This window comes from Ursus americanus, chromosome X (assembly GCF_024610735.1).
Source record: "Ursus americanus isolate L20-20 chromosome X, mUrsAme1.1.p, whole genome shotgun sequence".
Classification (NCBI taxonomy): Eukaryota; Metazoa; Chordata; class Mammalia; order Carnivora; family Ursidae; genus Ursus; species Ursus americanus.
The window spans coordinates 70,075,219-70,219,397 of NC_142164.1; the positions used below are offsets into that span (position 1 = coordinate 70,075,219).

At 41.6% G+C, this 144,179-nt stretch overlaps 1 protein-coding gene across 1 annotated transcript; it reads right to left on the reverse strand.

The window, feature by feature from the left end:
* Positions 1-15,509: 15,509 nt before the first annotated feature.
* On the reverse strand, positions 15,510-80,762 carry MSN (moesin). The gene is made up of 13 exons (XM_087860015.1): positions 80,552-80,762; positions 40,402-40,485; positions 30,145-30,240; positions 28,480-28,754; positions 26,974-27,057; positions 26,154-26,300; positions 25,040-25,136; positions 23,008-23,171; positions 20,246-20,376; positions 19,824-19,984; positions 18,461-18,553; positions 17,917-18,141; positions 15,510-17,372 (listed from the first exon to the last, which is right to left on the reverse strand). The coding sequence occupies exons 1-13, from the start codon at positions 80,561-80,563 to the stop codon at positions 17,208-17,210; spliced, it is 1,734 nt and encodes a 577-aa protein (XP_087716141.1). The 5' UTR covers positions 80,564-80,762; the 3' UTR covers positions 15,510-17,207.
* Between the last annotated feature and the right edge of the window lie 63,417 nt (positions 80,763-144,179).

Genomic DNA, 144,179 nt, shown 5'->3' on the forward strand with positions numbered 1-144,179 from the left:
TAAATATTGGGGTGCATATGCCCTTTCTTTTCATTACATCTGTATCTTTGGGGTAAATACCTAGTAGTGCAATTGCTGGGTCTTAGGGTAGCTCTATTTTTAATGACTTGAGGAATCTCTATACTGTTTTCCAGAGTGGTTGTACCACCTTGCATTCCCAAAAACAGTGTAAGAGGGTTCCCCTTTCTCCACATCCTTGCCAACATTAGTTGTTTCCTGTCTTGTTAATTTTTGCCATTCTAACTGGGGTAAGGTGGTATCTCATTGTGGTTTTGATTTGTATTTCCCTGATGCCTAGTGATGTGGAGCATTTTTTCATGTTGTCTGTTAGCCATTTGTAAGTTTTCTTTGGAGAAATGTCTGTTCATGTCTTCTGCCCATTTCTTGACTGGATTATTTGTTTTTCTGAGTGTTGAGTTTGATAAGTTCTTTATAGATCTTGGATACCAGCCCTTTATCTGATATGTCATTTGCAAATATCTTCTCCCATTCCGTTGGCTGTCTCTTAGTTTTCTTGACCATTTCCTTTGCTGTGAATAGGATTTTATTTTGAAGAAATCCCAAAAGTTCATTTTTGTTTTTGTTTCCCTTGCCTTTAGAGACGTGTCTTGCAAGAAGTTGCTGTGGCTGATGTTGAAGAGGTTACTGCCCATGTTCTCCCCTAGGATTTTGATGACTTCCTGTCTCACATTTAGGTCTTCCATCCATTTTGAGTTTATCTTCATGTATGGTGTAAGAGAATGGTCCAGTTTCATTCTTCTTATTTTGTTTTCCAGGTCACTAATTCGTTCTTCTGCTTCTTACGGCCTGCTGCTCATTGCATCAAGCCTGTTTCCAATCTCATTTATTGTGTTCTTCATTTCTGACTGATTCTTTTCTAACTCTTTTATCTTTGTGTTAAGGGTCTCCTTGATGTATTCTATTCTTTTCTCCACCTCAGTGAGTAATTCTATGATTGTTGCTTTAAATTCTCCATTTAGCATGTTACTTATATCTGTTTCACTAAGATCTCTCACCCTAGTCTTATCTTGTTCTTTTTTTTTATTATGATATGTTAGTCACCATACAGTACATCATTAGCTTTTCATGTACTCTTCCATGATTCCTTGTTTGCTCTTGTTCTTTAATTTGGGATAAATTCCTCTTTCTTGGCATTTTGTCTATGTCTCTGCATTCTCTGTTTTACAAAATCCAGTGGAGCAGTGTCCTGCTTGTGAACATAATGGCCTTATGAAAAGAGGTCATGTAGTGTCCAGGGCCTGGTGCTTCAGAGAATGTCTCTGGTGTGTGGTGTGTGCATTCTCCTGTTATGTTGTGGGTGCTCTATCCTTCAGACCAGTTTTCCACAGAGGCTCTCCTTGCCTGCTGTGGGAAGTGTTTGGCTCCTGGTCTTAATGTGGAGTGTTTTAACTAGGTGTGCTTTGGTCTTCTTGTGAAATGAGACCTAACACCAACTGCAGTAGAACTGAGCTCTGCAGAACTCTCTGCTCTGGAGTTGTGGTGTGGGGAAACGTTTGTGCTGGTCTTCTGGGGCAGGGGCCCATTGTGCTGGGACTATGGCAAGTTTGACTGAGAAGGGCAGTGCCACCAAAGCACAATAATTCATTGTTTTATATAAGCAAGTTAGTGAGCCAGTGTCAGCACTGAGCTGAGTCTCTCAGGCGGCTCTGTGTTTATCCTAAGGGGCATGGGAGGTAAATGGTTCCAGCCAGCTCTTTTGTTACCAGTGAGGTGTCTCTGTGAATACTGTCTCTCAGGGATTTGCTCCAAGAAGAGCGAATAATCTCCCCACTCTGTGCCCCAAGCATTTTTTGGGTCGCTGTTTCCATGCTGTCTACAGCACAACCCCCACCCCCACCCCACTTGTTGCCTGCCTTCTCTCCAGGAGTAGTGCAATGCCTTCCATGCTGTATCACATCCAAGCCCACTGACACTAAAAGTCCAGGCTTTAAGCCCTGCTGGTTGCAAGAACTCAGGAAATTCAGCCCCTTTCATTTTCCAAGCCAATGGCTTTGGGGAAACAGTTCTCCTTGGGCATTCCTCTATGTGCTCCTTTCTCTCTCTCTTCCCTTTTCTGCACTATTGCTCCTTCCCCTCCACAGCACCTGTGATCTATTTCTCCCCTAAACCACATCTCTACACTTCCTACCTTCTTCAATATGGCCTCTTCTCTCCCTTTAGTTGTGGAGGGTTTTTTTTTTTTTCTGTGTCTTCAGGTCAATTTCTGGGGTATTTGGGATTATTTGATAGTTATCTAGTTGTGTTCATGGGACAAGATGAGCCTAGGGTCCTCCTATTCCACCACCATCTTTCCTAGTCCTCCCTGGTCATAGGCCTTTCTGTGCAGCAGGAATCCTGGCAGGACAGCTAAAGTTGAAGTGGGTCTTGGCTGCGGTGTCCCAGTTCTGTGCACAGAGGACACCATGGCAAGACAGCTGAAGTTGTAATGGGTGGAAGCCTGCATGTCCTAGGGTGCTCTGTGCAGGGGTTACCTTGGCAGGATTGCTGAAAGCTGAGGCAGTGTGTAAGACTAGAGGTCACTGGAATCATTGTGCAGAAGGTGCTCTGGCAGGATGGCTGAAAGTAAAGTGGGTGCAAGCTGGGGTTTTCTAAGACTCTCCATACAGAAGGAGGTGTGGTGGGAGGGGTGGCTAGAGCTGAGATGGGGTACAGTTTAGGGGGTTCTGGGGCATTCCATGCAGGGGTGATTAGTTAATATAGGAATGGACTGGCGTGGTCCCTGGGTTGTCCATGTAAAATGTGTTCTAGCAGGACAGTGGATGTTGAAGTGGTTACAAGCTGGCTTGTCCTGGGACTCTCCACATTGAGGGTGACCTGGCAGTAAAGCTGAAACTGAATTGGATGCAAATACAGGTGTCTCAGGATCCTCATCAGGGGGTTCCTTGGCCAGGTAACGAGCCAGGGCTGGTATAGGCAGGGATGTCTGGGGTGCTCCATGCAAGGGGTGCCTTGGTGGGGTGGTTGGGTATGAAGCAGGCATTAGCTGGGAGATTCTGGAGCACTATATACTGGGGGTGCCCCAGCAAACTATCTGAGGCAAAAACAGTATGGGCTCAAAAGTGTTCCAGGGTGTTTCATGACAGTGTTACCTTGGTGCAAAGGCTAGAGCTGTAGTGAGCACTAACCTGGGGTGTCTCATTGTGCACCACCTTGTGGCCATTTTGGTAGGATGGCTGGGGCTAGTATGAGCTATGGGCCAGGGCTCACTGAGACTAGTTAGGCACCCAAAATGTGCACTGGTCTGTGATTTCTAGGTGATGGGGGAGTGCAGACTGTGTCTTTCAGCTCCTCCCATCAGGAGAGCGGTCTAGCAGCTTCCTCATAATTTGGTGGAGTTGTAGGACTGGCTCTTTTATATGCTAGTTGCTCTTTTAATCCATGCCTTTTTTTTTATGCTCCAGGGCACCATGATTGTTGTGGGTAAGGGACCAGGTGTTTGCTGAGGTGGCAGGCCAGCTTGACATCTACCCTGCTCTGGTTTGCACTTTCAAGGGAGAGGGGAGGTATAAATGGTGTCACTCTCTAGTCCCTCCAACCAAAAGAGAGTTCCAGCAGCCCTTCCACTGTTTGGCAGAATTCTAGGGCTGGATCTTTTATATGTTAGTTGTTCTTTTAAATTGACATCTTTTTCGGTGTCCAAAGACAGAGAAATCTGCTCCTGATCCTTCAGTACTATCCTTCCCCACTGCATTTTGAAGCATCAGGGATGGGAGTTTCCTTCGTTGTTGTGTCTCAGTCTCACTTGCTGTTCTCTTTCACCATTCTCTTCTACCTTTTCTTGTGCAGAAGCTGTTCAGTTGGCCCTTAGCTCTTGCTCAGGAGGAATTGCTCTATAAATAGATGTACTTTGGTGCACTCCATGAAGGAGGCGAGTTCCTCAGGGTCTTCCTACATCACCACTTTGTTATCATTGTTGGTAGTGGTGTTTATCCATTCATTCATCATTTCTCTTTTGATTGGAGTGTTTAGTTAATTTACATTTAAAGCAATTATTGATAGAAATGTACTAATTGCCATTTTGTTAAATTTTTTCTGGTTGTTTTTGCAAGTTTTTATTTTATTTCCAGTTAACATACAGTGTAATACTAGTTTCAGATGTATAATGTACTGATTCAACAATTCCATACATCACTCAGTGCTCATCATGGCAAGTGCACTCCTTAATTCCCATCACCTGTTTAACCCATTTCTCCATCCACCTACCTTCTGGTAAGCATCAGTTTGTTCTCTATAGTTAAGAATATGTTTCTCGGTTTGCCTCACTCTTTTTTTTTCCATTTGCTTGTTTGTTTTGTTTCTTAAATTCCCATATGAATGCAATCATATGCTATTTGTCTTTCTCTCATTGGCTTCTTTCACTTAGCATTATACTCTCTAGCTCCATCAGCATCATTGCAAATGGCAATATTTCATTTTTATGGCTGAATAATATTCCTCTGTGTCACACACACTGTGTGTGTGTGTGTGTGTGTGTGTGTGAGTAGTAGTAGTAGTAGTAGTTCACTTGACTGCTTCCATAATTTGGCTATTGTAAATACTGCTACTATAAACATAGGGTGCATGTATCCCTTTGAATTAGTGTTTTTGTATTTTTTGGGTAAATACCCAGTAGCGCAATTACAGGATCCTAGGTTAGTTCTATTTTAAATATTTTTTAGGAACTTCCATACCTTTTCCCACTGTGGCTGTAACAATTTACATTTCCACCAACAGTGGATGAGTGTTCCTTTTTCTCCACATCCTCGCCAACATGTACTGTTGCTTGTGGTTTTGATTTTTGTCATTCTGACAGGTGTGAGGTGATATCTCACTGTAGTTTTGATGGTAAATGATGATGAACATTTTTTCATGTGTCTGTGGGCCATCTGGATGTCTTCTTTGGAGAAGTGCTTGTTCGTGCCCTTTGCCCATTTTTTAAAATCAGATCGTCTTTTGGGTGTTGATTTGTATAAGTTCTTTATATATTTTGGGTGGTAATCCTTTATCAGATATGTCATTTACAAATATCTTCTCCCAGTCAGTAGGTTGCCTTTTAGTTTGTTGATTGTTTTCTTCACTGTGCAGAAGCTCTTTATTTTGATGTAGCCTCAATAGTTTATTTTTGCTTTTGTTTCCCTTGCCTCAAGAGAGATATCTAGAAAAAAGTTTTTAAGGCCAATGTCGAAGAAGTTACTGCCTTTGTTCTCTTCTAAGATTTTTATGGTTTTATTTCTCACATTAAGTCTTGAATCCACTTTGAATTTATTTTTCGGTATGGTGTAAGAAAGTGGTCCAGTTTCATTCTCTTGCACGTGGCTGTCCAGCTTTCCCAACATTATTTGTTGAAGAGACTGTCTTCTTCCCATTGGATATTCTTTCCTGCTTCCTTGATTAATTGACCATATAGTTGTGGGTTCATTTCTGCGTTTTCTATTCTGTTCCACTGATCTATGGGTCTATTTTTGTGTCAGCACCATAGTGTTTTGATCACTACAGCATTATAATACAACTTGATGGCAGAATTGGAATGTGTCCAGCTTTGTTTTTCTTTTTCAGGATTGCTTAGCCTATTCAGGGTCTTTTGTGGTTTCATACAAATTTTAGGATTGTCTGTTCTCCCTCTGTGAAAAGTACTGTTGGCGTTTTGATAAGGATGGCATTAAATGTCTAGATTGTTTTGGGTAGTATAGACATTTTCACAATACTTGTTTTTCCAATCCATGAGCATGAAATGTCTTTCCATTTATTTTTGTCATCGTGAACATCTTTCATCAGTGTTTTATAGTTTTCAGAGTACAGGTCTTTCACTTTTTAGTTAAGTTGTTTTCCTAGGTATCTTACTATTTTTGGTGCAATTTAAATAGGATTGACTCCTTGATTTCTCTTTCTGTTGCTTCACTGTTGGTGATAGAAATGCAACAGATTACTGTACATTCATTTTGTATCCTGAAACATTACTGAATTTCTTAGTTTTAGCAATTTTTTGGTGGAGTCTTTTGAGTTTTATATAGAGAGAATCATGACATCTGTAAATGACGATCTTTTTCTTTCTTTACAAATTTATAGGCTTTTTATTTCTTTTTGTTGTCTGACTGTTTTGGCTAGGACTTCCATTACTATGTTCCCTGAAGGTGGTAAGAGTAGATATCCTTGTCTTTTTCCTGAGCTTAGGGAAAAAGCTCTCAGTTCTTCTCCATTAAGGATGATGTTAACTGTGGGTTTTTCACTTATTTTGTTGAGATATGTTCCCTCTAAACCTACTCAGTAGACGCTTTTCATCATGAACGGATGTTGTAATTTGTCAAATGCTTTTACTGTGCCTATTGAAATGGTCATATGGTTTTTATCTTTTCTCTTATTGATGTGCTGTATTACATGATTATTTTGCAAATATTGGACAATGCTTGCAACCTATGAATAAATCCCACTTGCTCATGATGAATGATTTTTTAAATGTCTTGTTGGAATCAGTTTGCTAGTCTCTTGTTGAGGATTTTTGCATCAGTGTTCATTGGGGATATTGGCCTGTAGTTATAGTTTAAGTTGTGCCTTTATCTGATTTTGGTATAGGGTAATGCTGGCCTCATAGAATGAATGTTTTCATTCTAGTTTAATTCAAACTAGAAGGAAGTTTTTATTCCTTTTCTAGTTTTGGAATAACTTGAGAAGAATAGGTTTTAACTCTTCTTTAAATGTTTGATAGATTTCACCTGTGAAGCCATCTGGTCCTGGACTTTTGTTCATTGGGAGTTTTTTGATTACTGAATCAATTTCTTTGCTGGCTATTTGTCTTTTCAAATGAATTTCTAGGAATTTTTCCATTTCTACCTGGTTGTCCAATTTGTTGGCATATAGTTTTTCATAATATTCTCTAATAATTTGTTGTATTTCTTTAGTGTTGGTTTTTATTTCTCCTCCTCATTTATGATTTTTTTTTTGAGTCTTCTCTTTTTCACTTGATAAGTCTGGCTAGATGTTCATCAATTTTATTGATTTTTCAAAGAATCAGCTACTGGTTTCATTGATCTATTCTATTGTTTTTTGTTTTTGTTTTGTTTTGTTTTAGTTTCTATATCATTTATTTCTGTTCTAACATTTATTATTTCCTTCATTCTGATGGTTTTACATTTTGATTGTTGTCTTTCTGAAGCTCCTTTAGGTGTAAGGATAGGTTAGAAATCTGAGATTTTTCTTGCTTCTTGAGGTCGGCGTGTATTGCTATAAAGTTTCCTCTTGGACCACATTTGTTGCATCTCAATGGTTTGGGGCTGCTATGTTTTCATTTTCATTTATCTCCATGTAGTTTTTTTTTTTATTTCTTCCTTGATTTCCTATTGACCCACTCATTGTTTAGTAACATGTTATTTAACTTCCATGTATTTATGGGCTTTACAGATGTTTTCTTGTGGTTGACTTCTAGTTTCATAGTGTTTTAGTCAGAAAAGATGTATGGTATGACACTGATTTTCTTGAATTTGTTGAGGCTTGTTTTGTGACCAAATACATGATTTATTCTGGAGAATATCAGTTGTGCACTTGAAAAAAATGTGGATTATGCTGTTTTATGATGGAATGTCCTGGATACAGCTGTTAAGTCCATCTGGTCCAGTGTGTCATTCAAAGCTATTGTTTTCTTCTTTATATTCTGTTTAGAGGATCTGTCCATTGATGTAAGTGGGGTGTTAAAGTTCCCTACTATTATTGTGTTATTATCAATTAGTGCCTTTACATTTGTTATTAACTGTTTTGTGTATTTATGTGCTCCCTTGTTGGGTGCATGGTGTTATTTTTTAAGTTTTTTAATTTAAATTCAATTAATTAACATATTATTTGTTTCAGAGGTAGAGGTCAGTGATTCATCAGTCTTATATAATACCCAGTGCTCATTACATCACATGCCCTCCTTAATGTCTATCACCCAGTTATCCCATCCCCCCACCACCCTCACCTCCAGCAAACCTTTGTTTGTTTCCTATGATTAAGAGTCTCTTATGGTTTGTCTCCCTCTCTGATTTCGCTTTGTTTTATTTTTGCTTAAGTGTTTACATTTGTTATATCTTCTTACTGAATTGTTCCCTTAATTACGATATAGTGTCCTTCTTTATCTCTTGTTACAATCTTTGTTTTAAAGTCCAGTTTGTCCAGTATAAGTATTGCTACTCCAGCTTTCTTTTGACATCCATTTGAGTGATAATTATTTCTCCATTACTTCACTTTCAATCTTCAGGTGTCTTTAAATGTAAAATGAGTGTTTTGTAGGTAGCGTATAGATGGGTCTTGGGTTGTTTGTTTTTTTCTAATCCCTTCTGTGACCTTATGTCTTTTGATTGGAGCATTTAGTCCATTTACTTTCAACATAATTATTGATGTATGTGTATTTATTATCATTTTGTTATTTGTTCTGTGGTTGCTTCTGAAGATTTTCTCTGATTCTTTCTTGTATTTCTCTTTCATGGTTTGCTGATTTTCTTTCATGCTATATTTGGCTTTCTTTCTCTTTATTCTTTCCATATTTATTAATGATTTTTGATATATGGTTACCATTAGGTTTGTATATAACCTCTTCTGCATATAGCCATCTGTAATAAGTTGATGATTGTTTAAGTTTGAACCCATTTTTTACTCTTCTCCTCCCCACATTTTTGGTATATTTTTGTCATATTTTACATCCTTTTATTTTGTAAGATCATTGATTTTTTTTTACAGAGATATTCATTTTTACTGCTTTTGTGTTTCCTACCTTCTTACCGTTACTTTTGGTTTCTCCTTTCACTCAAAAAGTCCCCTTTAATATTTCTTGCAGGACTGCTTTGGTGGTCATGAACTCCTTTCATTCTTTTTTAAAGATTTTATTTATTTTTGTGTGAGAGAGATAGCATGAGCAGGGGAAAGGGCAGAGGGAGAGGAAGAAGCAGACTCCCCACTGAGCTGGGATCCCCAAGGGGGGCTCTATCCCAGGACCCTGGGATCATGACCTGACTGAAAGACACACACTTAACTGAGCCACCCAGGTGCCCCCACCGTTAGTTTTTATTTCCCTGGAAAATACTTTATTTCTCCTTCTATTTTGAATGATAGCCTTGCTGGATAGAATTTTCTTGGCTGCAGACTTTTGCCATCAGCGCTGTGAATATATTATGCCACACACCATCTGGCTTGGAAAGTTTCTGCTGAAAAATCCCCTGCTACCCTTATGGTGTCCCCTTTGTAAGTTATTTCCTTGTTTTGTCTTGCTTTAATTTTTTTTCTTTATCAGTATATTTTGCCAGTTTAATTACAGTATGTTTTGGTGTCGATCTGCTTTGGTTGATTTTATTGAGGGTTCTCTGTGCCTCCTGGATGTGTTTCCTTCCCTGGACCAGGGAAGTTTTCAGCAATTATTTCTTCAAATAAATTTTCTTCCCCCTTTTCTCTCTCTTTTTCTTCTGGGACTTCTATAATATGAATGCTATTATGTTTGATGGAGTCACAGAGTTTCCTAAGTCTATTCTCATTTTGTGTAATTCTTTTTTTTCTCTTTTGTTCAGCTTTGATTACTTTCCACTATCCTTTCTTCTGTCATTAATTCGTTCCTCTCTTTCTCCCAGCCTGATGTTAATTCCATCAAACATGTTTCTCCTATCATTTATTGAGTACTTTATCTCTGCTATGTTATTCCTGATTTCTGCGTTAAGGTCTCACTCATGTCTTCCACTCTTTTCTCAAGTCCAGTGAGTATCCTTCTGATCATTGCTGTAAATACTTCATCAGGCATATTATTTATATCTGTTTTGCTTAGATCCTTGGCTATGGCTTTGTCCTGTTCTTTCATTTGGGATAAAGTCTTCTCATTTTGTCTCAGTCTCTGTGCCTGTATCTGTGTGTTCAGAAAGTCAGCTATGTCTCCTGTTCTTGAGCGTAATGGCCTTATGAAGAACAAGTCCTGTAGTGCCCTGCCATGTAGTGTTCCCTGTTTTCCAGGGCCTGGGAGTGTCTCCAGTGTGTGCTTCATGTGTTCTGCTGTTTTGTCCTGGCTGTTTTTTCCTTCAAGCCTTTCATTTGCAGAGGCTCTTTTTGCCAGTTGTGGGCAGTGTTTATTCCCTGACCTTAATGTGGCATGTTTTAAATAGGTGTGTTTTGTTCTCTTGTGAAACGAGACCTGTTTCCACTGTCACCAAGGCTCTGTAAATCTCCCAAGTCATGAAATGCAGTGTGAACAGTGGTTTGGGCTGTTCTTCTGGGGGAGAGGGCCCACAAAGCTGGGACAGAGACAGGCAAGAATGGGAAGGACAGTTCCACCAGAACACAGGGAAGTGGGGCTTAGTGCAAGCAAGTTAGGTCTCAGGTGTTGGCACTTTGCTGGTTTCCACAGGTGGCCCTGTGCTTATGCTGAGGGGCCAGGGAGGGAAATGGTGCCAGCCAGTTCTTTTTTCCCCAGAGGGGTGTCTCTGGGCTGTGCTTTGAGATGACTAAATAACTTACCCACTATGTGCGCCAAGCACTCTTCAAATAGCTATTTCCACATTTTATGTCCACGGGTTGTTTGCCTGCCTTTTCTCCACAAGTAGCACGATGCCCTCTGGGCTCCATCCCAGCCAAGCCTTCTGACCTTTCGAACTCCAGATGTTAAGCCACACTGATTGCCAGAAGTCACGAAATTCAGCCCCTCCCATTTTCCAAGCCAAATGGTATATAGATGCATTTTCCCTGTGCATGCCCCTGTGTGTTAGTCTGTCCATTACCCTTGTCTGCAACTACAGTTCCCACCCCACTGCAATGGCCAGGAAACATTTATCTGCCAATCTTCCTTTCTGCACTCCCTTCCTTCTTCCATGTGACCTCTTCTCTACTTTTGGTTGGTTTGTTCTGCTGGTCTTAAGGTCAATTCCTTGGTCATTTAGAATGATTTTATTATTATCTAGTTGTATTCATAGGGTAAGGCATGCCTAGGGTCCTTTGACTCTACCATTTTCCAACCTCATGTTGCTCTGCTACAGCTACATCTACCTCTCACATGGTTCCCTACCCTCCTTGTTAAGTGCTGCTTTCCATTTCTATAGCATTGTTATTTCAAGAATGGCAAATTTTGAGAAATAGAGAACAATATTATACTGGCTTAAAACTACACAAATTTATTTCCTTACTCCTCTGGAAGTCAGATAGAAGTCCAAAATGGGTTTCATTGGGCTTAAACCAAGGTGTCAGCAATGAATGATTGCATTCATTGTAGTTCTATGGGAGAATGCATTCCCTTGTCTTTCCCAGTTTGTAGAAGCCACTTGCATTCCTCAGCTTGTGGCTCCTTTCTCCATCTTTAAAACCAGAAGCATAGCATCTTCAATTCTTTCTGACTACACTGTGACCATCTGGATGACACAGCATCATCTTCCTATCTTAAAATCCTTAACTTAATCATATCCCCAAGTCTCTTTTGCCACATAAGGTGATATATCCACAGATTCCATGGATTCATATGTGGATATCTTTGAGGGTGGGATGGGCATTATTCTGCCTACTGCATTTATCTTCCTGGAAACAGAAGTCTACCTGTCTTCTCCTTTAAAAAAATTTTGCACATATACACTCCCACATATAAAGCATACAAAAGCAGACATCCTCTGATTGTTGTTGGAAGGGACCTAGAATTCAGTTCCTTTACTCCCCAGAGCAACAACATTTGGGACTACAATAAGCAGAAATTCCTAAGGCTTCCTCTTACACTGATGTTCTAGGGCCCTGGAATTCTATTTGCTACCTTAGAATTGAAGCTCTACATGTATCTCCTCTTCTCAGTGAACGTCTGTCCTTTCCTAGGAATGGTAGAGAGAAGGCATAATGCAATGGTTAAGAACACAGGCTGATGAACCAAATTGCCTATGCCCATGTCCTGGCTATAAGACTACTAATCTCTGTGACCTTGAACAAAATAATCCATCTTGATGGGCCTCACTTTATCCATCTGTAAATGGGGATGAAATTGTATGTCCTCAACTCATAAAATTACAAATGAAAGAGTAGAAATAACAACCAACACCACAGAAATATAAATAATTACAAGAGAATATTGAGAAAAATTACATGCCAAGAAATTGGACAAACTAGAAGAAATAGATAGATTCCTAGAAACATATAAGCTATCAAAACTGAAGCTAGGAGAAATAGAAATTTTAAATAGACTGATTACCAGCAGGAGATTGAATCAGGAATCAAAAAACTCCTAATGAACAAAAGTCCAGGATCAGATGGCTTCACAGGTGAAATCTATCAAACATTTAAAGAAGAAGACTAGAAGTCTTAGCCATAGAAATTAGACAACAAAAATAAGTAAAAGGAATCCAAATTGCTAAGGACAAAGTAAAACTGTCTCTATTTGCAGATGACATGACACTATAAGAAAACTCAAAAGATTCCACCAAAAAGCTGCTAGAACTGATAAACGAATTCAGTAAAGTCACAGGACAAAAAATTAATGTGCAGAAATCTGTTGCATTTCTATATTATAATAATGAAGCAGCAGAAAGAGAATTTTTATAATAATTTTTATCATGTTATGTTAGTCACCATACATTATATCCTTAGTTTTTGATGTAATGTTCCATGATTCATTATTTGTGAATAACACCCAGTGCAAGAAAGAGAAATTAAGAGAACAATCCCATTTACAATTCCACCAAAAATAGTAAGATACCTAAGAATAAACCTAACCAAAGAGGTGAAAGACCTGTACTCTGGAAACTATAAAACAGTGATGAAAGAAATTTAAGATGACACAAGGAAATGAAAGACATTCCATGCTCATGGATTAGAACAAATACTGCTAAAATGTCCATACTACCTAAAGCAATCTACACATTTAATGCAATCCCTATCAAAACACCAACAGTATTTTTCATAGAACCAGAACAAACAATCTTAAAATTTGTATGAAACCACAAAAGATCTGATTGCAAAAGCAACTTTTAAGAAGAAAAGCAAAGCTGGAGGTATCACAATTCCAGACTTTATATTACAAAGCTGTAGTAATCAAAACAGTATGGTACTGGCACAAAAATAGACACATAGATCAATGGAACAGGATAGAAAACTCAGAAAGGAACCCACAACTATATGGTCAATTAATCTTTGAGAAAGCAGGAAATAATATCTAGTGGGCAAAAGACAGTGTCTTCAATAAATGGTGCTAGGAAACTGGTCAGCTACACGCAAAAGAATGAAACTGGACCACTTTCTCACACCGTACACAAAAAATAAATTCAAAGTGGATTAAAAACCTAAATATGAGAACCGAAACCATAAAAATTCCAGAAGAGAGCATAGGCAGTAATGTCTCCGACATTGGCCCTAGCAACATTTTTCTTGACATGTCTTCTGAGATTAGAGAAATAAAAGCAAAAATTAACTACTGGGACTACATCAAAATAAAAATCTTCTGCACAGTGAAGGAAACAATCCACAAAAGTAAAAGGAAACCTACTGAATGAGAGAAGATATTTGCAAATGATATATCTGATAAAGGGTTAGTATCTAAAATATATAAAGACCTTATACAAATCAACACCCAAAAAACAAATAATCCAATTAAAAATTGAGCACAAGAAATGAACAGACATTTCTCCAAAGAAGATAACCAGATCACCAACAGACGTACAAAACGATACTTAACATCACTCATCATCAGGGAAATGCAAATCAAAACTACAATGAAATACCACCTCACATTTGTCTGAATAATTAAAATAAAAAATACAACAAACAAGTGTTGGCAAAGATGTGGAGAAAATGAAACCTTCTTGCACTGTTGGTAAGAATGCAAACTGGTGAAGCCACTGTGGAAAACATCATGGAGTTTCCTCAAAAAGTTAAAAATAGAAACACCCTATGATCCAGCAATAGCACTACTAGGTATTTAGTAGTATGCAAGGACACTAATACAAAGGGACACTTACAACTCTATGTTTCTAGCAGCACTATTTGCAATAGCCAAATTATGGAAGTAGCCCAAGTGTCCATTGATAGATGAATGGAAAAAGAAGTGGTATATATATACAATGGAATATTATTCGGCCAAAAAAAAGGAATGAAATATTGTCGTTTGCAATGAGATGGATAGAGCTAGAGAGTGTAATGCCTAGAGAAAAATAAATACCATATGATTTCACGCATATGTGGAATTTAAGAAACAAAGGGGAAAAAAGCAAGAAAGTAAAAAGAGATAGAGAAAGAGACAAACCAAGAAATAGACTCTTAACTATAGAGAACAAACTGATGGTTACCAGAGAGGAGGTAGTGGGGGGATGGGTGAAATGGGGGATGGGATAAGGAGTGCACTTGCTGTGATGAGCACTGGGAGATGTATGGAATTGCTGAGTCACTGTACTGTACACCTGAAACTAATATAACACTATATGTTAACCATACTGAAATTAAAATAAAATTTAAAAATTTTAAAAAGTGTTAAAAAATACTATGTCTTCAGAACGGTGGTTCCCAAGTCTATCTACACATTGAAATCATCAAATATACTGATGTCTGTATCCTACTACTACAGATTGTAACTTGATCTGAGGATGTGGTCTGGGCTTTTCAACCTTTAAAATTCCAATGTGCAGACAAGTTCAGATGCCCTGGTTCAAAGGTTTGTTGTGAAGGATATACAGCTCACGGAATACATAGTTTACTTTTCCCTGCAAGTGTTGGTTCACCAAGAAGGGGACTGTTAAGTGAGATAATGTGTCAGGTTCAAGACAGCCTAGAAGTCCTATCTGGGTCTCAGTTTCCTTATCTGTAAAACTGGCATTACCATTTAGGCTACAAAACTGACATGTTTTGTAAGCCATAAAGTACTTCCCAACAGCTTTTGTGTGTGTGTGTGTGTGTGTGTGTGTGTGTGTATACATATATATATTCTCTCTCTCTCTCTCTCTCTCTCTCTCTCTCTCTCTCTATATATATATATATATATATACATATATATATATATATATATATATATATATATATATATATATACACACACACTCTATTTCACTTCACACTACACTCCCCACTGCCTTTTACCACAGGGCTCAAGGTAATTTTTGGGACCTTCACTGGTACCACAAAAAGTGAGGGTAGTAGGAAATTGGCAAGCCTGGAAGATTTCCTGACGAGAAGGCAAGACAGGGCCTAACTATCCCAGGAGGAGTCTAGGGATACAAACCATTCCTCACAAGGAGCTCCAAAGTCCCAAGTGCAAGTGAGCCCCAGAGCCTCACATGGTCAATGCAGGGCCCACCTACACTGGAAAAACTGGCCTGGAGCTGTGGAAAGGGCATAGGTGATTAAGACAGTCCTGTGCCCTTGGGCAGTTATTCTTCTTTTTCAATTCCATTGGCCCCTCTCTAAAATGACGATGCTCATATCCACTCTCCATAGGACTAAAACGAGGATGAAATGAGAACAAGGATTGGAAGGTGGTCTACAGAATGGAAATTACAGTGTAGTACCTTATAGCCACCTACTCACACCACAACAAAAAATCAAGTCACAGAGAAGTCTTCCTAAATTTTATTGGCACTGAAATAGAACATGGGTTGAGCATAAACCCCTCCAAAAACAATTTTTAAAAACCCCAAAAATACACACAAAAAACCGAATACAAAATATAACTTTTCTCCCTAGCCTCCCTGTGGGTGTGTTATTGCCCTTAAGGCAGCTAGATTGCCCCAGAATTCCAGGTTTGAATTTAGCCAGTATAGGGCATATCACCAAGAGAGTGTCAATATAATTCACAGCAATGCACATAAGACTCTCTAAAGTCAGGCGGGATGGAGTCAGGGAGGGATCAAAGCCAAGGGCTCTGGGCCAGGGGCACTGCATGAAAGGACAGTATGATCCTTTGGGGACTGAACTCTGTGGAGAAGGGAAAATAAAAAGAACAATAAAACCAAATACCAAGTACTTCAAGAATGGACTGTGACAGGTGACGTCGTTAATACTGAAAGCTTCTTACAATAATGTTTCTGGCAAAATATTCTTTTATAATATAGTATATGCTTCCCAGGTAAGGAAATGAGGCCAAAATGATCCTGCTTCAAAACTAATATCTTCTAAGGGTGCATTAGCAAGAAACACAGAAATTATATTGAATCGGATGCCACTAGAATATATAATACTGGTAGAAAAAAAAAGCACACATGAAACAAAGAAGAGGAGGAGGCTGCTCCTGTGTTGAGAGAAAGGGGTTAGAATATAGAAGGGACAAGGCCAGAGCCCCCAACAGCTCTCTGAAGCCCGTGTGAACAATTCCCCCCACTGGCAAGAGTCCTGGATAGGGCTGGCTAGGTTTTGGGGTAACCATCCCTACTATTCTAGCTGGAGGGAATTTGGGGATTGGAATGGGGAGGGGCAGATCCCAAGAAGGGAGGAGCCCAGAATAACAGTAAGGGATACCTCTGCCCATAGAGCTTCCTTAAAACAAGCCTAGGCTCCCATAAGGCATTGAGGGAGGATCTTCTAAACAGCCTTGCTTGAATAGAATGGCCAAAAGCCTTCTAAGATGTTGGTGAAGTCTCTTGAAGGTACTGTCTCCTCCCATCTCATTGTGGGGAGAAACTGACTTCCTGAACTCAGGGACAAGACTTATAAGAATTTTGTAACAGGTCCAATCTGGGAGGCATAAAGAATGACTGAACATCTTTTTAGCTTCCAATCATTATAAAGCCTAAATAACTCTAGAAGAAATGGACATTGGAAGGTCTAACCCTAGGTCAGTTGACATCCTAGAGGATATATCCAGGGTCCTGCCTCCTTCTGTAAACCCTGTGATGCTCCAGTTCTGCAAATCACAGGACCCTGAAAAGGAATGCAGTTCACGCAGGGATGGGGCTAGTTTTCAACCTACACCACGCTTAAGTCCTACAGAACAGTAAAAGTGGGGGTATTTCCCCAATCAATGGGAAATGGGAAGTGCCTCTGAGCTACGGAAGTGGTCTCTTCTAGAAAGCTAGATTAAAATGGGACAGAGAGAGAAAAGAGTGTCCAATTGGCACCATAGTGGGCCATTTATTTGCCCAAGGAAGTGAGTGAGGGCTGAGGGGCTAGGTTTGGTCCCATAGGGGCACTGAAGGCTTGGCATGACTCCAGGGCTGCTCTAGTTAGTGGCTTCAGCACAGTGTGAGTTAGGCAAGAGTATAGGAGTATGGGGGCAAGGAAGAAGGGAGGAGGGGTCCCTAGAGCCTGGGTGACCATTACATGGACTCAAACTCATCAATACGTTGCTTGGTATTGCCCTGCCGGATCTGACGCAGGGTCTTGTATTTGTCTCGGCCAAGTCGCATGTTCTCAGCATGGATCATGTCATTGGCAGTCTTCTTGGACTCATCGCGGGCATTGGCCAGTTCTGAAGTGAGGGCCTGTGAGGGTATAAGGGGATGAGGGGTTAATGGCTTGCTCTTACTTTACCTCCCCTTATTTAACCAGATTCATCAGATTCATTCTTTCTCTCTCTCTCCCTCTCTCTCTCTCTCCCTCTCCACACATACACACTCCTTCACTCCTCTCTTTTTACACTCAAACACATACACATATTTTTGAGGGCCATTTTCAGCCCTGTTGGGACTGCAGTGGGGCAAGAATAAAACAAAAAACCCACAAACTTAGGGGACTAATGGCAGGTATTCTCTGAGAGTAGAGCAACTTATCAAAGATTCAGGTAGAAATTGGGTCATGGTATTTTATGGATACAAGAGATAAATGGAGTGTGGGGCAAAAAAAAAAAAAAAAAAGCAAGAGGTGGCCCAAGGTCTGATTGATAAGTGATGGGTGCCTACCCTTAAAGCTCTCATTAGAGAAAGGCTCAGACTCCCATACTCCATTGAGACAGGCTCCTCTACCTAACTCCATGATGATCTAGGGAATGCACAGGATATCTTTGACCCTTTGGCCCTGCCAGGATACCTTCAGGTGCTTTTGCACACGCTCATTCTTCTCCGCCTCAGTGGTACGTTCCTCCTCACTGCGATCCTTGGCCATGGCATCAGCCTGCAAGTCAGCACTGGCCTCTGCCCCATTCTCATCCTGCTCATCCTGCTCATTCTCAGCCGGCTCAGCTACATGAGGTGTACTCATAGCAGTCTTCAGCTCAGCACGGGTCTTCTCCAAGTCTTCTTGTACCATCTGAGCCTGTCCAGTAACAGAGGGCATGAAGAATCAGCAGTCAGATCAAGCTAACTTGTGGCATCCTACAAGTGCATAGAATGGCCAAGCAGGAGGTAGGCCATGTCACTGTGTCTGCCTTTAGTTTCTGTACCTGTACAATAGTAATAATTTACCAACTTCCTTGGTGTATTGGAGAATTCTGGGAAGTATTTGAGAAAGCCCATGATGCCTGCTGTTAAGGAAGGAAAGAGTACGGAGCCCAAATCTGATGAATCAAAGAACTGAAACCTATGCATGTGGTACCCTTTCTCATAATGTTTTTGTTCTGGGCACTGTGTCTCACCTTCTGCTGCCATTCCACAGCCTCACTTTCCTTCTTCTGTCGGGCCATCTCCAGCTGGGAGATTCGAGCTGTCAACTCTGCCATTTCCAAGGCCTATGGATAAATTGGAAACTTGTGAGAGCTGAGCCTTCTAGTTCTCAGGACCTAGGTATCTTCAACCCCCGTACCCCTGGGGAATCCATAGGGAACCTGCTGTTCCACTTGCTTGCTGTCCTGGAGGCTCTTTTTACCACACCTCCTCCAGGAAGCCTGGAGGACCACTCCTATTCTCAGATCTACTGTTATTAACTCCAAATCATTTCCTTAGAAGTCAGAGATCTACACCTAGACTACAGACCTCCTGAACACAAACGTCATTTCTCTCTTCCTCATCTCTTTTTCTCTTCCTCTCCCTCTCCCCCACTTCCCTCTCTCTCCCCCACTCTCTTTCTCTCTTGCATGCATTATTGCCCACTGCATATTTAGGGCCTTCATAAAGCTTTGGAAATCACTGTGTCACTGCCTGAAGTGCCAGACTTTTTCCTGTTTTCTTAGAATGTTCAGGTCTCCACTAAGACTCCTCCCAGGGCAAGTATAGGAAAAACACTGTAGTATCACAAGGCAACCTGAACAAGGGAAAAAGCTTATGCACACCCTCACACCTTGGACACATCTATATCCTAGAGGAAGATTCCCCCTGGTAATTAGGTCTTAGTTCCTGCATTCACACTCCAAACAGTAGAGGGAAAGAACATATATCAAGGAATTTGGGACATAGGTTCTTAACTTCTGAGTCACAGAAATAAATAAAGATGAAATGAAGATTACTTACCCTCTTCCCCTGAAAAGTGCATAGAAACATAGTTTTACATATGATTTTAGTGAACAAACCCTTCAAAAAGGCAAAAATGGGTTCTTATCCTTACTCAGCCACACTGTGATCTTTGACAAGTCCCTTAAACCTCCCTGAGTCTTAATTTCCTTATCTGGGCATAGTATCCCATGCAGATTAATCCCATAGGATTATTGGGAGAGGAAATAAGAATGGGGAAAGGAAAATTTGCTAGCATAGCTTGTAACACACAGTAGGTAGTCAATTAAGTGTAAATTCCTTTGCTTCTTTCCTTCCTCCCTTTCCTTTGTCAGGTCATCAGCTCAGATCCCAAAGGGCTAAGAAAGTAGAATAAAAGTAAGAGTTAGGGAAGACTTTCTGGGCCACATCAGTGACTTTGCAACTTGCTTCTGAATAAGCTATCTGTTGGGGGCCTGTTGACTGGCACCTGCTGGAAGGAGCCAGCCCTGCAGGCAGGGGTAAATGTGAATAGGTAGACAGATAGGGAAGAAAATTCAGGTACTACAATTCTAGCCCATTTTGTGGCTTTACCAGCTGTTCCTGAGTCTTCTTCTGATCCCGGGAGGCCTGCAACAGGGCTTCCTTGGCCTCTTCAGCTTCTTGACGCTCTTTGGCCAGTTTTTCAGCCTCGCTCTGGGCACGCTTCCGCTCCTGTTCAAGCTCCAGAGCCCTGCGGGTCTGTTCTTCCAGTTCTGGAAAGAGAAGAAGGGGGAAAGGTGGTGAAACATGCAGACATGGAAGGAACACCTAGTTTCCTTCCCGGAAATGCTTCACCCCAGGGCACAGCTGGCAGAAAGCTCTGGGCACTCTTCCTTTTGCCCCATCTTTCATCTATCTGTAGCCACATATGGATTATATACCCTGAGTCTGCAGCTCAGGCAGAAGGGTCTTCAGCTCATAGAGTCAGGCTCTAGGAAAACCCAGTCTTCAAGATAACTGACTCTAAGCCTCACCGTGCTGAGCCTTCTTAGTCTGTTCCTCAATTTGCTTCAGCTTCTCCATCAGTTCCTCCTTTTCCCGTTCAATCTTCTCCTTCTCCTTTTCTGCCATCTCACGCTTCTTCTTCTCATTTTCCAGCAAAGCACTAAGAAAAGAGAAAGGATAGAATCAGTCACATGGAAAGGCCCCAAGGTTCCCTGGTCCTGGACCCTCAGCGCCTACCCATCCAACACACTTCGAGCTTGCGAGTTGGGACCATGCTCCCTTATCTCCACATCCTGTCCTCACATCATAGTCCCACGTGGGTCAGTACACTCAGGACCCTGTCACTTTGTCCCAGAGTCAGGAGATCCAACCTGGACTCCCAGCTCTACTACTCACCAGTGGGTAACCAGTGGGTGAACTTAGCTATATCACTTCTTTGTTCTTGTTCTCAGTACCCCTATCTGTAAAATGGCCTAATAAGTCCTACCCTGCCTACCTCATAGTTATAGGGAGTCAAGTTTTGACTCTGTGCTGGGATACCGTGCTTCAAGTCCACTGATCTCTATGGCTAGGGTATCAGTCCTTAGGTCTAATGCTGCAGGCCCTCTGAAGCCCCGCTCTAGGCTCTTTTTCCCCAGAATTTGTTGCAAATCTAGAGTAGGTATTCACTTTTTCTTGCCCCAGTACCTCTTCCAGGAGGTTGCCTTTTCACCCTAGGCTAGGTATCTTTTCTTTCTCTGGGCCCTCAGAATACTTGGCCTATCCTTATCCCCATCCCTCCTCTTTATTATTTTTCTCCACAGCACTTCTTACCATCTCACATACTGTATAATTTGCTTATTTGTTTTGTCTCTTCCCACTAGAATGTCAGCTTCCTGATAGTAGGGATTTTTGTCTATTTTATCTTTCACTGCTCAATAAATATTTATTGAGTGAAAAAATGACACAGCATTTGTACCTTGAACAGTTATGTAAATAGTGTTTTTCCTCTTTCTCCTACCAGACTGTGAGGTCCTTGAGGGCATGTTCCTGCCAGATCCAGCTCTGTAAACTGCCCCCAATCTCAGTAAAATTTTTCTGAATAAATAAGAACTTTGGTGTCTAACCTCTCAAACACAGACTCCTTTTCTAGCCTACTAGATTTAAAAGCCTCCTGAGGTTCCAAACTCTTTATTACAGAGTACCTACTAGAACAGTTCTCTCAAACCTTAACATGTATAGGAATCACCTGGGATCTTATTTTTTTAAATAACTTATTGAGGTGAAATTCACATAATAGTAACCACTATAAAGCAAACAATTTGGTGGCATTTAGTACATTTACAATGTTGTACATTCACGCCTCTATCTAGTTCCAAAACATTTTCATCACTCTAAAGCAAAACTGCACCCCCATTAAGTGAGTTTCTTCCTATCTCTCCTCTCCATAACCCCTAATAACCACCAACCTGGATTCTGCCTCTACACATTTATCTATTTTGGATATTTCATATAAATGGAATCATATGGTATATGAAATTTTGTGTCTGGTGTTTTTAACTTAGCATAATATTATAGAGTTTCATTCACATTGTAATATGTATCAGTACTTCATTCCTTTTTATGGCTGAATAATATTCCATTGTATGGCTATACAATGTGTCTATCCATTCATCTGTTGGACCCTTGGGCTGTTTCTACCTTCTGGCTATTGTAAATAGTATCACTATGAACACGTGTGTACATGTACATTTTCAATTATATACCTAGGAGTGGAATTGTGGGATCATATGGTAATTCTTTTTTTAAAAGATTTTATTTATTTATTCGACAGAGATAGAGACAGCCAGCGAGAGAGGGAACACAAGCAGGGGGAGTGGGAGAGGAAGAAGCAGGCTCATAGCGGAGGAGCCTGATGTGGGGCTCGATCCCATAACACCGGGATCACACCCTGAGCCGAAGGCAGACGCTTAACCGCTATGCCACCCAGGCGCCCCATCATATAGTAATTCTAAGCTTATCATTTTGAGAAACCACCAAACTATTTTCCATAGTAGCTGGAACATTTCTACCAGCAATGTACATGAATTCTAATTTCTCCACATCCTTGACAACAGCTATTATTTTCTGCATTTATTTATTATATCCATATTAGTCAGTCAAATAGCATCTCACTTTTCATTTTGATTTGCATTTCCCTGGTGACTGGGGATGTTTTCACATGCCTGCTGGCCATTTGCATACCTTCTTTGGAGAACTGATCACCTAGGATCTTAAGATTCAGAATCTGAATCAGCAGGTCTGGAGTAGGGTGTCAGAGTCTGCCTTTCTAATAAGTTCCCAAGTTGATATTGCTGTTGCTGAGCCTTGCTACACTTTCAGTAGCGGGGGGGTTGGTTACAGAGCATAGGGGCTTCATAAGAAAAATTCTGGTGGCTCTGCCCAATTCCACTCAGAAATCCCTACAGAGTCCATGTTTAAATGGGCATGGAGCTTTCTGCTAATGCCACTACGCTGGTCAGATAGCCCAGAGCAACCCAGACTCTGCCTAGAAGAGCAATGGCATGAGGGTCAGAGACAATGTGGAACTGTGAAATACCTCTCCCTCCTATGAGTCCCTGAAATCCTAGGCTTCTGATACCTGCTTCCTGAGGAAGGGGATGCCTGAGACTTAATGGAGGAGGTGACATTTCTGTACAGCTCTCTCCCTCCAACCCAGGAGGGTTTCATGTCTTTCCTGTATCAATCTTGACAGTTTTGAGAAGCTTCTTTGCCCTAGCCCCAGCTTCCACTCCAGTTCCACAGAACCTACCGTTCCATCTGTTTCTGGTGCTTCTCCTCCCGGGCCTGTGCCTTCATCTGCTGTACCTCAATGGTGTCAGGCTTGCGGCGGCGCATGTATAGTTCATGATTCCCCATGCACAGGGCCAAGATACGCTTGTTAATCCGCAGTCGGGGAGCATAGAAGACAAAGTCCTGATGGGAAACCAACAATCAAAATAAGTTTGGAGGGACAGATGAAGGTGAGCTTCTGCCTTTTGAAAGCACTGAAAGGGTTATTTAGCCCAATTTTCTCATGTTACACATAGGAAGATTAATTATCAGAGTGGTGAAGTGACTTGCCCATGGTAACACAGCAGACTAGTGGCAAACCCAGGACTAGAACCCAGGCTTCTTGACTCTGAAACCAGCGCTCTTTCCACCAAATCACAATTTAGTTCAACCTTTGCTTATGAAAGCATCGCATCCTAAAATATCCTCAATCTAATTGAAAGATAGGAACTGAACCTATCTGCTAATTTGGGATCCTGCTAAATCTCAGGGGCCTCTCTTAGCGGCCCAATAATTCCTGCATAATACGTTGGTGAGTACAGTATGGAGGGCTGGACGGTTTTTGTAACCTCCTAAAAGCATATCCTAGACACAGGCCCTTAAATCATTTTTGGAATAAGGTAAGTTGTAAATATATACATGAATACATAAATCTGAACATGATTGTCCTGGCTGTTATTTTAAAAAAATAAGCCTTTGATCTCAGCTGGCTTTGTTACTTACCTTTTTCCAATGAGAGTTGAACACAGCAGCAATTTAAAAAAGAAAGAAAGAGAAAGAAAGAAAGAAAGAAAGAAAGAAAGAAAGAAAGAAAGAAAGAAAGAAAGAAAGAAAAAGAAAGAAAGAAAGAAAGAAAGAAAGAAAGAAAGAAAGAAAGAAAGAAAGAAAGAAAGAAAGAAAGAAAGAAAGAAAGAAAAGACCACACACACACACACACACACACGAAAATCTAGTGAGTCTGAGTTTGTTACTATAAATACCACTGGACCAAGGTTACCAACTAATGGGCTAACTACCAGTTCTTCTGCCATGGAACCCAAACTACTGTTTCATATGGCTTAGTGTGCAGTGGAATGAGCACAGGCTCTAGAGGTCAAATAATGTATGTATAAACCCCAGATTTACCATTTTTAGCTGTGTGATCTTGGACAAAACGCTCCAATTCTTTGAACCTTAATTTCCACAGTTATAAAACAGGTATGCTACAATCTACCTGACAGTGTTGTTGATAGCATATATAGCATATATAAAGTGCATAGCAGCAGAAGTTCAGAGACCTTACAGCTGGAGAAGAATTGTTGAGGCCTCATGAGAAGGGTTTGTCTTAGCATGGGCTTTGACCCTTGCTGGACATGAGGTACACCAAAAGAGGAGACCGTTTTCTGTTTTCTATCCTACTCTCAATCACCATCTTTCCAGTCTTATCAACCACAGGCAACTGAGTAGGTGAAAAGTGTGGTGAGCATGTTAGAAGAATGACTGGACCCAAAGGCCTTTCTTGTTCTTGGGTTGCTCTGGAGATAAGTCTTGAGAGGACAGCAGCAAAGTTATACCAAAAAGCAAGTTTGGAAGATCATCTTTGGATCTGGACTTCTGGCTCTGTCTTTTCTCCACAATTAAAAATAAATCAAGCACATGAACAGTTTCACTTCAAAGCCTAGAGGGTTTAAAAAATAATATGCACTCTCTGTTTCCACCCCACAGCATCAGGGCAGCAGAGGACGGTGGCTAAGAGGCAGTACTCAGACTGCCTGTGGCTCTCCCTCATCTATGCTTCTCCTAACACACAGGTAGCAGTGTGGCACCAGCTACAGAATGCCTCCTAGTCATGTCTTGTCATCAATATCCCCTTCCAGTGTCAATCTCCTTTTGCTCCTCCTATTCCCAGCACCCCCTGCCCACAGACACACAAAAGCCAGAAAAATGAGAGAAAGATACAATGACATGATTGCTCCTAGCATTATCCAGGTCTTGGCAAGTACCTGTCTCATCCAGTAGGAAGAATCACTTACCGGGGCTTTCTTGTCAATGGGCTTGATGACAAATTTCTTGTCATTGAAAGAAATATTTCTGATTTCACTCCAGGGAAAGCCTATCTTGGGAGTCAGTCTGTAGAGAACAAGAACATTAGGACAAGGGAAAGACAAGAAGGACATAGAGGGTTGGTGGTTTGCCCTCTGCATCCCAAACTTCTTCCTTAAGGAGGTAGATTCACTGCCAGCTCAGCCAGTGTTATCACATGCCACCAGGTCAGTTGACAGCACTGAGGGTACAAAAGGGACCTCCTGATACCACAACAAACTTATTATTCCTTGTCCCAAACTCTGAGGTTTGTTTTATTTTATTTTTTATTGAGGCATGGAACTTGTAAAAATCACAAGAATCTCCAGCCCTATTTTACTGGGACTCTTCCACCCAAGGTTGTAACAGTTGGGGAGAATGTAAACAATGAGATCCAAGATTCAGAAATTACATGGAACAATCATTTATTACATCCATCCTCACCAAGGGCAGACCAAGGGGAAAAAAAAAAAGCAAGTGACATAAATCTGTAGAAAGAGGGAAAATAGGCCAAAAAGCATTTAATCATATGGGAGTGTAATTAATTACAAATCCTGACAAGGTAGATGCTAGGTTAATGCTGTCCAGTGGAAATATAATGAGAGGTACACATGCAATTTTAAATTTTCTAGTAGCCACATGAAAATAAGTAAAAAAGAAACAGGTGGGAGTAACTATAATAACAGTTCATTTAACCCAGTATATCCAAAAGACTATCATCTGAATATGTAAATTAATATTTAAAAAATATTGAGACATTCATCATTTTCTTTTTCACACTAAGTCTCCGAAGTCTTGTGTATAGTTTACACTTACAGCATATCTCAATTTAAGAGTAGCCACATTTCAAGAGCTTAATGTGGCCAGCGACTACCATAGTGGATGGTGTAAGTCTGGTCAATGCAAGATTTAGAGGCCTGGGAGGTTATGGCAATCATCTGGGCTGATCTAAACTAAGTAGAAAAATGTGGGACCCAGGTGGGACCCAGGAGGTACAGTCCTACTTCATGATGAGCCTTAGGTGTCAGAGTGGCCCAAATAAACTAAGAGAACTCTAAGCTATACCTGTCATTCTGCTCATAGATGTTGAGACCTAGGGCATCCACCCCCAGCCACAGCTCTGAGCCTTTCTTGTTCTTGATGCTGAAGTAGTTCACACCGTACATCTCCAGGTCTTGGGCAATCTTCAGATACTCTAGAACAGCATCCTCCCTAAATAACAGATTTGGGGGAGTTATAGAGGGGAGCCTGTGAATCAGACCCAGGGAGATAGCCTACCTGCTTTGCACTTCTGACAAGAACCTTGCCATTAGGGGAGGGAAAGGGTATAAAAGGTGAGCAGATGATGGAAAACAGAGCACAACATGACTTTTGTCAAACAAAACCTGCTGACAGGAGCCTAAGATCTGAGGTTCCCAAGAGTAACAAGGGTGGACTGACCCTTGCTGGCCTCTGGCATGTTAGCTGCAATGAAGACTTTATATTCTTAGCAGAGCCCAGATGGTGTAATGATGGCAAAATGATAAGATTTGTTACTCAACTAGACAACACCCAAATGATCTGCCATGTTTAGAGAGCTCCTTCCTCATTTCTTTCTTGGGGAGGAGTCCCTGGTACTCTAGAAGCTCCCTGGGGATCTTGAAGTCCCTTCTGTTTCTTTATGGTCAAAACTGTTTGGACTATCAGTTGCCATCATTCAAAAAAAATATAGCTTTATAATGATCATCATTTGCTTTCTATCTCTAATTTCCCCTATAAATTGCATTCTTGTCCCTTTCTCTCCAACATCTTCCAGTGACCCTAGTCCTTTGCCTCCTTCCTCCAGAACCTACTCTCATTCTCCCTGCCAAAGCAGTAGAACCCATAGTTGCTAGGGCGATCTTACCTGAGCATGCCCCGGTGCTCCTCATGCCACACCTGGATCCGCTCCTCCCACTGGTCCTTATTGAGTTTATGCTGCTCTAGGACCCTTGGAATATAACAGATAGTAGTTTCAAGCACAAAACCCAAATGCAGGCGTAAAGGGAAACCCACTTAGCTCTCTGAGGTGTTGATGCAAAGAAGATATGGAGTCAGCCCACTGAGATCATACTGGAAGTAGATTGAAATTACAGCAGGAGGTATTAATTAGATATAGGGAACTGCCTGAGAGGTAGGAGAGATACAAGAATGGGTGGGAAAGAAAGACAGTGGGAACACCTTCTTTTGTAGTTTTAACCAGAAAATCCAGTAATACGCTGTGATTTTCAAGTAGGGCAGTAATGTATCAAGAGTCTATGCTGCCTTGAGGGGCTAAGAGTAGAGATGGGCCTCATGGAGGAGGCATGACACTCTCTCCTAGATCCTTATGGGACCAACATTTGCTTTTATAAGAAAATTGCTCAGGAATGAGATTACAGCCTGTAGCTACAGAACGGAGAACTGAGCCCAAATGGCTTTAGAAGAAACTAACAGGCTCAACCTCCCAGATCTACTAGATCATTAACAAGACTTGTTTTAAATATGCCATCTCAGACATCAAAGCAGTGACTCAGGTAGAGTTCCAGGTCACAACCAATATCCCTGATACCTTCCGGTAAGTTGTGCATATGCCACAGCTCCAATGGGACTGAGGCTCCCAGAATGAAGAACTTTTCCTTCCATCCAAAAGCTTATGAAAATGGCCACTGGATGCAGTAGGGAAAAACCCAGGGTTAAAAATTCAAAAGACTAGGGTTCCAGGTCTGGCTCTGCCTCAAACGAGCTGTGGGAGATCTGGCAAGTCAGAGTGAGCACCCTGCTCTATTTCCTCAGCCAGGAAATAAGGATAATGCCTGCCTTATTCATTTCGTGTGTTCTTGTGATGCTAAAACAAAAATAATGAGTGTTTGAGAGCATTCAGCTTTGAAGTTTATAAAAGCAGAAAGCTCTGTACACTGGTTATTGATATTAAAAGACTGTTGGAGCTCCCTCTCTCCCTCCTGTGAACCTTTGATGCAAGAGATTTAAATCAGTGAAAAGGATTGAAAAAATGGAACCAGAGTAGGAGGAGTCAATCTGTCGCTGGTAATCTATATAAGCACCTGTTTTCAGAGTAATGCAATTCTGTAATCAGGCAAAAGAAGAGGGAAAAAAACTTTTTATTTTGAGAGTCAGAGAAACAACAGGGTACAGTGCCATATGCAAATGTGTGTCTCTTATACCAACTGCCCCCAAATTTTGAGGTTAAGTTTAAGAAAGCTCCTCTTTTAGGGCTCCCCCAGCACCATAAATTAGCAAAGTAAAAACCAGTATGCATAACATGGTCTTCAGACAGACCCTACCTAGTAGAAAGGCAGTCCCTGTATAACAGGGCTTGGTCAGCCACAGACCTTCCCCATGCAAGTGCAGATGGCCAAAGGAACCACCTCACCTCTGTGGCAGCAACTTGTCCCCAGCCAGGTAGCCAGACTTGTGTACTTCCTTATTGAAGTCACCATACTTAGACTGGACAGCATAGGAGGCCAGCAGCACAGCAGTCTCAGGTGGGCAGTAAATATCATCACTGAGAATGCCCTCCTTCACTTGCAGGAAGAACAGGCGCTGTGTGATGTCCTGGATCAATTCCTCAGATACATCCTCAGGATAGAACTTGGCCCGGAACTTGAAGAGCAGGGGGCTTTCCTTCCGCACATCCTGGGCAGTCACCTGGGAGGAGCAAAGGTTATGGGTTCTCAAAAAACAGTCTTTAGCTGTAGGGTGGGGAGAGACAAGTAAAAGGTCATCAATTTGGTTAATCCCAAAGAGCCAGGTGGCAACTGTTCTGGTAATTCAGAAAAGAGGCACATTGATTTCCCTGGGGACCCAATTCCATGTCCATAATTGCTTCTCTTTGGGGATTCCTTCCTGAAATGACCTTATACCCACTGATGGTCATAAGCCTTCAAGCCACCAACATCTGACAATATACGAACTGCCCCTAAATTTTGAGGTTAGGCTTAAGAAAGCTCCTCTTTAAGGCTTCCCCAACACCATAAATTAGCAAAGTAAAAACCAGTATGTATCATTGAGGCCTGGAAAATGGCTAGACAAGAACATAAACTATCTTTTAAAGCCTGAAATTAGCTCTTAACAGCAGCACATTTGTCCAGCAAAAGTCTCCTCTTCTTGGGAAAATAAGACTCTACCAGCAGAAGGTGAGGCAACTATCGCCTAAACACAATCAGAAACCTAAGACACTGGAAACCTCCGAGGACAAAGTTAGGAAGTTTGAGGATATTGAGATGGAGGACTGCCATGTTCCTGCAGAGACACTGCTTGGACGTGAAGAGCTTGAATGGATCCATACTCAAATCATCTCATTTGGTGTTCAATTGAGATAGAAAATCAAGAAAGAATGGGTTAAATAGGTGATGGGTATTAAGGAAGGCACTTTGATGAGCACTAGGTGCTGTATGTAAGCAATGAATCACTAAATTCTACAACTGAAAATAATATTGCACTGTATGTTAACTAGCTGGAATTTAAATAAGTACTTGAAGGAAAAAAAGATACATGTGTTAATAAACTTATGTGTAAATGCCTATGGGAGAAAAAAAAAAAGAAAACCAAGAAAGAGAAAAGCATCAGTATAGAGTTTAGGTATCAGGTTACAGGTAGAGAAGAGACAAGGTAAGATTATGAGGCCTTCAAGATTCTTTCCAGTTCAAAAGTCTATTACTCGCCTTTTAACAAACCTCCTAAAGACCTAGAGTTTGGAAAGAAAAAATAGGATGCCAATCCCCTCTTGAAAAGCCATTAATGACTATGGTATAAAGCAAGTCAAAGTTTAAGACAGAGCTCCCAGGAGAAAGGGAAGGGTCTCTTCCTCCTTGGACACTGGCCATCCTCACTGTTAGAAGTCAAAGTGGAGACAGAGCAGGAGCTCTGCCTTGGCTGAGTCCTCTGCCCTTATTCTGATCTAGTGGTCAGTAGACCACCCAGTGAAAAGCACGGCCCTGGATTTGCCAGCTAGCACATTTTACCCCCGCCCCTTGAATATAAGATAACAATTCATATAATAATGAATTCCAAACCCAACAATGGGGTAAGCAGTTACCTTCTTATTGAGTTTCAGCCAAGTGGAGAAATTTTTAGTGTCCTGGTATTGCAGACCAAAGAACCAAACTTCCCTCAGGCCAATAGTTTTCACCACCTAGAAAAGAAAAAAACAAAAACAAAAACAAAAAACACACTGATTGAATGCCTACTTTGTGCCAGGCACAGAAGACACAAAAGCGAAACTAGCATGGTCCCTGACTTTAAAGGACATAAGGTGTCCAGGGTCTGGCAAGGAAATACACTTGGGAAGCAGTCAAGAAATGATGTCAGCAACTCTACACAAAGTACTTTCGCTGAGGTAGGGAACAGGTCTATCACTTAGGACCACCACCATACACCAATAACTATATTCATTATCCCCTTTGATTTTCACAATAGCCCTGTGATACATTTACAATTAGGCCCATTTTATAGATAGTGAAAGTAAGGTTCCAAGAAGGGTCAGGTCCGTTTGGCTCCAAACCCATTCAAATCCAGTGTTTACTGCCACTTCTTCCCTCTATTTTGCCATGTGCCTTTCTACTCCCAGGATGAATTAAAGGCTGGAAGTACAGTGTTGACTTAACTCCTATATCTTCTGCTCTTGGTTTACTCCTTTATCTATGCCCTCACTGTATGGTGACTAACATAACATAATAAAAAATTATTACTAAAAAAAAAGGAATATGCCCTCACTCTTCTGAGTCCCATTTAATTCTCAACATTTGCTGCAACATGGACTGGACTGGAGGAGATAATGCTAAGCAAAATAAGTCAAGCAGAGAAAGACAATTATCATATGGTTTCACTCATTTATGTAACATAAGAGGTAGGAAGATCGGTAGGAGAAGAACGGGAAGAAGAAGGGGGGTAAACAGAAGGGGGAATGAACCATGAGAGACTATGGACTCTGGGAAACAAACTGGGGGCTTCAGAGAGGAAGGGTGTGGGGGAATGGGATAGGCTGGTGATGGGTATTAAGGAGGGCACATATTGCATGGTGCACTGGGTGTTATACGCAAGTAATGAATCATCGAACTTTACATCAAGAACTGGGGATGTGCTGTATAGTGACTAACATAATATAATAAAAAAATACTAAAAAAATAAAAAAATAATGCCCCAAGAAAGAATTTTCAAGAAGACATAGCAGGTATTGTGGTATCTATATACTCCAAAGATGTGCCATGTCTAGGTGCTGAGATGCTTCTTTACAGCCCCGATTAGAAGCTAGTCATGATTCCCCTTACCACTTACACAGGTTGAGAGTGGGAAAGAGGGTAGAAACAGGGTGAGTACCTCAGTATAGTAGCTAAGTGGACCCTGGTGTTCTGGGCCTCTTGGCTAAGCAGTGGGTAGGAAAGGGAGGCCTGCCAGGAGATAGAGTTTGTTTTCCAGTCCCTGACATTAGCATGCTAATGGTTCTGGCTGACAGCTGAATTCCAGCATGCCCACCACTGGAGATGGAGGCAATAAAGCTGACTCACATCCTAATGAGGTTATGCTGATGGTCTTCTTTCTTTTTTTCTTTTTCTTGAGGGGTGGGCAGGGGAGGTAGGGGAGTGAGGTAAAGGAATTTACCTGGAGATAGAAATAGGAAAAAAGGACCCAATGTTGCTAATGTCCTTCCTTGTGAATAAATCATATCTCCCCTCAACACACACACACACACACACACACACACACGTGCACACACACATACACACCTCCACTATATCCACAAAGTTTCTACCATGCACCCAAAGCCAGACTCCATAGTCACTCCTGAAGCTTACAATCTAGAGCTTCAGAGGCCCTAAGGTAAAGTAGCTCATATCTATCGAGTACCTATTATGTACCAGGTACTGAACACTGAACAACCCTGAGATGGCTGTTATCTCTACTTTATAAATGAAGAAGCAAAGGCTTAATAGGCAACCTGCCTAAAAGACATGAATAGAACTTGTCCATCCAGATGGCTAACAGACACATGAAAAGATGCTCAACATCACTTATCATCAGGGAAATACAAATCCAAACCACAATGAGATACCACCTCACACCTGTCAGAATGGAAAAATTAACAACACAAGAAACAACAGGTGTTGGCAAGGATGTGGAGAAAGGGGAACCCTTTAGCACTGTTGGTGGGAATGTAATGCAAACTGATGCAGTCACTCTGGAGAACAGTATAGAGATTCCTCAAAAAGTTAAAAATAGAACTACAATCCAGCAATTGCACTACTAGAGATTTACCCAAAGTACAAAAAAAAAAAAAAAGATTCAAAGGTGTACATGCACACTGATGTTTACAGCAGCATTATTAACAATAGCCAAACCATGAAAAGAGCCCAAATGTTCATCAACTGATGAATGGACAAAGAATGCAGTATATATATAATGGAATATTACTCAGTCATCAAAAAATGAAACCCTGGGGCACCTGGGTGGCACAGCGGTTAATCGTCTGCCTTCGGCTCAGGGCGTGGTCCCGGCGTTATGGGATCGAGCCCCACGTCAGGCTCTTCCGCTATGAGCCTGCTTCTTCCTCTCCCACTCCCCCTGCTTGTGTTCCCTCTCTCGCTGGCTGTCTCTATCTCTGTCGAATAAATAAATAAATAAAATCTTTAAAAAAAAATGAAACCCTGCTATTTGCAATGATGTGGATGGAGCTAGAATGTATTCTGTTAAGCAAAATAAATCAATCAGAGAAAGACAAATACCATACAATTTCACTTATATGTAGAATTTAAGAAACAAAACAGATGAACATATGGGAAAGGGGAAAGACAAGGAGTGAGGGAAACAAACCACAAGAGACTGTTAACAGTAGACAACAAACTGAGGGGTTGATGGAGGGAGGTGGGTGGGTGATGAACTGGATGGATGATGGGTATTAAAGAGGGAACTTGTAATGAGCCCTGGATGTTGTATATAAGTGATGAATCACTGAATTCTTCCCCTGAAACCAATATTGCACTGTATGTTAACTAAAATTTAAGTAATTTTTTAATTGCACATCCCCCCAAAAGACAGGCAACCTGCCTAAAGCCATAGAGACTAGACTAGAATCCTGATGTGTATGATTCCAAAACCTGTACCCTTTCTTTTCTAGCATGCTCTCTTTTAATCCCAAGGATTCGTATGAGCTTAGGAGCCCCGGGGTTCCCAAGTGACTAACTGCCTTGTCTCTCTTTTGCCCACATATCCCAGCCGGGTAATGAACTTTGATCATCTCTGCGTATAGATATGGTTCCTGGCTTTCCACTAGGCTCAGTCAACAACCACTTTGGAGAGAAGCCATATCCCCAAGTCCTCAAGCTTCATTGATCACTGGGGCGTGCATGATGTTCACCCTCCCTTTCATAGCTTGAATCAGGTATCAGGAAACATGAATGAAAGTCTCACCTCTGTCTCTAATTTGCTATGTGATCTTAAGGCAGCACATTTCCCTCTCTGAGCCTTAGCTTCCCCATCTATCCAGCTTCTCCATCTACTACAGCTGGTATGACCTAAATGGCCTCTTTCTTCCTTCAAGTTCATTTCACTAATAAGGTTATTTGTAAATGAAAAGAAATACAGTCCCATTTCCCATCTACTTCTTGCTGACTTGAGTAACTAGGAACATGTTTAGAAAGATAAGTTGTGTGTGTGTGTGAGGGGGGGTCTTTAGAAAGATCAAAAGACTTCCAGGATTCAATGGCAAGGTGAGTCCCTGAGCCTAATAGGCAATTGGAATTGCCTATAGGTTTTAGATGGAGAACACAAAATGCTCATGTTGAAATGTGATAATTGGCTTTTTTTTTTTTTTGCAGAGGATAGAGGGGGAGTGTATGGACAGAAAAGATTATTTAAAACACCTCTTATCTCATCCTAGATCTAAGGTAGAATCCAATTAACAGTTCTAAAGATTTTCCACAGGGTTGTAGAAGAATAGTGTGTCCAGATGTAATTGGTGGGGAAGAAGTAATTCATCCCCAGGTGAGAAAGAGACACACTGAAGATGCTAGAGATGGACCATTAGGGCCAGGACGCTAGGTCATGGGATGGCTGACTCAGAATAGAACTGGTAGGGCAGCAACTGGCCTCTGCCTATACCAATTGTAGAGGCTCAGAGACCCCAGAATTAAAAGGAACTAAGGCAGCTACAGACTACATAATCAGTCCTAGAGGTCCCAGGAATGAGCTCCTTAGCCTCATTTTGCACCATGTTGTCTGTTTCACTAGAAGGATGAGTAAGGGTGTAATGAGAGGAAGATCACAGGACCCAAAATAGTTCTAGGATGTGGAGTATCTCTGAGGAGCAGTTGGACAAATAACAGCTGAAGTGATATCAAACAAACAAAAAAAGATCTCAGGATCAGTAGCAAATTTTAATCTTGCTGAGCTCTGCCTCTTCCCTTATGTACATAGAGAAATCAGATGCATATAAATTTTCCACGTCCTTAGGCTTCAGGGCTTTGGAGAGCGCTCTCTCAGCCTCCACTGAAGTCCCAAAGTGAGGAAATAAGGGTGTGGAGGGAAGGAAATATGATCTAAAGTCAGAACTGAGACTGAAAAAGAACAAAGGATAAAATAGATGACCCCTAGACTCCAGGCTATAAGGAAATCTCCAATTAAGGTCCACAGGATACTGGAAATCACTTGATCAGGCAACTCTTGTCTCCACTTGGAAATGAGGCCAAGCTTTGCTTGCTTTCAGCTTTGCTTCCAGCTGAGACTTCCACCCCAGAGAAAAGAGAAATCTTATCTTTTAGTGGGAGAGAGTCTCTAGGTCCTTCTTCTAGGAACAACGTCTGTGGCTGCAGTGACTAAGGTCCTTTCCATTCCACTCTGAGAAATGCCTCCATCTCTGATTATATATATATATATATATATATATATATATTCTTGACTCCCTTTGATCCCAGACAGCCAACTTATCTGGCCTGAGCTAGCATTTCTCAAAGCTGCTATGGGAGAAATCCATAAGCAGCAGAAAATAATAAATGCATATACCCCAGAGGACACAAAGGATAGGGGGATAGAAGTAGACGGTTAAAGCCAGAATTTCTTTGAAGCCTCAGGTTTAATCTTAATTACATGTGCACATTTTACATTCTACTCCTTAAATATCTATTTTTTTTTTATTTTCTAAGATCTGTTTATTTATTTAAGAGAGAGAGGGCTCACATGTGCGTGAGTGGGGAAAGGACATAGGGAGAGAATCCTCAAGCAGACTCCCGGCCTAGTGTGGAGCCCCAGTGGGGCTGAGTCCCACAACCCATGAGATTATGACCTGAGCCAAAACCAAGAGTCAGACACTAAACCAACTAAGACACCTAGGCACCCCCAATGTTTTAATAATGACATAGATAACATCTACAAGTAAAATTGATGCTCCAAGATACTAAATCAAGAGACACTTGGGTGGCTCCGTTAGTTAAGCATCTGCCTTCAGTTCAGTTCATGATCCCAGGGTCCTGGGATCGAGTCCCGCATCGGGCTCCTTGCTCAGCGGGGAGCCTGCTTCTCCCTCTGCCTGCCAGTCCCCGTGCTTGTGCTCTCTCTCTCTCTCTAACAAATAAATAAATAAAATCTTAAAAAAAAGATACTAAATCAAATTCATCCCACAGCTCTGTGTACCTCCTAAAACCTGCCATATACACCTACAGGAACTAGGACTTCAGTTTTTAAGACATTGGTTGTGAATTCTATTGAGCCACACAACACAAACCCTCACGACACACTATGAAGATTATAGGGTCTAAGGAGCACAAACTAGAAAGCTGAAGCCCAGTGAAAGGAAGAGCTTTGCCTCTGAGAAAATCCTCACTTATTACTAGGAACATCTGAATGTAAGAAAGAACCCTCTTTTGTCTTTCTTCTGTATGTGAAAGCTGCCTACATCTGAGGTCTATGGAGGGAAGGGGTGATCAGGTCAATTCCAGAGCCCAGACCCCTCCTCTCTATATCCCCCATGCATCTATCTAAGTAAGTCAACTATTGATATAATGATTCACTTCAGAAGCCCAGAGCAGGATTGGGAAGCAAGGCTGGAGCCTCAAAAGGAAAACTGCATGGAAAAATTATGTGCAAATTCCGTTAATGCCCAAACACCTAAGGCCCACTGAGATCCCATTACAGGCTTGGCAGCAGCTGTATCAACCACCTACCTGAAAGCAAATCAGTGCACAACTGGAAAGTTCTGGTAGGAGCTGCCACCAACACTGTTTCTTCTACTCTACACTGCCTGTGTTCAAGTGGCCACTTGCTCTACAGCATAGAACACACTCAGCTAGGATTCTTTTTTTCTTTTTTAATGATTTTTTATTATATTATGTTAGTCACCATATGGTACATCCCCAGTTTCCGATGTAAAATTCGATGATTCATTAGTTGCGTATAACACCCAGTGCACCATGTAATACGTGCCCTCCTTACTACCCATCACTGGTCTATCCCATTCCCCCACCCCCCTCCCCTCTGAGGCCCTCAGTCCATAGTCTCTCATGTTTCATTCCCCCTTATGATTACCCCCCCTTTCCTTTTTTTTTTAAAGATTTTATTTATTTATTCGACAGAGATAGAGACAGCCAGCGAGAGAAGGAGCACAAGCAGGGGGAGTGGGAGAGGAAGAAGCAGGCTCATAGTGGAGAAGCCTGATGTGGGGCTCGATCCCAGAACGCCGGGATCACGCCCTGAGCTGAAGGCAGACGCTTAACCGCTGTGCCACCCAGGCGCCCCTACCCCCCCTTTCTTTATCCCTTTCTTCCCCTACCGATCATCCTAGTTCTTATCATATGATTTCTCTCATCTATGGAACATAAGAACTAGGATGATCAGCTAGGATTCTAAGTTTAGAGACAAATTTCCTCCACTCAGAATGGGAACAGGCAAAGAGAGGGGAGGTCACAGAGGACAGCTGACAAAAGGCACTGGGAAAACTGCAAATGATACATGCCTTGATTCAAGCCACTACACCACTTCCTAGCTATCTAACCTTAAACAGGTCTTTTTCCCCTGTAAGCCTCAATCCTTCATCTATAAGATGGGGATATTACTATTAAAATAGTAGATGTTAGTTATTTTATAAAATAAAATGGAAGAAAAAGAAGAAAAGGTTATTGCCTTCAATGCAAAGTCCACAAATCCTAAGGACTTTACCAAGCCAGAAAAGCTTCCTGATTTAATGGCTCCCTTATCTGAACTCCCAGGGCAATTTCTACTACTTATTTAGCCCTTAATAAGAACAACCAACATTCGAGTGTCTGCTATACACCAGACACTTTACTAATTTAGGATTAAATAAAGCCACGAAATCTCTGAAATTAGTTTGGTTACCATTTTACTGAGAAAATTAAAGTCCTAAGAGGCTAAATGAGCCATCCAAGGTCACACAACTAAATAGCAGGACATAATTTGAACCCAAAGCTGACACTGAATCCCATACTTTATACACTATACATCACTTCTATACACAACCTGAACTTCAAGGGTGTTTTATTCTATGTGGGAAGAGAGTTGTGTCATTTACTTTTCTCTGCTTCTATAGGTAAGGAACTTCCATGGTCCTTAAGGATGGAGATGGTGTTTAATAGGTCTAGAGATTTTTGAGACACAGTAGACCTTCAGTCAATAGTGAATCAGCCAATGCACAAATGAATAAATGGATGCTCTGAGATTTCACCTTTCTTGTAGAGCTTAATATCTTGAAGGGAAGGGGCAGGTAGAGTTAGAGCCCCTGGCTGGGGTGGAGCCAGGCAGGAGTTTCTCAAAAATGGAACTCATGGTGGTGGTACTGCCCCTTAGTGGCAACTATGTGATCAAGAGCCCTCTGAAGAACTTCAGGCTTTAGAAGTGGTGGTAACTGACCGAATTGCTGTAGCAAAACATGTTCTCTCCTAGCTGTGTGCACACTCACAAACGTAAACGGAGGAACTATAGGCCACACTTCCCTTTCCCACCAGGTCTTATGTCTCCTTGAGCTATGACTTCCCATTGTTGCCTGTTATTTATTACTGGTGCCAAAGAAGGTGCTTCCTCTCCAGTCAGCTTCCTCTCTGGTCATTGGCCAGATAACTTCTGGGTTCCAGGATGGCCCCAGAGCTTTTGTCAATTCCTTCCAAGGAGTCCAGCTCCTTCCTCCTAGGCCCCAATTCCACCAGGAGGGCCTCCTTGATAATAGCTCTCAAAGGCCAGACAGAATGGACTTCTTCCCTTATGACTCACTCATCAAGTTAGAGAGAGGGAAAAGATCATATTCCCCAACAGCCTATGAACACATACCTCTGTGGATTCCCATCCAAACCTGCCTTGGCCCTGAGAGTGCCAGATGCTCAACTCCTTGTTTGAGTTCAAAGCATTTTCCCTTTTTCACCCATGGAGTCCCAGTTATGCTCCATCTTACCTCACAGAACATTACAGCTCCCTCTTTCCTATGACAGCCCCTCAGAAATCTCAAGACAGAGAACACATTTTCTCTTAAGTCTTCTCAACCCAAACAGCCTCAATTACTCAGGCAGAATATTGCAGTGGGAAAACTATAGTTTTGCAGTCAGAGCTGTATATGAAGATTTTATTTATTTATTTGACAGAGATAGAGACAGCCAGCGAGAGAAGGAACACAAGCAGGGGGAGTGGGAGAGGGAGAAGCAGGCTCATAGCAGAGGAGCCTGACGTGGGGCTCGATCCCATAACGCCGGGATCATGCCCTGAGCCGAAGGCAGGCGCTTAACCACTGTGCCACCCAGGCACCCCCAGAGCTGTATTTGAAACCCCATATTACAACTTACTAACTGCATAACCTGGAGTATGTTCTTTTACCTCTCAGAGGCAGGATGATTGCAAGAATTAAAGCACCTTGCCAAGGCTAGTCCATAGTAAGTGCTCAATAAACGATATTTGTCAAAACAACACTGATCTTCCAGACGAGAAGTCATGAACTTACTGGTTTTCTGCCTTTCTTCTCTCCAGCCAGTATGAAAGATTCAAGACTCTCTAAGGTTTTGTTTGGGAAGTAGTTGCTTTCACAACTAGCATACCATCTGTCCAGGGCTCCCTACCATCTGGGCTTTCTACAGAACAACACCCACAGTACACAAATCAAACCAACACGAACAAAGAATGACCATGCCTTGTGGCTTTTTGAAGTTAATAAGCCTCTTTGTTCAAGAATTTTTCTGCCCTAGGTTCTAAATGATGCCTTCCTCACCCTGCCTCCACAGTTATCCCCCTCCAATGCAAATGAACAAAGCCCCCAGTGTTGAAGATAGGGGATGGCATCATTTGGCTTGAGAAGGGTAATGTGTAGAACCAGGGGTCTGGGAAGGAGTCTGAGAAGAGGCCGAAGGAGGCTTTCTTCCTTTCCCTCCCCAGCTCTGGCTAAGTTCTTAGACAATAGAGGGACTCAGAGGGCAAATGAGAAAGAGGGCCTGGAAAATCCATCAAGGTAACATACTCTAGACAATATCAGACCCCCACCTCACCAGAAACTGGTAGGGAAATGGGATAATGACCCATCTGAAGGGATCCCAGTCTGTGGAAATGGGAACCCCATTTTCACTCCAAGAAGTCTGGTCACAGATGGCACATTCTCTTGGCCCTTGGAGAGTCTTTGAATGCTGAAAGATTCTGTGGCCCCCACCTGACTATTAGATTATATATAGCATATCCCTTCTGATTATAGTGACTCCCCTGTGAAGGGATATCCCTTGCGTTGGAGATGGGAATGACACATCAGCATTACCTCCATGGCATGACTGCAGGGTATGAAGTACCCTCATAATGCATTTACCACTCCCAGTGGTGTCCTAAGTCCCAATATTCTTTTGAAGGAAATGTACATAGAGCACACTACCGCAGGGAGAATACGTTGGTTTCCTTCTACTAGGAAGCAAAAAAAAAAAAAATGTGACAGAGGCCATGGAATGCAGCATTGAAATCCCAGCCAGATACTGGCTAGATACAATAAGTTATTTAATTTATGAGTCTCATCATTAAAATGGGGAAGAGATCACTTGCATCTTTCAGAGTTGAGAGGAAGGTTCCATGTGCTAACATTTTTAGAGCACCTAATACAGAGTCATACCCTGCTCACTTCTCTTTTCTACCATGTTCAGGACCAAGGATAGGATTAATTGGAGCCATCCGAGGTGCAGGCTGCCAAAGTTAACCTTTGCCTCCTTAGGGGGTCAGACTTTGTTTGGGCCTATCTTGGAGGAGCGTGTAGGAGAAGAGATCCCCAAGAAGTGGGCATTGTGGTGGAAACTATTAGAAGAAGTGGAAGAGGCAAAGAAACAAATGGTCCCTCCCTTACCTGGTCAAACAGTTGTTTGCCGGTGGTGTTGGGCTGGATGGCAAACTCCAGCTCTGCATCCATGGTGGTCACACGCACATTGATCTAGGATGAGATCAAAAGAGGAAAGTTAGTTATCTGGCTCTGTGCTTAGTAGAACCTGGGACAAGTGTATCTGTTCAACCACAGAAGAGGGAACTAGGATGCTAAGAATCTGAGCAACTTAGATATCGGTGGGAAAGAAGGGAGAATATTGAAATAAATAAACAATAACCAGGCCCTGGCTCCCAACCAGCTTATGAAGACAAAAAACATAGCCACAGAGCAATGCTTACCAAGGGGCAAACACATAAATGCAAATCAGCCTACTATCAAGAGGAAGCAAGTGCTGACTGTACTTCTTCCAGGAAGTCTTCCCCTGCTACACCAGCCAGCTCTAGGCCCACAGCATTCTCTTCCCACCTCTGATCCACAGTCTGGATTATCTACAGTACTGGTCTTTGCAGACACAAGTTAAGGGCAAGATAAAGAACACTGGGTTCCAAGCCTAGCACTGCAACTGTCTCAATCTACAAACTCGGGTAAGTCTTATCTCCTTCCTGGGCCCTAGTTCACTTCATCTGTACAACAGTAGTAATGCGGGGGGGGGGGTATGTGTGTCAATTACACTAGGTGATGACCACCATTTCAATGCTGGTGTCTATGGTTCTATATACTGACATGCATTGCTAACACTGCTTGCATTTATGTCTCATTGGTCTCCCTAAGCACAAAAGAGAAAAGTGGTCTTAGCAAAGGTAGGTGTGAGTAACACAGAGATGCTACCAAAGCCGAGACAGGAGAAGGGAAAAGGCAAAGGGACAGGCACCAATGAAAATAAGAGGTAACCACACACACAATTTTATAGCCACTAGAAAAAGTACCCTCCGCTTTTACAAATAGATCCCCTAGCCTGATCAGGTCAGTGATAGCTGAAATTTCATCAATAGAGATTTGTTCCTTTGGCTGAAAACTTGGTAGTAGTAGTAATAGTAGTAGCAATATGCAGTAGCTTTCATGTATGGAGACTTGCTACTCACTAGGCGATTCATGTGCATAATTCCATTCAACATCAACAATCACCTTGTGAAGTAGATAATGTTATCTCCACATCAGGGATGAAGAAATAAATATTTGTCTAAAGTCATATCACTAGTAAGTGGGGAAGACAGGGTTTAAATTCAAACCTAAGTCCAAACCTCAATTTAAACCAATACACTAAACCCTTTGTACATCAAAGTGCAAAATATCTCCCATGAGAAGAAATCAAAGATTAATTCTTTAAATTTTGGTACATTTTGCGTAAGTACTCTATATAGTACAGCCAAAACCTGGCTTGTTATATAAGGCCCTATAAAATATTTTGAAAACTATTTCATGCCCAGGGAAAATACTTCAGTAATATTAAGCAAGGAAGGATAAGCAACAAGATTACATGAGCTCAATTCTATAAAAAGTATGCACAGAGAGATAATTATTGGAATCATGCCCAAGGGTTAGTCAGGCTTGGTTTTAGGGTGGTGATGAGTGTGTTCTCCCTTCTTTAAACTTAAAAAAAAAAAAAAGCCTAATCTACATTTTCTAAGATGTTTATATACTACTTATACTATTGGTTGGAGACTAAAAATAGAATTATCAAAAATGCAAATCCCCATGGAATGGGTAAGACATTAAGCCTTATCAGTCTTTGACACCTCTGGGTCTTTCCTGAGCATAGGGGTCAGTTAGCGGGGAAGAGGGGGCCGAACAGCCATTTTGCCAGCTGAACAATTCTGATGAGGACCAGGACTGGGGAACAACTTTGTAAATAAATGCCACTAGGGAGCCAGGGAGGAAATCTATTTCAAGATTGACAATGGGACAGGAAAGGCCCTGAAGGCAGGAACAAGTAAGGCAAGTTACTCCAGAGGGAGACAACGGGCAAGATTAGCCACCTTGACTTGGTGTTAATCCTAGGCTTCCTGCCAATCCAGTGACCTCCGTAGAATGGGCCTTCATAAGGTAGAGAGAATGAGGCCCGATTTGCTGGAATTTGACCTCAACATCTAGCCTCAAATCACCCTTGAGCTGAGTCAAGGGAGACCTCAAAACACCAATGACTGAGGAGATAGCAAAGAGTAGAAAAGTGCCAGTAGGGCCTTTAGTACACTGGACTAGTAATTATCTAGACTTCATTATCACCTCAAGGTTTCTGTCTTACTTTGAGTTACCTCTCCAGTACCCAAGACTCAGTAGGTACTCAGAAGATGGTTAAATGAGCAGTTCTAAGCATGGGGATATAAGAAATACAGAGATCTAGCATAGGCTAAAGATCCAGCAGTGGGAAGATTTTATACCTTGTTCTTTTTACTGTGCCATGGACCCTTCTGGGCTGTCTGGTGAGTCTATAGACCCCGTTTCAGAATATTTGTAAATGCATAAAATAAAGTGATACAAAGAAACCAATTATATTGAAATAGTTATAAAATATGTGCTTTTTATGATATTAAGTAATTGCCTACCACTGTATCTTATTAATTATTACCACTGTTAACGTCAACATTGTGTTGAGCACAGCAATATTTTGAGAAATCTGCAATAACTAGAGAATTGAGCAATGTATTGAATTGTCAAATCACTATGTTGTACACTTGAAACTAATATAACATTGTATATCAACTATAATAATAAATTTTTAAATAAAATAAAAATTAAACCTCAGCAAAAAATTGTGATATAAAGTTTCTTAGATTTCCATTACTGACAGTCACAGGTCCTGCTATTTTTACCACTTCTTTTATTGCCTGTATTCATTTTTTTTCATTTACTGGTTTATAGAAACAGATGTAACTCAGAAAAAGCCAAATGGAAGACATGCACAGGGCAAGGTAGGCAGGGGGTGGGGGGATACAGAGCTTCCATGCCTTCTCCAGCTGGGCCACCTTCCCAACACCTCCATGCCTTCATCAGCTCTGAAGCTCTCCTCATTCTGTCATTTACATTTCTGTTCTATTTTGCATTTTTAAATTAAGTTCAATTAGCCAACATATTAGAGTTTTTTTGGAAAAATAAAAATTATATTTTGTTTATACAACAGTGAGTTGAGCTTTCTCATTAAAAATAATTATGTTTATTAGCAGTTTAATTTATTGTCCTTGGTCTATTTTTCTATTGGGCTGTTCTCTTTATCTATTAACTAATTAGTATGTATCTATTATATATTAAGGAAGTTCATGTTTGGTCATAGGTTGGATAAATATTTTTTTCTCAGTTTGTTATTTGTGTTATATCTTTAAGCAATTTTTTTCCTATAGTATTTTTTACATAATCAATTTGTCATTATTTTCCTTTGTAGATTCTAGGGTTTGTATTTTTCTTTTATTTTGTTTTATTTGTTACATTCAATTAGCCAACATATAGTGCACCGTTAGTTTTTGATGCAGTGTTCAACAATTCATTAGTTGCGCATAATACCCAGTGCTTATCATCACATGTGCCCTCTTTGATATCTATTACCTGGTTATCCCATCCCCCCATTCCCCAACCACCTCCCATTCTGTAACCCTCAGTTTGTTTCCCAGAGTCCAGAGTCTCTCATGGTTTGTCTCTCTCTCTCTGATTTCTTCCCATTCAGATTTCCCTCCCTTCCCCTGTGGTCCTCCACATTATTTCTTATGTTCCACATATAAGTGAAACCGTATGATATTTGTCTTTCTTTGCTTGACTTATTTCACTTAGAATAATCCCTTCCAGTTCCATCCATGTCGATGCAAATGGTAGGTATTCAACCTTTCTGATGGCTGAGTAATATTCCATTGTATATACGAACCATGTCTTCTTTATCCATCTGTTGAAGGACATCTCGGCTCCTTCCACAATTTGGCTATTGTGGACATTGCTGCTATGAACATCGGGGTGCATGTGCCCCTTCTTTTCACTACATCTGTATCTTTGGGGTAAATACTTAGTAGTGCAATTTTGCCTGTATTCATAATTGAAGGAGGTCTAAGTCTCAGTGAGAGGTTAGTAAAAACAAATATGTAATTTTTCTCAATCCAGGTTCATAGATCTTTCCCACTTCCGATTATATCCATAGACCACCATGAAGGCCTAAGATTCTAGGTTAAGGAGCTTCCTATAAATTTATTTCAATTCACCCAATATTAAAGGAACACTACCTTTAAGGAACATTAAGGAACGTTAGAGTAGAGCTGTAGGACCTGTCCCTGACCCCAAGGCACTTTTTGAATAATAGGAAAACTATAATATACAAGGAAAACCCTGAGAAGTGCCATAGCAGAACAGAAGAAACCTTTTGTGGAGATAAGAAACCAGAGTTCAAAATGATATTTGCACTGGTCCACAAGGATAAGCTGCATTTTTTTTAAAGGGAGAGTGCAGGATGAGGGGAATAACACCTAAATGTCCCAGGTAGAGAAATTAGTGTGTGCAGTGGCCCAGAATGAGATAGGGATGGAGATGGCCCATTTAGAAGCAGGTCTGCTCCAGGGTGAATGAGGCCTACACAGTGAAGAGTAGGCAGAGAGGCTGGGAAGGTAAGTGGACGGCCTTGAAGGCTATGCTAGAAAGTTGGGCCTTAATCCTGTTGGCAGTGGCCAGCCAGCCTGGAGATTCTGAGCAGAGGGGGCAGAATCAGAACACGGTTTTTTGGAAGAAGGTGCCCAGGGAGGAAACTGATGAAAGAGGTAGGATTCCAGGGAAACATTCCACGGCCTAGGAGTTCCCTTTAATTCACACCTTTGGGAAGAATTTTCAAAGTTAATAAGCCAGTGTCAATCACAGGTCATATCAATGTAACATCTTTAGAGCCTAGCTCACAAGGCCAAATATTTAAGTCAAATATTTGTTAAAGAAATGTTACTTGAATAAATCAATTGTTAGAACAGGACCCAGCCTGGGTTAGGAATAAGCATGTCATCCGTGCTAGTGTTGTCTATGCTTCCTTCCTCCTAAATACAGCATGACCCCAGAATAAGGGCTCTCCTAAAATCTAAAGCTGTCCAGCTGAAACCAAACTGGAACCTACTTCCCCAGAATCCCTGCCCAGGGTTTCTGCCATTTCCACAGTGGCTGCTACTCCAGGGAGAACAGCCTAAGATCTCCTGAATTTCATTGAGGACAAATAATCATAAGTTTAAAAACAAAAAATAGAAAGAAAAGCAAACACAAAGGGACTTCTATTCTTGCCACCACTTAATTCAGAAGAAAATGTGAGTCATGAGGACAGGTTCATAGGTCTGTACTCTCCTGTTTTCTGTGTGTCAGAGGTAGGGATGAATAAGGGTAATAACATAGCTGGGGCCTGAAGGTAATAGGTAGAACAGGAGTCTTGATCAAAGAAGATCCCTTGTTCTTCCTTAGACTAATCTGGAACCCAAGTGTGTAAGATGAGCTGCATGCCCAGACCCACTGCCACACAGGGCCAACTGGATGCTCATCCTAGTAGGTACCCACTGCCTTCCTTTGAGGCCTGGTCTTTGCAATTTCAATGAGAAGAGGGTGGTCTAGTTTGGAAGGCAACAACCTGAAAATAAAACTTCCAAAGTCAGCAGAAAGTTCTGGGACAGCCCCTCAGCTTGGCAGGAGTGGAGGAACTGGCCTGGGTGGGGTATCATTTCAATATGTAGAGAATTAAATCCCTTCCAAACCCTGTCCCTGAGGATCTAGGCACAGCCTGAGTTTAAAGACCGTGTAGGGAACAACAACAAAAAAGTTTGGGTGTGGTAGGGACGGTGTCACTCTCTCATATACACTAGCCCTCCTACCTTTAGCCCAAGAACAATAAGTATACTGTTATTTATTGAACAATGGAACACAGACACTTCCCACACCAATGCTCTTCACTGGACACTAACAAACCTATCTTAGTGGTCTGCCATCCAAAGCCCTCAACAAACTGAGATCTCTCCTGTGTCCCTAATTGGCTGGTCTAGAAAAAAAAAATAACCAGGCCAGATGCTGCAGAAGCTGGGTTACTTTGGACTCTGGGCCTGGTCAGCTTCAAAGAAAAGACCAACCCTCTCTTTTCCTAGAGCCAGGAACATCCAGGTAAGCAGCAGCCAGACAACAGTGAGTAGATCAAGGCAATGTTTCCCCTCACTTGTCGCATATCACTGAACTACAAGATGGCTCTGCCTGGAAAGGAGTTTGGGGCAGAGGAGAAAGTAGAGAGAGTTGAATAACCACAAGTAACTTGCCTAAAGCATGGACATGTAAGCCAGAATTAAAATTACTGGCCCCACTTCATGGATGATGAAACTGAAATACACAGAGGCAGGTGACAGAAGGATGGAAATGAACACTTAGTGAATACTAACTATGTGCCAAGCCCCATCACCCACAGTCTCACTTAACATCACTGAAGCCAAATTTACTCAGCCAGCAAGTGAGGAAGACTCGTATTATAGACATTCCCGGAGCTCCTTCCATGACTCCACCCTCCTCTCTGGTCATGCTGGTTTCACTGCTGTCTTCAGACACTGCCTTGGCAACTATTTTGGCCAAGGCCCAAACACTCTGGCATTGAAAGCCTGAGCACATCTGGGAAGCACTCCTTGGGAAGGCCCCCTCACAGGGGCAGAGCTTGTGAGTCAGCCCAGTTTGTGTCTGAGCTCAATGACCTCACCCCACCTGCCACCTCCCCATTCTCCTCAAGGGCCCACCCGCTCTGGCATTTCAGTGGAGCTGCTGGTATGAAGAAGACAAAGGCAAGTGGGTGAGGGGGACAAAGGCAGGACAAGCCTTACCAAGGCAACCCCAGAACTTCAGTCGCTTCACTGGACAGAGAACAGTCACCACAGTGTTACTCAAACTACCTAATCCCCATTATTTAGGCTCCAGCACCCACCATTTCCTGCTGCCAAAACTGAGGCGAGGGCAGGGCAGGGCAGGGCAGGGCAAGGCCTGGTCTGTCTTGCCTCTTGGGATGACAGCACTGCCTCAAGCAGCTGTTTTCCATAAGGGAGAAAACAAGGGTTGCTTTGAATCTCCAGCCTAGGAGGCATTCTCCCTCTCCTCCTCCCCCTCCTCCACTGACTCACTCACTTCCCAGCAACTCAGCCACTGTTGACTTGGAAATGGTACCTGGAATGGTATCTGTTCTGACCTCTTCCTGCCCATCTCTAGACCCTTAACACAGTCATCAAGACCTGCCTGGGGTTAACCCTTCCTATGCCTGTGCCTTTTCCCAGTAGTTTTGGAAAGGAGAGCCTCATCCAACACCATGCACACCCATATCTGAATGGGTCAGCAGTTCTTCAACCACTTCAATTGTTGCAAAGGCCATGGGAGACAAGGATTCCCCTTTTACTTGCTTTGGCTCAGCCCTGCCCTCCAAAAGGTCCCCAAGAAGCACTGGGAGACAAGGGCATATTGGAAATGGGGTGTTACTCCACCAGTAAACTATATATTTGGGGGAGTAACCCCCACATGTAACTAATCACTCTTAGCAATAAGAACATACCTAGTCACTATGGGAATGATAGTTCAGAGCAGAGGCCAAAGCTGTAAAGGTCAGAAACAATGAGACTACCTTAGCGAGCTGCAGCTTCCCCATTAATCCATCCTTAATTGTATGGCCTTTTGATCAAGCTCAGACTGAGGTAGAGTCCCCCTCTCAACACATGAATATCAGGAAGTAAACTAGCTTTTCGCCATTTGCACCTAACTCTAGGATGTATTCTCAGAATCACCTCAACCAAACCAAACTCCAGGATCAAACAACACCTACTCCCTTAACCCCCACCCCAGCTCATCTCTCCTTCTTAGCTACAGTGGCTGTCCCACCAGTTTCTCAGCATAACCATTCCTACTCTTTACAGTTCCTCAAGATTTAAATTCACTCATTCTAGAATCTCATCTGGCTCCTCCAGAATAGCATCCTTCTGAACTTCTCATCCCTGTTCTCCAAGAGAATAAACAGTCCAGAATCCCAAACTGTCAGACCTGAAAGGAACCTTAGAGATCATTTGGTTCAAACTCTGCAACATAACATCTGGGGAAACTGAGGTCCAGAAAAGGAGAGGCATTGTCCCAGAGTCACACTGCTGCTAGGCAGCATGTGATCAGCGATTAAAAACCTGGCTCTTGATCCAGTGGCCATTTAATAAGCTATAGAACCACCCTGGCACTTAGAAACAGTAGATACCTCAGGTGAACCACTGCTGAGGACTATGAAGACTATGTGGAGGAAGCTGGGCCATCTTGCTTCCATGAAAAACTCCAAGCTGGCATGGCTTGGAAGTCTAGCTTTCAACAGAGGGCAGGCCTAACTTTCAGGCTCTGAGACATTCACCAACACTCATTCTAGGGAGACTAAAACTTTCATTAACACCATAGAGGAGAACTCAAAGATCCCTTGTTTCTAAGACAGCTTATTTTGCAAAAACTTGGATAGCAACTGATTGGGAAGTTCCCCAATAGCAGACACAGCCAAGATCTGAGCTGGAGGTTGGTGAGGAGAGGGTGGGATGCAATAGGGAAAGAGGCAGGGAATCTGAGGAACAGATTTATATCTTCATAGCTAAGGATAACAGGTTCTTCAATTCTCCTAAGACTCTGAATCTGCTGAAATAAAAGGGGACAGGGCCCATCATTAATAAACTAAGTCTCCCAAATGGGCAAAGCCCCTCTTTGGGGCTACACCCTGCTGGATTTCAGTCTTTCACATCAGTTTCCTGCTTGACCCAGCTTCCTGCCTGCAAGTTTCATAAGAAGTATCTGTAGGCTGGAAACACAGACCATTTGCAGCTACCTAGAGATGCCAGGTCTGCCCGGAGCACCAGAAGAAGGCTCTACTTTCTCTGCTCAGGAACACACCCCTGGAACCACCAGCATCACAGCTCTGAAGCACACCAGGGCTGACCCAAGCCTCAGCTTGAGTTATATCTAACGTTCATGGGATTTCTGCCCTGTCTTATGCTTCTGGGTGTTAAAAACTGCTGAAGCCAGGATCAGTGAACTCTGCAGGGACAGGAGGAAGCTTCCAGGCCAAGTCAAAAAGATGTTTTTAACCTCAGAGGTAGGCCAAGGTCAGCTTTATGTCCACCCTACTGGTAAGCCAACAGCAAACCCCGTATCTGGGGAACCCACAAAATTGGAGTCCTTGTCCCAGAAATAACTGTCTCAGCTCTTTGAGGAATGAAGCATGGTATAACAGAAAAAGGCTTTGGGGCTTCTTTGACCTCCATTTTTTGAAACTCAATTTCCTAATCTATAAAACAGGTTTAATAATATCAACTTCACAACAAGGTTATTGGGAGATTTAAGTTAAAAAAAATAGACATGAAAATATATAGCACATCACAAGTAGAATGGTATGACTACTGACCCCTCCTTTTTTAGACATATATTTTTAAAATATTTTATTCATTTATTTATGAGAGAGAGAGAGAGCACAAACAGGGGGAGGGCAGAGGGAGAGGGACAAGCAGACTCCCTGCTGAGCAGGGAGCCTGGAAGCAGGGCTCAATCCCATCACCCTGGGATCATGACCTGAGCCGAAGGCAGACGCTTAACCAACTGAGCCACCTAGGCACCCCATGTTTTTAGTTTTTAGCTACATTGTTACAAATATCCTACCTCCCAGAAATAATTTAAAATGAAAATGTGTTCAACTGAAGAGGGGCTACCCTCTTGGCTCCCCAAGAAGGCCTCCAGAGAGCCCTTTCAGCATAAAGGACTCTTTCACTATGGGGACAAACTCTAAAATGTGATTAGATTTCTAGCTGGTTAAACAATGTGAAGCCATGCACATCAGGTACACACACACATATCCTTGCATGCATTATTTTAAATGTCTTCCCTCTTGGAAGGAATGAGAATTTTCCCCAAGAAGCAGAGCCCTGAGAAGAGGTAGAAAACAACAGAACACCTATGCTACCTTGTCCTTTACAGAAGCTGTCTGATCTTCCTTAATCTGGGCTCTGCCTTGCCATTTTCTCCAATCATGTTTCACCAAAATACACAAATCCCTACCCCCTCAACACAACCCACGAGGACCTCCAAACTTTCTTCAGCTGGTATCCAGGAAAATCACAAGCTGGGTCTGCAAACCAGCTTATCAAAATCAACTAAGGAAATTTTTGAAATACAGATTCCCTGAACTCACCCACAGAAATTCTGATTTATTATGTAAGAAGCAGGGTTTGGACATCAGAAGTTAAGAATTTCAGATAATTCTAAGGCCCAGACAGATTGGGGAACCTCTGGCATGGAATACAGTTCCCTGAACCAACCAGCCTCTCATGGGCTGGTTGTCACTATGGTTAGGGGGATGCTTGAAGGAAGGAAAACACAAGCAGAGAACAACTATGGAGACATTTAGGCTTCTGGGCCTGGTGAACAGCTCCCTAGAGTTGAATGAAGCCCACCTCTACAAAAGATCAGCAATGCAAACAGTCCTGCTACTGCCTCCAAACCCCTCTGCAACCTGGTCTCCCTATTTGTAAAATAGGGCATGGATTATCCTTGCCTCTTGCTACTTGGTATCATCACTCCCCACCACAGACACTATTGTGCACTAAAGTAATGTCTCTGTTGTAGGAAGAACATAGCTTTGTATTCTGAACCTATATGTAAGATCCAGCTCTACCAAAAAGCCATGAGCTCTCCACCTTCCCACCTGTAAAGTGGGCATAATGATGCCAACCTGGCAGAGTGTTGTGAAGTGCTAATTTGGTGTTTCCCAAACCTAAAGGATCATAAGAATCATTAGGGCACTAATTTAAAAACTCAGATTCCTGGACCCCATTCTAAACTTACTGAAACAGACTCTCCAGAAGAGAATCTTGGGAATTAGGTTTTGCCCCAGGTGATTCTTATCCCTTAGGAAATTTAAAGAAACTTCACCTGGCACAGACTGTTGAGAGGAGATGAGGGGTTGGATCAGAGGTCTAGCCTTCTAAACTGCTCTCTGGTCCAGATATCCTCATGACAGGGACTTTGAGGTTAGAGCACAGCAGAGCAGGCTCCGCAGGCAGGAGAGAGAGACTTTGGAATTCCAAACAGAAAACTAAGTGCATTCTGGAATGACCAAATGCTCAGGTCATTGTCCAGAGCTTTCCACCATCCTCATATCTAGTTAAGAATCAAACAAATGTTGGAGAGGATGTGGAGAAAGGGGAACCCTCTTACACTGTTGGTGGGAATGCAGGCTGGTACAGCCACTTTGGAAGACGATATGGAGGTTCCTCAAAAAGTTAAAAATAGAGATACACTATGACCCAGCAATTGCACTGCTGGGTATTTACCCCAAAGATACAGATGTAGTGAAAAGAAGGGGCACATGCACCCCAATGTTCATAGCAGCAATGTCCACAATAGCCAAACTGTGGAAGGAGCCAAGATGCCCTTCAACAGACGAAAGGATAAAGAAGATGTGGTTTACATATATACAATGGAATATTATTCAGCCATCAGAAAGGATGTCAGAAAGGATGAATACTCACCATTTGCATCGACATGGATGGAACTGGAGGGGATTATGCTAAGTGAAATAAGTTAAGCAGAGAAAGACAATTATCATATGGTTTCACTCATATGTGGAACAAAAGGAATAGCATGGAGGACTTTAGGAGAAGGAAGGGAAAAGTGAAGGGGGGAAATCAAAGGAGGAGATGAATCATGAGAGACTATGGACTCTGGGAAACAAACCGAAGGTCTCAGAGGGGCGGGGGTTAGGGATGGGTTAGCCTGGTGATGGGTATTAAGGAGGTCATATATTGCAATGAGCACTGGGTATTACATGCAAACAATGAATCATGGAACACTACATCAAAAACTAACGAAGTACTGTATGGTGACTAACATAACAATGACACAAAAAAAGAATCAGACAATGGGAGAAAACAGCTGATGCAGATACTTCACCAGCCAAAACACATTGATCAAAACGTTCTAATTAGGCCTTTTTGAGTTCTCTGTCCCTTGAGCACTCTATATTCACTCTTTCCTGGGAGAGTTTCCAGGCAAGGAGCAGACCTTAAATGATACTTTCCCTTTCCTGGATGATCTGGGAACTTGGGAGAACAGAAGAGACATGGTGAGGGAGTCCTATATTTGCAGAGAGATGTGAGAATGTTGGGGGGATGAGGGTGGAAGTCTCAGATAAGTGTGATTAATAATGGTGCACTGGAACCAGCTCACACTAGCCCTGATCATGTGCATCTCTTTACAATTCCTCCCTCAATGACTTCACATTGGTACCTTGGAATCGGCCATGGTGACAGTATTTACACCACGGGGTTCAGCAAACAGTATAAATCTTGACTTCACCAGAAAATTTGTTTTTAAGTATTTACCAGCACATGATACACATGCAGGTAAGCATCTTTAGCCCCATTTTACAAATGAGGAAACTGAGTCTCAATGAAAGGAAACAACTGCCATCTTTTAGCTTCGTGACCTTGGCCAAAAGCCATGTCTGTCTGATGAGCAACAAATCCCTGACTCTCCTCACCAGCATCCCGAGGGAGGAGGAAACCTCTCTTGTCAACAAAAAATGGATGACCCAAAGGGCTTCTCCATCATCTAAAGGCCAAACAAGGGCACCTAAACGTGCCCGGTGCCATGGAAAGCTGGGGGTAAAGAACCCAGGACTGAGAAGTGAAAGCGAAAGAAACAGGCCAGTCACTACCACAGGAGAGAGGCTGGAGTGAGGCAGGGAATGGGTTAGAAAGCCCCAGTGGAACATTTGCAGCAACATGGACAGGACTGGAGGAGATTATGCTAAGTGAAATAAGTCAAGCAGAGAAAGACAATTATCATATGGTTTCACTCATTTATGGAACATAAGAAATAGGAAGATCGGTAGGAGAAGGAAGTGAAGAATGAAGGGGAGGTAAACAGAAGGGGGGATGAACCATGAGAGACTGTGGACTCTGGGAAACAAACTGAGGGCTTCAGAGGGGAGGGGGTGGGGGATTGGAATAGGCCGGTGACGGGTATTAAGGAGGGCACATATTGCATGGTGCACTGGGTGTTATATGCAAATAATGAATCATGGAACATTGCATCAAAAACTGGGGATGTACTGTATGGTGACTAATATAACAAAATAAAAATTATTTAAAAAAAGAAAGAAAGAAAAAGAAAGAAAGAAAGAAAGAAAGAAAGAAAGAAAGAAAGAAAGAAAGAAAGAAAGAAAGAAAGAAAGAAAGAAAGCCCCAGTGGAAACCACAGCACATTCTTAGGGTCTCTTCACAAATATCTGACAGTGTGGGCTCTGGAAGGAGGCCCTGGGACACTGCAAGTCCATAGATCTCTTGAAGCCTTAATTTTCCTACAAATAAAATGGGAGCAATAATGCCTACCTCACAGGACTGTTGTGAGAACAACCATCGTCTCCTTTACTTATAAGAAAGAACCTGGCTTGGGGAGCGTGGGTAGTTCAATGGATTAAACTTCTGACTTTGGCTCAGGTTGTGATCTCAGGGTCCTGGGATCGAGCTCCACTTTTGGCTCCCCATTTAATGGGGAGTCTGCTTCTTCCTCTCCCTCTGCCCCCCACTTGTGTTCTCTCTCTCTTTCTCTCACTTTCTTTCTCTTTCTCTCAAATAAATACATAAAATCTTGAAATTAAAAAAAAAAAAAAACGGCTTGGCACTTAGCATGTATTAGATGTTTGCTAAATTTTAGTTATTTTTCTCCTGCAACCTCATTATCCAATCCAGATTCTTCCAGGTTGCCTGGTTCACCCTTATGCGAGAATAACCTTAGCTCCATGTACACAGTGTTTTACGCTTAAAAGACACTTGTTTGCATGCATTCTCTCACTGAATTCAATTCTATATGAAAGGCAGGGCATAGACAAGCCCCGTTTTACAGAAGGGAGAAATGGAGCCTCAGTGAGGAAAACAGGAATTTGCTCAAGTGTGAAGGAGACAGGACCAGAACCCAGGTCTCCCCAACTTCTAGTACACTGTTTTTTACCCTTCCAAGTTTATCTTATTTAAGGTTAAAAGGAAAAATGTTAAAAGAAAGTCCAATGGCTTACTCATTGTCATTTATTTTATCTAAGAAATCAAGTGGCCTCTAGCTCTGTCTCAGGACAGAGGAACTATCCTTGGGATGGGAGAAGATCAATGCAGCAATGGGGTAGGAACAGTCTTCTTCTGGTAGAGGGAGCTACCCATTATCTAGGAGCAACTAGCCAAGAACAGTGGGCCAGAAATTGGTCCTGGGTCTGGTCCCAGTAACCTTGGGATAATCTCTCCCCTTTCTAGGTAGAGTGTCCCCAGCTGTAATGGGTATGCCTTGCTCAGTGGTTTTCAATTTTATTTTATTTTTAGCAGCTTCTTGCCTCTTCACCCTTTCAGATGGAAAACCATATGAAACTTCAAAATATGAAGTACATACACTAGAATTGTTCTAGTTAAAGGGGGACTGCAGCTGCCCAGGTAGCTCAGCCAAATACAGTTTGCAAACCACTAGACTACCAGCTTAGGGAAAGGGAGAGAGCTCCAGATATAACTTTCTAGAATTTTTCTCATCTTAACTCTGCCACTGGTTCTTTACAGGACTTAAAGGACTCTCTTGGTCTCAGTTTCCCCATCTTAGGTAGTTGGACCAATTAGCCTCTAAAGGTCACTTCAGCATTGGGATTCCAGGAAAAGAAAGCCCAGTAATCCCCATGGTGAAGAACTGTGAAGAAAAGCCATTAAGAGCAAAGCGCCATCCCTTTGCCCTTGGAAAGCCCCTCAGCCTCTGGTGACTCTGAACTCTTCAGTCAGTTCCTCAAGCACTGGGTAAATGGCAATTGGGCGGGTGGGCAGACAAGCAGGAAGGCAGGCACCCCACCCTCCCTTGTACAGGAAGCTAGCTACATCCTCTTTTCCCCACCCCAGGCAGCACATCTCCAAAGGTCCCCAACAGAAGTAGTGGGGGCAGGGAGAAGAAGAGGATGAGGCCTGAAAAGAAACTGAACATGCAAATCATCACAGTATGCTAGGGAGCCATCTGGGGGGAGGGGAATGACTAGGGCCCTGGGAAAGAGAAACAAAGCAGCCCCATTCTTTACTGGGGTCCAGCTCCCCCAACAAAACCTTGCCAAATGGCCAATAGGTGCAGGAGTCACAAGGCATGAGCTAGTAGTGGGAAGCATGGGCCCACCCACTCCTTACCACTGAATTTCTCCAGCCTGAAGAGTTGGGCTTCATTCACAGGTGTTTATAGTTCTTTCTTAGGGTTAAGAACACAGACATGTGCGTATAAGTGTACACATGAGTACACATAAGTGAACCCTTAAGAATACAGGGGCTCTTGGTGCCTTTCAAGGCCAAGGAGGCAGGTACCAACCCGCATGCCCACACCACCAGCCCACTTTCCCGTGCCCTCTCCAAACCCTGTGACTGGGGCCCAGCCCTCCCCACATCCTGTTCTCAGAGAACACGTGGCTGCCTGGGGAAAGATAATGTCATTACCACACTTCCCCTCCTTGGAGGAGGCTTTGGTTGACTGGGGAGGGAGCTGGAGTTCTCTGCCTGATCAGGCTGAGTAATATGCAGTAAATCTCCCAGTTTCACAGACAGGGACAGGAAGGGTGACAAGTTAACACTGAGAGCAACTTCCACATTACAGGATCCATGCCTAGAGACAAATGGTGATGATCCAAAGTACTTCTGGAAAAACAAATTTTCTGGAAAAACACAAATTGGCAACTTCTATATTTGGAAACTGGAAGACAACATGCTAATGCTCTTCCTTGGTTAATGAACCAGGAGATACAAAAATGCAGTAAATTTATTTTACAAAAAGTCTCCCAAACATTACTCAAGTCACTACATATGGGTTTTAGATGCCAGTATCAGCATTTCTGCTAAAGCAGCACAATCTGCAGACAGTCTTAATGGGCCTAGAGTGGCTTTGGCCACTATGAAAAAGAAAATGGCTTCGGACCCATAATAAACAGCTCCCCCAACACACTCAAAGAGTAAGGGATGGCAAGAGGGACCACAGCTCGAGTCTACTTATTGTTCAATTTCTCTTCATTTCCCTCTGACCAGCTGACTCCCTGGCTCTCCCTTATCTTCACTTCCTAGACTATAAGTAGCAAAGAATGTAGCTGAACATTCAGGGAGAACCTCCTCATTCATCTAGAGTGAAGCAAAGAGGCAGATGCCATTCCACAGCACTGCCTCACTAAGCGTGAGTGTTCAGTGCAGCATGATCTTTGGCTAGGCTTGTATGAGGGACTTTGGCTGACTACCCCTAAGTAGGATGTCCTCAGTCCCACCCAGCCTACTACTTTCCCACACTTAATCTTATAACCTAACCTAACTCTTGCCCCCATCAAGGAACAAGGTTTATCACATAGGCCTTAAGAAAATACCAACTTCTCAGCACCTGCCTCCAGTGGATGTGCTGAAGGCTGAAGAGTACTCTCATGCCCCCTAGGTATTGCTGTTTGTGGCCATAGCTTACAGTCTTCATTTTTGTCATGGTCATCTTCCTGGAAGCAGAGGTAAAGAAAGCCCAAATAATGTTCTTGAGCTTTATGGATCTATAATGATTTTGGAAAAGTTGCAGAGCAGGGATGGTCAGTAAGAGAACAGGGACATAACATCCAGCTTATTAGTTTGGGTCCCTATATAGATTGATATAACTTCTTTAAAAGATGGTTTTGTATTTTTTTGTTGATAAAGCCACATCTTGCCTTCCAAACTACAAGCTCAGCTACCAAATTACTGAGACTGGTAAAAACTGTTTAACCTATTCAGCCAACAATAACAGGGTTTTTAGCACCCCTACCACCACAAACATACAGTATTTACACCCCCTAATGCCAAGGTGAGCATGCCTGAAACCACTTATCCTACATACACATACACACACACACGCACACACGAGTTCTTTGGGCAAAGAAGCCCTTTCCCCCACTACCCTAGCTCTGGTCTAGTTTCTTCAGACAGCAGCAGGAAAGAGGCCTACCAGAATCTCTAAAGTAATTACCCAGAGCCCCCTGCCCCTGCCAGTGGCGCAGGCAATAGACATTGTTCCAAAGTAAACCCTAAAATTGTACCTATAATTCTAGTAAGATCTAGAAAAGAAAATAGGGCCAACTCTTACCTACCTCAGGTGTTTTAGAAAGGATCTGCTCCTCTGATACAGTTGCATATGTACACATTCTAGTTCCATACACCAACTTATCAGACACCCAATATGGATCAAGGCCTTGAGATGATTTTAATGCTTGCATATGTGTGTGAAAGTGAGTGAATAAGCATGTAACAGATTTTTTTGGGGAGGGAGGGAGCTGAAAGGCAGTGGCCTGCAGACAAGTAAATGGGTCATTACCATTCTATACAGCAAGAGTAGTGATAGAGATAATCAGAGGGAACTGTGGAAACATAAAGGGGCACTCAGGTCACAATGGAGAAAGTAGAAGGGCAGAAGATTTTCAGAGGAAGAGCTGACATGTCCTGAGATAAATAAGACTGTCACAGGAAAAAGATGTTAAATGGAAAGGGAAGCTTATGGTGTTCCAGTTAGAGAAATAGCATGTACAAGGACTCAGAGGCAAGAAACACAGTGTATGCTACAGGAAAATATACAACATGTGAAAACAGGCCCTAAGGTACAAAGGATCCAAGTCTCCTTTCCCAGTTTCCAGACTCTCTCCCCAGATTTTATCAGAAAAGAGTAAATTACAAACCATTTCACCACCACAGTATTAGACACAAGATCATCAGATCTGGGGGAGAGTTGTTCCACAGGCAGAAAGAGAAATTCCTAAAGACAAAGCCAGACAAGGTGGCCTAATATACGAGATATAGATAGGAAGCTGTCTCTGTTCTGCATAGCCCCACTGAGGTACCAGCGTAGCTTAATGAGTACTCCCTACCCTAACTCCCACAAACCTGGGAGGATCCACTCTCCAGACCTCAGGGGAGCATACTACAACCCATTCAGTCCATATGGGAAACCTGTCTACCCAAGATAGACCTGGAAAGGCAACCAGACTAAGATTTCCACTGCGCCCACACCCTACCACACATACACAAAGAGGAAGTGAAAGCTACCAGCACAGCAACGGCTTGGGATGGGCCTCAGCCACAGCTGCCTGGCTTCTGCAAAGAGGCGGGGCACACTGATTTCACAAACTACTTTGCCCTCTTGAGTAAGGGCTCCTCTAATCATTTTCTCCTCTGCATCCTCTCTTCTTCCCACCCCATAACCATCCAGTCTAACATGGGTCTCAGTATAGCTTTTCTTTTCCCCCTCTCCCTCATCCTGAGATTTTCAAGGCTCTCCAGAGCTGGGGTTCCTCTTCACAAAGCAAGACATGCCCACATAGATTCTCAGTCCCCCTCAATAGGCTGCAATGGAAGGTACAGTAGGGTTCACCACAAAATAGGCCATTTTGTGGTGCTACTGCATATGGGGAGCACAGTTACAGATTAGAGGCAAAGCCTAACTAGGGTCCTGAAATGTTTTGATCTCAAATACTTAAGAGGGCAAAATACATGAAAGAAATTAAGAGAAACAGGGTATTTATCAAGCACTTTCAATATGCCAGGCACCCTCCTAGATGTACTTTCACACTAGTGAACTATTTTCTTTCTCACAAATCCCAAGGAATCATTATTACCCACATTTTTAAAACGGAAAACTCAGATTCAGAAAGGTTAAGTGCCTTACCTAAGGTCATATACCTATAAATAGTAGTTGAAAATGATCCTATATAACTGGCCTACTTTATTTATCTTGTGGCTACCACCCTTCCTTTCTCTCAAGTCACCTTGAACAATGCTGACCAGATCCTCACCCAAAAAAGCCACGGGAAAACCTGAGGCAACTCTACTTGGAATGCTCACCATTAATTGTCATATTAAAACCATTTAAGCTAACTTTACTCACTGACTATCCACAAATATGCTTCAGTCATTAAGGGCAGAAACATCTTTGCATATTCCACAAGTCTTCTATGTTATTGGGTAGAGGTGTAGGGTATTGAGGACATTAGGGAAGGGGAGAAGAAGAGCAGCTCTGATGAATGCTGTTTACCCCCTTGTGCCCTGGTCACCTCAGGTCAGGAATCTCAGTGGTTGAGTCTCCCTAGTATTCTGGAGTTGGGTGTGTATCCACAAGCCTAGGTGTGTTTGGTGAAGGGTAGTCATGGCAGAAAGGAGAAGAAAAGGCATTCCAGAGTAAATCTGGTACAACTCCTCTTAAAACTCTGACCTTTCCAGAAGAGTGACTCAGCCTTGGCACCACATTCTCTCCATCTCAGGATTCACAAATATTTGGCATGAACAGGCACAGGTGCCCGAATAGGCAGGTACCGACATAAACACACAACATCTAACATAGTGGAAGCCCCCAGAACACTGGATGTAAGGGCTACAGATGGAGATGGGAATGTCTCCGTATCTCAGTAAGCCTATCACTAGAATTATACTGTACTATTATCTCCATAACTCCAAACAGTTTCCATATCATGCTCCAAAAGTACCAGAACACAAAGCAGGTATTTTCTCAAAAAGCCAGACTGGATTTTAGCAAAGCCAAAAATAAAGTGCGGGGAATAAACTGGGGGCTTTGGGGGGGGATTGGGATAGGCTGGTGATGGGTATTAAGGAGGGCACATACTGCATGGTGCACTGGGTGTTATATGCAAGTAATGAATCATGGAACTTTACATCAAAAACTAGGGATGTACTGTATGGTGACTAACATAATATAATAAAAAAGTATTATTATTAAAAAAATAATAAAGAATAAAAAGAAATCAAGTCAGAGATGTTGAACTCAGTGGGAAAGAAAGCTAAGAATGAAATTAGTGCCAACCACAAAGCTCCAAGGCTAAAGGCCTCCATTAGTGGTCAACACTGCACACAAGCTTTTCTTCTCTGGACAAGGTCTAAGATCCTCAGGGTCTAGTTAGCACTTCTCTCATAAGGAAGTGGTGAGAAAAAACAACCATTCAGAAGTGCCCACCTTCTGACCTCCCATTCCAAGCCCTGGATCCTCACATTTACCCCTCCTGTAGAAAAAAAGAAAGAAAAGAAAAAATATGTATGCGTGAAAGCATATGTACCCTAAAAATCAACTACCACTAAGAACTGTGGACTTCTGGATACAAGGGGTACCACTGATAGCCAATGCTCAGATGTAGCCCTTTTCTCCCCATTAGCTTCCAGATTCTTCTCGCAGGAGATGGACGGCTTCTAGAGAATCTAGTCTGACTCAAGGAAGAAACAGAAGAAAATTCAGCAGCTACTGAGCACCTACAAAGTGTGGGGCAGGTACTGGGCACTGAGAATGCAAAGATTATGAGAAGCCCTTACTTCAAGGTGTTCCCCATCTAGTAGTGAAAAGATATAATTATTAGGTCCCACAGAATGCAGTATGTGCTATAGCCACCCTAAAGCTCCTGGTCACCTTTCTTCCCAAATAAAAAGTTTCTTTGGAGGCTGGTGGATGAACAGAAACCAAGATGTCCTCCTGGAATTGCCTGTTTCTCCACATTAAACACCTTCCTGTGCCCCAGGAAGGACTCCGAACAAAACCCCCTTTTCTACCATAGAAGAAGCTTATGCTGTAATTGGGGTGCCACATTTAAAACAGTGAAAAAATAATTAAAGACCACATTGTGATATGGTGCCAGGCATTGTGGGAGAACTCAGTGTACTCTAAAAGTATAGAAGCGGCAGAGTCTGGGGCCCAGTCAGGTGTAAAAGCCATCTAGCTGAAGCAGGAAATGGAGAACAAGCAGTCTTCGGTTCCTAAGCACCTGGCTTTGAACACAGAGCAGGATCCCAGCCCAGCACTTCTACATGGAGCTGAAAAATGAACTTACAGGGTCCTTAGGCTCTTACTCACCAACTCCCTATAATATTCCCACTAACTGAATGCCTTGGAACCCATAGAATTACTCACTTTATTTCTGTTCTATCCTTTCTTCCCTACCACCACTGATCTACACATGCCCAGACAGTGAATTCCTGCTCTAAAGAGAGCTGTTTACTTCCCTTGGGCCCAGTTAGTTACTTTGAATCCCACTCCTTTCTCCAGCACTTGTGGTGGGAGAAGGAACACATAACTTCCATCTCATCCAGGCCCAAGGACCAGGCTTAAAGACTGCCCAATTGAGCTATTAGGGCCACCTTTACCTCCAGCTACAAGAGTAGAATGAAAAGAGCCCTGGACAAATCACAGCTCAGCTCAGCTCTATTCACACTATGTGGGCATTGGTACAGGTCTCTACTTTTCTCAGACTCCATTTTCTTGGATGTAACATGAAGAGGCTTTGATTAGGTGTGTAGTTATTAACCGTAGTCCAACATTAGAATAGGGGAGCTCTTAAAAAATACTGATGCCCAAAGCCCTAAGCCAGAACAATTGTCTAATCAGTCTAAATGGGCTTCCCAAAGCTGGCCAAGACCAACTGTGCAGGCAAGCTAGACTTTCCCAGTAGATCAGAAGGTAAGGAACGTAGCTGGCCTCATGCAAATCTCAGCCCCCTACTATAAGAACAGCAGCTCTAACAGTTGAACTCCACCTTCATTCTGGCCTCTAGGGCCACTAGGATCATGAATTCAAATTTCCTCCTTTCCCTAACCTTGCTTCAGATATGTAAAAAAAAAAATGTATTGGCACCAGTAAATTCAAACTCACACACTTTGAAATCAAGCAAGCATTATGACTTTTACTTCTAAAGGACCAGACCTATCTACCATTATGAACTAGATTTTTTCTATTTGTCACTTCTGGCCTCTATTGCCCAAATTTAAGGAACTCACACCCTACACAGAGGCGATGGTAACAAGAGAGAGCTGCTCTTCCTGCTTCCATAGGCTTTGGCTGCTCTAGTGACACATTCCCATGTGACAGTGTCACATTCCTGAGGGCTTACCAACTACTTGTGACCAGGGACTATGTGGCCAGGGACTATACTAAACCATCTGCCTCACGGTGTCATTATAGCTCCTGTTTCTGGTAGGTTCCCTAAGAACAACCTTTCCAAAGCATCTCTTCCTGGATTGACTCTCACCACCCTGCCTGCCTATCCTTGCATCCAGTTATGCCCCTAAACATTCCCAAGGCCTTTCTATGAAGTTCTCCCCTCAAAAAGCCAGACATATATGATCTCAGGGTCCTGGGATCCAGCCCCACATCAGGCTTCCTGCTTCTCCCTTTTCTTCTGCCCCTCCCCCATTCCCTCACTCTCTCTCTCTCTCTCCCTCTCTCAAATAAATAAATAAAATCTTCATAAAAAAGGAGCCAAACATAGCTGACCACTTCCAACCTCTCAGAGCTGGTGGAGCTGCCTCTTGCCTCAGTTCCCAACAGAATGAGAACATTTCTGAGATGTGGCCACCATCCCCCTACCCAAGGTAGGGCAGACCCACGTCCATTGTCAGGGAAATATAACATTTCTGAGTAAATCACAGACTTTCAGGACAGGAACGGTCCCCAAAGATTAGGCAAACCAACTCCTTATAAAACAGACTATGGCCCCAAAAGGCCAAGATTGCCCTGGGAAGCTAGTGGCAGAGCCCAGATAAAACTCCAGCTCTTCAACTCCAGAAGAGTGTTCTTTTCACAATTCCCCAATACTTCCTCCATTCAACAACAAGTTGGACAAATGCTCATGATCCCAAGATACAAACAAAACCCTACATTAGCTAGGTCAAAGCAGTCCCCAAACAATTCTCATTTCCTAACAAGCAACATCTTGTGTTCAGAAGTAAGGCAAAACCAAGTAAGTTATTGGCTCAACCAGGTGGAAATCTCGACTAGCCCTGAAGGCAGTGGTCCGACATTAGCAGGAAGGGTGACACAGGATACCAGCTGCAAAACAAGAGTCAGGCCAGGCTCCAAACATAAACAACTGACAGGTGGACATCCACACACAAATCCAAATTACTAGAATTCTCTCTAAGCTTTATTCTTGACTCATGATATATTAGAAGGAGAAACTAAAGGGAGGTTGAGCAACTATTGGTATAGGGGAAAGACCTCATGTTTAAACCTGAAACTTCCTTTCTAGCCTTAGAACTCTGGCCTAACCATGACTAGAGCTTAAGTCCAGGCCTTTGTGAAACAACATTTATCTCCCCTTCCCACACTCCTCCTTATACAGTCTAAAACTAGTCTTCTGCTTCCCACTCAAGTCCTGTCTTGCCCTTATTCATTAGCGGAGTAATTTCTGCAGAGCCCCTTAACCTCTTTGAGCCACAGTTTTCCCATATGAAAATATGGGGATAATAATTTCTAGCCTGCCAACTGGAGAGAGCTAATGAATATCAAATGACATAATAATAGTGGTAAAAAGGGCTTTGACAGCTATGATGCATAAGATAAACATAGAGAATTATCAGTATTTGTGTTGAAGATTTTTGTTTGTTTTTTGTCCAGGCAAGGGATAAGGAAAGCTAGGAGCACTGGACAATAACTGTAGGGCAATGCTAGCCAAACTGTACAGGGATTCCTTCAATTCAGATCTGTCAAGGTTGTTTTAAATAGGAACTTCTTAGAAAGCAGACAGCTATCCTCTAAACTTGTAACTCTATCTCAGCTTCTTAACCCGAGTATTCCTTTTTCTGGGCTGCTCAAAAGCTAGAGGCTCCAGAGGAACTTACCTGGAGGGGTCTCTAAGAGCTCTTTCAAGATTTCTTCAGTCTTGGCTCTCCCTGATAAAGGCTGAATCCCAATAGACTGGGGAAAGGAGAACTGTTCAAACCCTCCCTGGAATAACATCTATGTAGGACAATCTCATACAAGGTCTTTTCTATCTCTACTTTTTGAAGGGTTGCCTCCCTCTCAATCCCAGTCTCATAAATTTGTCACCCCTGAGTTCACAGCCTGGAAGTATGGTACTAATGGCACAAATGGCCAGGAAAGTAGAAGTCTATTTTTTTCCTTGTTCCAGAAGCCAAAGTTCACTGGTTAAGGTCAGTTATCCACATCAACATAAGAGTAATACCCTATAGATAACTCATTAGTAGCACTCTGACCACTTCATGTCTGGGAAATTGTTTGGGAAATATATCCCTAACAAATTGTTCTTGTTTGGACTGTCAGAAGAGCCAAGAGAGTTTGCATTGCCTGGGCTTACATGGCTTAGGAAAGGCACTACAAGTACCTGGAAAAAGAAAGTGTTGTTATGGATGGTTGAGAGCTGATTATATGGCAATGCATCACTGGTCCCAAACGGTCTATAAATGAGTTGTTCCACAGAACTGTTCCTAGTAACTGAGGCTTAACCTTTTAAGGATAACCATTCTTAATGGTGAGGTGAAAGTCTTTCATCCACTGGCACACTCTACTGCCTTTGTCAACAGAGGCTGTTAAAATGTGACTTAAGTCTCTGAGCGCCTGAATACTCTATGTTGATTTTCTACAGAACTAATATTTGAGGATTTTCCAGTGTTATCTTATCCAAGTTTCCCACCAACTCTGAGGCTAGCATTATCATCTCTACTTTACCAATAAAGAATGGGAAGCTCAGGGAGGTTAAGGGACTTCCCCAAGATCACACAGGCAATATACTAAAACACAGATCCTCCTGCAAGCTTGGCCTACAATAAGTGCCTGGAGATACTTTCAATCCAACTACCCCAAAGGCTAAAGTATACCAAAGTGTCATCCTCTTTCCCTTTTTGGAGTTTGATCTCAGAGCCTTGGTCTCCTTGTGCTGTAAGATTCAGAAAGCTCCGATCACTCAGAATCTGCAGGCAGCTTCCTGTTTGTCTAAAGAAGAAGGCAATAACACCTGCTGTGGCCTGTAGGCCTGGCCCAATCAAGGTCAACCTCTGGTGTCAGAGGCTCCAAGATTAAAGGCTGGGCAAGCAGAAGCTCTGTTCCATACACTGTGGAAGTCTGGAAACTAAGAAACAAGAGAAGGGAGGGGCATGCCCTGAGTGGGCAGAAGAGATCCTGCATTTCCAGTAATTCTGCTTGTCCTTATTGGGTCTGGCTCCTTTCAACATGATCAATATCTTTAAGCTAGCAAACTTCTGAGACCAGGGGCAGCCACTGAGCTAAATTTGTTTTCAAAATATATTGGTGTTTTTTGTTTTTGTTTTTTGTTTGTTTGTTTTTGTAGTTCACAAATCACTATCTTCCTCAACTCTTCAACTAAATGGCTTAATTACAACTGAATACGCTGCAAAATTACACTTTCCTGCCACCTGAACAAGATCCTTGATACCTATGAGTGGTGGGGAGGTTTCTAACCCAGCTTCAATGTCCTTCTGGGGAAAACTGGAAAGGCATGTGACCACCACCACTACCCTCCACCACCAACAGCCACACCCACACACACACGCACACACATACACACACAGCTTCTTTCCTTAAACTCAAACAGTTATGGCAGCCAGAGGTCTTCTGGGAAATAGGGTTCTCAGTCAGGTACTGTTTGGACTGAAGCTACCCCGAACTGGAAAAACCACAGGAGAGAGAAGGGTCCATGTAAAGCAGAGGAAAGTGGTTTACCTACTGCCAAGCATTCCACTAAGATCATTTAAACACAGATGAAATCACAGCAATCTCTATATATGGGACTTGGAAAGAGAAATAACTTTCCTCATCCTATCCTTCATGCTAACAGAAGGGTCCACAACTCCCACCTTCTCCAGGAAGCCTTTCTCTCTCTGGCAGGTAAACACTTAGAATGTCCTCTTCATTTTCCACTAAACAAAGAATATGGGCCCTTTTCATTTGTGGAGATTTCATGTTTTCCACCCATTTGATAATTTGCTTATTAATGAGCCCATACAGACATTAAAATATGATTTGGCATGAGAAGATGGCCACCACAAAATAAGTAAAAAAAAATTGCAGAACAGTATGGATTTGTGTTATGCATGTATTTAAAACTATATGTGTATAAATGCATTTACAAAGGATTCTAAGTTCATATAACTGGTAAATGGTCGTTATCTCCTTGAACAGTCAGGGGCAGAAGACAGGGAATTTTATATTTTCAGTACTATTTTATTTCTTACAGCAAGTATGTCTTAGTTTCATAATGAAAAAAATAATAAATTGTAAAATAAATAGTGTGTCTTTAAGTATGCCCTACCAAACAGCACAGACTGTTAATATACCCTATATGGTGTCTAGCTCGGCACTTTATGAACAGTTGGAGAAATCATTTAAAGACAAGATGACCTTCAGAGGCACTTACCTATTTTGGAGCACCCAACTTTATCTAGTAGGCTTCAACCTAAACCTCCCAAATGCTAGCCACACCCCACTCTTGGGAATGTGTAGGAAAGAGTACCTTCTATTGCTCCCCAAATTAGCCTACCTTGACTAAAATATGTCCAAATCTGCAAGGATATGCAGCTCTGGGCCCTAAGGCAGCCTGGGTAATAGTGGTGGCAGTAGTGGTAGCAACAGTGGCAACAACAGAACACAGATGCTGAGTGCCCCAACATGATGATCTGTAGAACTTCCCTGCTGTCTTCCCTGATCTGTGTCTCTGGTCCTGCCATCCCTGAGCATAGGCATCAACTCAATCCCTAAACCTCAGGAGCATATACCTCTCAGGATTAAGATTATACAATGCAGCCCTGCCTGCTTGCTATGCCACAGTGAGCAGCACACATAAAAAAATTAAATTTAAAAATTGGGTAATGCTTCAAATATGTACTCTATGGCCAAAGCGTGGGTTGCTTCACAAAGGCAGATGGAAATGCTTGCATGGCTGCCTGTTAGAATCCACTAAAAATTTTGATTCAAATATTCTCCCTTGGTGTGAATGATACCAATATTACGTGAAGACATAAAAAGATGAGTGGAAATTGTCTGTGAACTAGCTGACCACTCACAGGTAAACAGGTTCTCTAAGGTACACAAGAGGGACAATTCCTCCCCATTACTTGGCACTACTCAGCTCCATTCTGCCAGGGCCCAGCTGGGTCTACATTAGCTAATTTCCAGTGGCCCACTGGAATTGTTGTTTGGCTTTCTAGTAGACTTAGCCAAAGAAGTCTGAAAGACAATCCAACTTGACAATAGTAGCTATTAATCTATCTATTCAACATGAATTTTTGAGTACCTCCTCTATGCCAGGCACTGTGCCAGGTACTGGGCATACAATGAGTAGTGGGAAACTCTCCTTGTTCTCATGAAGTTTACATTCTTAGTGGCATAGGCTGATAGAATGGAAAGAACACACTCCTGACAGTCCTGGCTTTAAGATATGATTCTGCCCCTGATGCACTATGGGACCTTGAGCAAGTCCCTTTACCTTGTTGTATTTTATAGTTAGTGAATCTTCCATAGATTCATATAATTTGCTTCCTTTATAAAACAAAATCCTGGGGTAGCTTAGGGGTTTTCAAATGGCCACAATAGTAGCAAGAAGCCATGGTAGTATGTGGAGAAAAGAAAAAGCATCCAAAGACCTTGAATCTGGCTTGGGTTGTTCCCCATGAGCTGTTTGCCCAAGACAGGTGGGATGGGCAAGTCTTTGAATAACATATAGTCAGTGGCAAAGAGACCTGTCCATCTATCCAAGGCAGGTTTGGGCCCAAAAGGCCTGAAAGGTACCCAGCTTCACTGCAGCTTCTATAACTCCACCTCCAGCTGAAGGGATAGGAAACCTTCTACTATAGTACCATTCATTTGATGCTCAAGAGCTGGAGAGAAGGTGGCGCCTCCCTTTCCAGCCACTTGGGGCTATTCATGAGTAGGGCTGCACTGGGGCCTGTTGGAGCCATGCTGCTTAGGTGAATGGGGAGATGGGACTTCCCTGCATACCTTCCACTAAAGCACCAAGCTGTAGGCCTTGCTCAGAGAAACCATAGCATCTGGCATTCTGGGCTCAGAGGCTTAATAAGAAACACACATAGGAGAGAACTTTAAGAGGACAACTAGAAAAATTCTGGGATATCCTGGGCCTACCCTCCTTTCCTTGTGCCCCACATCTCACAAAGCACTTTCAGATGCATTAGTGCCTAAATCTTTGCCATAACCCTAAGAAGTAGGGTGCTATTACTCCTTCCATATTGCAGATAGGAAAATGAGATTTGGAATGATTTAGGAAGTTTGTACTGGTGGCTCAAGGCCAACAAGACTCTCAGGTGCCTCTCTGCCCTATAGGTGTTAATGCACCTTCCCTTCTCCAGGGTGTATTTTTTCCATTACTAGTGTCTAGTATGTCCTACCAGGTTCTAATTCAACACTCTTGGATCCCTTGCATACATTACTGCTGCTTCTCTCTCTCTATGTCTGTCACTGACTATACATTCTTCAAAGACCTGCCCATTCCTAACCACCTCCACCTGGACAAGAGCCCCTTCCTGAGGTGGAGTAATTAGAAACTTTCAAGTCCATGAGTTTACTGAAGGAGAAAGTCTGGGAGCACAGATGGTTGCAACACCACATGGTACATATCATAACAGAAGTTCTTATGAAGTCAGCACACATAGGGTGGTGCAACCAATACTACCTAGGAGTATTAAAGAAAGCTTCCAGTGGAGGTGACATAGAGTGGAGGGATGCGAGGAAGACACACTTGACATTTCAAACTGAAAGAAAAGACATATGCTAGAGCTGAAAGATATAAAAGATATGGCTTACTTGGAAAACCTTGATCCCACAAAGCCATAGCATAGCATACATGTGGGGAGGTAAGTCCGGAAAGTAAGCTAGGATGGTAAATGGCTCTCTATATATACACCATGCTAAGGGGTTTAGATTTTCTTTTCCTCACATTCATTGCAGTGTTATAAATACTGGCAAATGCTGGGAGTAATCTAAATGACACCCAAAAAACTAAAGGTAAATTATGGCACAGCCAATGGATGGAATTTTATAAAACCATTAAAGTGTTCATTTTTAAAAATTAAGCATTTACCTAAATTTTTAGTGATATATTAAGTAAGGATAAAGTAGTAGTACTTTTTTATGTGTACTATGACTGCACCATGGACAATTATATTACATATATGAGCTATGACAAGAAATACACATAAATAATAATTGCTACGTTAAAATGGTGGATTTATGGACGATTACTCCATTTACTAAACTCTGTCATATGTCATGTTGGGTTTTATAAAAAGGGGAAATACAAAAATAACTACTCTTCCTCCATTTGACTCCTCTTTCCTTCGCCCTTTCTCACTCATCCACCTGCTTGCTTACTCTCCTTCGTGAACAGTCATTCTAATCTACCACCTGAGAGGCCTCTAAGAAAGAAAAGGCTGACAGCAAGGTGGCTGTACACAGCAGCAAGTTCCTACACAGCCAAGAGGCTGCTTCAGCCTAATGTTGGGGAGGAATCTTCCACTCAAAAGCACTGCCCAGCTCTACCCAACTAAGCCTTCTTTGGTTAAATAGCCTTAAGAACTTGTTCCCAAACAAAGGAAGACAAATACCAAGACTACTTCTATCATGCCCTCCCTTCAGGGCTCAGGGTAGGTGAGGATCAAATTCATGGCCAGCTCCTGGGTGGCTGAACTACAGCCTGAGATCCTTGATTCACAAGTAAAAACTATACAAAATATCAGTAAAAAGGAAGAATAAGATGAGTGAAAACAGACCCAGCCAAGAGCACATCACCTCTAGGAACTTGCTTATGTCCTATCAGCCCATTAGGCCTTGACAAGAAATTCAGAAATCACTCTCCTTTGATATACAGGTCTAACACCAAAGAAAGCCATATTCACAAAATACAGGATCAGTTGAAGGCTTAGCACTAGGTGTGTGGCAATCTCCCTCACTAGAAATTCCTCCCAAGCCCACATCCCTAGCTCTCCACATCCAAGGGCAGCATAGATGTCAGTGACTCAGACAGAGGAAAAGGAAGGGGACCTTAGCAATTTAAGACTTGGCCAAAAGCAATTTCATAGCCCTAAGAAGAGGGATGTTGTGGAGGAAGGGGGTAAAGGAAGTCAAATCTCATTTGCATTCAGTTTTGGTTTGTTTCTTAGTCTCTCCCTTCCCTGCTGGAACAATGACCAATCCCAGGGTCTTCTATTCTTCCTGGAGTCACCAATGACCCAAAATAACCAGCAATTGTGGTTTGCAGGCTGGACTCCAAGGCCCCACGCAAGGCACTTAGTCAACAGTTGTCTCTCCAAGCCAGGATGCCCACAGTGAGCTCTGTGGTAGGTGGATCCAAGACCTCTAAGCAGAGTTCACTGAAATAAAGAGGGTTACTTACACATGGATAGCTGGGGGGAAAAATAATGTTCCCAATGTCACTGTAAAGAGAGGGCAACTTCTCCAAATAATCACTGCTCTCTGTTCTGTTACACTCTTTCCAAGAAGCCTTACTATCTTCTTAAAGACTGGGCACAAATAATAAGAATTTCAGGAAAAGCCAATGTTCTCATTACACAGATACTAAAACTATGGCCCATAGAAATGACTTGCTCAGGGGCTCCTGGGTGGCACAGTCATTAAGCGTCTGCCTTCGGCTCAGGGCGTGATCCTGGCGTTATGGGATCGAGCCCCACATCAGGCTCCTCTGCTGGGAGCCTGCTTCTTCCTCTCCCACCCCCCACCCCCCCCGCTTGTGATCCCTCTCTCGTTGGCTGTCTCTGTCAAATAAATAAATAAAATCTTAAAGAAAAAAGATATGACTTGCTCAAGATCGCACAGGCAGAGACTAAGAAACAGATACCCTGATTAAGTACACTATTCTTTTCATTGCACCATTTCTATTAAAAAGCATTAAGAAAAAAACCATTCAGACAGGCGCCTCAAGCTATAAATGTCAAAAAGCTCAGCTCTTCTAACCTAGGGCTAGACAGCTTAGGACTGAGGATGGGAGGCAGAGGGACATTGGACTCATTACACTCAGGAAAGCCAAGTGAGAAGCTTAGGCATACAAAAGGCACACACAAAGAATTTACTAACTGGAACGCTTTACCTACTCCAAGGGATTGGTTTAAGATGTTGAGAGGCCCAGGAAGACCCTGCCCTACCCCCACACTCTGAGCATCTTTAGGTTAAGCAAGGCTACTCCTAGGCTGTCAGAGATCTAAGTAAGAAGCTAGACAGAGGTGACCAGACTGGGTCAAGAGAGCCAGGAGAGATAAAAAAGAATGGGAAGAAATGAAAGCGGGGTGGAGAAATCACAGTCATTCCAGAGCTCTCCCATCTTTCTCTCTTCTCTCCCACCTCTCCTCCATCTCCATCAAAGAGCCTCAACCACCTGCTGTAAGCAAGCCCTACACTATGAAAAAAAGAAAAGTTTGCAAGTGGCACTATATAAACTTGAGAAAGGCATTCTCTGTACCAAAAAAGAACAGAGGACTAGTTGAGGTGGTAAAGGGCATTTGAGGGGGGAGAAAATAGCCAAATAAGGCATACTTGACTGGTAGGGAATCATCAGGAAAAGTTCCAAAAGCTTACGTCACAGGGAGGAAGCGTTTAGTCATTGGTTTCCTCTGACAACTGGCCTAAGGCCAGGAGACAAACTCCCAACCTTAGGAAAATGCCCAGGCTATGGCAGAGAGAAAGACAACCAAAAGAGATTTTCCCCAGGCCCACCCTCAGGCTCTGCTGGAGCAGCTTTTCAAGTACCAGCAGAGAGGTATAGTGTAACAGTGAAGCAAAATGCAAGATGTTCTCACTAAACATATTCTAGATCCACCATGCCTCAAGAGGAGTAAGAAACCTGGGGAAGAGGGATCTGATCTAATCTGGTTACATATTTCTGATATTGTTGATAGTTTCATGTTAAAGAAAGGAAAATTTCAAAGGTAAAGAAGTTAAGTGACATTTGTTCTCAGGAGGGAATTTCTGAGTTATTAATATCCCAGGTATATCTGCAAGGATGTTTGGAGAGGAGTTTTGCTCACTTAAAACCCTTGAAGATAATGGGGTGCCTGGGTGGCTCAGTCGGTTAAGCGTCTAACTCTTGATTTTGGCGCAGGTCATGATCTCAGGGTCTTGAGAATAAGCTCTGCATTGGGCTCCATGCTCAGTGTGGAGTCTGCTTGAGATTCTTTCTCTCCCTCAGCCCCTCTCCCTGCTCGTGCCCCACCTAAAATAAATAAATAAATAAATAAATAAATAAATAAATAAATAAATAAATAAATAAATAACATGTTTTAAAAAACACCCTTGAGGATAGCAAAGATCTGTACAACTTAACTGATGACACTCAAATAGATGACACTATTACCTTGACCCCCACCCTATAATTCCACACCACAGATTAGTCACCCTCAGTCAAAGACCACAACAGATAAGAACCTCTTGGTGTACTTCATCTAACCTTCGACCTGAGATTTCTGAAAAAGGACAGGGGGTTGGGGGATGTGGTAGGGAGTGGTAGGGGGCAGATTAGACTGAGACAGCAAAATCAGGAATCTTATCTAAATACACTAAGATGGAGAAAAGTAAAGCCTTGATCCTTCCCAGATTTTTTTAAAGATTTATTTATTTATTTTAGAGAGAGAGAGAGCACGAGTGGAGGGGCAGAGGAAGAGAGAATCTCAAGCAGACTATAAACTGAGCACGGATCCCCACGCAGGGCTGGATCTCACGAACCTGAGATCATAACCTGAGCCAAAACCAAGAGTCAGGAACTCAATTGATTGTGCCACCCAGGGATCCCCCTTCTCAGGTATTTAAGGGAGTCCAGGACTAACGAGAGGAAAGGAAATGCTGACCAAGTCTGATAGGTATGCATTGTTCCCCCTTCTAGGCCCTGACCCCTGTCACCTCCCAAATACGTATCCAGGAAAGGATTTCTTGGAATTATACTTTGTTTTGTGAGACCACATGCCCACATCTCAACTTTTCTCTTTCATTAGGCCTTGACTGATACTCTGCCGTATAAAATACCTACATGGGCAATAAAAACAATAAAATTTATTTCAGTTAATTTACCCAATTCTAGAAAATCCAAGGTGCAGTCTTCCCCAACAAACCCCTTCAGAGCTACTGGCTCTAACTGACCCTGCAAAGAGTAACTTGGTCTATGCTTGCATGTACTCTGTGGCTGTCCTTGAAACACCTCAAGGCTTCCTTCATTTCGACAAACTCTCTCTTTTTTTAAGATTTTATTTATTTGTGCACAAGCACAAGAGAAGGGAGAGAGAGGGAGAAGCAGACACCCCACTGATCAGGGAGCTCGACTCAGGGCTCAATCCCAGGACCCTGGGATCATGACCTGAGCTGAAGGCAGACACTTAACCAACTGAGCCACCCAGGAGCCCCCAAACTCACTTTCAAGAGAGCACTGGCCTAGGGTTTATCTCCACGTACCAAAACCACATCACCCTCCCACCCAGAACAGCCGCCACTCCCAAGTATACACTTCCTTCAAAGCCCTGTTCATGTCCCATTAAACCCCCTTCTCAAAATCTACAGAGAATGCTATGTAAAATTTATTTTTCTCAAAATGTTTTTAAGTGAGTTAGCCTTAAATATCCAATTAAATAGGAGATCTATGAAGGCAGCAATTGTATACTCCATTCATTTATTTGTATCTTATATAGTAAATAGTACCTAGAAACCACTCAATAAATGGTGAGAACGCAACTGCCTGCCTTCTTTCTTACCCATCTTATCTAGCACAGGGTTGAGCATATAGTAGTTCAGTTCCATAAAAAATTATAATAACAAACATTTGCATCTAACTTATTAGATACTAGGCACAGTTCTAAGCACTTTACACAAATTGCCTCATTTAATCCTCAGAACAACCCTATGAGATAGGTACTACTATTATTTTCACTTTACAGTTGAGGAAAATGAGACACACAAGTTAAGTAACTTGCCCAAGGCTATACAACTAATTGGTCACAGAGCTGGGATTTAAGTCCAAGCAGTCTGGTTCCAGAGTCTGTGCTTTCCCCACTACTCTATGCTACCTTTCTATGAAGTCCTGAAAGTTCTTTTATTTTTTTAGCTCTCTACCTGCCCCAGGCTTCGCCTACAACACCTAGAGGTGAGTAGTGAGGGTTGAGGCCAGGAAACTCCAGTCTGAATTCAAAATGGCTGCTACAGCAGAAAATACTGCCACCAAAGTACTAACAAAAGTACCATAATGTTCTCCTAATTCAAGGAACAGGTCAAGCTGGAACATTAAGTTAGATACAGAGAGGTCAGAACTCAAAATTTTAAAAAGGCAAAGAGAAAGCAATAATTTGGGTGAGGAGCGGGCAGGAAGAGAAAACAGTCATTCTGGGGCCCCAGAAAAACTGAGTCACCCACTGACTGAAACCTGCTACAGCAGAAGCTATTTAGGGGAACTCCATTGCAGCCATCTTGTTAATGTAATCACCACAGAGCCAATTCTCTGGAAATCTGTGTCCCTTTGGTGAATAGAGTCATTCTTCCAAGATAGGCAAGTTAGTGAGAGACCACTAACTTACTAATTGGGAAAGCCAAGTTCTCCTGTCCAACTTTATGTGATCCTGAACAAGCTGACTCCTCTGGCTATGAATAGAAAAGAAATAATTCTACTCCATAAAGACTCTTAGGACAGTTGAGGCTCAGTCTTAAGCAGGAAAATGTGTCTAATCTCCTCCCTTTACCTCCCTTCAACATGCATATCTGTTTTCTACCACTCCTTGCAAACAATGCAAAAAACATTTACCTTCCTGGGAAGTGCTACAAAGAGTCCCAAAGGCACTGTCAGAGCCTGAACCATCTCCATACAACATTTGAGGTCAGCTCTACACACTCAGAAGGATTTGCTCTTCCCACGACCATAATAACACTATGGTCAGGTCATCCCCCTGCACAGAGGTAGGAAGCACTGACCACCCTGCACCAAGTGCCATTTAGAAGGCAGACCTTAAAAGTTCCTCCCCTAGGGGCACCAGGTTGGCTCAGTTGGGTGGGCATCCAACTCTTTATTTTGCCTCAGGTTGTGTTCTCTCTAAAACAAATAAATAAATAAGTCTTAAAAGAGAAGTTCCTCCCCTACATGGAGGAGGGCAGACAATTTAGGTTTTGGTCCCAACCTTATTACAATTCACTCATATCACTTCCCTTTTCTGGCCTTTGCTGTCCCCATCTAAAACATAAAGGTAGAAATAAAAAGTTAAAGGCCAGGTCATTTGCTCTGTGGTTCAAAACACCCATGTGAGAAACCTAGACCATCCAGAACAATCAGCTGAAGTGAAGTTTAAGGCTGAGGTCATCTTAAGTGAAGATGCATTTGGAATGCTGTACCTCAGCTCACTGGTGGTAGATATCTTGGGAAGTTGGTTTATGCCCACCAGCTCTCAAAGTCTACCAATATCCAATTACCACACTTACAAGGTTAGAAAGTACATTTGAAACATAACCTAGTAGTTTCCAAGCATTTCAGTAGAACTACAAGGGGTATATGCTATTGGCAGCTAGTAAAAAGAAAGAGGGGACACCCATTCAGTTTTCAGTGTTTGTCTGAGGCTCTTCAGTCAACCTTCACAATACAGTGTCATTGGTTTCTTTCTTATTCCTCGGTAAGGAAAGACATAGCCCTTTCCCCTCTATAGACTTAAGAAGAAACAGCCAAGAACACTCATGCCAGTGTTCCTGTTAGAGCGACTACTGAAACAAACCAACTCCCAAGCAAGAAACTCCATTCTGAACTCAGCACCCAGGAAAAAAACAGTACTCCAGAGGTGTAGGGGAACAAAGAAGGTACATTCTAGCGAGTGCTGATGAACTGTATATTCCCAGCAAAGCCTAGCACACTGCCTGGTACATAGAAGGCACTCAAATTTTGAGGGAAAAAAAATGTCTGAAGGAAAAAAACATAGAAATGGGAGGCTTGAGGCTGTATTGAGGCTCTCAAGGACATCAGTACTGGAAAGGTCCCTAGAGTGTACTTATTACTTTTACATACCCTCATGACAAATTGGAGAGACTGAGAGCCTAAAGAAGGGACTTGCCTAAATATTTACTTCATTTAGATCACTTTATGGAGGACAGGGAAGATGTTCTTCTTACATGGAAAGTGAAGAAGAAAAGTTCTCAGGTCAGTGTTACTTGCCACTTCCCCAATCAATGGAGTCCTGAGCTACCCTTCAAGGGACTGCTCCTATACCACAAATCAGAACCTGGAATTGAAAAGTTTTTCAGCTCTATCAAGCATGAAATGGAGGGATGAACAACAAAACCAGCCAATCATGACAAGACCACCTCTCCACTTGACCACTAGACTGGCCCAAAGGAGACTACCTTTGTATTCTGGGTTTTTTTATTTTTTTGTTTTGTTTCGTTTTTCTTTTGGGGCAGACGAGTGGGGTGTGGTAGCAGGGAGAAAAGATTGTGAGAGTTTGGAAAGCCATACATGATAAACTCAGTTCTATCTTTGAAAAATCAGAAACACACTGTTCCCAACCTGTTATAATGCCAATTTTCATCAACTCTAGCCATTAACAGCCCAACCCTGGTGGTGTCGGTAGCCAGATATTCTCCCCTCTGGGGACCTTGAGTCTGGAAATTCCAGTGAGGGGGACTCCCAGGAAGATACAAAGGAACCTAGACAGACTGTTGCCAAGCAACACTAGTAGAACAGAGTTCAGATAAATGTAGCTGTCATCTCATCTCATCCAGATAGAACTGAATTTGGAATCAGGGAGACAGATCAGATGACCTCTAAATATCACTTTATCATCCAGTAAAGCACTCTCCTGAGAGGAGGAAAAGAGAAAAGTAAAAATAACACCCTTAAAACAAAGCTATTGTTATAGACAGCTAGAGAATAATGAAGAGTTAGCAGACCAGTGGTCAATACCGCCCTTGTCACCCACTCACAGAGCAACTTTCCCCTCTGCAAGACTAAGTATAGATTAGTTGGTGCCTTCAAGTGTCCTCCTACTCCACCAGCCCCTCTCTGCCCAGAGGGCTATTCAAGGAACAGCTTAAAGGAAATCCCCAAGATGGTTCCTGCTCTATCATCTACGCTTTCACAAAGGGCTGAATGAACTAGAGAAATAAAGAGGTGGAGAGATGCAGGATCCAGAGTCACCCTCTCTCACATATAACCTCCATTCCTAATCCCTTGCCCTGCCTTGAAGTCTGTAGGAAGGGCTGGTTCAAGAGTTAAAAGACTGAGATTCTGCCTTCTATTCACAAAGTACCATTTTAGTGCCACTCGAGTGGCTCAAGCAATGCTAGGAATGGCCGGAGAATAAACAGTCCACAAAGTCCCTGTTAAAGTTTAGCTGAATCCAGATCCAAAAGCCTTCAAATACTTCAAGGAGGTGGACTCTACATCTGCTCATATGGATGGTCCCATCAATAGTCATTTGATCACCTTTCCGCTGACCTATTGAGGTAGAGCTAAAAATCCAGCAAATTGAAAAGGTTTTACCAAGACTGATACTCTAACTAAGACCTGGATTCAAGTCTTGGCTTTGCTACTGACATGCTATATCATTCTAGATCAGCCCCTTCTTATCTGTGGGTCTCAGTTTCCCCATCTATACAATGAGAAAGTTTAGACTTGACCACTGTGAAGAGCCTTTTCAACTCTAACAAACCAAAAATTCAAGAAAACCTTGAAAATTCAAAACAATCTCTTTTTAGGGAATCAAAAAGTCCCAAAGACTTTGTGACCTAAAACAATTTAAAGAGGGCAGGGAGGGGGGAAGTTGTGGTTTGTTTGTTTTTTTTTTTTTACAACTGTCTTAGCAGAAAGGGTGGATATCAGTTAGTAAGCTTCTTCGTTCTGGCAGACTTAGGAAACTAGCAACTAGAAGCAGAATCCAAGAATTGGCAGGGAGAGCGTGCAGAGAAGCATGTTTTAACAGACTTAATGGAGGTTGGGCTGATTAAAGGAGACAATTGGCTGTAAAAGTGAAACCAATCCTGGGCAGATTGTAGACATAGTTCATAAGAATGAATGGATTTGATTTTTCCACTACCCTTCCCTATCTGTCATAATCCAGAAATAGCCTAACAGCCTAGTGAAGAAGGAGCAGAAAATAGGGAATCTTCTTCCTCCATTAAAGTTACTAGCTGACATGCAGTGAACTAGTGTATGCCCCTGGATGCCTCAGGATTGGGACGAGGGATGAGAAAAGTAACAGGGGGCATCTTGTGAAACCCCCAACTCTCACCAGGAGACCACCAAATGCCAATGTTACTTTGTCTAAACTATCTACTTCCTTTTATCTGAGGACCAGGAAGGCCTAAGAACAGGGAGCAGTTTGCTTTGGGCAGGAGAGAGGACTCAACTTCAAGAACCTAATCATTGAGTCAGAATAGAGGATCATTGAAATAAGCATCAAAAAGCCTGGGCCCTAATCTTGGTTATGTCACCATATGCTCTTAGGTAGTTCTTTTCCGTAAGCCCAATATCCTCATTAGTTAAAAGAGAGAAATAGTGGGGTAGGAAGAGGAAGAAAGTTGTACTAGACGGTCTCAGAGGTCCCTTTCAGGTCAAGATTCTATGCTCTTAATAGGCATGATATAGTTGTTTCTCCTAAAAGTTGACCATTCCTTGAACTGAACAGCACGAAAAATTCTGCAAAGCTTTCAGACTATCAAAATTCAGCCCTCTCCTTCCAATTTGATTCACGTTTCAGTCAATCTGCATAAAAATACCCTCAGTATTCAGGTACCTTCAGTACCCTAGGCCTGACCTCAAACAGCTCATTCTCCAGCCTCTGTCCAAGCCCAGGAAAAGGATCACCAGGCTATCTTCTTTGCCAATTCTGAGATGGGATGGTTAACGCAACTTTGAGACAATTTCCAGGCCCATCAAGTTGCATTTAAAGGTGAGATTATTAGAAATGAGGATAAAAGATGCCATTAGTGAGGAGAGGTCATGGGGCAAAGTCTGTTCCCAGAAATCCACCCATCTATTTAGGTAAAACCACCCACAGAGAGATAAACTCAGAGTCTCTGGAAGGATCGTTATAATCCTCCATGTTGGGAGACAGTGGGCTTTTTTCCCCCTCTTTCTCTTTTCAAATTCATCCTCTCTCACTTTACGTGTGTCAGGGAAGAGGGGACAAGTGTGGAAAAACCCCATGTCATAAAACCATGAGCAGTTTTAAAAAGAGAGAATGTAGAAGCACATATTTGTTGAAAACTTGGTGTTTCTAATAGGCAGGGTTCTGGAAAGGCAAGAATGACTTGGCAGAAAGACTGGAATATAGCAACGTGGCAACCAAATTCAGCATATACCCAAAGAACCAGGCTCCCCACTTCTCTCCTTCAGGGACGCTCAGACCTTCTCAAGGCTACTAGTAACTATCTCAGCTCTACGAGGCTCAGGCAGTCCTCTAGGGAGAGGGGTCTGGAAGCATAAGCTGCTTGGCCTTAGGGACTCAAGCCAGGGTGGTCACCAGGCCTTCCTGAACAAGAGAAGGGCCCCAGTAGTCTCTTGGTATGACTTGCACAAAAGCAAGCAGGACTCATTATTCAGGCACACCCCTCCCATGCCCCTCCCTTCTGGGCATCCGGCCTCCCTAGGCCCCACTCCCAGGAGGCTTCTGCTCTTCTCATAACAGCCAGTGGGGTGGAGATCAAATCCTAGAAGCTTCCACCATTCTAGAGAGGTGTGGCCCTACTGGGGAAAATCCACACCTCACAGAACAGTCTGGAGGGGATAGGAGGAGATAGAGAGCCATTAAGCAATGGGAAGGGCAAGGATCTGTCGGTGGAGAGGAGTTAGAAACCAGTCTTCTACCCTAGGAAGTAGAGCAGACCTCCTCCTCCCAGTGAAGTATTAGTGATCCTGGGTAGAAGCAAACAGCCCCTTATGAGTCCCTGCACAACTGTCTCCTCCACCAACCCTTTCTTCCCGTAATAGTGGGAAACATCTGGAGCCTTGATCAGCCCATTGCAGCTCCCTATTCCCTTCCCACGGCCCCTCCTGGACCAAGGCAGCCCTGCCCCCAGAAAAGCGCCAATTCCTGAACTGGAGGAAGTGTTCCTCTCCCCTGCCCCCATAGCCCGTCAGTGACAAGAGGAGACCTCGGGCCCCCAAAGAACCTTCCCTACTGCTTCATCCCACACGCAGGACGCTGGAATCTGAGAAAGAGGCCGGTCCCGCCCGGTCCACACTTCTAGCCCGGTACCCACTCACACCGGAGGGCTCACCAGACCAGGACTCCATTCTTGCCCCTCCCCACCCCAGGCCTTAGCGGAGGGCGCGGCATTCTGAGTGGGCGGATGGCTGGCCAAGCCCCTAGGCATCAGCAAGAGGCTACCAGAGTCGGCTAGAGCTCCCAGGGCGGCAGCGCACATCCCCCGTACTCACCGTCTTAGGCATGGTGGCTGCAAAAGTGGCAGAGTTGATAAAGTTCGGCTAGGAGCTGTCTGGCAGCGCTGAGCACACAGTACGGACAGCAGGGACTCTGGGGGCCGGAGGCTCGGATTGGGTCCCTCTCTCTCTTTGGGGCAACTGCTCGGCTTCCTGCTAACGGGCCACGACTTCACAAACCCCACCCAGGAAAGAGCCGCCCCTGTCGCGTCGCCCGCTTCTTTATGTGGCTGGGCTTCCGCGCTGTTCCCCGCCCTCGCGCCCGCCTTCTTGCCGGCCGCTGGCCTCGCCCCGCCCAGCCCAGCCTGGCCACACCAACCACGTGGGGGTCAGGCTGGGCCTGGGCGCTCCATGGGAGACTCCCACCCCCAACACAGGCCTACTCTTTATCCCACCCCTTTCACAGTCCCTACCCCTTCAAATCCAGGCCATCCGGCCCCACCCCCAAGCAGGGCCCGACCCTGGGCGGCACCCTGGCAGAGGCTTACAGCCCCTGACTGCAAGTTTCCACTAATGGGAAGCTCACTACCTATCAAAACTGTCTGTTCCCTCTCAAGACAGCTCTGACTCTCAGAAAGTCATTGTGTGTAGCTGAACTCCTTTTTTCTGTGCCTTCCCCTATGGATCTCAGCTCTGCTCCCCGTGACCACAAACCTCCTTTGCAGTCCCTAATAATTCCTTAGAGCTCTGAAGATCGCATGTCCCCCTGAAACTTCTCTTCTCTTGGCTACACTGCCTCAGCTCCTCCAACACTTTATTTGCTCTCTTCTGTAGACCTCTATATCCTTTTTCCCATCGTATTTCCTCCCCATTCTTACTCAATCCTCATTTTCAACAGAATTTGACCTCTGTTCTGCATCTGTCCTCTATTCATTTTCCTTCCTTCAAATCCCAGTCTTCACCTTCTTCAAATCAAGTCCTTGATGCTTTATTCCATCCCCCAACACATTCATGATTTGTGTATTTACTTTCTGATAAGGCTATAATCTCCCAGGTTGCATGCACCCTTAGTCCATGTCTTTGAGATGTGTTTGCCAGCAATCATTCTACTTCTTTCAAGGTCACAGAATCCCAGGTCAACAGAGTTCAAGACTGTACCAGTTATCTGGATAAGTTTGAGCTTTACTTTGAAAGTGATTGGTCACAGTTCTTTTTCCTCCTATCCATAGGCAACTGTGTGCAGGTATGGTTCGAGTATCCTTTACAGTATAGGGCACCACATACCTCAAGGATTATGAGCCAACTTGGAGAAGTAGAATGGATATTTGAGAGGGGTGGTCAGGACACCTGGCTTTTAGTTGTAGCTTTGCCATTAACTCATTCTGTGACCACTGTGTCACCTTGGGAAGTCCCTTCCCCTCTCTGAACTTGAGTTTCCCCTTTTGCAACAAGAAAGGACTGGATTCCTGGGCTTTCAAGGTCCTTTCCCACTCTGACATTATAAAAGGATGAGAAGGGCAGTAGAAGCCCTTCAACAATAGATGAGTCTAGTAGGGTTGCATAAGGACCGACCTTGCATTTGTGCTTAGGAATCAGCAGTCCTATTTCCAGATCCTCTGCTTTCCCAACTCAACAATGTGCACAAATCAGTGTGCCTCGGTTTCTGTCACTGCTGTCAAGATTCATTGATGTGTGCTAGGGTAAACAAAGTTCCCTGCTCAACTTATCAGGGAAATGCAAATCAAAACTACAAGGAGATATCACCTCACACCTGTCAGAATGGCTAAAATCAACAACACAAGAAACAACAAGTGTTGGGGAGGATATAGAGAAAAAGGAAACTTCTTACACTGGTGGTAGGAATGCAATGTGCAGCCACTGTTGAAAATATATGGAAGTTCCTCAAAAAGTTCTAAGTAGAACTACCTTATGATCTAGTAATTGTCGTACTTCTGTGTATTTTTACCTCCAAAATACAGATACACTAATTTAAAGGGATACATGCACCCCTATGTTTATAGCAACATTATTTACAGTAGCCACATTATGGAAGCAGATCAAGTGTCCATTGACAGATGAATGGTTAAAGAAGATGTGGTATATATACATAATGGAATATTATTCAGCCGTAAAAAAAAAGAAAGAAATCTTGCCATCTGCAATGACATGGATAGATCTAGAGAGTGTAATGCTAAGTGAAATAAGTCAGTCAGAGAAAGATAGATACCGTATGATTTCACTCATATGTGGAATTTAAGAAACAAAGGGGAAAAAACAAGCAAAGTAAAAAGAAATAGAAAGAGACAAACCAAGAAACAGACTCTTAGCTATAGAGAACAAACTGATGGTTATCAGAGAGGAGGTATGGTGGGGAGGATGGGTGTAATAGGTGATAGGAATTAAGAAGTACACTTGTGATGAGCACGGGGTGATGTATGGAATTATTGAATCACTATATTGTACATCTGAAAGTAATATAACACTGTATTTTAACTATACTGGAATTTAAAATAAAATTTAAAAAATAAAATTACTTTAGATGTATTACAGAACTGAAAAAAAATGTTCCCTGCCCAAACTATTTTCTTAAATTGAGAAGTTGACCCTCCAAGGAAGAGCAGCACTCCCCAGAAAGCCTCAACAGCAGGGATAGCAAGAGCAGCCAATCACATACCTTGACATTACCATGGCCCTTCACTCTCAGAAGTTCAAGGAACTCACCAATTCCCTCATTTATGTTCTCCTAAAGCCCACAAGAGCCTCAGACTAGGATAAGTGCTTAAAGGGGGAAGGGAAGTTGATTGGAGACTCCAACTTTCATTATCCATTCTGGAGAGTGGAAACCCCTGTGTGTCATTCCCCATGTCCCATGTCAACACCCCCTGTAACACACAAGAGAGAGCCAGTTAGGGAGCGTCAAGCAGCTGAACACACTATTAAAAGGGAAAAGGGGCGCAGGAGTCCAAATAGGGAAAGGGAGATCAGAGGGTGGGGGAGCTAAGGAAGTTGATGGAAAGAGGGACCAAGAGAGAAAGATAAGGTTTGCCCTTTGGGGAGGAGAAGGGTGGGAAATAAGAAGAAAGCATAGGCTATCATAAACTGTTTAGTTCAGCCCCCATTCAAGTTGAGGAAACTGAGGATCAGAAAGAGTAAAGAACTTACCCAAGATCAGGCAATAAGTGTAAAGAACTGATTCAGGGATAGTAGAGAAGACAAAGAATTCAGTTAAACTGTTGAGATAATACAAGCAAGAATTTTGAAACCTAGAACAAGGGAAATAGTCCCCCCTTCCAACTTCACAGACAGAAGGTGGTTATGGTGATTATGGTCAAACAGCTGGACATTGCTTGAAGGTTACATTTAAAACTCTCTAGCTAGGAGGGACCAATCTCAGTTATCCCCCCATCTCCAGAACAAAGTGGAAGCAGCTGAGGTGGTCTCTTGTTCTTCAAGATGGCCAGAGAAACACACCATTGCTTCTTACTTCTTTGTAAAACCCTTTATACATATATGGCCAGAACTTCTGGTATCCCCCCACCCCACTCCCTACAATGATCCCATGTGAAATGAGAGTTAGCTCAATCTTCCTGTGGCCAGAGTAATCCCCATGCTTAGGTTTAGATATGATGACGTTTATGTCACTGTTTGTAGAGAGAAAACATGTGAATAGGGCTAACATATATTGGCTACCCTGAGTGAGGGAAATAAAATGCATAAAGACACTTGGATTTTCAGAAGATCTGAATTCAGAAGGTTCAAGGAGGAGTAGGCAAGTATTTTTCAACCAGTAAAGGTAGGTGAGGGCCGGTTACGAGCAGAAGGTGATACAGAAAAATTCTAGAGCTGTCCCAAGGAGGCTGGGGGCATCTGAATCAGGGGATAAGAGATGCAAAGGATCTGGGCTTTAGGGCCAGATGTGGAATCCAAGTGGAAAGGCTCAGAATTCCTGGCGGTCTGGGGCTAATCTGGAGCAGCAGCAAGTCTGGATATCAAAGTCAAGGAAATTGAAATCAGGAACTGCGTAATGCAGATTTATGTGAAAGCCTATGCCCAACTCAAGAGAGAAATGAGATTAGACTTGTAATCACCTCCCACCCCTAGGATTTAAAATCACTGCAATAAAGAAACTTCTACATTCTAAATGGTATTTTTCCTTCAGAGGACATAATAGTGCAGGAGAGACAATACCAGAGAGGAACTGGTTAGGGAGCAGTACTGAATCCTAGAGATACTTTGGATAAAGAAGCACCCTCGCCTTCCCATTTATTGGATGGTAACAGTTGAAAGATCCCATCACTTAGAACTTTTTGAGGGCTGCTTTTCATTTTCATCACTGTTGGAAAGTCCTTCTTTACATCTAAATTAGATCTTTTCTGCTTCACCTCAGCACAATTGCTTGTGGCTGATGTTTAGGGAAGGAATTAACTAAGCTTCTGAAGTTGCTCTTCTCCCTTACCCATTTTTTCTCTTTTGTTTTTCTTTCTTTTCTTTCTTTTCTTTCTTTCTTTCTTTCTTTCTTTCTTTCTTTCTTTCTTTCTCTTTCTTCCTTCCTTCTTTCTTTCTTTCTTTCTTTCTTTCTTTCTTTCTTTCTTTCTTTCTCTCTCTCTCTCTCTCTCTCTCTCTCTCTCTCTCTCTCTTCTTTCTTTCTTTCTTTCTTTCTTTCTTTCTTTCTTTCTTTCTTTCTTTCTTTCTTTCTTCTTTTCTTTCTTTCCTAGGCTCGACTCCCAGCATGGAGCCCAACATGGGGCTTGAACTCACCATCCTGAGATCAAGACCTAAGCTGAGATGAAGAGTTTGACGCTTAACCAACTGAACAACCCAGGAACCCCTTCCCAGTTCATTAAAGATAAATGTGTCAGAGATGAGAGCAAGCATTAGCTTGAGACCACACACTCTGAGGCCTTTTATCTCTATTCCTTCCTCTGGGTCAGTAGCCAAGCACCAGGCTAGCTGTACCATTACACAAACAAGAGAATAAGCAAAAGAATATACTGCTATCTCCCCAAAGAAAATAGGTCCTCCTTGTACAATATGGCTATGAGTACAGTATACTTCAGCAATAGAGAAATACTGCTTTTAAGCATCCTCAGTCTTCTATCAGCTTCTTGGAAGCAAAAGCTAGGGTTTGGGTGAAAGTGGAGAAGATACCATTAATGAGGCATCTATTGTGTGCCAAGCAGTGAGGAGGACATTTCAATATCTAGCAAGAAAACTTAGAGGTAGAAACAAGGAGTTTGAAGCTTTGAGGAGTGAAGTGACTTATCCAAAAGTCACACAGTTTGTTGATGGTGGCACAGGGATTTGGGACCAGGTTTTATGAGTCCAAAGTCCACATTCTTTCCTCAACCTGACCAGTGACCAGACAAACCCGAGGAGAGAGATGCATTTTAAGATTCCTATCACCCCTACACCTCAGTGGTCACACCAGACAGCTTGAGGTAGCGAGTGGGTAATAATAAACAGTGGTGATACAGCATCTTGCCAATATCAAAGTGCCTGGGAATATTTATTATTAATCATACTAATGGCCCACAGTGAGAGGGAAGAGCTTCTCTCTGGCTTTTCCTCCAAAAAGGCTAGAAACTTTTCAAGAGCTTCCCCCCAGCCAGCCAATATTAATTCAATTTGAGCCAGTGTCCTCTTGGAATATGAAATTAGCCCTGCAGAAGGGGAGTCCCAATAGAGTCACTAGCTCCCAGCCCTAACCCCCCCCCCGCCGTGACCAGAGACCATATGTGGCCAGATAGCCTGCTGAGCATATGGCGACCTCCATGAACAACTCAAAATGCAGTTCACAACTCAATACGCCTAGAAGGAAGCTATTTGCCCACTCCCCCAGATGCCTGGTTTTATATGAGACTCTGGAAAGGGTGTTCACCCTCTTCCTCCTTAGGAACTCTCCTCCCTATTGGCTCTATGTCTGTTGCTGGTTTTGCTGTTAGCACCATCCTTCATGTGCACACTGTTATCATCTTTAACTCCCCTCTGCCTAACGCCTACCATCAGTCACCAAGCCCTGCTCTCTGTCTTTCACAGCTTCTCTCCCCCTCATCTCCATTGTCAGTGCCCTAGGTCAACCCTCACCAGCTCTTTGGTCTCCCTGCCTCCAGGCTGCCCTATCCTGGCCCTCCTCCACGTGGCCATGCTCCACATGTGCACCATGGTGATCTTCAGAAATACAGCAATCACCTGTGCTTAGAGTTGTCAGGTGACCCCCCCCCCCCGCCCGACACACACACGTAAACTTTGTAGCCTTCTCTTCCTCCCACAGCTCCCCAGCACAGCCCTTCTCCTGGAGCCAGGCTACTCCCACTACATGTACACGGTATAGTGTGCTCGCTCTCGTCTCTGCACAAAGCCTTCCCTTGATCTCTCCTGCCCTCCTTGTACTCTCTGCCTCTCCCCAGCTCCTGTAGTGCCCAAGGTCCGCCGTGCTCATCTGGCTTCCCTCCCACATCTTGCTTTGTCTTGTCAACTGCTGTTTTTTTTTTCTTTTCCTCCATTTCAGACTGGGCTAGAGTTGCTCCTGCGAAGGGGTCACATTTTGTGTTCCATGCAGAAGGAGCCCAACACACTTCCAGACATATATTTGGAGCTCAGGACAAATTGCTCAGCTAGGCCCGGGGAAGAGAGGGTTCTGCCACTCTCATGTCTAGCCTTGCAGGCCTATCGAGTTGTATTACATCCAAATTCTCTAATGGCTCAAGTTTCCCCTTATACTGACTTAAGTTCTCCTGTTAGGAGACAAAACTAATAGAATAGAGCTTCCTATTCCTGTCTCATTACTCCTCCCTCCACTTACAACACTCTCCCTTCCTTCTCTCTCTTTCCTGCCTTTTGTGTGGTGTGTGTGTGTGTGTGTGTGTGTGTGTGTGTGTGTGTGTGTGTGCCAGCCCTGCTACCAGTCTACCTTAGGGAAACATTCTACTGTTCACAAAGAAGAATTAACAAGAACATTTATTGTGATACTATAATAATTAAGGGAAACAAACTAAATATCCATCACTAGGGGACTAATTATATACAATATACGGTATGGTATATCAGTTCAACATGATACTGTTCAACCTTTTAAAACCATGAACTACCATGAAAAGAACTACTTTGACTGTGAAGTTACAGAACAATATGAGTAGTATGATACTATTTATGAATTAAAATGTCCATGTGCTTATACTTATGCAAGTCCCCAGAAAAGGAGAAATATGCACAACAAATCATAACAGTTGTTATCTCCAGAAAGGGAACTGGGATTAGAGAGAAGAGTAAAGAGAGAATTTTCACTTCTGAATGTATATATTTCTATATTATTTAATTTTTTCAGTGAGCCTGAATTACTTTTGTAATTATATAAAATGGTAGGAAAAAAAAGAAGAAGAAGAAGGATGAATAGGAGGAGGAAGAAGAAGAGAGGGGGAAAGAAGAGAATAAAGGAGAATAAAAAGAATAATCTAGGAAAGAATGTAGATAAGTTGGGCAATAGAGTTAGGATCCAAAAAGTTTGTGACAAGCCCAAATAACAGTAAAACTTAAAAGTAGAACAAATGTAATGTTTGTGCTAGAGTCCGAAGAGTTAATGTCATGAGGAAAAGATGGAGAAGATGTGTTTTAGCAGCAGCATGGGTAAAAAGGCTTCTGAAGTGATGTATGGAATTGTTGAATCACTATATTATACACCTGAAACTAATATAACACTGCAAATAAAATGAAATAAAAAAGAAAAAATGAAATAAAATAATTTTAAAAAAAGAGCTCTGATGTTTTACTTGATTATAAACTTCATAAATGTTAAGCAGTGAGCTCTGGTTTCCAGGAAAGTTAATTCAAGCCTAGAAGACTAAAATCCAGGAGGAAAGGACAGTTTTGTCTTCTTCCCTAGTCAGACCCCATTTGAAGAACTGTATGATACTGTGGTCTTGCCACTTTAAGGGGAGACACACACATTGGGGTATATCAATGGGAGAGTGAGCTAGTTGGGGAGGGCCTGGGACCCAGGATACAGGAGAAACAGTTGGAGGATCTGAGATGGTTTGACTTTGAAAAGATTCAGGAGGATGTTGTCTATGTGTTTGGACTTCAGAATGGTCACCTTAAGAAAGGTTAACAGATGAGCTCTATATGGCCTCAAAGGACAGAGCTAAAAGAAAGCTAAAATGAGATGCAAGGAAGAAGGTTCTTATCATATCTGTCTAAAACTGGAGAGTCACTGAATAAATACTGAAGTCATGGGGCGCCTGTCATGGGGTGGCTCAGTCGGTTGAGTCTGACTCTTGATTTTGACTTAGGTCATGATCTCAGGGTTATGAGATTGAGCCCCACAGTGCTGGGCGTGTAGCCTGCTTAAGATTCTCTCTTTCCCTCTCCCTCTGTTCCCCCCTCTCCCTCAATAAAAAGTACTGAAGTCATAATTGGAGATGTGTGAGCAAAGATTGGAGGAGCCCACACTCTGGGACGTTGAAGAGGAGATTCCTATACTCTTAAGAATCTATGAGAGACTATGGACTCTGAGAAACAAACTGAGGGCTTCAGAGGGGAGGGGGATGGGGGAATGGGATAGGCTGGTGATGGGTAGTAAAGAGGGCACATATTGCATGGTGCACTGGGTGTTATACGCAACTAATGAATCATTGAACTTTTTTTTTTAAAGATTTTATTATTTATTTATTTGACAGAGATAGAGACAGCCAGCAAGAGAGGGAACACAAGCAGGGGGAGTGGGAGAGGAAGAAGCAGGCTCATAGCAAAGGAGCCTGATGTGGGGCTCAATCCCATAACTCCGGGATCACGCCCTGAGCCGAAGGCAGACGCTTAACCGCTGTGCCACCCAGGCGCCCCATGAATCATCGAACTTTACATAAAAAACCAGGGATGTACTGTATGATGACTAACATAATATAATAAAAAAAAAAACATTTAAAAAAAAGAATCTATGAAACCAAAATGTAAAAACCCTCAGGTGAAAACAAATCCATTTTCAAATCATTATCTATTTCATTCCTAAGAACATCTTAGTTAGAATAGGTATCAATCCTTATTTGACAGATAAGGTAACCGAGGCTCAAAAAAGTGAGGTCACTTGGCCATGATCATACTACAAGAATCTGAAACTAAGCCATTTGACTTTATTATTCATCCAACCATTCATTTTATTCATTCAGAAAATGTGTTCATATATGCTTACTATACACAGTGCACTGCACTAGGCCCCAGGGATATAGACCTATAGAAGCCACTACTCTCACAGAGCTCCCAGCCTAATGCAAGAGACAGACAAGAAACATTATGGAAATAATGTGCTCTTTCTACCACTCCTCACATCCTAAGTGTTGAGGTATGAAAATCAAAGGCTTCATCTTAGCAAGGTCAATTGAAACTATTTCTAATGCTCTGAAACAGCATAGGTAAATGGACAAGGAACAGAGGGAGGATGCCTCAAAGGTTTGAGCAGACTCCTCCCCAATTACTGAGGCCTCCAAAAGAGCACTGCTCAATGCCTTCTGCTAATGGCTAGAGTTGTACATGGTTGATTCGGGTGTGTGTGTGTGTGTGTGTGTGTGTGTGTGTGTGTGTGTGTATGCAGCTGGATATCTGCATGACTTTTTTTTGTATATGCATGAGGGAAAGGAAGTGTCACTTAGAATGCAGCATAAGATAATATAAAGAACACTGCATTTGGAACCAGAAGACCTGTTTTTAGCCTCTGTTTTGTCATTTATTGGTCAAAAAAAATTAATGCAAATAAATTGATTAGCCCCAAGCCTCAGTTTTCTCATCTGTAAAAACTGAGGTAATAATCACTGATACCTTCCAGAATTGTTGTCAAAAGGATATATAAGGTTGAACATGAGAAGCATTTTTGCAAACCATAAAGTGCTTACATATGGAAAAAGGATGACCATAGCTATGTGGGTGGAAACATAGGTTCCAGGGTGCTCCTGGGTTTAGATGTACCTGTTTGGTCATATGTGTATTGTCTATATGACTCTTTTTCTCATTACTTACCCCTAGTCATAGACCAGAAAACATTCTAACATTCTTTTATCTGAGAAATACAGGTCTCAAAATACGTTTTGAGAGCCCTTCCTCTTCTTCTCACTCCCTCAAAAGCACTTTGCTTATGTTCAACCCAACAATGTGTGTACATGAAGATGAGAGCCCATATGCAGCTATGTCTCAGTGAGGAAAAGGAAGGGCTTTCCACCAAGTTTGACATGTCCCTCAGAACCAAATACATCATGTGTTCCTGGACCTCTCCAGTGGCTCCAGAGGATACGTTGCTGGCAGGTGTAATGCCTCGGGGGAAGAGGAGGAGCTGTTCTCCACTTCCTCTCACACCCAACCCCTCAGCACCCCCTTCTCCAAGGCTTTGAGATTAGAGGCTGAATGATCTGACTCTACTTTCCTCAGATCAACAAAACCTCAAATGTGCTGCCAGATGACTGGGCTCAAAGATATCCAGCTAATTTTTCTGTGTCAGAACATTTAGGAGAAGAAAGAGAGCCCAGAAAGAAAGCCCTGTAAACACTGAATCTTAGAGCTAACGTACTCTTTTATCATTGTCTAACCCCACCTTGTGAAAGGATGTAAACAGAAATCAGAATCCTAGAATATCACACTTTCACCCATCATCTAGGTTACACGTCCCATTTTATATGTAAGGAAACTAAGGCCAAGAGGAGCAGATGAAATTGCTCTGGGAAAAACCTAGCTCTCATGATTCCCAGGCTAGTGTTCTTCTGCTGGGTCTCCAGACTCAAGAACAATAAAGATCAAGCAAGTTAGTTAAAAAACAAAAGGTCCTATAGTTCTATTGCTTGGCGATATCTCCTAAAAACAGAAGCTGAATTATTCTCAGGGAAGAAAAAGAAATACAGAGGCTGGCTTTTGGATCTCTCTGCTAAGAGCAAACCCAGACAGGCTATCTACCATGGCTCAGGGCAGGATCTGAGACCCAGGAGAAATGTGGGCTTCTTTTGTCCAGCAACTGATCTGGAAACTGGAGAAATCTTGTTCCTCTTGCGACATGAGTTCCACATCTGCAACAAAAGCTTCTAATGTCAAAAGTATGGCTTGCATTTTCTTCTCATCTCCCAGAAACTTGCCACAGCTCCAGGCTTTCCTGATTGATGGTGTTTGTCATGGAGATGAGATCATCCTGGTTTCCTGGGCAAAAGCCTCTGTCTGGATCCACCCACTGACTGGCTGTGTCCGAGAGCTGCAGGTGTACTGGCCCACTGGTGCTCCACACTCTGGCCATTTCCATTTTCTAGGGAGCCGGATCAGCACAGTATACCCCAAGGGTCATGGGGTTGCCTGCTGGTCTAGGGGGGGCTGCTTCTTATCCCTAAAGTCTCTGACTTCATAGATTATATGGAGATGGAGGTAATGAAATCACTTTACCTCATTACATTTACTCATTTATCATCTCCTTTACTTCTACAAGGTGTTCTGCTCCTACCTGAATTTTCCCAGTCCCTATGCAAGGCTGGACATGGGATACTTCTACTTCCTGTTCAGTGTCATACTTTTCCTATTCTAGGGTCTCTACAGATGCTGTTCCTTCTGACTGGTACACTCTTCCTGGGACACTCTTCCTCTGGTTATTTGAATGGCTGGCTCCTTCCCTTCCTTTAGGTCTCAGCTTAAATATAATTCCTTTCCTTAACCATTTTTTCTAAAATAGAATGTCTTCTACCCTCCTCCCAGAAAAAAAAAACACACCTTTATTCTCAATCTCAGAGACTTGTCTTCTTCACAGCATTAACTGTAGATTGCAATAATGTATTTTATCTATGTATTTACTTGTTTAATATCTACCTTCTTATAGTAGGCAGACTAACAGAATAATGGTCCCACCAGAGATGTCCACATCCTAATTCCCAGACCAATGGATGTGTTATATTACATAACAAACAGGAGTCAAGATTGCAGATGGAATTAAGGTTGCTAATCAGCTGACCTTGAGATGGAGATTATCTACAGCCAAGGAATGCAGGAAGTCTCAAGAAACTGGAAAAGGGAAGGAAATGAATGTTCCCCTGGTCTCCAGAAGGAATGCAGCCCTGCTAACCCGTTTTAGACTTCCGACCTCCATAATTTTAAGAAAATAAATTAGTGTTGCTTTAAGACACTAAATGTGTGGTGATTTATTACGGTAATCAGAAAATTATTACACTCTTCATTAGATTATAATGACAGATGTTCTTTTTCATACTTTCATATATACAGATGCTGATTTTCAACCAAGAACCTTTTCTGGAGCACCTGCTATGTGCCATGATAGGAGTTGCTCATATGTTATTTGCAGTGGTGGTGATGATCTGTTTTTTCACACGTTATGTCTTATTATCTCTATTACTCCTTGCTTTCTCAAGGTAGAGATTCCTAGCCCTACTATGAAAAGGCTCAGAGAAAGTATGAGCCCTCCCCAAGGTCACACAAGCTAGTGAGTATAAGAGCTAGAATTAGAATCACCACTTCCTTACACACAATGTCTCATACACTGGAACTATCTTATCTCTTCTTTTGGACTACATCCTGAGCATTCTACCTTTTCCTTGCTGAGGTGATGCACCCTGCCTTTTAGCAACTTTTTTTTCCCCGTTTTTCTCCTGGTGAAAGTCAGCAGTAAGTAGAGTAGAAAAGGTCACATGATTTGGCATCCCAGCCTAGGTTTGAGTGCTCACTTGATGACTCATGGACAGTGATTTTTGGCACTCTCTCTCCATTCACATCCAAGCTCCACCTTTCATTTCCAGCTTCATCTCTCTATCTCCATCTCTCTCTTTTTTTTTATTATGTTATGTTAGTCACCATACAGTACTTCATTAGTTTTTTATTCATCTCTCTTTTTATTTTTTTATTATAATATTTTTTATTATATCATGTTAGTCGCCATACAGTACATCCCTGGTTTCTGATGTAAAGTTCAATGATTCATTAGTTGGGTACAACACCCAGTGCACGATGCAATACATGCCCTCCTTACTACCCATCACCAGCCTATCCCATTCCCCCACGCTCCTCCCCTCTGAAGCCCTTAGTTTGTTTCTCAGAGTCCATAGTCTCTCATGCTTCATTCCCCCTTCTGATTACCCCCCTTTCTTTATCCTTTTCTTCTCCTACCGATCTTCCTAGTTCTTGTGTTCCATAGATGAGAGAAACCATATGATAATTGTTTTTCTCTGCTTGATTTATTTCACTTAGCATTATCTCCTCCAGTGCCATCCATGTTGCAGCAAATGTTGAGAAATCATTCTTTTTAATAGCTGAGTAATATTCTATTGTATATATGGACCACATCTTCTTAATCCAGTCATCTGTTGAAGGGCATCTCGGCTCCTTCCACGATTTAGATATTGTGGACAATGCTGCTATGAGCATTGGGGTGCATATGGCCCTTCTCTTCACTACGTCTGTATCTTTGGGGTAAATACCCAGTAGTGCAATGGCTGGGTCATAGGGTAGCTCAATTTTTAACTTTTAGGGACCTCCACACTGTTTTCCAGAGTGGCTGTACCAACTTGCATTCCCACCAACAATGTAGGAGGGATCCCCTTCCTCCACATCCTCTCCAACAATTGTTGTTTCTTGCCTTGTCAATTTTTGCCATTCTAACTGGCGTAAGGTGGTATCTCAGTGTGGTTTTGATTTGAATTTCCTTGATGGCTAATGATTTTGAACATTTTTTTCATGTGTCTGTTAGCCATTTGTATGTCTTCATTGGAAAAGTGTCTGTTCATATCTTCTGCCCATTTTATGATTTGTTCATTTGCTTTTCATGTATTGAGTTTGAGAAGTTCTTTGTAGATCTTGGATACCAGTCTCTTATCTCTAGTGTCATTTGCAAATATATTCTCCCGTTCCGTGGTCTGCCTCTTAGTTTTTTTGGACTGTTTCTTTGGCTGTGCAGAAGTTTTTTTATCTTGATGAAGTCCACAAGTTCATTTTATCTTTTGTTTCTCTTGCCTTTGGAGATGTGTCATGAAAAAGGTTGCTGTGGCAGATGTCGTAGAGGTTGCTGCCTATGCTATCCTCTAGGATTTTGATGGATTCTTGTCTCACATCGAGGTCTTTCATCCACTGGGAGTTTATATTTGTGTATGGTGTGAGAGAGTGGTCAAGTTTCATTCTTTTGCATGTAACTGTCCAATGTTCCCAGCACCATTTATTGAAGAGACTGTCTTTTTTCCACTGAATGTTTTTTCCTGCTTTATCAAAGATTAGTTGCCCAAAGAGCCGAGGGTCCATTTCTGGGTTCTCTCTTCTGTTCCGTTGGTCTATGTGTCTGTTTTTGTGCCAGTACTATGCTGTCTTTGTGATCACAGCTTTGTAGTACAACTTGAAACCCGGCATTGTGATGCCCCCAGCTTTGTTTTTCCTTTTCAACACTTCCTTGGTGATTCGTGGCCTTTTCTGGTTACACACAAATTTAAGGGCTGTTTGTTCCAGTTCTTTGAAAAATGTCATTGGTATTTTGTTCGGGATAGCATTGAAAGTGTAGATTGCTCTGGGTAGCATGGACATTTTAACTATGTTAATTCTTCCGATCCATGAGCATGGAATATTTTTCCATCTGTTTGTGTCTTCTTCAATGTCTTTCAAGAGTGATTTGTAATTTCTAGAATATAGATCGTTTATGCGTCTCTCTTTTTAAATGCAGCTGGATATCTCTAGTCAGGCTGGTGTCTTCATTGTCTACATCTGTTCCCCACCCTACCACTACAAACACTCAATACAATAACTACAGTTAATATTTATTGAGTGCTTATTATGTGTCAAGCACTTAATTACTTGATATGAATTCTTATCTCATCTAATCCTCACAGCCTCAAATCATGGGTATTATTATCTCCATTTTATAGATGAGGAAGCTGAAGCTGAGAGAGATTAAGTAACTTGCTCAAGGTCATTGGCACCTGAAGATGACAGTATATGAGCCCAGATGCTCTTACACAGGACCCACACTTTTAACTACTATACTCATTCATTTGTATTAACACACACACACACACACACACACACACCATGCAAAGTCATACAGACTTTCCTTGAGCTACTCCTTCCTCCTGGAAAGTGGGAATGGAGGGGAGGAGTAAGGAAAGTGTTGCATCATATAGAAGGAACAGAATCTACAAAGTCAAGGGAGCAGAAGATATCAGAAACTTAGAGATCTGCAAGTTCCATCTGGATGAGGCTGAAGCACTAGGTCATATGACAAAGAGGTTCTACCTCACAGACACCTCCAATTTAACATTTCCAAAACCCCTTCCAATCTTCCCTATTGAACCTCTTCTTCAAAAACCTAAGAGTCATCCTTAGCATCTCCTTCTTCCTTATCCTCTGCCATTTTAGTCCATTGCCAAGTCCTATCAATGGACCTCCTAACTAGTTTTCAAATCTGCCCACTTCTTTCCATCACCACTGTTGCTACCCTGGTCCCAGCCAAGTTGAATGGATAGCTGCAGCAGGTTCCTCTCCACATCCTTTCTGGCTCTCATCCTATCTATTCTCCACAAAGCAGTCACAGGAATCTTTTCAATATTAAAATCTGATCATGTCACTCCCCAGCTTAAAAGCCTTCAATGGCTTCTTCTCTTTGCTCTTAAGATGAAGAACAGAATCTTTGTCATGGTCTTTAAAAGCTCTTTGTGGCCTGGCTCCTGCCTACCTCTTTAACCTCTCAACCAACACTCCTTGTTGCTATTTAGATCCCAGACACACTGGCCTTCTTTCTGTTTCTAAAATGTATCATTCTTTCTCTAATCCACCCCTACAAAGATCTTTTTATGCTATTTATTCCGCAGGGGGCACACGCTTCTCCACTCCCACAATTTGCCTAGTTAGCACCAACCCAGTGCTTTCATTAGATAAAATGTTACTTCTTGCGGAACTTTCTAAAACTTAGTAAGGCTCCCTGCCATATGTCCTCAGAGAACTAGTCAGTCTTCCTCCAGATAACCACAATTTGTAAGAATACATTTATTTGAGTCTTGAGTTGAGTAATTCCTGTCTCCCTAAGTAGACTCTAAGTTCTATGAGAGCAGGAAGAGTGTCTATTTTTTTATCACTATTGAGTGCCAGTGCATAACACAGTGTTTGGCATATAGTATACTTGGTACTCAAGAAGTAGAAATAAATGAGAGGTGGTAAGTTTGCAAAGGGCTTCGCACCTCATACTAAGGGTCTTTAATGTCATCCTCAGGACAGTGAGAAACTGCTGATGCTTTCAAAGCAGGGGAGTGACTTGAGGTTTTGCTTTTAGAAAGGATAACACTGCTGAACAGAAGAAGACCAACTAGAGGGGATGAGATAGAGTGCGGGACATAGAACTCAGTTTGGAAGCCATTGTAATCATTTAGGCAAAAATAATGAGGATCTGAACTATTTTCTCTCTTGTGAGCTAACCATTTCTCAATTTATCCATCTCTGAACTCATTCCACAGATGATCTGAGGCAACTTACCACAGAAAAGCAATAAAATTATAAAAATGAATAAATAAAATTTTTTAAAATGACAGATGTCAGAATTAGGAAGTCAAAATTCAGGAACCCTGTTGACGATGGTGAGAGAGAAGGAGAAATTAGTAAGAATAAAACACAGATATGGAAGCCACTAGGGCTCACACGGCTGAACTGTGAATTTGGCTCTGAGCATCTTGAAGTCCATATGGAAAGGGAGACGTGATCAGTTACACAGTTTTCATTATAGGGAAAGAATAGACAGTACTCCTCAGTTATGACTAAGATGGTAGTATTAGGAATTGAGAAAAGCAGATAAATTAGAGATTAAAGAGGTAGAATTGTTAAGACTCTGTGATTAAAAGTCCTAAAAAAGGACCAGTTTGTGGGGCGAGGAAAAGAAGTTTTGGGGCATGGTGAGTTTAAGTTACGCATAAACCACCCAGATGGAGATGCCCAGGAGTGGTTGAGCTGTCTCATCTAAGCATTTTCTCCCCCATTCCCTACTCTCCCTTATTCTACCATGCATTACCTCTCTGTTGGAACCACACTTAATCATCCCCAGGTAGGTTCAAAGCTCTGTTCCTTCGATCCTACTGTTCCCTCAGTTTTATAATCCTTCTCCACTTGACCAACTCCTATTCACCCTTGATAACCCAAGCCAAATTTCATTTTCTCTGGGAAGCTGCTCCACCACCCACAGAAACTCCCTTCCTTCTCTGTGCTCCCACTATGCTTTGGATACCAAACCCTCCCACTGTCCTCTAATTATTATTATCTGCCTTCCCCATTAGACTGTCAGCTAAATGAACATGCTTTAGATAAACTCTGTAGAGGAGAAAGAAAGAGAGAACCCCATGCTATAGTGACCTGAGAGTAGGAAGGGTCATTACATGAAGCCCAGAAGACAGATGGGGAAAACTCCTCTAATACAGATGAGATTAAGGACCAGAGTAAAGATCCTGGAGGACACATTGCCAGGGGGCAGTAGCTGCCAAGGGTAGAGGGACCAGAGGATCTGGGCCCCTGACCCTAGAGCAACCTAGAAAACATACTATGGAAGGGACAACCTGAAGGTCTGCCAGCCTGGGCCCAGATTCTTCCTGGCTCAGCCTACACAGGAGGGTGGGGCTGAACCTCCACACAGGAGCTGAGTCTCCTCCCAGCCCAGTATCACAGAAATGAGTCAGGTTTAAGCTTCAGTTCCATTACTGGCAGCTTGGGCCAGGAAAGTGTTAATCTTGTTCAGAGATTCAAGATAACTAACTTTCACACTGTTTTTATTAATCCCTCTGTATTTGCCCTGGAGTTACAAGAGGTTCAAGAGAGTTAAATATCTGACACAAGCTTTGAAAACCTTCTGGTGTATTGACACTTACAAACTAAAGTTCAAACTCCTTAGAAAGGCATATATGACTAGCCTCATCTGTCCAGCTAACCATCACCCATCTCTGCAGTCATACAACAATGGGAGTGAACTGAAAAACCATATTTTCTGGGGCGCCTGGGTGGCTCAGTCATTGAGCGTCTGCCTTCGGCTCAGGGCGTGATCCCAGAGTTCTGGGATCGGGCCCCATGTCAGGCTCTTCTGCTGGGAGCCTGCTTCTTCCTCTCTCCTCTCCCACTCTCCCTGCTTGTGTTCCCTCTCTCGCTGGCTGTCTCTCTCTGTCAAATAAATAAATAAAATCTTAAAAAAAAAAAAGAAAAGAAAAACCATATTTTCTGACTCCTTTGGGCCATTGGGCATGCCGTTCCCGTTACCTAAACTGCCTTTCCCCTGCTGGCTTCCCGCTCCCCACTCTGTTCTGTTTGTCTGAAAAACTAGTAATTTTTTTTTCGTCTCAGTTGACCTTATCTGAGCGGCCCTCCCTGACTGTAGCCACTTTCTCAGACTGAATTTTGTTACCCTGCCCTAAGCCCCCACAGTTCCTTGAGTTTCCTTTTCTCTTTGAACTCAGTGTTTGCAGGAGAAATAAAATATGATGCCCTTAAAAAGGACATATGTGTTTATGGGAATCAAGGAGATGGTTTGACAATGTTTTGTGACTCTGAAATGAAGGAGCTGGGCACATCAAGGTATGCTGAGTTTGAGTCTCAGATCTGCCACTGATGAACTGCATTATCTTGTTACCTGTATTATCACTTATTTTCCCTCTCTAGGACTCCATCTCTCCATTTGATGATGGAATAGGACTGAAAGGTGTCAGCGGTCAATTCCATCTCTGATATCCTAGAATTTTTTAAATGTGGAGGAAGAGATAAATGAACCCATAGGAGAAAAGAAAAGGATAAATGAGAGCCATCCCACCACTACAGTGCGCATTACAGATTTAACTGGCAAGAATCTTGCCCAACCTTTCCAGCCTGACAGGTACTGCTTATTATTTATAACATTCTATCCACTATTGTATGCATTGCTTTACATATCACTGAGCCCTTTCACCTACATTATTCCATTTTATAGCAGCCAGTGAGAGAGGTAGAACAAGCCTTTAAAGGCTGTTGGTGTTCTTCAGAAGAGAAAATTGAGGAAGAGAAAGAAGTGGTTGTCCCAACAAGTGCTCAAATTACTTCTGGTTTAAACACTTGCAGTTACCCTGTGTAAGGTAACCAACATTTCAAGTCTACTAGGGATGAAGGACTTTCAGTTGTAAAACCAGAAAACTCCCAGGCAAACCAGAAAATTTGGTCATCTTTATAAGTAACCAGCCCTCCTGCTCCTAATCACCCTCCAGGCAAGCAGATATAGCTGGGGAGCAGTGGAGTAGTACCATCCCTTCCCCATGGTCCTGCCCTAGTGAGGACCAGGAAGTCAATCTAGCCCTGTTTGTTCTCCCTCAATCTGGATTACATCTGACTGGGCTTCTCTTGGCTTAGTGGTTCACAGCTCTGGCTGCACATTAGAATCACTTGGGGAGATTTGCAAAAATTGCAATGCCTGGACCCCACACTAGACCAATTAAATCAAATCTTCTGGCTTGAGTGAAGTCTGTTCACCAGTATTTTCAAAAGCTCTCCATGTGATTCTAATGTGCAGCCAGGCCTAGAACTACTGAGTCTAGCTGTTCTAAGCTTTAAACACAGAATAGCACTACTGGGTATTTACCCCAAAGATACAGACAATGAAGAGAAGGGCCATATGCACCCCAATGTTCACAGAAGCATTGTCCACAATAGCGAAATTGTGGAAGGAGCCGAGATGCCCTTCAACAGATGACTGGATTAAGAAGATGTGGTCCATATATACAATGGAATATTACTCAGCCATCAGAAAGAACGATTACACAACATTTGCAGCAACTTGGACGGGACTGGAGGAGATAATGCTAAGCAAAATAAGTCAAGCAGAGAAAGACAATTATCATATGGTTTCACTCATTTATGGAGCATAAGAAGTAGGAAGATCGGTAGGAGAAGAAAAGGAAGAAGGAAGAGGGGGTAAACAGAAGGGGGACTGAACCAAGAGACTATGGACTCTGGGAAACAAACTGAGGGCTTTAGAGGGGAGGGGTGTGGGGGATTGGGATAGGCTGGTGATGGGTATTAGGGAGGGCATGTCTTGCATGGTGCACTGGGTGTTATATGCAAGTAATGAATCATGGAACTTTACATCAAAAACTTGGGATGTACTGTATGGTGACTAACTTAACATAATAAAAAATCATTATTAAAAAAATAAAAAATAAACACAGAATAGGTTGGGCCTCTGGATAGAAAGATTCCTCCCCCAAAAGCCTCCTCCCCTCTTCTGCCTTGCATAGCCTTCCAGCATACAAAACTTCCTCTAGACACTCAAAAGAGGCCTTCTGCAGAATGCAGAAGCCCTTCCCCACCCCTCCCCTTTTCCTGGCAGCTTAAGGTGATCCCCTTCCTGGAATTATTGGCATTTTTGCAAAGGGACTTTGGAAAGCATTCAAGCTTCAAAGGACAAAGCACTAATGGTGAAAAATCAGACATTGGGAGGTCTCTTTAAACAGGGGATTGTTAGGAGAAGGAAGGGGAAAATGAAGAGGGAGGGAAAACAGAGAGGGAGATGAACCATGAGAGACTGTGGACTCTGGGAAACAAACTGAGGGCTTCAGAGGGGAGGGGGTGGGGGGATGGGCTAGCCCGGTGATGGGTATTAAGGAGGGCATGTATTACACGCAGCACTGGGTGTTATACACAAACAATGAATCATGGAACACTACGTTAAAAACTAATGATGTACTGTATGGTGACTAACATATAGTAATAAAAAAATTAAAATAAAAAAACAGGGGGATTAACCTAGTACCCCTAGAATCATACTACCTAGGTAACCTCCTACCCAGCAGCCTAATTAATAATGGAGCTAATTTAAATTCTGACCCTGATGCAGAAAAAGATGTGGAAGCTCTGCAGTTCTCACAGGTCAGATGTTGTGAGAGAAGGGAGGGACTGGTGGGGCAGGAGGTCAGGCAAGGGAAAGAGAGATCTCTCCAAGGGTCTGACTGGGAAGCCAGGATGACTGGTTTTGGCTCTAATTCACTACAGGTCCCACTGGGCTCTATTCTCAGGGTCCCCTGCCCTTGCCTTCCCCGTCAGCCCCAGGCAGGCAGTGTAAGCCCACAGCATTTGTCAAGTCTGAGACTCTCAAAAACTAGAAGAAAAGTGACTTGGAGGCCACCTAACTGATTACCTGACCCTCCCCTAACACACCACCCTTGGTGATAAGCTCACTCCAATCCTTAGCTGGACAGCTTACTCAATCACAAGAAAGCCAGGACATTCAAAGAGTTTCTTTTATTTAAGCCAAAATTGGTTTCCCTGGAATTTTTACTCTCTGGCTCCAGCTCCTTCAACTATTTCCCTGAGTTAGGTCCACTTCCTCTTAGCCTACTCACTTCCCTCTGGACAGACTCCAATTTGTCTTTGTGCCTATTAACATGCCATGCCTAAAATTGGACCTGGACTCTGCCTAACATAGAGATGAACTTTTTCTAGAAATGGTATTTCTATTAATGTAGTCCAAGATATCGCACACCCACATGCACACACCATAATTTACACTCTCTACATGCTGATTTATAATCTGCTTTTTCACTCAACAGGATTTCATAGACATCTTTTTATGTCAACTAATATGAGTCTATTTCACCGTTTTAATGGTTTCATTACATGATTGAACCATAGCTTATTTAATCATTCTGCTATCAAAGGACACTTGGATTGTTTTCTTTTTTAATTTAAATTCAATTAGCCAACGTAGAGTACATCTTAAGTGTTTGGTATGATGTTCAATGATTCATTAGTTGGGTATAACACCCAGTGCTCATCACTTGGATGGTTTTCAATTTTGTACTATCAAACAACATTGTGATGATCTTGTGATAATCTTGTGCATGTATCTCTATACACTGGTCCACATTTATTCCTCAGTCAAAGGGTAAGCAAATTTTAAATTTTGATACATATCACCAAACAATCCTCAGAGAAAATGTTCTAACTTCCATTTCCATGATACTTCTATCTTGACATTCTTACCAACACTTGGTATCAGTCATTTTAATCTTTGCCAATATGCTACACCAAATAAAAAACAATCCCCTTCATCTTTATTTTCATTTATTTAATTACTAATGATGTTGAGCATCTTTACATGTTAAGTTAGTCATTTATATTTCTTCTTTCATAAATTATTTATTCATATCCTTTGTTCAGTTTTTCCTGAGGTGCTCTCTTTTAATTATTGATTTATAGAATTTCCTTATATTTTAAGGATGGCAGCCCCTTTTATGTTGAATATCTTGCAAGTTTGTCCCTAGTTTGTCCTTTGTCTTCTGATTTTAATTTCTGCAACATAAAATTTTTTTTTATTTTTTATGTCATCAACTTTTTTCAATATTCCTTTTGTTATTTCTGTCTTATCCTGCCAAGGTCATAAAAACACCAATCCATATTTACTTTTAATACATTGAGCCTTCATCCTAGCTACTATACTTTTCCTTCTCCTACCTTTGTCCTCCATCTGAACTCACTAAATTGTACCCACTCTTCTCTGCTTTTTGCTAGGTAACTGCTATATTAAAGCTCATAAACTGAGATACATTAATAGCTGCCTATACATTCTCAGGTTCCCAGATATGCTATCCTGATGTTGATAGAGAATTCTTGGATGTAACTGTTACCCCATAAGTGTACCTCTCTAATGGTGTCATTTTGAGCACTAAGACAGGTAGGTGAAGGAAATGATTTGGAGGCAGTGGTTCAGGGACGTAGGTGGTATAGTGGAAAGAGTACCAGGTTTAAAGTTAGACAAATTCACATTTTGGATCCCAGCACTAGCTGTGTTTTGTGGCCAATTCATATTCCCTCTCTGAGACCAAGTTTCCTCATCCATAAAATGAGAAGACTATGTGTTCTTTATAGTTATTACCAGTTTGCCATCTGTGTCCTCCCCCTCCAGTTTCATTACCACTACACTCCCAGCATCCAGTATAGCACCTGACAAATAGTAGGTGCATAGCAAGTGTTTACTACCTGAATGAATGGACATATGAAAAAGTAGCTGACAAATAGTAGACACTACATATAGTAGTTCCTATGCTTTCCTTCCTTCTCAGAATTCCCCCCAGAGCAGGCCCAACCTTTAGCTTCCCCTCACAGAAGAAAACTCTTACATATCTACCCCCTTCTATTTCAGACAGTAGGAAATGGTCTTCTGATCCATGATTAAGAAGATAGCCAAGAACACCTGGGCTAAAGCAGACATAGGGACAAAAGGAGACCACTCTCCATTTTCCTCCTTGGGGTAGAGAATGCTGCCAAGGATGTGTCAGTCTTCTCTGAGGGCAGCACATCATACCCCCATGCTGGCTTATGAGCTAGGAACCCTGGAGTCCATAACCTTCTTACTTCCCACACAGACAGCAAGCTTCCAATCGGAAAGATTCATATTGGGATCCTGGATCTGCTACTTACTTATCCTGCAACCTTGGAAAATTCACTTTCACTTCTCAGGGTCTCTGAAAAAATGGAGCTCATAATACTTGTCCTACTTCCCTCATAAGGAGCAAGTGGGATAATGAGAAGTCTACATCTTTGTTACAGCTGTTTATGCATACAGAGTTATTTTATTGCATTCTCATCACGACACCATGTGGTGAGTATCATGATGCCTGTATTACAGGATATGAAATTGGGACTCAGCAAGGTTAAGCAAGTTGCCCAAGATCACACAGCTATAAACTGACACATTGGATTTAAATTCATCTCTGTCTGATTACAGCTACTCCTACTGAATTTCAGCACACTGCTAGGTACTAGGGATACCATCATCAAGTCCTTGTCCCTCGGGGTCCTTACAGTTTACCAAGGGAGGCAGATGTGTAAATAGATGACCAAGTCACAGGGTGATAATTACAGTGGTAGAAAGACTATGAGAGAATAGAGGAGGGTCATCTAATCCAGCCTTGCAGAAGCAGAAATTTTCACAAAAATGTGGCGCTTGAGCAGAGACTTCAAGAGTAAGCACCAATTCCCCACATAGACCAAGGAGGGGAAAACTCATTCCAGGCAGAAGGAACAGCAAGTACACAAGTCAGAAGTGTGAGAGCATATATCAACCATAAAAAATTGCAGTAATTGAAGCAATTTGGTACCAAAGGAAGAACAAACAAATCAGTTAGTTGGCATAGAGTGTATTTACAGTCTCAAATACGTAAGATAATTTATGGTTATCGCCTGTTGAACTTCATTCAATAAATATTTTATCAAAAACCTATGATGTGATAGGTGCTCTATTAGGTACTGAGGGTACAACTGTGTGGAAAAATCACTGCCCTCATGGAACTTACATTCTAGTGGGAGAGACAGACAATAAACAAATAAATCAGTCTAATATGTAGTAAATTAGATCGTGATAAGTGCTAAATAATTAAAGCAAGGGAGGAAATAAGGGATGTGGGAGCAGTTATAAATTTAGATAAGGAGGTCAGAGAAGGTCTCACTGAGAAGGCCACAGTTAAGTAACAACATAAAGGAACCGAGGGAACAAGCAAGATATATGGGGAAAGAGCATTCCAGGCAGAGGGATCAGCAAGGGTAAAAGGTCCTGAGCTGAGAGCTCATGTGTTCTTACAACAACAAGGAGGCCCTCCTGGTTGGATCAGAGAGGGATAGAATAATAGGCAGTTAGGTTGGAGATGTGGTTACCTTTGGATGGAAGTAGGGCATGGAAAGCTTGAGGGGTTTCACTTTTCTTTTTACTCTATTGTTTGAATTTTTATCTGTAGGCTTGTGTTAACTATTGTGGGTTTGTTTGAGAGAGAGAGAGAGAGAGAGAGAGAGAGAGAGAGAGAGAGAAAGCGAGAGAGAAATAATGTTAGGTTAGAAGAATGTGGAGAATGGGAGTTTTGAAGGTTCCAAAGGGAAACATTGCAAGTAAGGGAAGAATTTGGAAAGGCAAGTGGAGGCTAAATCACAAACAGGTTTAGGCCTGTGTGTCAGGCTAAGGGGTTTTGGATTTTATCAAAGTGCTCAAGAACTAGTGAAGTCTTTAAGCAGAAGTGACACAGTCAGAGCTGGCTCTTCACTCCAACCCCACCCCCAAAATATGATAGGTTTCTCTGGCCAGTATGGGCACTAGATTGCCCAGGGAGAGTCTCGAAGCAGAAAAACAAAGCTATCACAACAATCCATGCCAGAAATGGTAAACTAGAATAGAGGTGAAAGGGATGGGTCTAAGATATTCTTTTTTTCTCCCTTCTTTTTGAAAGATATTAATACCAACATCTTCAGCCTTCCCCACACATACATATAGAGGGAAAAAGACCAACTGACCTCTAGGATCCCTCTCAGCTAAGACACTTTAGGGTCTTGGGATTTGAGATGCTTTATTAACCTCCTTCCTACTTTCTGGCTGGATCATTATCTGTTGCCACTGCTCCCTTCTCCCTTCATGCCCCACTCTGGGGCCAGTGTCACTACAGTTTTCTCGGGGCTGGTAGGAGGTAAAGAAGAGTAGAAAGCAGGCCTCAGTTCTTTTATCATCGATGAATCCTCTGGCGTCCCAGGCTGAATGAAGGGGTAGGAGCATTCTGGGATATTTTGAAAGCATCTAAAAATAGCTTCAAGGACTCAGAGAACGCAGGGCCAGGACACTGACTGAACATTGGAACTCACAGTCTTTGCCAAGTTCCCACCCCAGGCTCCATCCTCTTACTAAATAAGCCAGTTTTCCCTCCTTCCTTAGCTGTCTCCTTGGAGGCCCCACCCAAGCCTGAAAAGTTCAAATTTAGCCCTAAGTCTCCATCCCTAACTCTCCTGGAAAGAGAGCCCAAAATATAGCAGCTTTTCCTCTCTAAAAGTCCGTGTGGGTTCTGGGATGGTAAAGAAAGTAAGACAGGGAAAAGCTGAGACCAAGAGACATGCCTACAGAGGTTAAAAAACAAAGGAAGAGATATTGGAATATGAGAAAAAATAAAGAAGGAAAGAGAATGAGAGAAACAGAAAGGGTAAGATAAAAGGAAAAATGGAGTCTGAGACTGGGCCAAAAAAAAAAAAAAAAGAAAGACTCAGAGATAGAAATAGAGAACTATGAGAGACTATGGACTCCAGGAAACAAACTGAGAGTTTTAGAGGGGAGGGGGGCCGGGAGATGGGTTAGCCTGGTGATGGGTATTAAGGAGGGCACGTATTGCATGCAGCACTGGGTGTTACATGCAAACAATGAATCATGGAACACTACGTTAAAAACTAATGATGGTGATGGGTATTAAGGAGGGCATGTATTGCATGGTGTACTGGGTGTTATACGCAAGTAATGAATCATGGAACCTTCATCAAAAACTAAGGATGTACTGTATGGTGACTAATGTAATATAATAAAAAATTATTTAAAAAAACTAATGATGTACCGTATGGTAACTAACATAACATAATAAAAATAAATAAATAAATTTTTTTGCTGTGAAAAAAAAGTTGGTATTCTGTGAATAAAAATAAATGTGGCTAATCTCACTTAAAAAAAAGAAATAAATACAGAGAGCAAGAAAAAGGCAAAAAGAAAGAGCAAAACAGATACATGGAGTCAGAGACAGGCAGAGACATACAGGAGAGTGGGAGCCAGAGAAAAGAGAGGGAGCCTGAGTTCCTTGTTCTGTCCTGAACATTTGCATCAAGCCAACAGCCTGTGGCTAGAGGCCTGAGTTGAGTCCTGGAGGTAGTCCCTATGGAACACAATTCCTCAGGGGTGGGAGCAGGCAGGACCTCTCAAAGGCATGACTGACTGAGAGACCAAGATAAGCATGGCAGTGAGCCCAAGCAGCCTTCATATTTGCATGGTGCTGTCATTAGGTACTCACACCCACCGTGTACTGCAGACAGGCCAATAATCACCCTCAAAGCAAGTGCACAAAAAATGGTCCCCCAACTAAGAACACTTTCCTATTTGATATTTAAAAAGACTTCAGATTAGTCATCATACGAGATATCAGAATATTAATGAATTTCTTTACACTGATTTCAATGGCTTATTCTTGTTTTTATTTTTAATTACACATGAGCAGGGACACTAGAATCTGTTCATCATTTAGGGCCTTTAAAGATCTTCACCTGACCTGCCACCATGGTTCTGAGTTATTAGGGTAAGGTGATAGAAAGGGCATGCTCCCCTTCTGGGCCTGTTTGGATGCCTCTTTGACTGCCTTTTCTCAGTCATCTATGCCAAAGTCTCTGGACAAGAAGTAGAAACTTTTTAGCAAAAACCTCTTTTGGGAGTTGTGAGGACCAGCTGGGGAGAAAACAAAGATATTTGGCCAAGAAGGTGAAGAAGGGGTTTCTGGTCTGGTGATAAAGCATTGGAACACATAGGTTTAAGGCCTAATTCTGCTCCTGAAATCCTGTGTGACCTTGGGTACTGACTTCAAACTTCTGAAACTCAGCCTCCTTCTTAATAAAATGGAATTATTACCCATTGTGCTAGAATTCTCATGAGTTTGAAGGAGAATAAGCAATTAGAAACTACAACTGAAAGAATAGTTCCTATTATTACAAATAACTTTAGGAAATGCCAGACCATTAAGGTGAATACAGCTCCTCGTACAGATGAGGCAACTGAGGCTCTTTGAAATTGACTAGGGCAGGAACAAGAGGAGAGAGCAAGAAAGTTTGAGAGAAGCCTGGAGGATAACAGGGGAAATGAGCGGAGAGTTAAAAAATGGAAATCTGACTTTATTGTTTTAATAAGAACTGAGATGTGATTAATTTTTTATGACCTTATGGGCTTTGTTTGGTGTTGTGTTAGAGAGGAATTATAAATATGTCTGATATGTAAAGAGCTCTTTATAACAGAAACCCTTGAAAAGGGAGCGTGGCCAGACCACCAGGAGCCCAGGAAGTAGCTAGGTCTTTGCTAGGAGGCATCTGGGCAGGAATCCCTAAGAAGTGGGCACCATGAAAGTCTCCAACCTGGCCAAATGTTACTCTTAGGGACTACATGGCTTCTCAGTGCCTCTGAGGTTCATTCTAAACTTTTTGTAGTACGTAAGTTCCTGCTTCATCCCTTATCATGTTCTCTTCTGACTTTGGCTTCTCTCCATCTTTAAATCCCTGACCTACATCCATATTAAAATTCTAGCCACCATAATCTATATTTATACTCTGCCTGAAATGCATCCATGTCATCCCTCCCTTTGCTTAGCTGAGTTAACTAAAAGACTTAGCTAAATATCACCTTTACTGGAAAATCTTCCCTCACCAACTTCTATACCCAGTCTGGGATCTGGTTCATGCCTCTTCTACTCAGCAATCTTGATTGACATTATTTGTTTTCATGTCTATGTTCCCCAAAAGATAATGAATATTTTGAGGGTGGGGACGATATCATCTCTATCTTTGTAATAATAATGGGAAGTGACTGATAAGGTACACAGGTTTTATTTTTATAGTGATGAAAATGTTTTATTTTTTTGGAGTTTTTATTTAAATTCCAGTTAGTTAACATACAGGGTAATATTAGTTTCAGGTATACAATTTAGTGATTCAACACTTCCATATATCACGCAGTTCTCATGGCAAGTGCCCACCTTACTCCCCATCACCTATTTAACCCATCTGCCCAGCACCTCCCTCTGATAACCATCATTTTGTTCTCTAAAGAAAAAAGTCTGTTTCTTGGGTTGCCTTTCTCTCTATTTTTCCCCTTTGCTCATTTGTTTTGTTTCTTAAATCCTACATATGAGTGAAATCATATGGTATTTGTCTTTCTCTGAGTGACTCATTTTGCTTAGTGTAATACTCTCTAGCTCCACCTATGTCATTGCAAACAGCAAGATTTGATTCTTTTTTATGACCCAGTAATATTTCATTGTGTTTATATACCACATCTGCTTTATCCATTCATCAGTCGATGGACACATGGGCTGTTTACATTATAGATAATATTGCTATAAACAGTGCATGTATCCCTTCAAATTAGTATTTTTTTATTCTTTCAGTAAATACCTAAGTAGTACAATTGCTACATCTTATGGTAGTTCTATTTTTAACCTTTTGAGGAACCTTGATACTGTTTTCCAGAGTGGCTGGACAAGTTTGCATTCCCACCAACAGTCCAGGAGGGTTTCCTTTTCTCCACATCCTCACCAACATCTGTTGTTTCTTGTGTTGTTGGTTTTAGCCTTTCTTTTTTTTTCTCTCCTTTTTTTAATAATAATTTTTATTATATCATGTTGGTCAACGTACAGTACATCCTTAGTTTTTGATGTAAAGTTCCACAATTCATTATTTGCGTATAACACCCAGTGCACCATGCAATACGTGCCCTCCTTAATACCCATCACTGGCCTATCCCATTCCCCTACCCCTCTCCCCACTGAAGCCCTCAGTTCGTTTCCCAGAGTCCATAGTCTCTCATGGTTCATTCCCCCTTCTGTTTACCCACCCTTTCTTCTTCCCTTTCTTCTCCTACTGATCTTCCTACTTCTTATGTTCCATAAATGAGTGAAACCATGTAATTGTCTTTCTCTGCTTGACTTATTTCACTTAGCATTATCTCCTCCAGTCCCATCCATGTTGCTGCAAATGTTGAGGAATCGTTCTTTTTGATGGCTGAGTAATATTCCATTGTATATATGGACCATATCTTCTTAATCCAGTCATCTGTTCTGACAGGTGTGTGATGGTTATCTACTTGTAGTTTTGATTTGTATTTCCCTGGTGATGAGTGATGTTGAGCATTTTTTCATGTGTTTGTGGACCATCTGTATGTCTTCTTTGGAAAAATGTCTATTCATGCCTTCCCCCTTTTTTTATCACAATTATTCATTTTTTGGGTGTTGTGCATTATAAGTTCTTTATATATTTGTGATACTAACCCTTTATCACATATGTCATTTGCAAATATCTTCTCCCATTCAATTGGTAGATATTTTTATTACTGATTCAATTTTTTTGCTGGTTATTGATCTGTTCAAGTTTTCTGGTTCTTCTTGTTTCAGTTTTGATAATTTATGTGTATCTAGGAATTTATCCATTACTTCCAGTTTGTCCAATTTGTTGGCATATAGTTTTTCATAATATTCTCTTATAATTGTTGGTATTTCTGTGGTGTTTATTATCTCCTCTCTCTCATTTGTGATTTTAATGGGAGTTCTCTGTGCCTCCTGGATCTGGATGTCTGTTTCCTTCCCCAGATTAGGGAAGTTTTCAGCTATTACTACCTCAAATAAATTTTCTGTCCTCTTTTCTTTCTGTTCTTCTTGGAACTCCTGTAATAGAAATGTTATTATGATTGATGATCACTGAGTTCCCTAAGTCTATTCTCTTGTGCATAATTCTTCTTTCTCTCTTTTATTCAACTTCATTATTTCTCATTACTTTGGCTTCTAGGTCACTAATTTATTTCTCTGCTTCATCCAGCCTGCTGTTCCAATTCAATCATCAAGCTGTTTCTAATCTTGTTTATTCCACTCTTCATTTGTGATTGATTCTTCTTTAACTCTTGTATCTCTGTGGTAAGGGTCACACTGATGTATTCTATTCTTTTCTCAAGTCCAATGAGTATCCTTATGATTGTTCCTTTACATTTTCCATCAGGCATGTTACTTATATCTGGTTGTTACTTATATCTGTTTCACTTAGATCTCTGGACTGGACCTTATCTTTTTCTTTCATTTGAGATAAATTCCTCAATAGTCACATTTTGCCTAGGTCTCATCCTTCTTCTCTATGTTAGAAAATCTAATTATGTTTCCTGCTCCTAAAAGTAATAGCCTTATGAAGAAGAGATCATATAGTGCCCAGTGCCTGGCACTTCAGGAAGTGTCTCTGGTGTGTGCTGCATGTGATCTGCTATTGTGTTTTGGCTGCTCTATCCTTCAGGCCAGTTATCTGCAGAGGCTCTTCTTGGCTGCTATGGGCAGTGCTTGGTCCCAGGCTTGAATGTGGTGAGTTTTACCTAGGTGTGTTCCAGTCTGCTTGTGAAATGAGACCTGACAAAAACTCCACCAGAACTGAGGCCCTGCAGAACTCCCTGACCCAGAGATGTGGTGTGTTTGGGGGTTGGTGATGGTCTTCTAGGGGAATCACTTTCCGTGCTGGAACTGAGGCAAGCTTGATTGAGAAGGGCAGTCCCACAGAACACTGGGGCATGGGATTTTGTATAAGCAAGTTAGGCAGCCAATGACAGTGCTGTGCTCCTTCCCACAAGCTGTTCTGTGTTTATGCTGAAGAGGGGCAGTGTGGGGGGAGATGGCACCAGCCAGCTCCTTTTTTCCCACAGAGGTGTCTCCGTGAACACTGCCTCTCAGTAACATGCTCTGAGAAGAGCATTAATCTCCCCACTGTGTGCAGGAGGCACTCTTCAGATTGCTGTTTCCATGCTGTCTGTCCCTGGCTTTTTTGCCTATATTCTCTTTAGGAGCAGCACAGTGCCCTCCAGGCTCTATCCCTGCCAACCCCACTGACCTTCAAAACTCCAAGCTTCAAGCCCCACAGGCTGCAAGAATTCATGGAATTCTGCCCCTCTTGTTTTCTAAGCCAACAGCTTTGGAGAAACTGTCTCCTTCTGTATTTCCCTGTGTGCTTCTCTCTCTCTCTCTCTTTCTTGCCCTTCTCCATGACCATGGCTCCCTTCCCTCCAAAGCACCCATGATCTGTTTCTCCCCTTAACCCCATCTCTGCACTCCCTACCTTCTTTGATTGGGCCTCTTCTCTCCCTTTAGTTGTGGAGTTTGTACTTTCAGTCTTTAGGCTTATTTTTGGTGCATTTAGGATGATTTTTAGTTATCCAGTTGTGTTCTTGGGATGAGGCAAGCCTAGGGTCCTCCTACTCCACTGCCATCTTCTCTCAATAACCAAGCCTTCTTTCAGGACCTTCGATGGATCACCAGGAGGAAGTAGCTACAGGGCTCATATTCTGCAAGTGTCCAGACCTTGTGTATGTCTGTTCTAAGTTCTCTGGGGGCTCTGTGAAGAACAAATGCAAATGACTTGCCTTTATTTTTGCCTAACTTACAACTCAGACCACTCTAAACTTTCACCTTAGGCTCAGTGCAATCCTGGATAAGTGTTGGATTGACCCAGCACAGAGTCAACCTACAAATATTGGGACACATGTTTTGTATTTTGGATTTTTTTTAATGGAAGGTGCTTTTCTTTCATTGTTGTTGTTATTGTTTGTTTTTGTTTCTAGCTCCTGACATTCAAGGAAATATGTCAGAACAGTAGCCAAACATGAGCTAAGGAAATAGAGATTTCAGAGACCATATATGATAAAGAATTCAGTCTTTCCAAACATAGTTTGGAATACTCATGAAACATACATACTACAGCCTTCAGCGATCAGCAAAAGAGCAAACCTTGGGGAAATATAAGAATCTGATTTCCAGATTTACTACATTATAATATTCAAATGTCCATCCAGTTTTCACCAATAACAAAAAAAAACCCATAAGATATTTTTGTTAAAAAAGGAACATTATATTTAAACTGCTGGGGAAAAAAGCTGTCAACCAAGAATTATGTATCTGGCAAAACTTTTCTTCAAAAATAAAGGAAAAATTGAGGCATTTCCAGATAAACAATAACTGAGAGAATATATTAACACCAGACCTCCCCTACAAGGGACACTTTTAAAGGATATTAGACAGTAACTAGAATCATATGAAGAAATAAACATTTCTCATAAGGGCCCATAGATGGGCATACATAAAAGCCAATATTATTGTGTTTTTGGTTTTTAACTCCAGTTTTTATTTCCTACATTATTTAAAAGACATATGTATAAAAATAATTATAAATCTATATTATTGAGCATACAACATATAAAGCTGTGATTTGTGAAGACCATAATACAAAGGGACAGAGCTGTATCTTAGCAGAGTTTTTGAATAATATTGAAGTTAAATTACTAATAATTAAAATTACATTGTTAAATGTAATCCCCATGGCAACCACAAAATAATATCAAATGAATACACACAGAAGCAAAAGGAAAGAGCTGAAAACAATTTTTCTCAAAAAACACTGAACATACAAGTAGGCAGTAATGGAGAAAATGAGGGACAAATAAGAAAAGAGTAATTACATTAAATATAAATGTATGAAACTACCCAATTAAAAAGCAGAGATTAATGAAATGGTTTGAAAATATGACCCAACTGTTTGCTGTTTACAAAAGATTCACTTTATATCCAAAGACAGTGATAGATTGAAAGTGAAAAGATGGGAACATATTTTTCATGAAAATAGCAACCAAAAGTAGCTAGGTATGAGTATCAGATAAACTAAACTTTAAGCTAAAACCTTTTACAAGGGACAAGGGAGGAAATTATATATTGGTAGAGAGTCAATTTATCAAGAACATATAATAATTATAAACATGCATGCACCAAGCACTTGAGCCACCAAAATATGAAGCAAACATTGACAAAATTAAAGTGAGAAATAGACAATTGTACAATAATAGTGAAAAACTTAATATCCCACCTTCAATAATAAATAGAAAATTTAGACAGTAAAGAAATAGAAGACTTGCATAACACCATCAACCAACTAAACCTAATAGACATATAGACTACTCCACCCAACAACATCAGAATGCCCATTCTTCTCAAGTGTACATGGAGCATTCTCCAGGATAGACCATGTGTTAGGTCACAAAATAAGTCCCAATAAATTTTAAAAAGATTGAAACATACAAACTGTCTTCTCCAACCACAATGGAATGAAGCTGAAAATGAATAACAAAAGAAAAATGTAAATGTTGCAAATCTGTGGAAATTAAACAGCATAATCTTAAAGAACAAATGGATCAAAGAATAAGAAAATAAATCAATTATTACATTACTAGAAGAAAGGGAAAAATCATATAATCATTTCAGTTGATGGAGAAAAGGCATTTCACAAAATGCACACCCTTTCATGATAAAAAACGCTCAGAAAACTAGGAATAGAAGGGAACTTTGTCAACATGGGGAATTATGTTTATGAAAAACTCACAGCTAACATCATACTCAGTTGTAAGAGACTTGAAAGCTTTCCTTTTAAAATCTGGAAAAAGAAAAAATTGCCTACGTTTACCACCGCTATTCAACATTGTACTGGAAGCTCTAGCTAAAGTAATAAGACACACAAAGAAAGAAAGAAAAAGCATCCAAATTGGAAAGTAAAAAAGTAAAATTATCTTTATTCACAAATGGCATAATCCCATATACAGAAAAATCCCAAAGAATTCACCAAAAAACCTAATAGAACTAATATACAAATTCAGCCAATGTCAGCATAAAAAATCATCTGTATTGTTATTCACCAACAATGAACAATCCAAAAAAGAAAATTAAGAAAGCAATTCCACTTAAAATCACATGTAAAAGAATAAAATACTTAGGGAATAAATTTAACCAACAAGGTGAAGTAACTGTACATTGAAACCACAAAACTTTGTTGAAAGAAAATTAATAAGATTTAAATAAATGGAAAGCATCCCATGTTAATTGGTATGAAGAGTTAATATTGTTAAAATATCAATATTACTAAACCAACAATCTACAGATTCAGTGCAATCCCTATCAAATTCCAAGAATCTTTTTCGAAGAACTGGAAAAGCCAATCCTCAAATTTGTATAGGATTGCAAGCCAGAAAAATTCTTGAAAAAAAAAAAGGAGAAAGGTGGAGGGATCTTTTCCCAATTTTAAAACTTACTACAAAAAAATTACTACAAAGATACAGTAAACAAAAGAGTGTGGCAATGGCATAGGTACAGACATATAGACTAATGGAATAGAACTGAAAGTCCAGAAATAAATGCATACATCTATGGCCAATTGATTTTTGAAAAGGGTACCAAGATCATTCAATGGGAGAAAAATAGTTTTTTCAATGGCTGATGCTGGGACAATAGGACTTCCACGTAAAAAAGAATGAAACTGCACCCTGATCTCACTCCATATACAAAAATCAAGTAAAAATGTATTAATGGAATAAATAAATAAAAGCTAAAACTATAAAAACTTTAGAAAAAACATAGGGGTGAATCTTCATGATATTGGATTTGGCATTCTTAGATATGACAGCAAAAGCAACAAAATTTAAAGTAGATAAATTGGACTTCATCAAAATTAAAATCTTTTGTGCATCAAAGGACATTATCAAGAAACTGAAAAGACAACCAACATAATGACAGAAAGTATTTGCAAATCGTATATGTGATAAGGGTTTAATATCCAGAATATATAAAGAAGTCTTACAGTTCATCAACAAAAAGACAAGAAAAAACCAATTTAAAAAATAGGCAAAAGGAATTGCAATGACATGTTGAAGCTAGAGAATATAATGCTAAGTAAAATAAGTCAGAGAAAGACAAATACCATATGATTTCACTCATGTGGAATTTAAGAAACAAAACAAATAAGCAAAGTGTAAAAATAAGAGAGAGAAAGAGAGAGATCAAAATAAAAAAACACACTCAATTATAGAGAACAAACTAATGATTACCAATGGGGAAGTGGGGGGGTGGGTTAAATAGGTGATGGGGATTAAGGAGTACACTTGTGATGAGCAAAGGATGATGTATGAAAGTGTTGAACTGCAATATTATACACCTGACACTAATATAACACTGTATGTTAACTAACTGGAATTAAAATTATACATACATACATACATACATACATACATACATACATACATACATAAATTGAGGCACTGGAAAAATAGGCAAAAGATTTGAATAGATATTTCTCCAAAGAAGATATAAAATCTCAAATAAACACCTGAAAAATATGCTCGATATCATTCATCATTAGGGAAATGTGAACCAAAACCACAGTGAACTATCACATATCCATTAGGATGGCTAGAATACAAAAAGAATGGTGTGTGGTGAGGATGTAGAGAAACGAAAACACTTGTGCCTGTTGGTGGGAACTGAAAATGGTATAATTGCTATGAAAAACAGCATGACAGTTCCTGAAAATACTGAAAATAGAATTACTGTATGATCCAACAATTCCATTTCTGGGTATATACAAAAGAATTGAAAGTAGAATCTTGACAAGATATTTATGTGTATACCCATGTTCATAGCAGCTTTGTTAAAAGCCAAAAGGTGGAAGCATCCTAAGTGTCCATCATCAGATGAATGGATAAACAAAATGGGGTGTGTGCACATGAGCAAATATTACTCAACCTTTTAAAAAGAAGGAAATGGTTACACAGGCTACACCATGGGTGATCCTTGAGGACATTATGCTAAGTGAAATAAGCCAGTCACAAAAAGGCAAATGCTGTTTTATTCCATGTATATGAGGCATCTAAAGTAGTTAAATTAATTGAGACAGAAAGTAGGATGGTAGTTGTCAGGGAATAGGCAATAGGAAATTATTGTGTAATAAATATACAGTTTCAGTTTTATAAGATGAAAAGAGTTCTGGAGTTTTTTTGCACAACAATGTGAATGTACCAACACTACTGAATTGTGGACTTAAAAACTGTTAAGATGGTATATTTCATGTTACAGATATTTTATCATAACAATAAATAAATAAATAATTTAGAAAAGGATAAAAGAGAATAGAAAGTAAGTGTTGGCAAAGTTGTAGAGAAATTCAAACCCTCTACAGAAGGGAGGGGGTGGGGGGATGTGGTAGCTGGGTGATGGGTATTAAGGAGGGCACATGTTGTGATGAGCAGTGGGTGTTATATGCAACTAGTGAATTGTTGAACACTACATCAAAAACTAGTGTTGTACTATATGTTGGCTAACTGAAAATAATATTTTTTTTAAAAAAAGAAATTCAAACCCTCACATACACTGTCAGTGGAAATGTTAAGTGGTGCAGCCACTGTGGAAAAACAATCTGGCAGTTCCTCAAAAAGCCAAACATAGAATTATATATGACCTAGCAATTTCACTTTTATGTATATACTCAAAAGAATTGAAAATAGGGACTCAAACAGATACTTGTAACCCAATATTCACTGCAGCATTAGCCACAATGGCCAAAATGTGGAAGCAACTCAAGTGTTCACAAACAAACTAATGGATAAATAAAATGGGCATTTACATACAATGTAGTATTATATGTCACTAAAAGAAATGACGTTCTCGGGGCGCCTGGGTGGCACAGCGGTTAAGCGTTTGCCTTCGGCTCAGGGCGTGATCCCGGCGATCTGGGATCGAGCCCCACATCAGGCTCTTCCACTATGAGCCTGCTTCTTCCTCTCCCACTCCCCCTGCTTGTGTTCCCTCTCTCGCTGGCTGTCTCTATCTCTGTCAAATAAATAAATAAAATCTTTAAAAAAAAAAAAAGAAATGACGTTCTCATACATGGCATACCATAGATGCATCTTGAAAACATTACGTTAAGTGAAATAAGCCAGAAACTGAAGGACAAATATTGTATGCTTCCACTTAGATGAAATACCCAGAATAGGTAAATTCATAGAGACAGAAAGTAGATTAGGGGTTACCAGGGATAAGGGGTGTGGAAGAATGTAGAGTCATTGCTTAACGGTTGCAGAGTTTCTGTTTGGGATGACAGAAAAGTTTAAGAAATAGAAAAGTGGTGATGATTGTACAACACTGAATTTAATTAATGCCACTGAATCATACTCTTAAAAATGGTTAAATTGACAAATTTTATGTTACATACATTTTATCACAATAAAAATACTACAAAAGGGAAAAAAGTGATAATAACAGCTCTACATACTACCCTTACTGCTGTGATCTAGCATAAACATTTGTGAGGTACTGACTTCATGCCAGGTACTATTTTAGGTTCTGGGGAAATGGTTGTGAAGAACATTCTAATCAGAGGAGACAGACAATATACAAACAAATGAGTAATAAGGAAACCTAATTTATAGTTTCAACACTGTTATGGACCTGGCACTCTGTAACTTCTTTTCTCCATGACCACTTGATGAGCGCCTGACTGGGCCAGGCCCTGGAGACTTAGGTTGTAAAACTATGTTTTACATGTCCATAGCAATGGGCAGATCCTCTGCGACAGTTTTTGCTCCTGCCTTCCCTCTGCTCTCTAGGTGGCCAGTTTTGCCTTGTACTTGATGGGCTTGAGCCTCAAATTCAAGAACTGCCTTGGAATAGCACAGCTTAGGCCAGGCACAGAGGATTCAGATATTTTTCATCCTTCACAGTATTCCCTTGGGTGCCTGGCACCTCATTGCCCTCACCTCTCCTTGACTTGGTTTCTTGAGTGCCTGGAGAGCTCCTGGCACTGTCCTTCCCATACTTTTTGTCCAGGCCTGGCTAGTTGGCTTTCCAACCATCTCCTCCCATCCCACCTCACCTGCTGTGGCATTTGAAATTCCAGGGCTCCCGCTTCAGGGTTTTTTTTTTTTTTTTAGATTGATCGATTGATTTGACAGAGAAAGAGAAAGAGAAAGAGAGAGAGAGAGAGAGAGAGAGAGAGGGAACACAAGCAGGAGGAGTGGGAAGCAAAGAAGCAGGCTCCCAGTGGAAGAGCCTGACGTGGGGCTCGATCCCAGAACTCTGGGATCACACCCTGAGCCGAAGGCAACACTTAACTAATGAGCCACCCAGGCGCCCCTTTGGGGAGGTTTCTGATCACTGCTTCAATCTCTTCATAATTAATTGGTCTGTTTAAATAATCAATTTCTTCCTGTTTCAGTCTTGGTAGTTTATAGGTTTCCAGGAAGGCATCCATTTCTTCCTGGTTGTTTAATTTATTGGTATAAAGCTGTTGATAAAAGTTTCTAAAGATCCTTCCTATTTCATTGGTGTTGTTTGTGACCTCTCCCTTTTCATTCATAATTTTATTAATTTGGGCCCTTTCTCTATTCTTTTGAATAAGTCTTGCCAGTGGCTTATCGATCTTATTTATTCTGTCAAAGAACCAGCTTCTAGTTCTATTGATCTGCTCTACTGTGTTCCTGATTTCTAATTAATTGATCTCTTCTCTATTCTTGATCACCTGCCTTCTTGTGCGTGGGTTAGGCCTGTTCTTCTTCTAGCTCCAGCTTCTTGAGGTGAGAATATAAAAACTGCACTTTAGATTTTTCTATTCTTTTGAGTGAGGCTTGGATGGCTATGTATTTTCCCCTTAGGACTGCCTTTGCAGTGTCCCATAGGTTTTGAACCGATGTGTTTTCATTTTCATTGGTCTCCAAAAATTGTTTAATCTCCTTCCTAATTACCTGGTTTACCCAATTGTTCTTGAGCAGGATGGTTCTTAGTTTCCAAGTGTTTGAGTTTCTACCAAATTTTTCCTTGTGATTGAGTTCCAGTTTCAAAGCACTGTGGTCTGAGAATATGCAGGAAATAATCTCAGTCTTTTGGTATTGGTTGAGGCCTGTTTTGTGACCCAGGATATGGTCTATTCTGGGGAAAGTTCCATGTGCATTAGAAAAGAATGAGTATTCTGTTGTTCTGGGGTGTAGCATTCTGTATATATCTCTGAGGTACATCTGGTCCAGTGTGTCATTCAAAGCTCTTGTTTCTTTGTTGATTTCCTGCTTAGATGATCTGTTATTGCTGAGAGGGGAGTGTTGAGGTGCCCTACTATTAATGTATTATTATTTATATGTATCTTTGTTCTGGTTAAGAGTTGGATTGTGTATCTAGCTTCTCCCCTGTTGGAGGCATAGATATTTATAATTGTCATATCCACTTGTTGGATACATCCTTTAAGAATCATATAGTGTCCTCTGTATCTCTAACTACAGTCTTTAGTTTAAAATCCAATCTGTCTGATATGAGAATTGCTACCCCAGCTTTCTTTTGAGGTCCATTGGCATGAAAAATGCTTTTCCTTCCCTTCGCTTTCAGTCTGAATGTATCTTTAGGTTCAAAATGAGTCTCTTGTAGACAGCAAATTGATGGGTCATGTCTTTTTATCCAATCTGCAACCCTGTGGCCTTTTATGGGAGCATTTAGGCCATTTACATTGAGAGTGATTATTGAGAGATATGATTTTAATGATGCCATGTTGCCTGTAGAATCTTTCTTTTTATAGATTGTGATTTTCTGTTCTGTATCACTCTTGGGGCCTTTTTAATTTTATAGAACCCCCTTTATATTTCTTGTAGGGCTGGCATCATCATCACAAATGTCTGGCCGATCCTGGAAGGACCTTACCTCTCCATCAATTCTGAATGACAGCCTTGCTGGATAAAGGATCCTTGGCTGCATGTTCTTCTCAGACAGAGTTTGAAAATACCCTGCCAACCCTTCTGGCTAGCCAGGTCTCCGTAGACAGGTCTGAGGTATTTCTGATATTCTTCCCTCTGTACATAAGGATTTTCTTCCCCCTGGCCGCTTTCAATACTGTATCCTTGGATCTAATATTTGTGAATTGCACTATGATGTGACGTGGTGTAGGTCTGTTCTCATTGACCTTGGGAGGGGTCCTCTCTGCCTCTTGGACACAAATGCTTGTTTTCTTTTGCCAGATTAGGGAAGCTCACAGCTACAATTTGTTCAAGTATCCTTTCTAGACCTCTCTCTTTCTCCACCCCATTGGGGATGACGATGATTCTGACATTGGAACATTTCTTTGAGTCAGTAATCTCCTGTAATCTACATTCTTGAGATTGGATTTTTTGAGCCAAGTTTCTGTTTTAACTTTCTCTTCTACCATCCCATCCTTCAATTCACCAATTCATTCTTCTGCCTCATTTACCCTGGCCATCAGAGAATCTAGTTTTTACTGCATTTGATTCATAGCATTTTTAATTTCTGCCAGATTTGCTCTCATTTCCACCCTTCGAGATTCTACATTCTCATTAATATTTTCATTAATATTTTTTCAAGCCTACACATCATCTTGACCATTATTATTCTGAACTCCATTTCTGACAATTTGGTTATATCCATATCCATCAGTTCTGTGGCAGAGGCCACAGTCTCTGTCTCCTTTCTTTGATAAGGGTTTCTCCTCCTCGGCATTCTGATGAGGAGAGGTTGTGGGGTTGCTCAGAGCCCAAATTATTGACCAGGATGCAGGCAGTGTGCACGTGTTTTATAGGGACCTTAGGGATGTGGGCTTCTTGATTTTTCAGCCTGCCTTCTGGGGGAGGGGCCTGCCGTGCTGATACTCAGGCAACCCTGTTTGGGTAGAGTTGCCCTGTCCCCTGCGAGGAGGGATGGGGATGGGCACAACGTGAACCAGTATTTCCGGGCTTTTGTTCTCTGGCAGCTTTCCCTGGCCATTTTCTGTGACTCTTCTGAGAGTCAGAGCAGCAGTGGCCATATCCTAGCCTCTCTCTCAGAACACAGAGATCGCAGTCTGCTCTCTACTGAGCTCTCCTGGTCACTCTAACTCTGTTTCCCTCAGTGCTATTAAAAACCCTGCAGCGTCCTGGGATGTGCGCCCCACAGCCACTCTCCCAGCCCTTGCTTCCAGAGCTGGCACATCTCTGTCCTTTGTGCTTCTAACACCGCCAGCCAGCCCCATTTCCCGTGCGCGCGCTCCTGAGCTCCCTGTTTCACTGTGGTTTGCGAGCGCTTGGGAGTGCCTGTTTTCCATCTTGTCACACCCGTGCTCCTGAGCTCCCGGTTTCAGTCTAGTTCGAGTGTGCGCTCCGGAGCTCTGGTTTTCAGTCTGGCCGCGTGCGCGTTCCTGGGCTCACGGTCTCAGTCTTCTTTCTTTCGGGTGCTGGTCCACGAGTCTGGCCCAATCCCCAGTGCAGGTGGCTACTGCTTCCTGGTGCCTGAGCACAGCAGCTCCCTCCCCCTTCCATTTATCTTCCAATATCTGTGCAAGGATTCACGGCTGCCTGCTTCATACCTCAATACTCAGGGCTGGAGATATTCATTTGTAGAGATCCAGATGTATCTTCCTACGTCTCAGGTTGAATTCATGGGTGTTCAGGATTGTCTGGTATACACCCAGTTTATTTCAGGGGACCTGCTGTCCCTGGATCCGGCTTCTCCTCCCTCCAAGTGCAGGACTCTCCCTCAGGAGGTATTTCAAGGAGAAACGGGCCCAAGTGTGGTGCTTCCCTTCTCAAGTGTGGTGTAAACTCTCCTCACATTTCCATTCTCCATGTGTCCATGTGTGACAACTTTAATATCCAGTCTACTATTTGGTAAAATCAGTTTCCTGACACAGGGGCAATCTTCTGGGTTGCAGGTACCTCCTTCTGACTCTTGCAAAGGATGAATGGCTACTCAGGACAGGCATCCAGCAGCACACCCGGGAAGAGCTCCCACACCAGGGAAGAACAGAGGCCTCCCGCTGGGGTGTAACTTTGTATTACACACACACACCAACACACATGCTCTCCTCTCTCCCTCACAAACACACTCTCTTACATACACACACTGTCTCTCTCATACACTCCTTTTCTAACACTTTCACACACACACACACACACACATACAATCTCTTAAAAACCTCTCAGTGTATTGTGTACATAATCACTCTCACACACTCCAACAGTCTCACACACACACAATCTCATACACACAGAGACTCTTCACACACAATCTCTCTCACACACATATACACATACATGCAGTCTCTTAAGGTACATTGTCTCACACACACTCACAGTCTCGCCTGTTGTTGCTTTTTTCATCTTTGTATCCCACCACTGACTGTGTTGTCTACTGACACATACAGACACAGCACAGCACAGCACTTTGCATACAAATTACTATTGATTAAATGGATTGAATTAGATTGAATTTACAAGACTAGGTGACCAATTTCTTCTGAGGAGAAGTCCAAGATGGCTTCTAGGTTTAGAACCTGAATCTTAGGGAGAATTCTGAAGTTTCTTTCCATGGAGTTATAGAACACTCAAAGTAGGTCCTAATTACCTTGCTTTCCCTACTAAGGCCTGTCCTTGGCAGGGCTCCAGCTAGAGTAAAACCCTTTGGGCTGGGGAAGGGGCTGTTTCTCCTGGGGGCCTCCCTTCCGCTTTCCCTTCCCCAGGGCAGTGAGTCCCTCTTCATAGTATTTGAATTAGAGGAAACAGATAGACTGAGGAAGTGAAGAAAAAACAGGCTGCCTGGGCTCTGCAAGCCAATGTAAACACTCGGTGGTTTCCTGTTGTTGCAGCCCAAAGCGTCCCATGACATCATTCCTGGCCTTTCCAGAACACACTGGCTTGGCTCAGCCTTCTTACCTGTCCATGACTGAGCGGCAGTCACCCCCACCCCCTTTTCTCACAAGGGTTAGATCCTCCAGAACTAGAGAACTTCTCTGGGCCAACTATTCCCCACCTGCCCAGTTGGCCACTTAGCCTTTCTAGCCCTATAAGGCATTGGAGGCTGTGGGTTGGATGTGCTATCCCACTTCCCAGAGACCCAGTGGCTTATGGGTCAGAGCAAGATTTCCCAAGCCGGAAAAGTTATTTTACTTCTTTTAATGGATATTTGGAGTCAGAAGAGAGGTAGGAGGGTGTGACACACAGCCTCCAAAGCAAACCCTAACTGCTTCCTCCCCTCTATACCCTACCCAAGGGCATACAGGTTTATGTTCTTAGTATTGGTCACAAATTCCTAGGAACAAAACTGTAAGGACCCTTTCAAAACCTGTAGTATAATCTTCCCATGGTACAGATGAGAGCACTGAGACCCAGAGAAAGGAAAAAGTCTGGTCCCAGTCACACATTTGGTCAGTGAAGCATAAGCCATCCAATGTCAGAAGTCTGAACCTGAGCTATCTTGAGACAGGATGATATAACTGCAAGAGCTCTTGACAGGAAATTCAGAAGCCAGGGTTTAAACTCTAATTCTTCTTTGAGAGCTTGTATAAATTCATCCTTTTCTTTGGGCCTTGGCTTAGCCATAATTCAATTCAACATAACAAATATTTATTGAGAACCTATTGTGTTTGGTAGAGCTGGTGGCTCCTAGAAATGAGAAGAAAGCATGATGAGAACACTCACCATTTCCAGGTTGGAATGAAAAGAAAATGAAAGAGGTGGTCTGAATTCTGTAAGACATCTTGTCTCTAGGCAGAATCAAAACATATTCAGGGGTCTGGGGTCCTTCAGGGCCACACCCCCTCCCCACTCCCCTCACAAGGCAGCAGAGAGCCCTCACTGGGCCAGATTTTTGTTTCCAAAAATCTTCCCAGTTCTGGTCCCATTTAGTCGGGTAGATTTGCAAAGAGAGGTGACAAAGTGCTAAAATTTTGTCTATAAAATCAAGCCAAATGATTTATGGCAATTCTTGTAGCCAGCAGTATTTGGATTTCAAGCCCTAGCTGTGCCATGGAGCACAGGCAATTTGAAATAGCTTTTTTTTTTTTCTCTTCAATGATTAGTTATTGTATCTCCTCTGTGTCAGGCACTGGGCTAGGCCTTAGTAAGCTAAGTAGATTGGGTCCTGTTTACACATTTTTTTGAGTCTGCATTTCTTTTTTTAATAATAATTTTTTATTATATTATGTTAGTCACCATACAGTACATCCCTAGATTTTGATGTAAAGTTCCATGATTCATAACACCCAGTGCACCATAACACCCAGTGCACCATGCATCCACAATACATGCCCTCCTTAATATCCATCACTGGCCTATCCCAATCTCCCACCCCCCTCCCCTCTGAAGCCTTCTGCTTGCTTTTTTAACCAATCAAATTTATCACAGGCTAGATTAGCAAGTGGAATGCAGAAGAACCCAAAAATGTACAAGGCAATGTAAAGTCATTCCATTAGCCAATCAATTGAACCACAGCATGGGTTAGATGAAACACAGAGAGAAAATATGGACATATTTAGATGCGTGAAGATGCACAAACCTACACAGATGTAGGAGGCTACACAGGCACATTGGGAGACACAAAGTAACACACACAGACACACACTCTGAGAGCAACAGACAGACACACACACACAAAGACACACACACACACACACACAATCCAACAGAAACTAGGAAAGGATAGCTAACTGTCTGGGAGTTCTGGGAGGCTACTTTCTGAACAACTGTTCATCTTTCTCCCTCCTCCCTCCACAACCATCCTAATTCAAATAAAATAGGGTATTTTTTTTTCTACAGAAGCATTAGAAAGTCACACCCTATCTCACCACATCCATAACCCACTCCCACTCCACAACATCAGATTCTTATTAACTGTTTGTCACCTGGACTACAGCAAAGAACTTCTATTAAGGCTCCCTAATGTCGGTGTCTTTCTGATAATCCATTTTCCATGAGGCTGCTTGCCCCTGGGAATCTTCCTAGAGTGCTGCCTTGTTCTTGCCTCATTCATGCCAACAATTCTTCCTTTCCTTTCTGCCATCCACACAAGCCAGCCCACATGCCTGATATTCATGGAGTGACCAAAACCTAGGGCTCCTTGCCCCTGTTCATACCATCTGCCCTTCAGAAGGCAGATGGCACCTTCCCAGTGCCCTATTGACTACTTTAAACTCTCTTATGTTATTACTTTGAGCTAGCACAGCTCCCTTCTATATCTATCAAAATCCTACACACAAGAACCAGACAGATTTGACAGATGTATTCAGAACATTCCACCCTAAAACAGCAGAATACACATTCTTTTCAAGTGCACATGGGGCATTCTCCAGAATAGATCACATATTAGGTCACAAAACAAGTCTCAGCAAATTTAAAAAGATTGAAGTCATACCATGTATCTCTTTTCTGACCACAACACTATAAAATTAGAAATCAACCACAAGAAAAAAATCTGCAAAGAGCACAAATACATGGAGGTTAAATGCCATACTACTAAACAATGAATGGGTCAATCAGGAAATCAAAGAGGAAATCAAAAAATACATAGAGACAAATGAAAATGAAAATGCAATGGTCCAAGATCTTTCAGATGCAGCAAAAGCTGTGCTAAGAAGGAGGTTTATAGCAACACAGGCCTCAAAAAGCAAGAAAAATCTCAAATACACAACCAAACCTTACATCTAAAGGAGCTAGAAGAAGAAGAACAAACAAAACCCAAAACCAGCAGAGAAATGAAATAATAAAGGTTAGAGCAGAAATAAATAAGAAGTAAAAAAAAATACAACACATTGAAACTAGGAGCTGGTTCTTTGAAAATATCAACAAATTGATAAACCTTTAGCCAGACTTATAAAAAAAAAAAAAGAAAGGACTCAAATAAACAAAATGAGAAATTAAAGAGGAGAAACAACAAACACCACAGAAAAACAAAAGATTGTAAGAGAATATTATTTAAAAAATTATATGCCAATAAATTGGAAAACCCAGAAGAAATGGATAAATTCCTAGAAACATATAAGCTCCCTAAATTGAATCAGGAAGAAATAGAAAATTTGGACAGACAAATTGCCAGCAATGAAATTGAATCAGTAATCAGACAACTCCCAACAAACAGAAATCTAGGATCAGACAGCTTTAGAGGCAAATTCTACCAAACATTTAAAGAAGAGTTAATACCTATTCTTTTCAAACTATTCTAAAATATAGAAGAGGAAAGAAAATTTCTAAATTCATTCTATGAGTCCAGCATTACCCTGATGCCAGATCTGGATAAACACACTACACAAAGAGAAAACTATAGGCCAATATCTCTGATGAATATAGATGCCAAAATCCTCAACAAAATATTAGGAAATAGAATCTAAAAATACATTAAAAAAATAATTTGCTACAATCAAGTGAGATTTATTCCCAGGCTGCAAGGGTGGTTCAATATTCACAAATCAATCAACATGATACATCACATCAATAAGAGAAGGATAAAAACCATATGATCATTACAATAGATGCAGAAAAATCATTTGAAAAATACAACATCCGTTTATGATAAAAATCCTCAACAAAGTGGGTTTTGAGGAACATACTTCAACATAATAAAGGCCTTACATAAAAAAAAAACACAGGGGAAAAACAGAGCTTCTCCCCTAAGGTCAGGAACAAGACAAAGATGTCCACTTTCACTACTTTTGTTCAACATTGTACTGGAAGTCCTAGCCACAGCAATCAGAAAACAAAAAGAAATAAAGGGCATCCAAATTGGTAAGGAAGAAGTAAAAATTTCACTATTTGCAGATAACATGATACTATATACAGAAACCCCTGAAGATTCCACCAAAAAAATTACTATAACTGATGAATTAATTCAGTTAAAATTACAGGATACAAAATCAATATACAGAATTCCATTGCACTTCTATACAATAATAATGAAACCACGAAAAGAAAAATTAAGAAAACAATCCCATTTACAATTGCACCAAAATAATAAAATACCTTGGAATAAACTTAATCAAAGAGATGAAAGACTTGTACTCTGAAAACTATAAAGCATCGATTGATGAAAGAAATTGAAGATGATGCAAATAAATAGAAAGACCTTCCATACTCATGAATTGGAAGAAAAAATATTGTTAAAATCTCCATAGTTCCCCAAACAATTTACAGATTTAATGCAATCCCTATCAAAATACAAACAGCATTTTTCACAGAACTAGAACAAACAATCCTGAAATCTGTATGGAACCACAAAGGACACAGAATAGCCAAAGCCACCTTGAAAAAAAAAAAAAAGAAAGAAAAGAAAAGCTGGAGGCATCACAAATTTGGACCTCAAGTTATATTAGAAAGCTGTCATAATCAAAACAGTATGGTACTGGCACAAAAATGGACACATAGATTAATAGAAAGAATAGAACACCAAGAAAAGAACCCACAGCTATATGGTCAATTGACCTTCAACAAAGTAGGAAAAGATATCCAGTGGGAAAAGACAGTCTCTTCAACAAATGGTGTTGGGAAAACTGGTCAGCTACATGCAAAAGAATGAAACTGGACCACTTTCTTACACCATACACAAAGGTAAATTCAAAATGGATTAAAGACCTAAGTGTGAGACCTGAAAACATAAAAATCCTACAAGAGAGCAGAGGCAGTAATGTATCCAACATTGTTCCTAGCAACATCTTTCAAGATACATCTCCTGAGGAAAGGGGAACAAAATCAAAAATAAACTATTGGGACTTCATAAAAATAAAAAGCTTCTGCACAGAAAAGGAAACAACCAACAAAAATAAAACACAACATACTGCATGCGAGAAGATAATTGCAAATGACATATCCAATAAAGGGTTGGTATCCAAAGTACACAAAGACAAACTGAGGCCTCAGAGGGGAGAGAGGGGGGTGGGGGATTGGGATAGGCCAGTGATGGGTATTAAGGAGGGCACATATCGCATTGTGCACTGGGTGTTATATGCAAATAATGAATCATGGAACACTACATCAAAAACCAAGGATATACTGCATGGTGACTAACATAACATAATAAAAAATTATTTTAAAGAAGAAAAACAGATTTTAAAAAGGGTGAGAGGCTCGTGATGGGTAGTAAAGAGGGCACGTATTGCACGGTGCACTGGGTGTTATATGCAACTAATGAATCATTGAACTTTACATCAAAAACCAGGGATGTACTGTATGGTGACTAACATAATTTAATTAAAAATATTATTATAAAATAAATAAATAAATAAATAAAATTCACTTTTTATCAAATAAAATAAAATAAAAAATAAAAAAGGGTGAGAAAGTTAAAAGAAAACATGAAATACATAAAGAACTTATAAAACTCAACACCCAAAAAAACAAATAATCCAATGGGCAGAATACATGAACAGACATTTCTCCAAAGACATCCAGATGGTCAACAGACACATGAAAACATGCTTTACATTACTCATCATCAGGGAAATGCAAATCAAAACCACAATGAGATATCACCTCACATGTATTAAAATGGCTAAAATAAAAAACACAAGAAAGAAGCATTGACAAGGAGGTAGGAAAAAAGGAACACTCATGCACTGTTGGTGGACATGCAAACTGGTGCAGTCACTGTGGAAAACAGTATGGAAGTTTCTCAGAAAATTAGAAATGGAACTACGCTACGATCCAGTAATCACACTACTGGACCCAGTAATCACACTACACATTACCAAAAAAATATGAAAACACTAATTTGAAAGGATATATTCACCCCTATGTTTATTGCAGCATTATTTACAATAGTCAAATTATGGAAGTAGCCCAAGTGTCCATGGACAGATGAATGGATAAAGAAGATGTAGTATATAGATATAGATAATGGAGTATTATTCAGCCATACAAAATAAAATTTTGCCATTTGCAACAACATGTTGGAGCTAGAGAGTATAATGCTAAGTGAAATAAGTCAGTTAGAGAAAGACAAATACCATGTGATTTCATTGATATGTGGAATTTAAGAAGCAAAACAAAAGATCCAAAGGGGCGGGGAATAAAAAAAAAAACAGACTCTTAACTATAGAGAACAAACAGATGCTTACCAGAGAGTAGGTGGGTGGAGGATGCGTGAAATAGGCGAAAGGCACTAAGAGTACACTTATCTTGATGAGCACTGAGTAACATGTAGAATTGTGGAATTACTATATTGTACACCTGAAACTAATATAACTCTGTATATTCACTCTACTGGAATTAAAATTTTTTTAATTAAACTATAGGAAACAAACTGAGGATTGCTGGAGGGGAGGTGGTGGGGGAATGGAGGAATTGGCTGATGGGCATTAAGAAGGGCACATGATGTGATGAGCACTGGGTATTATATGAAACTGATAAATTATTGAACACTATGTCTGAAACTAATGATGTACTAAAAATTGGCTAATTGAATTTAAATTAAAAAAAGAAAAAAATTATATAAAAAAAACCTTACCCACATTAGATTTTCCTGGGTTGCTTGAAATTTTTAGAAGGATGAGTACATATTTGCCATTATTTTTTTTTGATGTTTTCATCCCTCAAGGCCCCAGCCTAAAGTTAACTCCTACATGAAGTCCACTTGTAATCTCCTGAAAACATTGTGTTTGAAAATTAAACTTACCCCATTCAGCCTTCACAGGTATGTGTTTCTAGGTCCTCAGAGAAGAGTTGGTGGAGGAAAAGGATGGAATTCCCTGATGCCAGTGCTTCCTCTGGGGCAGACAATGTGGTGTCACTCATGTATTACTACATTCCCCGTACTTATGTAAAGACAGATTGACAAAACCTAAGCCTCCTATGAGCAAATCTCAATCCCTTTCTGATCTCAATTTCTGAAGTATCCTTCCAGTTCTGGATTCTATTACAAGATGCAGGATTTTATGCAGCTTCTTTTGTGAAGACTTCTGAGAGGAGTATGGCCACTATCATTCTCTTTCTCTCTCTCTTCCTCTCTCTCATCTCTTCTATTTCCCTCTCTCTTCTGTCTCTCCCTCCCACCCTCTCTCTGTTATCTGTTTCTGACTCTTTCTTTCTCCCTTTTTCTCTTTTCTCCTCCCTTCTTCCTCTTGTCCCTCTCTGGCATTCTCTATTTCTTCTTCTCTTTCTGTCTCTCTGACTTACTTTCTACCTCTCTCTCCTTGATCTCTCCCTCTCTTTCTGATTCTTTCTCTCTCTCTGCCCCACCCCCAACCCCAGGAAATGAATCTGGCTGAACAGCTCCCAACCCAAAATAACTCTGATGCTTCCTGAGTGTTGCTGGTTAGTAGAAGTAGAAATGAGGTCCATCTGAAGGCCTCAGGAAGCTCAAACCCCCCACCCCTCCCCTAGGGAAGTGTTCACAGAGCTAAGGAGGAAGGCAACAGGATGAAGCATCTCATATCAGGGCCAGCTGGCTCTTACCCTCCAGCCTTTTGCCCAAAGAGAGGACATTGCCCACAGATCACAAAGGATCTCCATCTCCTAGGTAATCCAAACCAGAGATTCTTAACAACCATATACTCTCTCTTCCCTCTCCCCTGCCCCATCATTTTAAAGAGGTGAAAACTGAGGCCCACGGACATGAAATGAATGGAACACTGCTCCACATGAATTAATGGAAGAAATGGAAATAGAATGCTTGTCCCCAGATTCCTAATCAAGTGCTCTTGAAAAAATTATAATTGGTAGAAGAAAGGGATAAAGATGGGGGGGTAATCAGAAGGGGGAATGAAGCATGAGAGACTATGAACTCTGAGAAACAAACTGAGGGCTTCAGAGGGGAGGGGGGTGGGGGAATGGGATAGGCTGGTGATGGGTAGTAAGGAGGGCACATATTTCATGGTGCACTGGGTGTTATATGCAAATAATGAATCATCGAACTTTACATCAAAAACCAGGGATGTACTGTATGGTGACTAACATAATAAAAAATATTATTATAATAAAAAATTATAAAACTGATTCAACACCGTCAGTTGAAAGACACATTTCAGAACATTTTGCTAAAAGAAAGAAGGTTGAAGATAGTGATGAGTGGGGTAGAGACTCAACAGATCCCCAGATTGTGGGGTGCCTGGGTGGTTCAGTTGGTTAGTCAGGCTGACTCTTGATTTTGGCTCAGGTCATGATCTCAGGATCCTGGGATCAAGCCCCATGTTGGTTCTGTGCTTAGCAGGGAGTCTGCTTGAGGATTCTCTCTCTCCCTTTGCCGCCCCCCTCTCAAATAAGTAAACAATTTAAAAAAATAGATACCTAGATTGTGAACACTCAAGGACAGGGTCCAGATCTCTCTTGTCTCCAATGAAAGCCCAATACAATATCTGGTCCAAGGTCAGTGATGAATAAATAAGGGAGGGAGCTGCCATCAGGGCACTTGGGGGACACTTATGACTCTTCTGGGGCTCTGGGTATTTATATGGAACATTCCAGAAACCTGGAAATCAATGGATCAAGAGATTTAGTCTCAGTCTCTTCTAAACTTGCTCAGTCAAGAGTTACCCCCTTACTAACCCCCATAAATCAATTTCTTCTTTGTAAAAGGAGTAATAATATCTGTCTCATCTGGCTCCCTGGGGCTTAGAGCAGTAGCAATTTTTTTTAAAAGAAAAGATAGGAAACAGCTTTGACAAAAACAAGACAGTGCTCTGCAAATGTGACGGTTGGGTGCTATGGTGATGTCCCAGCTGGCAATTATGTTCTCAGCAGCCAAAGCAATGCCAAGTGAGTCATCCTCTCACTCTTAAAGCTGAAGACCTTGAAAGGGGAGAAATGAGGTGGGCCTTTTGTGAAGAGATTTTTCTGTGAAGGGGGACCAGAAAAGGGGTGAACAGAGCCCCCCACATACATACTGTGTCCCAGATTCTAGCTTCTTAAGCATTAACAGCCAGCTTAAGCAGGACTGCATCCCCTATTCTGGTATTTATTTTTTCTTTTGGTTTCATTTTTTTTCCTATTTTTAAAAAAATTTTAGTTAGTTAATATGTAATGTAATACTAGTTTCAGGAGTAGAATGTAGGAATTCATCACTTACATGTAACACCCAGTGCTCAACACAACAACTGCCCTCCTTAATACCCATTACCCATTTAGCCCATCCACTGCCCCCCTCCCCTCCATCAATGCTCAGGTTGTTCTCTATAGTTAAGAGTTTCTTATGGTTTGCTTCTGTCTCTTTTTATCCTTTCCCCTATGTTCATATGTTTTTTTTTTTCTTAAATTCCACATATGGTATTTGTCTTTCTCTGACTGACTTATTTTGCTTAGCGTAATACACTCTAGCTCCACCTATGTCATTACAAATGACAAGATATCATTCTTTTCGATAGCTGAGTAATATTCCTCTGTGTGTGTGTGTGCGTGCGTGTGTGTGTGTGTGTGTGTGTGTATCACATCTTCCTTATGCATTCATCCTTTGATGGATATTTGGGCTCTTTCCATGATTTGGCTATTGTTGATAATGCTGTTATAAACAGAGTGAAGGTACCCCTCCTTGAATCAGTACTTTGTATCCTTTGGGTAAATACCTAGTAGTGCAGGGTACCTGGGTAGCTCATTCAGTTAAGTGTCCACCTTCACCTCAGGTCATGATCCTGGGATCCTGGGGTTGAGCCCCACATCAGGCTCCCTGCTCAGTGGGGAACCTGCATCTCCCTCTCCTGCTCCCCCTACTTGTGCTCTCTCTGTCAAATAAATAAATAAAATCATTAAAAAAATAATATCAGTAGTGTAACTGTTGGGTCATATGGTAGCCCTATTTTTAACTTTTTGAGAAACTTCCATACTGTTTTCCAGAGTGGCTGCACCAATTTCTATTCCCTTCAACAGTATAAGAGGGTTCCCCTTTCTCCATATCTTTGCCGGCATCTGTTGTTTCCTGTGTTGTTAATTTTAGCTGTTCTGACAGATGTGAGGTGGTATCTCATTGTGGTTTTGATTTGTCATTCCCTAATGATGACTGATGTTGAGCATATTTTCACGTGTCTGCTGGATATCTGAATGCTTTCTTTGAAAAAAACGTTTATTCGTGTCTTCTGCCTATATCTTAACTGGATTGTTTCTTTTTTGGGTGTGTGGCTTGATAAGTTCTTCATAGATATTGGATCTAACCCTTTAATAGATACATCATTTGCTGGCTTTTCCCATTCTGTAGGCAACCTTTTAGTTTTGATGATTGTTTCCTTAGTTGTGCAGAAGATTTTATCTTGATAAAGTCCCAATAGTTCAGTTTTGCTTTTATTTCCCTTGCCTGAAGAGATGTGTCTAGTAAGAAGTTGCTATGGCCAAGGTCAAAGAGGTTTCTACTTGTGTTCTTCTCTAGGATTTTGATGGTTTCCTGTCTCACGTTTAGGTCTTTCATCCATTTTGAATTTATTTTTGTTTATGGTATAAGAAAGTGGAACACTTGAATTTCACTGCATGTTGCTCTCCAGTTTTCCCAACACAATTTGTTGAAGACACTATCTTTTTTCCATTGGATATTCTTTCCTGCCTTGTCAAAGATTAGTTGACCATAGAGTTGTGGGTCCAATTCTGGGTTTTCTATTCTGTTCCATTGATCCATGTGTTTTTGTGCCCATACCATACTGTCTTGATGACTACAGCTTTATAGTATAGCTTGAGGTCTGGAATCATGCCTCCAGTTTTGTTTTTCTTTTTCAGGATTGCTTTGGCTATTCAGGTTCTTTACATGTGGTTCCATACAAATTTTAGAATTGTTCTAGCTCTGAAAAATACAGGCGGTATTTTGGTAGGGATTGCACTGAATGTGTAGATTGCTTTGGATATCATAGACATTTTAACAATATTTTTTTTCTAATCCATTTGCATGGAATGATTTTCCATATCTTTTTTTATTATAATAATATTTTTATTATATTATGTTAGTCACCATACAGTACATCCCTGGTTTTTTATGTAAAGTTCAATGATTCAATAGTTGTGTATAACACCCAGTGCACCATGCAATATGTGCCCTCCTTACTACCCATCACCACCCTATCCCATTCCCCCACCCCCTCCCCTCTGAAGCCCTCAGTTTGTTTCTCAGAGTCCATAGTCTTTTATGCTTCATTCCTCCTTCTGATTACCCCCTTTCTTTATCCCTTTCTTCCCCTACCAATCTTCCTAGTTCTTATGTTCCATAGATGAGAGAAACCATATGATGTCTTTCTCTGCTTGACTTATTTCACTTAGCATGATCTCCTCCAGTGCTGTCCATGTTGCAGCAAATGTTGAGAAATCGTTCTTTTTGATAGCTGAGTAATATTCCATTATCTTTGTGTCCTCTTCCATTTCTTTCTTAAGAGTTCTAAAGTTTTCAGAGTACAGATCTTTTACCTCTTTAGTTAGGTTTAGTCCTAGGTATCTTATGGTTTTTGGTGCAATTGTAAATGGGTTTGATTCCTTAATTTCTCTTTCTGCTGCTTCATTATTGGTGTGTAGAAATGCAACACATTTCTGTAAGTTGATTTTATATCCTGTGACTTTGCTGAATTCATGTATCAGTTCTACCAATTTTTTTGTGGAGTCTTTCAGGTTTTCTATGTAGTGTATCATATCATCTCTGAATAGTGAGAGTTTGACTTCTTCCCTCCTGATTTGGATGTCTTTTTTTTTCTTTTTGTTTTCTGATTCCTCAGGCTAAAACTTCCAGTATCATGTTAAATAACAATGGTGAGAGTGGATATCCCTGTCTTGTTCTTGTCTTTAGAGGAAAAGCTTTCAGTTTTTCCCCATTGAGGATGATATTAGCTGTGGGTCTTTTGTATATGGCCTTCATGATGTTGAGGTATGTTCCCTCTATCCCTGCTGTGTTGAGGGTTTTTATCAAGAATGCTGGTGATGGGTATTAAGGAGGGCACGTATTGCATGGAGCACTGGGTGTTATACGCAAATAATGAATCATGGAACACTACATCAAAAACTAAGGATGTACTCTATGGTGACTAACATAACATAATAAAAAATTATTATTTAAAAAAAAGAATGGATGCTGTATTTTTTCAAATGCTTTTGCTGCATCTTTTGAGAGGATCATATGTTTCTTATCCTATCTTTTATTACTGTGGTATATCAGATTGATTGATTTGTGAATATTGAACCACCCCCGCAGCCCAGGAATAAATCCCACTTGATTGTGGTGAATAATTCTTTTAATGTACTGTTGCATTTTATTGGCTAGTATTTTATTGAGAACTTTTGCATCCATGTTCATCAGGGATATTGGCCTGTAATTGTCCTTTTTAGTGGGGTCTTTCTCTGGTTTTGGAATCAAGATGATGCTGGCCTCATAAAATGAATTTGTAAGTTTACCTCCCATTTCTATTTTTTGAAACAGTTTGAGAAGAATAGGTATTAACTTCTGAAATGTCTGGTAGAATTTCCCCTGGGAAGCCATCTGGCCCCGGACTTTTATTTGTTGGGAGATTTTTGAATACTGATTCCATTTCTTTGCTGGTTATTGGTCTGTTCAAATTTTCTATTTTTTCCTGTTTCAGTTTTGGTAGTTTATATGTTTCTAGGTATTTATCCATTTCTTCTGAGTGACCAGTTTGTTGGCATATAATTTTTCATAATATTCTCTTATAATTATTTGTATTTCTGTGGTGTTGGTTATGATCACTCCTCTTTTGTTTGTGATTTTGTTTATTTGGGTCTTTTTTTCTTTTGATTTTGATAAGTCTGTGTAGCAATTTATCAATTTTATTAATTCTTTCAAAGAACCTGCTCATAGTTTCAATGATTTGTTCTACTGGGTTTTTTTCTTTGTTCGTTTCTGTATTATTTATTTCTGTTCTAATCATTATTATGTCCCTACTTCAGCTGGTTTTAGGCTTCATTTGTTTTTCCTTTCCTAATTCCTTTAGGGATAAGGTTATGTCATGTATTTGAGATTTTCCTTGTTTCTTGAGGAAGACCTATATTACTATATAATTCCTTCTCATGACTGCCTTTGTTGCACCACAAAGGTCTGGACTGTTGTGTTTTCATTTTTATTTGCTTCCATGTATTTTTTTTATTTCTCCTTTAATTTCCTGGTTAACCCATTCATTCTTTAGAAGGATGTTTTTTAACCTCTATATATTCGAGGACTTTCCAATTTTTTTTCCTTGTGGTTGACTTCAAGTTCATAGTGTTGTGGTTGGAAAATATGCATGGTATGATCTTGATCTTTTTGTGTTTGTTGAGGCCTGATTTGTGATCCAGTATGTGATCTATTCTGGAAAATGTTCTGTGTGCACTCAAAAAGAATGTGTATTCTGCTGCTGAATATATCTGTTAAGTACATCTGGTCCAATGTGTCATTCAAAGGTATTGTTTCCTTGTAGCCTTTCTGCTTAGACGATCTGTCCATTGCTGTAAGTGGGTGTTAAACTCCCCTAGTATTATTGCTCCAGTTGGGGCATAAATATTTACAGTTGTTTGATCTTGATTGATAGAGCTCTTAATTATGATATAGTGCCCTTCTTCATGTCTTATTTCTGTCTTCAGTTTAAAATCTCATTTGTCAATATAAGTATGGCTACTCAGGCTTTCATTTGATGTCCATTAGCATGATTGATGGTTCTCTATCCCCTTACTTTCAATCTACAGTTGTCCTTAGGTCTATAATGAGTCTCTTGTAGGCAGCATATAGATAGGTCATGTTGTTGTTGTTTTAATCCATTCTGATACACTATGGCAGTTTATGGAGCATTTAGTCCATTTATATTCAGAGTGATTACTAATAGATATGAATTTAGTGCCACTCTACTACCTGTAAAGTCACTGTCTCCAGAGATTTTCTCTGTTCCTTTCTAGGCTTTGTTGCTTTTGGTCTTTCTTTCCCACTCAAATACTTTCTTTCCCTTTAATATTACTTGCAGGGCTGGTTTAAAACTCCTTTAGTTTCCGTGAAAGACTATGGACTCTGGGAAACAAACTGAGGGCTTTAGAGGGGAAGGGGTTGGGGGATTGGGATAGGCCGGGGATGGGTATTAAGGAGGGCACATATTGCATGGTGCACTGGGTGTTATACGCAAGTAATGAATCATGGAAATTTACATCAAAAACTTGGGTTTTACTGTATGGTGACTAACATAACATAACAAAAAATTATTATAAAAAATAGGTCACAACAGGCAGCCCGATGTCTGAGTGAGGCACAGCATGAATTTAAGAGTAGGTGTGGGGAGTTAAGATGGCGGAGGAGTAGGGTACCCCTTTTTCAGCCGGTCCCCTGAGTCGAGTTGGATAGGTACCAGACCAGCCTGAACATCCACAAAATCAGCCTGAGACGCAGTAAGATACATCTGGATCTCTACAAATGAACATCTCCAGCGATCAGTATTGAGGTACGAAGCAGGGAGCCATGAAACCGCGCACAGATATCGGAAGATAAACGGAAGGGGGAGGGAGCCGCCGTGTTGGGGCACTGGGAAGCAGTAGCCACCTACACGGGAGAGTGGGCAGACGCTCGGACCAGCACCCCTGAGAGAGCAGACTGAGACCTTGAGCCAGGGAACACACGACCAGACTGAAAACCAGAGCTCCAGTGTGCTCACTAGAACCAGACTGAGACCGGGAGCTGCGGAGCGCGTGGGGGCGGCTGGTGGTTGGCGGCTGGTGGCTGGCAGTGTTGGAAACACAAAAGACAGAGACGCGCTGGCCCTGGACGTGAGGGCTGGGACGCCAGGTGTGGGACGCACAGCCCGGGACGCTGCAGGGGTGAACAGCACCAACACAAACAGAGTTAAAGTGGTCAAAACATCAGTGGAGAAAGGTTCGCGATCCCTCTGTTCTGAGACAGAGGCTGAGATTCTGCCACTGCTGCTCTGACTCTCAGAAGAGGCACAGCAAACCACCAGGGAAAGCCGCCAGAGAACAAAAGTCTGGAAATACCAGCTCACAGTGTGCCCATCCCCATCCCCCCTCAGGGGACACAGAAACTCTACTCAAACAGCGTTGCCTGAGTATCGGTGCAGCAGGCCCCTCCCCAAGAAGGCAGGCTGAAAAATCAAGAAGCCCACATTCCTTAAACCCGTATAAAACAAGGGCACACAGCCTTGGTCCCGGTCAATATTGGGGCTCTGGACAAGCCTGCAACCTCTCCTCATCAGAATGACAAGAAGGAATAATCCCCCCCAGCAAAGAAAAGACAATGAGTCTGTGGCCTCTGCTACAGAACTAATGGATATGGATACAACCAAATTATCAGAAATGGAATTCAGAGTAACAATGGTCAAGATGATGTGTAGACTTGAAAAAAGTATTAATGAAAATGTTAATGAGAATATAGAATCTCTAAGGGTGGAAATGAGAGTGAATCTGGCAGAAATTAAAAATTGTATGATCCAAATGCAGTCAAAACTAGAGGCTCTGACGGCCAGGGTGAATGAGGCAGAAGACTGTATCAGCGAATTGGAGGATGGGTTAGTAGAAGAGAAAACTAAAACAGAATCTGGACTCAAAAAAATCCACACTCGGGAATGTAGATTACGGGCGATTACCGACTCAATGAATCGTTCCAATGTCAGAATCATTGGCATCCCCGAGGGGGTGGAGAAAAACAGAGGTCTAGAAGAGATATTTGAAAAAATTGTAGCTGAAAGCATCCCTAATCTATCAAGGGAAACAAACATTCGTGTCCGACAGGCAAAGAGGACTCCTCACAAGCTCAACCATGACAAACATACACCACATCATGTCATAGTGCAGTTCGCAAGTATTAGATCCAAGGATACATAATGAAAGCGGCCAGGGCAAACAAATTTCTCATGTAGCAAGGCAAAGTTATCAGAATTATGTCAGACCTGTCTACACAGACCTGGAATGAGAGAAAGGGTTGAGGGGGCATTTTTAAAGCTCTTTCAGAGAAAAACATGCAGCCAAGGATCCTTTATCCAGCAAGGCTATCATTCAAAAATGATGGAGAAATAAAGACCTTCCAGAATCATCAGTCACTGAACAATTTCGTAACCATGAAACCAGCCCTACAGGAGATATTAAAGGGGGTTCTATAAAAGTAAAAAGGCCCCAAGAGTGATACAGAACAGAAAGTCACAATCTATAGAAACAGACTTTACTGGCAACATGGCAACATTAAAATCATATCTCTCAATAATTAGTCTCAATGTAAATGGCCTAAATGCTCCCATAAAATGGCAACAGGGTTGTAGATTGGATAAAAAGACATGACCCATCCATTTGCTGTCTACAAGAGACTCATTTTGAACCTAAAGATACAACCAGACTGAAAGTAAAGGGATGGAATACCATCTTTCACGCCAATGGACCTCAAAAGAAACCTGGGGTAGCAATTCTCATATCAGATAGATTGGATTTTTCACTAAAGACTATAGTTGGAGACACAAAAGGGCACTATATTATTCTTAAAGGATGTATCCAAAGAGTGGATATGACAATTATAAATATATATGCCCCCAAAAGGGGGGCAGCAAGATACACAAGCCAACTCTTAACCACAATACAGAGACATATAGATAAAAATACACTAATAGTAGGAGACCTCAACACTCCACTATCAGCAATAGACAGATCACCTAAGCAAGAAATCAGCAAAGAAACAAGAGCTTTGAATGCCATACTCGACGAGTTGGACCTCATAGATACATATACAACACTACACCCCAGAACGAAAGGATACTCATTCTATTCTAATGCCCATGGAACATTCTCAAGAATAGACCATGTTCTGGGTCACAAAACAGGTCTCAACTGATACCAAAAGACTGAAATCATTCCCTGCATATTCTCAGACCACAACGATCTGAAATTGGAACTCAACTAAAATGAGAAATTTGGAAGAAAGTCAAACACTTGGAGACTAAGAAACATCCTGCTCAGGAATGACTCGATAAACCAGGAAATCAAAAATTAATTTAAACAATTTATGGAGACCAACAAGAATGAAAACACAATAGTCCAAAACCTATGGGATACTGCAAAGGCAGTCCTAAGGGGGAAATACATAGCCATCCAAGCCTCACTCAAAAGAATAGAAAAATCTAAAATGCAGTTTTTATATACTCACCTCAAGAGGCAGGAGCAGCAAAAGAGGGACTGCCCTAATCCACTCACGAGGAAGCAGTTGACCAGGTTTAGAGCTGAAATCAATGAATTAGAAACCAGGAGCACAATAGAGCAGATCAACAGAACTAGAAGCTGGTTCTTTGAGAGAATCAATAAAATTGACAGACCACTGGCAAGACTTATCCAAAAGAATAGAGAAAGGACCCACATTAATAAAATTATGAATGAAAAAGGAGCAGTCACAACCAACACCAATGAAATTAGAAGGATTATTAAAAACTTTTATCAACAGCTTTATGCCAATAAATTAAGCAATCTGGAAGAGATGGAGGCCTTCCTGGATACCTATAAACTACCAAGACTGAAACAGGAAGAAATTGATTTTTTAAACAGGCCAATTAATTATGAAGAGATTGAGTCAGTGATAAAAACAACCTTCCAAAAAACAAAACTCCAGACCTGGACGGTTTTCCTGGGGAATTCTACCAAACATTCAAAGAAGAAATAACAGCTACTCTCCTAAAGCTATTTCAAAAAATAGAAACAGAAGGAAAGCTACCAAACTCATTCTATGAGGCCAATATTACCTTGATCCCCAAACCAGGCAAAGACCCCATCAAAAAGGAGAATTACAGACCGATTTCCCTAAAGAATATGGATGCCAAAATCCTCAACAAGATCCTGGCTAATAGAATCCAAAGTACATTAAAAGGATTATCCATCATGACCAAGTGGGATTCATCCCTGGGATGCAAGCGTGGTTCAATATTCGCAAATCGATCAGTGTGATACATCATATCAAAAAGAAAAGACTCAGGAACCATATGATCCTCTCAATTGATGCAGAAAAAGCATTTGACAATGTACAGCATCCTTTCCTGATGAAAACCCTTCAGGTGTAGGGATAGAGTGTACATTCCTCAATCTCATAAAAACCATCTATGAAAAGCCTACAGCAGATATCATTTTCAATGGGGAAAAGCTGAAAGCCTTTCCCTTAAGATCAGGAACAGGAAAAGGATGCCCACACTTGCCACTATTATTCAACATAGTACTAGAAGTCCTTGCAACAGCAATCAGACAACAAAAAGGGATAAAAGGTATCCAAATCGGCAAAGAAGAAGTCTACCCTATGCCCCAGCCATTTCACTACTGGGTATTTACTCCAAAGTTACAGATGTAGTGAAGAGAAGAGCCATATGCACCCCAATGTTCATAGCAGCATTGTCCACAATAGCTAAATTGTGGAAGGAGCCGAGATGCCCTTCAACAGATGACTGGATTAAGAAGTTGTGGTCCATATATACAATGGAATATTACTCAGCTATCAGAAAGAACGAGTTCTCAACATTTGCTGCAACATGGACGGCACTGGAGGAGATAATGCTAAGTGAAATAAGTCAAGCAGAGAAAGGCAATTATCATATGATTTCTCTCACGTATGGTATATAAGAACTAGGAAGATTGGTAGGGGAAGAAAGGGATAAAGAAAGGGGGTGTAACCAGAAGGGGGAATGAAACATGAGAGACTATGGACTATGAGAAACAAACTGAGGGCTTCAGTGGGGAGGGTAGTGGGGGAATGGGATAGGGTGGTGATGGGTAGTAAGGAGGGCACGTATTGCATGGTTCACTGTGTGTTATACGCAGCTAATGAATCATCGAACTTTACATCAGAAACCAGGGATGTACTGTACGGTGACTAACATAATATAATAAAAAAACATTAAAATTAAAAAAAGAAAAGAAAACAAATAAAAATAAATAAATAAATAAATAAATAAATAAATAAATAAATAAATAAATACAATAAAACTCCTTAGTTTCTGTTTGTCTAAGAAACTCTTCATCTCTCCTTTTATTCTGAATGACAGCCTTGCTGGATAAAGTGTTTTTGGCTGCATATTCTTCCCATTCATCATGTTGAATATATTATCCCACCATCTTCTGGCCTGCTAGTTTTCTGTGGAGATATTTGCTGCTATCGTGATTTGTCTTCCCTTCTAGGTTAGGGCGTTCTTTTCCTTGCTGCTTTCAGGATTCTATCCTTATCTGTGTTTTTTGTAAATTTTACTATGATATGTCTTGGTGTTGGCCAGCTTTTGTTGATTTTGGTGGGAGTTCTTTGTTCATCTTGAATGTGGATGTCTGTTTTTTTCCCCAGATTAGGGAAGTTTTCAGCTATAATTTCCTCAAATAAACCTTCTGCCCCTTTTCCCCTCTCTTCTTCTGGGACTCCTATGAAATGAATGTTATTATGTTTTATGGAGTCTGAGTTTCTTAAGTCTACATTCCTAATCAAATATTTTTCTTTCCCTCTTCTTTTCAGCTTCATTATTTTACATAATTTTATCTTCTGTATCACTCATTTGTTTACCTGCTTCTTCCATCCTTGTGGTCATTTTAATTCAGTCGGTTTTACATCTCAGTAATGCATTATTTATTTATTTATTTATTATTTTATTTGTTTTAAATTAACATATAATGTGTTATTTGTTTCAGGGGTACAAGTCTGTGATTCTTCAATCTTATATAATACTCAGTGCTCATTACAACACATTCTCTCCCCATTGTCCATCACCCAGTTACCCCATCACCTCCTCCAGCAACCCTCGGTTTCCTAAGATTAAAAGTCTCTTATGGTTACAGCATTTTTTTAAATTTCAGCCTGACTCATTTTTAGGTCTTTTATCTCTGTGGTAAGGGTCTTTCTGGTTTCTTCTATGCTTTTCTCAAGACTAGCAAGTATTCTTATGATTCTTGTTTTAAATTCTGGTTCAGACATATTATATCGATTTTGATTAGCTCCCTGGGCATGATCTCTGCTTGTTCTTTCTTTTGGATGAGTTCTTCCAACTTGGTATTTTGTCTAGGACTCTGTTTTTTGTGTTTTAGGAAAGCCTGTGTCTGGTCCTATTTCCACTAGTGCTGAAGCTTTGCAGCACTCTATGATCAGTAGATCTGGTGTGTGCGGGAGGGAGTGGGGTGGGGGAGTTCTGCTGGTCTTTGGCAGGAGGGGGCCACTGTTACTCTGGCTCTCAATCACACTTGCCTTAATAAAAAAGGCACCTGCAGAGTGCAGGGTGGTGGGCGTGTCATAAGCAGCTCAAGCCTCCACTGTGTGTGTTGTGCCATTCACTGAAGTCCATCCATGCTGATAGAAGGCTGAAAAATGGTGTCAGCCTACTTCGTTTCCTGGAGAGGGGAATTCACACCCACTGCTGTCCAGGAAGCCCTTACAGAAGAGCGAACAATCTCCCCTCTTGTGTCCCAGGCTTCCGCCTAACCCTGCCTTCACCCTGTCTGTGTTCAAGCCATCTGCCCACCTGGTGATGCAGTGTTCCTATGTTTTATTTCAGGCATGTGCTTGGGTTTCAAGACTCCAAATTTTAGGGACACAGCACAGCATGAACCTACACTGATCCTCTGGACAGGGGTCTCACCATGCTGTGGCTGGTGTCAGTTTGTCCCAGAAAAGCAGTCACAATACTGCTTGGATTTAATGGTAAAGCATAGCAAAATGCTAGTATC

Excerpts from the sequence above, each read along its gene's own strand:
- MSN (XM_087860015.1), bottom strand. Across the intron at positions 28,755-30,144 it reads GGCTGAAACTCAATAAGAAG|GTGACTGCCCAGGATGTGCG; the intron begins GTAACTGCTTAC and ends TGCTCCTCCCAG. Across the intron at positions 19,985-20,245 it reads GACTAAGAAGGCTCAGCACG|AACTGGAAGAACAGACCCGC; the intron begins GTGAGGCTTAGA and ends TTCTCTTTCCAG.